We start from the raw sequence: 133,299 nt of genomic DNA on the forward strand, positions 1-133,299 counted from the left end.
TTATCTTTAAACCCAGAAAAACAGTTCCGAATATGTTGAAAGTGTTTTGGTTTTTTTTTTCCAACAAGAAAAAAATGTTATCCACAATGGAAACAAGTAAATACCAAAATGTCGACATTCACACAGCAGGGAAGGTCTATTGAGAGTCCTACGTGTGACACGTTTTGAAATGTTCACAGCCTGATGTTGTAATCAGGGCAGCGTTTTTCCTTTGTGCTCTTTTCTTATATTTGTTTGAGATAGATAGATAGATAGATAGATAGATAGATAGATAGATAGATAGATAGATAGATAGATAGATAGGAATGAAAGGCACTATATAATAGATAGATAGATAGATAGATAGATAGATAGATACATTTGAAAGGCACTATATAATAGATAGATAGATAGATAGATAGATAGATAGATAGATAGATAGATAGATAGATAGATAGATAGATAGATACTTTATTAATCCCAAGGGGTTTGCGCATGAGAGGGTCACAGGTCATTGCCTGATCATTATTATTATTATGTTATTGTAGGCCGCGCACAGTGCAGGTTTTACTGACTTCCACATTTTCTCCGACACAAACATTAACAGTCAGTGCTTAGGGGGCTAACACTTTTCTTGTCCATTCACCTGACTGCACTCAGTTTGCTAGCTTTCTCTTAATACACACCATTTTTATCTGTAATTCAAAGCCGCCTCCTCTAAGATTGTGATAGGGACAGTGAATACGAGTGAGTCTGAAAGTTACTGGTGCTCCTCTAATGGCATCAACAATTTATAAAACACTTCATTTTGGAAAAAAAATCATTAATAACATTTATTACTATAGCAAATTTTCATACAAAAATAAGATGTTAATTGTATATGAATGAATACAGTGGGTAGAGAAAAGAATCCCCCTTTGAAATATTCCCATTTTGTTTGCTTTACAGCCTTAAATGAAAACACACAAACTAATATTTTTTCCAGCTTTACTTCCTCAATGCAATCTAACATCCAAGTGAAAGATATCACAGCTACAGTTCAGAAGAATTTAAAAAAATCAAAAACAAGAACTACTGAAATTAATAAAGGACCGAATAAACTCAATCAGGTGTCAGTGCCCACCATTTCCATTGTGGTTACTGGTTTCCTCCCACCTGTGATCAGTTGTACTGAGTGTGATTAGTGAAGCTGTTCCTGGTCCATTCATTCCCTTGCTTGGTAGTGCAACTGACAGCAAACCACTGACTATGGGTGGCAAGTCACTTTCAGAAGATCTCAGGGATAGAGTTGTGGACAGACATAAGGCAGGAGATGGAGACAAAAACATCTCAAAGGCTTTATCAATCCCAAGGAGCTCAGTAAAGTCCATCATAAAGAAGTGTTGGGTACTACTAGGACCCTCCCTGGATCCTCCAAACTGGATGGAAGAGCAAGGAGGAAACTGGTAAGAGAGGCTACCAAGAGGCCAATGGCCACTGTGAAGGAGTTACAGGATTTGATGGCAAAGAGTGGTCATTGTGTGCAGGTGACAACAATTTGACAAGTGCTCCACAATGGTGGCTTGTTCAGGAGGGTCGCACTTCTCAAGAAAGGCCACATTAAGGCTCGTTTGAGCTTTCCCAGAATGTACCTTGAAGATTCTGATGCCAACTGGAAAAAGGTCTTCTGGTCAGATGAGCCCACAATCGAACTATTTGGCCTCAATACCAAACGGTACACCAATGCAGCTCACCATCCACAACACACCATACCTACAGTAAAGCATGGAGGGGGCAGCATCCTGTCGTGGGGGGGCCTGGGGCTCTTGTTAGGGTAGAAGGGAAAATGGATGGGGCAAAATCCTGTGAAATTCTTGAGGAAAACCTGCTATCCTCTGCCAGAAAGTTGAAGATGTTCACCTTTCAACATGACAACGACCTGAAATGCACACAGCAACATTGAGTGGCTGAAGGAGAAAAAAGTGAATGTCCTGGTGTGTCCAGTCAGAGCTCAGACCTAAATCACACTGAAAATCTGTGGAAAGATCTGAAGATAGCAGACCACCAACACTCACCATCCAATGTGACCGAACTTGAACAGTTAAACTGTAAAGAAGAGTGGGGGGTAAATATCACTCAATCAAGGTGTGCAAAGCTGATAGAGAAGAATCTCAACAGACTCAAGACTGTCATTAAAGCAACAAAATATTGACACTGGGGGGGGGGGGGGGTCCTTTATTAATCTCAGTAGTTCTTGTTTTTGATTTTTTTAAATTCTTCTGAGCTGTAGCTGTGATATCTTTTCACTTGGATATTAGATTGCATTGAGGAAGTAAAGCTGGGAAGAAATATTTTTGTGTGTATTTTCATTTAAGGCAGTAAAGCAAAAAAATGGGAATATTTCGAAGGGGGGGGGATTCTTTTCTATACCCACTGTAAATGATTGAAATGCCAAAAATAAGAATAAATCAATATACACTTACAAAATACAGATCAACTGAGCCTTTAATCGTGGATTCAATTGCTGAATTAATTTTTCGCTTAAATACAGGCATCCCTGTTTTGCAAAAGTTTGTATTGTAAACGCCAAAAAGGAGATTCAGCGACTTGAAAGTGTTGGTGCCCCGGCTTGGAGATCCCCGTTTAATGCGATGTGATGCACAGAAAAGGAAAATAAATGCAGTACAGTAATGGTTCCCTACATTTAAAAATAAAAACAAAAAAACGTTTTTGGGGCCCTCTGCTGGGCAGAAAAGGAACTGCAGGAGCCCATGTCTGTTCAAGCATTTCTGGTCAGATGACCAATGGTGTTCGGAGGTGTGTCTTTCTTATTTTTTTTTTAGATGTCTAGAAGAGGCGGAGTATGAGGAGGGGAGGAGCCAAACAGAGCAGAGGTGATACTGCAGTTGGTGTTTCCTCCATTGTAGAGACGGAGAAATGGGAGACCTACAACACTGGGATAAAAGGAGTAACTAACCTGTTCAAGGCAGGAACCTCCATCTACACGCTGAAGTACTCTTATGGCAAAATGTTCTCTGTGTGAAGAAAGACTTCTTAAACGTTTGTGGGGAATTTACCATTAACAGAGCTTCCCAGTCCTATCCTTCTAAAATAACCCCAAGTCAAGTTTTGAGGGTCCCTAAAGTCCTCCTGTCCACCACACTACGTGGTCACTTATTCCATGTGTCTGAGTGAAGAAAAACGTCCTGATGTTTGTGTGAAATTTACCCTTAATAAGTTTCCAACTGTGTCCCCGTGTTCTTGATGAACTCATTTTAGAGTCACTGTCTCGATCCACTGGACTAATTCCCTTCATCATTGTAAACACTTCAGTCAGGTCTCCTCTTAATATCCTTAAGGCTCAGCTCTTTTAATCTTTCCTCATCACTCATCCCCTGAAGCCCTCAATCAGCCCAGTCACTCTTCTCTGGACCTTCTCTTGTGCTGTTATGTCCTTTTGTAGCCTGGAGACCCAAACTGCACCCAGTACTCCAGATGAGGCCTCACCAGTGTGTTATAAAGGTTGAGCAGAACCTCCTGTGACTTGTACTCCACACATCAAGGCGCTATATAACCTGACAGTCTGTTAGCCTTGTTAATGGCTTCTGAACACTGTCTGGAAGTCGATAGCTTAGAGTCCACTATGACTCCTAAATCCTCATGAGGCAGACTTTCAATTTCATCTCATTTTAAAGTCACCATCTCGATCTACTGCACTAATTCCAGTTATCATTTTAAACACTTCACAGTCAGGTCTCCTTTTCATTTCCTTTAATGGCTCAGCTCTTTTAATCTTCATAACTCATCCCCTTTCACCCTGGAGTCAGCCTAGTCGCTCTTCTCTGGACCTTCTCTTGTGCTGCTATGTTCTTTTTGTAGCCTGGAGACCCAAACTGCACCCAGTACTCCAGATGAGGCCTCACCAGTGTGTTATAAAGGTTGAGCAGAACCTCCTGTGACTTGTACTCCACACATCAAGGCGCTATATAACCTGACATTCTGTTAGCCTTCTTAATGGCTTCTGAATGCTGTCTGGCACTTGATAGTCCACTACGACTCCTAAATCCTCATGAGGCGGACTTTCGATTTCATCTCATTTTAAAGTCACCGTCTCAATCCACTGCACTAATGCCCTTCATCATTTGAAACACTTCACTCAGGTCTCCTCTTCATCTCTCTAAACGCTCAGCTCTTTTAATCTGTCCTCATAACTCATCCCCTGAAGCCCTCAATCAATCCAGTCACTCTTCTCTGGTCCTTCTCTTGTGCTGTTATGTCCTTTTTGTAGCCTGGAAACCAAAACTGTCACCCAGTACTCCAGATGAGGCCTCACCAGTGTGTTATAAAGCTTGAGCAGAACCTCCTGTGACGTACTCCACACATCAAGGCGCTATATAACCTGACATTCTGTTAGCCTTCTTAATGGCTTTTGTCTGTCACTTTATAGCATAGAGTCCACTACCAATCCTAAATCCTTCTCATAAGGTGCACTTTCAATTTCTAGACTTCCCATTTTGTATTCAAACCTCACATTTTTACTTTCCTATGTGTAATACTTGACATTTACTGACATTAAATTTCATCTGCCTAATCCTGTGTGTTGTCCAAGTCCCTCTGCGATAATTCAGTGGATGCTCAATTATCTGCTAATCCACCTATCTTGGTATCATCTGTAAACTTCACCAGCTTGTTACTTGTATTCCTATCTAAATCATTTATATTTATTAAAAATAACAGCACTGCCCCCTGCTGGTCACCACTCTGAACATCACCCAGTTCTGATGAGGTTCCTCACACCGTCACCCTCTGCTTCCTGTGTCTGTGCCAATTCCACACACCACACCCTGAACTGCCACTTCTTTTAGTTTGATGCCCACCCTCTCATGTGGCACCTCATCAAATGCTTTCTGAAAGTCCACATCAATAACATCATCTGCTCCTCTCTGGTCGTATCCTTCTGTTGCCTCCTCTTAGAATTCCAGCATGTTAGTAAAACACCCACACTGACTGTTCCTAATAACTCCTGTTCTTGCCATGTGTTCCTCAGTCTTATCCTTAATAATTCCTTCCATTAATTTCCCTGTGATGCCCGTTAAGCTTACTGGCCTACGATTCCTTGGATCTCCCCGACCGCCATTTTTCTATAACAGGATATTATTTGCCATTTCCCAGTCCTTCAGATTTAAGATGCAGAGGGTCTTCTTCGTGGTTGGAGTGTCCACATCACAAATGGCTGCAGAGGACTTGAATCAGATGGCCGAAAAAACTCAACTAGAAGATGGGGAATGGCGGAGGTTAGTAAAGAGTACAAATCTTTATGGCAGAACATTTTATAAATCTACGAGAACTGGTGGAAAAGATGAATTTCTGAAATGATAAATTGAAATGAGGCGCTCCGGTTTCCTCCGGGCGCTCCGGTTTCCTCCCACAGTCCAAAGACATGCAGGTTAGGTGGATTGGCGATTCTAAATTGGCCCTAGTGTGTGCTTGGTGTGTGGGTGTGTTTGTGTGTGTCCTGCGGTGGGTTGGCACCCTGCCCGGGATTGGTTCCTGCCTTGTGCCCTGTGTTGGCTGTGATTGGCTCCAGCAGACCCCCGTGACCCTGTGTTCGGATTCAGCGGGTTGGAAAATGGATGGATGGATGGATGGATAGATAGATAGATAGAGTGAAAGGCACTATATAATAGATAGATAGAGTGAAAGGCACTATATAATAGAGATAGATAGATAGATAGATAGATAGATAGATAGATAGATAGATAAGGCACTATATTATGCAGATAGATAGATAGATAGAGTGAAAGGCACTATATAATAGATAGAGATAGATAGATAGATAAAGCACTACATTATACAAATAGATAGATAGATAGATAGATAGATAGATAGATAGATAGATAAGGCACTATATTATGCAGATAGATAGATAGATAGATTGAAAGGCACTATATAATAGATAGAGATAGATAGATAGATAAAGCACTACATTATACAAATAGATAGACAGATAAGGCACTACATTATACAGATAGATAGATAGATAAGGCACTATATTAAGCAGATAGATAGATAGATAGAGTGAAAGGCACTATATAATAGATAGAGATAGATAGATAGATAAAGCACTACATTATACAGATAGATAGATAGATAGATAGATAGATAGATAGATAGATAGATAGATAGATAGATAGATAGATAGATAGATAGATAGATAAGGCACTATATTATGCAGATAGATAGATAGATAGAGTGAAAGGCACTATATAATAGATAGATAGACAGATAGATAGATAGATCTGCGGTGGGTTGGCACCCTGTCCAGGATTGGTTCCTGCCTTGTGCCCTGTGTTGCCTGGGATTGGCTCCAGCAGACCCCCGTGACCCTGTGTTCGGATTCAGCGGGTTGGAAAATGGATGGATGGATAAATTGAAATGAGTTCAAAGAAATGTAGGCACGGTGTAATCTTCAGGTGCGTTGGGGGACTTTAAGTGATTTGATCATTTCGTCTTGGGCTTGTGTTCATGAGAGCTGACATCCAATGAGCTCTCAGCCTCATGTACAGTGATAAGGGACCCCCGGAGGGTTTTTGGACCTCACAAACTGAGGGACTGGCTTATCTGGCAGGTTTCTTGTGCTCTGTAACAGAATGGAAATAAAAAGTGTCCGAGAATGTGGCTGAATTCACTTTTCATGGGCATCAGCTCCTTCAGGCAGCATGTTCTTGACTGTAAGAAAAAAGATGTGAGCTTAGGACACTTTGGAAATGTTAAACTGTACAAGAAAGTTGTTCTTCAAGTCGTGAACTTTGACATGCCCTGGGAAATCTAGTCAATTAAAGTCCATGTCACCTTTTCAGTTGTAGCCTTCATTGACGGGCAGTTGGCGGCACACAGCTGGTGACTTAATGTGATGTACCCGAAGGCTCACTCCGATAAACTGAAACAGGTTTGGATTTGTCTTTAGTTGTAGGGGTGGCTCTGCGAGCTGACAAACAAGTGAATGTTCATCCGGAAGTACAACGTAGAGAAGGTGGTGATGAGGAATAAGAAGAATGGGCAGTTTGGGCCTCACAAACAGAGTAGAATCTTGTCTGTCTGGGGTCTCATGTTTTATGTTCCTCTAGTTGTGTTACCTAAGGTGGGTTGAAGTCCAAGTAATTGATGTAGAGTTAATTTCTTTAGTGCACCATGTAATGTATATGTCTCTGTTATATGTCATTTAGTATGAGATTCATTAAAGAAGAGTTAATGTTTGTAATGCACCATCTGTTGGAATGACAAATGCAGTGCAATACATTTTATTAATAAAAATGTTTGTGTTGCACCATCTTTTGCAATGACAGAGTCATAGCAAACAGATAGATACACAAACACTTATCCTTTTAATTGGGGGATGCACTGCATTTTATCATTCCAAAAGATGGTGCATCATGTACGTACATTTGTAGTAATGAACAACATTACTACAAATGTTTGTGATGTGCCATCTGTTGGAATGACCAATGCAATGTGTATGCCCCTGTTATCTGCCATTTGGTATGTGATTCATAAAAGCAGTGTTAATGTTAATGTTTGTGATGTGCCATCTGTTGAAATGACCAATGCAATGTGTATGTCCCTGTTATCTGTTATTTGGTATGGGATTCATAAAAGCAGTGTTAATATTAATGTTTGTGATGTGCCATCTGTTGGAATGACCAATGCAATGTGTATGTCCCTGTTATCTGTTATTTGGTATGGGATTCATAAAAGCAGTGTTAATGTTTGTGAAGCGCCATCTGCTGAAATGACATATGCAATGCATTTTATTACTACAAATGTTTGTGAAGCGCCATCTTTTGGAATGACAGAGACATAGCAAACAGATGGACACACAGACAGACACAAAGACACTTATCCTTTTATTTTGGTGGCTGCGATGCCTTTGTCATTCCAACAAATGCTGCATCACAAATATTTATAGCAAAAAAACAGCATTACTATAAATGTTTGTGATGCGCCATCTGTTGGAATGACAAATGCAATGTGTATGTCCCTGTTATCTGTTATTTGGTATGGGATTCATAAAAGCAGTGTTAATGTTTGTGAAGTGCCATCTGCTGGAATGACATATGCAATACATTTTATTACTACAAATGTTTATGAAGCGCCAACTTTTGGAATGACAGAAAAATAGCAAACAGATGGACACAGAAAGACATACAGACACTTTTATTTTGGTGGATGCAATGCCTTTGTCATTCCAACAAATGCCGCATCACAAATATTTATAGCAATAAACAGCATTACTACAAATGTTTGTGATGTGCCATCTGCTGGAATGACCAATGCAATACATATGTCCCTGTTATCTGCCATTTGGTATGGGATTCATAAAAGTACTGTAATGTTAATGTTTGTGAAGTGCCATCTGCTGGAATGACATATGCAATGCATTTTGTTACTACAAATGTGAAGTGCCATCTTTTGGAATGACAGAGTATTAGCAAACAGATGGACACACAGACAGACACACAGACACTTATCCTTTTATTTTGGTGGATGCCAAGCCTTTCTCATTCCAACAAGTGCCTCATCACAAATATTTATAGCAATAAACAGCATTACTACAAATGTTTGTGATGCACCATCTGTTGGAATGACAAATGCACATGTCTCTGTTATATACCATTTGGTATGGGATGTTTAAAAGAAATGTTCATGTTTGTGATATGCCATCGGTTGGAATGACAAATACAATACACGTGTCTCTGTTAAACGTCATTTGGTATGGGATTCGTAAAAGCAGTGTGAGTCTATTGTTCAAGTGCAACATGAATTCTGCCGACGGTTCAACAAACAGCTGCCTCGTCATAAACAAATTTACGAGTGGCATAATAAATTTGTAGAAGAAGGTTTCATATGCAAACGTAAAAGCACTGGCCGTCCACGCACGTCTGATGAAAATGTCGAGCGTATCAGAGGTGTGTCCGAACGGAGCCTTAGGAAATCCACATCACGGGCAAGCATTGAACTTGGAAATTCCTCAAACAACGGTAGGGCGTCTTCTTACAGCGTCTGCATATGAAGCCTTACGTTGCAATTGGTGCCGGCATTGCATCCTGACGACCACGAAAAAAGGTTTGCATTTTGCACTGTAATTCTTTTCAAAGGTAAAGTGCAGGTTAATTTGTTTTATGTATTTTTACTTTATATTTTGTATTAACCATTATATGAATATTTTTGAGTTGTAGAACGAATCATCTGAGTTTCCATTATTTCTTACGGGGAAATTCGCCTTGATATACGAGTGCTTTGGTTTACAAGCACGTTTCCGGAATGAATTATACTCGCAAACCAAGGCACCACTTAATTTATTAAGGTGGAAAGTCATGCTAATGTATATAAAATATTAAAATTCAATGATTTATTTTTTGAATATAGTCGCAATTATGGGAGAAATTGTTGTAAACTCTACTTAAAATTGCTGAGATTATACTACTAAAAATTGACTGGCAAATAAAACAATTATAAAGGTCTGACATGGAAAAAACGAGTGCAAACCATAATCCAGAAAAAAAAACAAAATAATAACAACTACTGTATCTTCAAAAATCATTTTTTCCAGTTTAGCAGGGCTCCTGGTAGTAGGAGTTCCAGAAGTGAATGCGGAATGAGATGAAGGGGCAGACGAGCTGCTCGGCATCAGGAGAGCAGAGGAACGAGCGAACACGAGATACGCGGGGCAGGTGGGAGTGAGACGCGTTCACACGGTGATTTGTGAGGATTCCGCATGACAGCGCAGAATTCTCTACACCGTATGGAAGGAAGTATTGTATTAAAGCTGAGCTTTAGCTTGACGTCTGCAGTGCAGATAAAAAGTATTCAGCCCTTGGACGTTTAACAATTTTCTTGTTATACAACATTGAATGGGCAGCACGGTGGCGCAGTGGGTAGCGCTGCTGCCTCGCAGTAATGAGACCTGGGTTCGCTTCCCGGGTCCTCTCTGCGTGGAGTTTGCATGTTCTCCTCGTGTCTGCGGGGGTTTCCTCCGGGTGCTCCGGTTTCCTCTCACGGTCCAAAGACATGCAGGTTAGGTGCATTGGCGATCCTTGTCCTTGGTGTCTGCTTGGTGTGTGTGTGTCCTGCGGTGGGCTGGCGCCCTGCCCGGGATTTGTTCCTGCTTTGCGCCCTGTGTTGGCTGTGATTGGCTCCAGTAGACCCCCGTGACCCTGTGTTAGGATATAACCGGTTGGAAAATGACTGGCAACATTGAATCCCAGAAGACTGAATTTTTCTTTTTTGACATTGATCTCAGAGGGATATGCCCCCCAGGTGGCCACAGAATGCCCTATGGAGAGATGGAGAAGCCGGCTATAAAGCAGCCTGTGAGTAGCACCAGAACACAGCACTTAGAAGAACATGCTCAAATGGCAGGAGAGATAATTGCAAGTCTCGCGAGACGAGATGTTTTGCCCTGAGATTTTGACAAGTCCCACACTCCTCTTAAACATTTACAGCCACGCCCACCACCCACTCACATGTCCTTCGTGTGAATGCTGATGATGTCAGACACAGAGAGCTGCGCTCTCAGCTCCAAGCAGGGTCGGAAATAAAAGACAAAGAGTACAAGACAAAGTAGAACGTGGTAAAGTAATCAAAAACGTTGGCGCGATACACATGAAGAGCAGGTCAGAGATAACGGAAGTACTAAAATTCAAAAGTCTCAAAAAACTGATAGCAAAAATCGAATTGGCACAAACAAACGGAAATTATTACTCGGTGAAATAACGGAACAGCGAAAAGAGATTGAATATATGGACATATGTGATATGACAGAAGTATGTAGATATTGTTTGGCTTTAAACTTTAAGATGGAGACTTGTAGATCGTCTAAGTCGTGTTGCCATCAAGGAAAAGTAGCGTTTCTTCAAAATGAAGAGGCGTATCCACGAGAATTGAAAGTTTTGTGGTTTGGTGAAAGTGAGATCCACATACGCGAGCAGAAGAGACACTAAGTGGTTGGCACGTAGCGCTGGCCGGGGTCAGGGGGGAGAGGAGTGGTTGCCAAGCGAAGCGAGTAGGGGGCAAAGCCCCCTAAGTTACTTTAAATGTTTGTGATGTGCCATCAATTGGAATAACAAATGCAGTTCAAATATATCACTAGAATTTTTTGTGATGCACCATCTGTTGGAATGACAAATGCAATACTTATATACAGTATTTCAAATGTTTGTGATGCAATATCTGTCTGAACGACACAGGAAATGCAAATATTTTACTACAAATATTTGTGATGTGCCATCTGTTGGAATAAAAAACACAATGCAAATATATTACAAATGTTTGTGATGTACCATCTGTTGGAATGGCAAATGCAATGTAAATTTATTACTACAAATGTTTGTGATGCCCCATCAGTTGGAGCGATAAATCCAATGCAAGCATATTACAAATGTGTGTGAAGCTTCATCTATTAGAAGGAAAAATGCAATTCAAATATATCACTAAAATGTTTGCGATGTGACATCAATTGGAATGACAAATGCAGTTCAAATATATCACTAGAATTTTTTGTAATGCACCATCTGTTGGAATGACTAATGCAATGCTTATATATTTCAAATGTTTGTGATGCAATGTCTGTTGGAACGACAAAGGAAATGCAAATATTTTACTACAAATATTTGTGATGCACCGTCTGTTGGAATAAAAAATACAATGCAAATATATTACAAATGTTTGCGATGTACCATCTGTTGAAATAAAAAATGCAATGCAAATACATTACAAATATTTGTGATGCACCCTCTGTTGGAATAAAAAATGCAATGCAAATATATTACAAATGTTTGTGATGTACCATCTGTTGAAATAAAAAATGCAATGCAAATACATTACAAATATTTGTGATGCACCCTCTGTTGGAATAAAAAATGCAATGCAAATATATTACAAATATTTGTGATGCACCCTCTGTTGGAATAAAAAATGCAATGCAAATATATTACAAATGTTTGTGATGTACCATCTGTTGAAATAAAAAATGCAATGCAAATACATTACAAATATTTGTGATGCACCCTCTGTTGGAATAAAAAATGCAATGCAAATATATTACAAATATTTGTGATGCACCCTCTGTTGGAATAAAAAATGCAATGCAAATATATTACAAATGTTTGTGATGTACCATCTGTTGGAATGGAAAATGTAGTTCAAATATATCACTAGAATTTTTTGTGATGCACCATCTGTTGGAATGACAAATGCAATGCTTATATATTTCAAATGTTTGTGATGCAATATCTGTTGGAACGACAAAGGAAATGCAAATATTTTACTACAAATATTTGTGATGCACCCTCTGTTGGAATAAAAAATGCAATGCAAATACATTACAAATGTTTGTGATGTACCATCTGTTGAAATGGTAAATGCAATGTAAATTTATTACTACAAATGTTTGTGATGTCCCATCAGTTGGAGGGACAACTACAATGCAAGTATATTACAAATGTGTGTGAAGCTTCATCTATCCATCCATCCATTTTCCAACCCGCTGAATCCAAACACAGGGTCACGGGGGTCTGCTGGAGCCAATCCCAGCCAACACAGGGCACAAGGCAGGGAACCCATCCTGGGCAGGGTGCCAACCCACCGCAGGACACACACAAACACACCCACACACCAAGCACACACTCATCTATTAGAAGGAAAAATGCAATTCAAATATATCACTAAAATGTTTGTGATGTGACATCAATTGGAATGACAAATGCAGTTCAAATATATCACTAGAATTTTTTGTGATGCACCCTCTGTTGGAATAAAAAAAGGAAATGCAAATACATTACACATGTTTGTGATGTACCATCTGTTGGAATGACAAATGCTATGCATTTTATTAATATTTGCATTACAAAATGCAAACCAACAGACGGTGCACTAAAAACATTAACGCTGAATACGCTGAGGTCTACGTCGATTGCTTAGTTTACCACTTGTCTTAGACAGATAGCACAGCTAGTTTTTTAATAAAACCACACAGGCTGTTTTTGAAATGGCCTATTAATTTTGTATCACGCTTTAAAAAAACACAGGCAGTGTAAGAGCTGCAGAAGCAAATATGTTTTTATTGAGAAATTTTAAGTTTAAAATCCAAGCCTCTGACGACGATAGACGCGGACTTTGACACCCCGTATTTTCAAGCCCTGAGGCAGCAGCGCTAATCAACCCCCTCCAAACACACTCACACACACACACATACGACTAGAGACAAAGGCCAGAAAGCGGGGGTAGCGCTCTGATTAAACGGAGGGACAGGGTGGGCGTGTCGGGATTAAACGGCGCAGCATTTACTGGAAGCAGGTTTGAGTAAACAGAGGCGGGAGGTCGATGAACACGGTGTTAGTGCGTGTGTACCAATCCCACCCGCCCACCTGGATCAATGGTGGTTAACTATTAGGCCGCAGGAGTGTGAGATTACAAAAACCGATTGCAGCGCTGGGACGAACAGAACAGCGCAGCCATGAAAGTCCCGGAGCGCCGCGGTCCTCTGCTTCTCCTCTTCTGCCTGATTCCGGTAAGTAAACCTCCGCGCCATTCGCCTGGGGCGTGCTTGGGATTGCGCTGCCGTCCGCTCGTCCACTTATATTTTGTATTTTCGATCCGACGGTAAGTAGGAACTAACTAAACCTGGCCGGGACGCCTGTGCGTCTGTCCAATTCAGTGAATTCTTATATCGGGTTCAGCCTGAAATAAAATCGCCGCACAGTACATGGCACTCTAGCTAGATGAGAATGAAACTGTGCTGTAGGAGCGGTGGCGGGGGTGCTGTGCCACCCACTTCTCTGCCACCTCTCCCCAGTCAGATACTGTGCATATATGTAATGCTGTGGGTGTGTTGTTTTTTTTGTTGTTTGTTTTAATCTTTTATTCACCATATACAATTTCTTGTATTAGGAATTTGTCATTTCTTGCATACCCCAATTTACTCTTCAGAGAGTTTTGGGGTCAGCTAATTGTTTAGTGCCATTGGAGCGATTACAGGTTAAGGGCCTAGCGGGGTAGCACTCCTTCTGTCCCTGCCAGCCTTCAAACCAGCAACTGTCGAGTTACGAGCCCAGCTGCTTTAGGCACAGAGCCACCACTGCACCCCCAGTTACCCAAGAGGCCGAGACACACACAAATGTAGCCCCCTTTGAGTGGGTTAAGTTCCCCTCCGTGTGCGTAGTGTGTTACCCTCTGTGTCCATAGTATGGTTGGGGGGGGGGGGGGGTATTGGTAGATAAAGGTGCAGAACATGCTACCTAAGTTACCAAAATGGTGCCCCTCAGTCAGTGTCCACAGTGTGGCCTGATAAGGTTATGGAAAAGTCCGGAGTACAAGCCCATTGACTTACCAAAATGGTGCTCCTCAGTGTCCATGGCTGTGGTGGGGGCTTGGGGGCTTTGGGTTGTTTCCATTAATAAATGGCACCCCAGGTGGCTGACTATATTGTCTAATGGATTGACCGGCTACACTCACACACACACACACACATATATATATATGCATATACAGTATGTTTTACTGTACATATGTTATATACTGGGTACAATAGGTTGCCTAGCCTGGCATAACCCTGGCATTGGGTGAATTGAGCACAAAGCAGGCATGAAATAGAAATAGACCCTGACAGTCATCTCAAAATAGTTGTCTCACACTAGTGAAGGAAAAATCAATTAAGAAATCGGTGTGAGTAAACAGGGGGCTCAAAGGGCAGGGGCCACTTCAGATGGGACCCTCAGAGACCAGTTTTATTGAATTGAGATGCCAGAGCAGTAGTAATAATAATAATAATACATATTATTTAAATAGCACCTTTTCCATGAGAATGGTGCCAGGGGTACCCAGTGGGGAGCCACTTAGATGCCCAGACATTGGCTTCCCTCTGCCATGTTTCCCTCCCTCCCTCCCTCCCTCCCTGAGTCTGAACTCACAGGCAGGTTGTTTGAACAGAGAAAACAGAGTGGAGGTGACACTCGAGGGTTTGGGTACAACCACCTTCCCGGCATGATGACAAACTGTGTCGTTAGAGAGCAGTGTGGACTCCATTCTTCCTATGCCAAAACCAGTTTAGGGCTGTGGGTGGCAGAGACTTTCCCAGCAGCACTGTGTCTTTAGAAAAGGGCAACCCTGGGTGGGACTCCTGCCTACAGTCACTCATGCAGGGACAATTTAGAGTCCACCAGTCTTCCCATTTCAGTCTGTGGGATTAAACAGCAAACAGAGTCACCTGGCTGGGAGTTGAACCCCAGGACACTGGAGCTGTGCTGCAGCAGCACTGGGGTCATCAGGTCAGCACTCAAAGCTCTGCAGGTACTCCTCAGGAGCCCCCTCTAGTGGCACTAGGCTTCCCTGCAGACTTTTCCCACCACAGTGTGTAATTGAGGAGGGCCAGTCTGCTATTTGTACCCTCATAATAAATAAAGGCGCTATATAATCCCACTTCTGACTCTCTGTTTGCCCCCCTGTGAGTCAGGTACCCTCCTAGTGCTCACAGTGTAGACCATGGAAACAAGCGTAGTGTCCTTGTCAACCTCATTGGAATGACCCTGAATATGCAAAGGCGCTATATAAATCTTTACTCCTCCCCATCCACTCTCTGTCTGACTTCAGGTGAGTCGCTTAGCCTGTCAGACATCAAAGCAAGTGTGTCATACCAGCAATCCACCGCAGAATGGCTTTAAAATGGACAACTAGTGTGGCATAGCAGTTAAGGCTTTAGACTTGCAACACTGAGGTTGTGGGTTCAGATCCCACCGCTGACACCAACGTGTGACCACAAGCAGGAAACGTCACACGCCTGAGCTCCAACAGGAAAAACAAAAAGACATTGAATACGTGTGTGTATATACAGTATATATATATATATATATATATATGGAAGAGAAGGTCTGCGATACGGTTTGCATATTTGCAGCTGGAGATCCACAAAGGGAGAAAAAATGAATCTTTATGATACGTGATTCATTTTTTCTCCCTTTGTGGATCTCCAGCTGCAAATATATATATATATATATATATATATATATATATATATATATATATATATATATATATATAGTGGAAATATGTCCCAAAAAAGAAGAAACTCCACAAAGATAAAATTTTGGGGACCATCCCCGTATATTGTCCTGTGGACAATTAAAGAAAAAAATGCAAAAATAAATGATCAAAAGTCCTGAGAGGCAACAATTGACAAAGTTTATGGTACAATATGGCGTTTAAGTACAGTAATGAATTATGGGAACAGGAAATGGTTGGCAGGAAGTGACGCTGAATGCAGGATGATGGCGTCATCTTGGTGGAACCGGAAGTGAAGTCAGTTGTGATGGCCAGATGTGACATCATGGCAGCTATTGTGGAACCCAGAAGTGAAGGTAATTATTTTTCCTTGGTTTTTCTGTAGAGAGAAGAGATTCAGGTAAGTACCATGTGACAACCCTTTATCTCGCGATATTTCACTCACCTTTAGGCTTTATGACTGCCTCCTAATCGCACGTGTGTGACATGTACAGTACATATATATATAAATATATAGATAGAGATAAGTAGATAGATAGATAGATATGAAATGCTCTATATAATACATAGATAGATAGATAGATACTTTATTAATCCCAAGGGGAAATTCACATAGTCCAGCAGCAGCATACTGATAATAACAATATTAAATTAAAGAGTGATAACAATGCAGGTATACAGACTGACAATAACTTTGTATACAGTAATGTTAACGTTTACCCCCCCGTGTGGAACTGAAGAATCACATAGTGTGGTGGAGGAACGATCTCCTCAGTCTGTCAGTGGAGCAGGACGGTGACAGCAGTCTGTCTCTGAAGCTGCTCCTCTGTCTGGAGATGATCCTGTTCAGTGGATGCAGTGGATTCTCCATGATTGACAGGAGTCTGCTCAGCGCCCGTCGCTCTGCCACGGATGTCAAACTGTCCAGCTCCATGCCTACAATAGAGCCTGCCTTCCTCTCCAGTTTGTCCAGGCGTGAGGGGTCTCTCTTCTTTATGTTGCCTCCCCAGCACACCACCGCGTAGAAGAGGGCGCTCACCACAACCGTCTGATAGAACATCTGCAGCATCTTATTCCAGATGTTGAAGGACGCCAGCCTTCTAAGGAAGTATAGTCAGCTCTGTCCTCTCTTGCACAGATCATCAGTATTGGCAGTCCAGTCTAATTTATCATCCAGCTGCACTCCCAGGTATTTATAGGTCTGCACCCTCTGCACACAGTCACCTCTGATGATCACAGGGTCCAGGAGGGGCCTGGTCCTCCTAAAGTCCACCACCAGCTCCTTGGTTTGGCTGGTGTTCAGCTGTAAATGGTTTGAGTCGCACCATTTAACAAAGTCATTGATTAGGTCCCTATACTCCTCCTCCTGCCCACTCCTGATGCAGCCCACGATAGCAGTGTCATCAGCAAACTTTTGCACGTGGCAGGACTCCGAGTTATATTGGAAGTGCGATGTATGTTGGCTGAACAGGACCGGAGAAAGTACAGTCCCCTGCGGCACTCCTGTGCTGCTGACCACAATGTAAGTTATTACAAATACAGCAGGAGATACAAATATTTATTAATGTCCATGTCTGATAGTGTAAGCTCTAGCAGGTTAAATAATTCAGATAGACAGTTGGTGGGGTGGATTATGAATTTATATAGCGCCTTTTCAAGTCATTCTGAACCTGTCTAAATGCACACTGCTCTTGTTTCCATATTGGACTGTGTGAGGACTGGCAGGGTGCTCACTTGGGGTGAGACAGAGAGTCAGTGGTGTGGATTATGAATTTATATAGTGCCTTTCCATTTGTAAGGTCATTCCAGTGTGGTTTACAAGTACACAACACTTGTTTCCATGTTTTGCACTGTGAGCACTAACAGGGTAAATGACTCACAGAGGGGCAAACAAAGAGTGAGTAGTGGGATTGTGAACTTCTATAGCGCCTTTATTTATTGAAAAGAGTGGAGGAGTCCTCATGAAAAGCTGGGGGACCAACCGGGCCATCCCATTTAATATTAGGATCCAAAAAAAAGAGAAGTAAATGTAGCATTTGTTGGCATGACAACAGAAATATTGCATACACACTGCCTTACCTGCCTGTTTGGCTTTTCTAATGGCTGTGCTCGGTTGAGCAGATCAGATATAGGGGTATCTGACATGTGGGGGCTCGGCTCTGCTCCTGATTTGACATCATGCCTTCTAGGAATGTCGATATTTATAATGTTGGACTGGAATGGGCAGAGCCTCTGAATGGGGCTTATTGGCCCTCACTGGGTGGCTGCTTAGCGCTGCAGTGGAAGGATTTAATAATACAGTTCGTGTGGGCGCCCCCTCTTGGCCAGGAGTGGTATTGCAAGCTTCAACAGAGCTTGGTGGGGGATTCCTCATACTCTCATGTGTGACAATATACAAATGTAAAGTTATCACAATATAAGTTGCTCTAAATTAATTTTCCATGTGTATACTCTAGCATGGTAAATAATTCAGGCCGACAGTTGGTTGTGGGCATTATGAATTTACAGTATATAGCGCCTTTCTGTATTTAAAGCCATTCTGAACCTGTCCATTTGCACACTGCACTTGTTTTCATATTGGACTGAGTGAGGACTGGCAGGATAAGGAGCTCACTCAGGGTTAGAGAGAGAGTTGGTGTTGGGGACTGTAAATGTATATAGCGCCTTTCTTGATCTAAAGCCCTTCTGAGCTTGTCTAAATACATACTGCACTCATTTATTATTATTACTATTTCTTAGATTTGTTTCCTGCCTTGCGTCCTGTGCTGTCTGGGATTGGCTCCAGCTGATCCCTGTGACCCTGTAATTAAGATTATAGCGGGTTGGATGATGGATGGATGGATAGATTTGTCAGTGACTCAGGTGGGGGTCAGACCAGAAGGGGATAGAACTTGTGAGGTACACTTGAACTCAAGTCCAAGTGACATCGCGACACTGTAGTGCCATCCCTGAGGCCGTTTTCCAATATTCTCAATGCGGCATTCAAACATGTGAAATATGCTGAGGGTCCGCCCACACTGCAGAATGTCGGTTAAAGTTTTCAGCCAAGACTCCCACCGCGGTGCCAGCCCAGGGTGCTGCTCTTTTTCCTGCTCTGTCCCTTTTGTCATTTGGGGGGGCTGTGCCAGTTTTCATCACAAATTGCCTGTTGAGTACACGTCAGGCCACTCTGGGACATGCAGCTCTGTGCCACCGAGACAAATGTGACACTGGTGGGCTGAAGGCACAAACCAGAGGGGCCTCAACCAAATATTTGATGGCCATGGACGGCAGGACTTGTGCAATGCAAATATTTAACTCTTCAGTTTTACTGACCTTTGAGTCATTTCACACGTGACTTCAGCTTTTCATCCGAAATCGAATTCTGCCTGCGCTGGTCTTGACTCCACAATAGTGCAACGTAAGTGGAAAGGCGCTTTATTGCTGACTTGTTGTGACGGGCAGCCCAGTCTTCACTGTTAGCTACAGGCTACTTAACAGAATGTGGGACCCCCTTGTGGGTTGTGCACTGCCAGTCCTACTATTGATGGTGTCATTAGAGACCCCTGCAATAGGGGGGTGGTGGGCTATGCATCAACATAGTGGATGATCCCACAGATCTCATTAGGGTGGGGTAGCCAGTAGGTGATAGTTGGGGTGAACTGTGGGATTATCTGTAGACCATGAGCTCCTCTATTGATCGAAGAGATCTGAGGTCTGGGATTGCAGGGATGACTGGGGGCACTAGGGGGCGCTCTAGCAGGGTATCACCACAAGTTCTCTTGGTTGTGATCTCTGGAGAAGAAGCCTTGACTCATGGCTTCCAGCTGCCACTATTGATGGTGTCAGTAGAGCCCCCAGAAATTGGGGGCTGGTGGGCTATGCCTCAACATAGTGAATGGTCCCACAGAACTTAATAGTATGGGGTTGAGTTGACTGGCTAGCCAATAGGTGACAGCAGGGGGACCCATGGGACTATCTGTAGACCATGTGCTCCTCTATATTATGTCCGGGGGGTAGAGAAGAGATCTGGGGACTGAAACTGCAGGAATAACTGGGTGCACTAGGGGGCGCTCTAGCAGGGTATCACCGCCAGTTCTCTTGGTTGTGATCTTTGGAGAATAAGGCTTGACTTGTGGCTTCCAGCCGCCATACCACTGAGCTTGGAGTTGTTGGTGTGGGGGGGGGGGGGAGTTGGGGGGTTGACAGCCTTTGGGACACCCTTCACCCAAAATTGAATTCTGCATGCTTTGTTCTCAACTCCACAATAATGCAGCATAAGTGAAAGGCGCTTTATAGCCAACGTGTCGTGATGGGCAGCCAAGTCTTGACTGTTAGCTACAGGCTACTTAACAGAATGTGGGACCCCCTTGTGGGTTGTGCACTGCCAGTCCCAGTATTGATGGTGTCATTAGAGCCCCCTGCAATAGGGGGGTGGTGGGGCTATGCGTCAACATAGTGGATGATCCCACAGATCTCATTAGGGTGGGGTAGCCAGTAGGTGATTGTTGGGGTGAACTGTGGGACAATCTGTAGACCATGAGCTCCTCTATTGATCGAAGAGATCTGGGGACTGGGATTGCAGGGACGACTGGGCGCTCTAGCAGGGTATCACCACAAGTTCTCTTGGTTGTGATCTCTGGAGAAGAAGCCTTGACTCGTGGCTTCCAGCCGCCACTATTGATGGTGTCAGTAGAGCCCTGCACTAGGGGGTGCTGGGCTATGCCTCAACATAGTGGATGGTCCCACAGAGCTTATTAGGGTGGGGTTGACTTGACTGGATAGCCAGTAGGTGATAGCAGGGGGACCTGTGGGGCAACCTGTAGACCATGTGCGCCTTTATATATAGAAGAGATCTGGGGACTGGAATTGCAGGGACAACTGGGGGTCACTAGGGGGCACTGTAGCAGGGTATCACCAGGAGTTCTCTTGGTTGTGATCAATGGAGAGGAAGCCTTTACTTGTGGCTTCCTGCCACCATACCACCGAGCATGGAGTGTGGGAGGGCAGGTGGTTGTGGGGTTGACAGCCTGTGGGACCCCCTTGTGGGTTGAGCACTGCCACTCCCACTATTGATGATGTCAGTAAAGCCCCCCGGAATAGGTGGGTGGTGGGCTATATGCCTCAACACAGTGGATGGTGCCGCAGAGTTTATTAGGGTGGGGTAGCCAGTAGGTGACAGTTGGGGTGACCTGTGGGACTATCTGTAGACCATGTACTCCTCTCTTTTATGTCTGGGGGTTCAGAAGAGATCTTGGGACTGGGATTGCAGGGACAGCTGGGGGCACTAGAGGGTATTGTAGCAGGGTATCACCACAAGTTCTCTTGGTTGTGATCTCTCGAGAAGAAGGCTTGTTGAATTGTGGCTTCTAGCCTCCATATCACTGAGCTTGGTGTGTTGTTGACAGCCTGTGGGACCCCCTTGTGAGTTGTGCACTGCCAATCACACTATTGATGGTGTCTGTAGAGCCCCCTGCAATAGGGGATGGTGGGCTATGCCTCAATATAGTGGATGGTCCCACAGATCTTTTTAGGGTGGGGTAGCCAGTAGGTGACAGTTGGGGTGACCCATGTGCTCCTCTATAGATAGAAGAGATCTGGGGACTGAAATTGCAGGGACAACTGAGGGCACTCTAGCAGGGTATCACTACAAGTTCTCTTGGTTGTGATCTCTGGAGAAGCAGCCTTGCCATAGCACTGAACTTGGAGTTGAGGGGGCAGGGGGTGAGTGTGAGACTAGGGTTCAACATTCCTGAGGAGAAGAAGTGGCCGAGGGCATGAGAGAAGGCAGATGGGACTGCAAGTCCCCTGACCCAGCAGTTGCGTCTTGAACCCGTGTGCAGAAGTGTCTGGGGTGCCACATATGGTGGATTCAGAACGTCTTCAGAGCTGCCCTCCACTTTCTGCACATTTCATTGTGTTGTAGATTTCATCTGAAGTGGAGCACTTGGCCATTTTGGCCTATCAATCTACACACAGTGACCCGTCATGAGAAAGTGAGAAGATGTCTTCGGAAAGTTTGTCAGAAGCATTCAAAATGGAAATTTCAGAATGTCTTGCATTCTCACTCCACATTGTGTCTGCTTTTGTTCTCCTTGAGATGTTTCTAGAACTTGAAAGAAGTCCACAGGATGCAAACTGAATGGGCTGGACATCATTTAGAGGGGGACAGTTGTGGACAGAGGGTCCTACAAGCAGGGGTGTCTTAACGAATGGGCAAGCTGGGCAGTTGGCCCGGGGGCCCCACGAGTATAGGAGCCACCATACTAATCTCTGTATGCTGTGACTTGCTGAGTGGTTTTCTAGGCAGGAGGCCCCAGTGCACTGCTTTACCCCGGGGGGGGGAGTTTCTGTAATGCTGTTAAGATGGCCCTGCCTACAAGTCCCACTGCAGGTCAGGGACAAAAGCCAAGTCGTTCTTATTTGCAGTAGTGATGAACAGGCTGACAGACGAGATTAGACAGGAGTCCCCGTGGAATGCGATGTTTGCTGATGACACTGTTATCGGTAGTGATATTAAGGAGCAGGTTGAGGAGACCCTGGAGAGGTGGAGATATGAGAGGAGAGGAATGAAGGTCAGTAGGAAGGAGACAGAATACATGTGTGTGAACAAGAGGGAGGTCAGTGGAATGGTGAGGATGAGGGAGTAGAGTTGGTGAAGGTGGATGAGTTTAAATACTTGGGGTCAACAGTACAGAGTATTGAGGATTGAGGAAGAGAAGTGAAAAAGAGAGTGCAGGCAGGGTGGAATGGGTGGAGAAGAGTGTCAGGAGATGATTTGTGACAGACGGGTATCAGCAAGAGTGACAGGGAAGGTCTACAGGACGGTAGTGAGACCAGCTATGTTCTATGGGCTGGAGACGGTGGCACAGGAGACAGAGCTGGAGGTGGCAGAGTTAAAGATGCTAAGATCTGCATTGGGTGTGACGAGGATGGACAGGATTAGAAATGAGGACATTAGAGGGTCAGCTCAGGTGCGATGGTTGGGAGACAAAGTCAGAGAGGCGAGATTGTGTTGGTTTGGACATGTGCAGAGGAGAGATGCTGAGTATGATGGGAGAAAGATGTTAAGGATAGAGCTGTGAGGGAAGAGGAAAAGAGGAAGACCTAAGAGAAGGTTTATAGATGTGGTGAGAGAGGACATGCAGGTGATGGGTGTAACAGAACAAGATACAGAGGACAGAAAGATATGGAAGAAGATGATCCGCTGTGGGACCCCTAACAGGAGCAGCCGAAAGAAGAAGATATTTTTCTCAAACAATTAAAAAAAAAATCTCTTTATTTTCCTCCCGGGCAACACTGGGTATTTCAGCTAGTAATAAATAATTCACAGTCATTTCATGCTGTGCCATCTCCGTCTGTATGGTTTACCAATTGAGATGTTTGTGTTTTTCAAGGCTCCTGTTCCATTGTTCTAAACGTTTGTGTTGATCTTTGCTGTACGGCAGGTTTTTTAATGCCTAAATTCCAATTGTATTGGTACTTCCGACAAAATAGACATTTGTTTAATTTTATCGACCATTTTACATTTTTATTCCTGTGAGTGGTTGTGAAGGTATGAGGGGGCCCAGTGCACCGCTTTGCCTGAGGGGCCTCTAATGCTGTTAAGATGGCCCTGATGGAGACGCTGGCTCACTCATGACAGCCATCTTGTGGTGTGCGTTTTTGTATAATCTATGGGACAATTTCAAATATTGTGATGATGGCGCAGTGGTGGGTCAGTTGCAGGCCTCTGGGTTCAAATCCTGGCCTGGACCACTCCCTCGGTCACGTTTACATGATTCCCACCAGTACATTAGGTGCCCCTGACACAAAGATGTGCCTCTTACGTTAACTGGCCACCATAAGGCTGTCGCCTGGTATGCCAGGTGTGCCCTGACCTGGAGCTTCCATCTTGAATCCCAGGATTGAGGGGTGAGCTTCCTCAATCCTGGACCACAGAATACAAAACGTGGCTTCTGTTTCTTAACAGTCTTTTGTTTTCATTCTTTCTCCCCCTACAGATCTGTGTCATCAGAGGAGCAAGTCCTCCAAAGGTGAGTCCTTTTGGCTTCTTTTTTGGTTCGGTGTTTTACAGGTTGTTTCCAAACTGTAGGGGCTGGTGGCAAGATACAAAAAAAAAACCAAAAATTAGTAGGGGGTTTTGACTGGCGATAGAGAAACTGGATTGGAACAAGAGAGAATCTTTTCGGGGTTCCAACCTGGTAATCCCCGTTTAATTGTAACAAAAGAAAAATGAAAAATCTGCCATTACAGAGTTCTCTGCCAGAATTGTATGGAGCTCATTATGAACTCGAGTCCTGGTTTTAGGAAGTGAGACGCCATCTTATGGGGCTGTCCCTTTTTATGGTGTCCCACCCGGAAAGGGGCAGGACCTGCTCAAAGCATCCTGATTGGCAGAGGCAGCCTTAGGTATGTGCGGGGCCTAGGGCTGACTAACCCCTCGCGGGGCCGGTTACGTCAAGCGCAGTTACCAGTATGTGTGAACTGTATAAACTTGCACGTGAATTTAATAAAAATAATGTTAACATTCATCCATCCATCCATTATCCAACCCGCTATATCCTAAAATTAGGGTTAGGGTTAGGGGTCTGCTGGAGCCAATCCCAGCCAGCACAGGGCACATGGCAGGAAACAAACCCCAGGAAGGGCGCCAACCCACCGCAGGGCACACACACACCAAGCACACTCTAGGGACAATTTAGAATCACCAATGCACCTAACCTACATGTCTTTGGACTGTGGGAGGAAACCTACGCAGACACAGGGAGAACATGCAAACTCCACGCAGGGAGGACCCGGGAAGTGAGGTATCCTTCAATAAGGGCGCGCACAAAAAGGGCGACCTCAATTGGGCGCGGGGAATAAAGGCGCGCGTAAATAAAGGCGAGCTTCAAAAGGGCGACCTCAATTGAGCGAATGTTTTAGTATTGTTGCTTTCGCCTTTTTATACATTCAATCATTGCCTTTATCTAATAAATTTTCTGTAATAATTTTGTTGCGTTTGCCTTTATTCGCCATGCCCAATTGAGGTCGCCCTTTTGAAGCTCGCCTTTATTTACGCGCCCTTATTGAATAGAACTGGGAAGTGAATCCCAGGTCTCCTTACTGCGAGGCAGCAGCGCTACCCACTGTGCCACCGTGCCACCCTAATGTTAACATGCACCGGATTTTTTCATTACAGTATTCACCCAAATTTTTGTAAGATAACACGTGGACTTTATCAAAATATAACAATATAATCTATTCAAAAAGAAAATCCTGAGACGAGACGAGACTATTTCCATGAGATTTTTTCAAGTCCCGCCCTCCTCACAACCACATTGAACCACGCCCACCGTCCTCTCACCTCTCATTGGTGTGAATGCTTTTGACAGACACTCTTCCTGCTCTCTCAGCTCTTATAAATGTTTATGTTTTCCTCATTTTACGTTCTCAATAAAAGAAGACGTATTATGTCCAAATCTTATTGAAGAATTGCATCATGAAGGGTTATCAACAGAAGACGTGAGCACACGGGCAATCCTAGCATCAAGAAAGTCAAACGAATTAACGCCACAAATGTCGATCAGTTACACAGCAAATTGGTTAAATGCGTATCAATAGACTATGCAGAAACAGTTGGTGGTGATGGTGCGGAAGATGAAAACATCAACTTACAATATCATGAAGAATATCTACAATCGTTAACACCGTCTGGTCTTCCTCCGCATGAATTACTGTAGAAAGAAGGATGTATCCAAGAAAGGTAATGTAGTCCATCTTCAGGGGTAAGATCAGACACCAAAGAAGATCTTGATATGCCATTCGTATTAAAACGTTAACAGTTTCCCGTGACAATAACTTTCACAAAGACAATTAACAAATCACAGGGACAAACATTTGAAAAAGTTGGTTTATTTATTAGAGAGAAAGAAACGAAATTCACTCACGGGCAGTTATACGTTGCGTGAAAAGTCCAAACTTACAATCAAAATTCACAAAAAATTAATTCAAAAAATTGTTTTTACTGAAGCTTTACAGAAAAAGTTTAAAAAGTATCCATCCATCTGTTTTCCAACCCGCTGAATCCGAACACAGGGTCACAGGGGGTCTGCTGGAGCCAATCCCAGCCAACACAGGGCACAAGGCAGGAACCAATCCCGGGCAGGGTGCCAACCCACCGCAGGACACACACAAACACACCCACACACCAAGCACACACACTAGGGACAATTTAGGATCGGCAATCCACCTAACCTGCATGTCTTTGGACTATGGAAGAAACCCACGCAGACATGGGGAGAACATGCAAACTCCACGCAGGGAAGAAATGAAAATGGAAAAAAAAATGAAATTGTCAAGAATAATCTAAGTAATAAAATTTAAAAAAGAGCAGAAATCCCAGAAAACACAATACTTACGAGACCCAGCAAAATCCATCAGAGCACACTTGAAAATGAACCGCACTGGACTTCAATTATCAGCCTAGAGGGGCGGGGCTGTTAACTATTATGGACACGCCTCCTTGGAGGATCCACCCACAAAATAGAAGAAACATGAGAGAATTGCGTGACACACATTGATACTACATAATAACTATAGAGAACAACTGCGAGGCAGCAGCGCTACCACTGCGCCACAGTGCCGCCCTTTAAAATGTATTTGCGTGTTCATTTCAAAACCAAACAGAATGAAAATGTATAACGCAACAAAAAACTCGAACGCAACATGAAACATAATTTTCTTTCAGTTTATTACGTTTGACTATTTTCTAATATGGTTAATTAGTCGCTGTAATGTTAAACAGTTAGTTCTATTATGCATATGTAACAATTCCCATGAAAATAAAAATCTGTTTAACTTGTACATCCGCATTCCCCGTACGCGAGCAGCAGAACCACAAAGTGGCTAGCGAGTACCGCAGGCTCGGGGTTTGGCGAGTGAAGTGAGCAGGGGGGCAAAGCCCCCTAGTACTCGATTAAAAAAAGCGCCCACGATCTCTTCCACTCACGGCGTCGACAGCGATACGGCTAAACCAGTAATCAAACGTCGCTGCGCGTTCCACTACCAGACTCTTCCCGCACTGTTTCAACAAGGCCTACTGCAGCAAACTGAACCAAAGACTTGACTAAGAAACGATGGTAGGCTCTCCGGACACGAAGGAGTCATAAGCGACGAGCCATCAGTTGTTCCCAATTCAAAACAGAAGCCAACCCAACGACTAATGGGCTAGACCTGTTTTAGGAAGAGATTATACTGGCGACCCTTTTCGGGCGATGAAGGTGGACTATGAAATGTTTTCAAAGACGTCCCTGTACAGAATTTGACCTTGGAGAGGGATTTTAAAAGGGTTCCTCTTAGGAGCATCTCAAATATTCATAAACACTTGACAAATCCACCTGAACGGGACACGCGGACCTGAAAAGCGGGGCGCCTGGGACGGTCACCCCACTTGCTACCCCGAAACGGCGCTCTTGCTGATTGGAGTTCGGTGTGCACATTGGTCATGTGTTGCAACTGCGCCCCCCTCTCGTCCCCAGAAGAGGACCCCAAATCTTCAAATGCGTGACGGGGGGGGGGGGCGTCTGAGATTTCAAGGGGCGGGGCAATGAGATTTTGGTTAAAGTGTAGCTGGTGCAACCACCCATTTTGAAACTTGACTTGATTAGTAACAATCAATCATCTCTACAAGGCACTATAAAATCAGTCAGATTGTTTATTTAACTTCCTTAGCATTATGTTTACCCCCAACCCTCGGAAATGTTTTTTTTTAAATAATTATTATGTGTAACAGCCAAAATGTCAGCATAAATACAGTAGGAAAGGTCTGTTGAGTGGCCACTGCTGTACTGATGTCCCTCATGTGACATGCTTTGAGACAGTCGCCAACACACAGCCTGACGTCACAATGGGGTGCCACACAGGCACGTCAGAGGGTCACCACCCCAGGCCGAGAGGGGGCGCTGCTGCTAACTGCTTTGTCTTTTTCTTCCTCCTACCCAGTTGAGAAAAACTGACTCCTCCCCTTCTGGCTCTTGACCAATAAAAACAGAACCACCCAGAAAGGGGGCATCACTTCTTAGCCGAGGGTCGTAGGGTCTATAATGGCGGCGGCCCATCTTCAAATTAAAAATCGATAGCAGCATGGCAGAGGCCAAATGTTAACATTTAATAATTAAGAAATACATTGATTAATTAGCTAAGTAGTGCATTTTACATTCTCAGTTTTCGTAGATTATTGGTTTTATTGCTTTGAATCTTGAGTTCAATTATTTAATATTTGGGTGGCATGGTGGTGCGGAAGGTCAATCAATAGATCAATAAAGAAATAAATCTGATTGATTTATTGCTTTCCAGATGTATTTCTCTATTTATTTATTGATTGATTTATTTCTTTCCAATCAATAAATAAATAAATAAATCTAGAAATCAATCAATAAATAGAGAGATACATCTGGAAATCAATCAATCAATCAATAAATAAATATGGAACTCAATAAATCATTAAAACAATAAAACAACAATTAATTAAATAAATACATAAATAAACATAAATAAATAAATCTGGAAATCAACAAATCAATTAAACAAATCTGTAAATGAATAAATCTGGATATCTGTGAATCTGGAAATAACTACATCAATAAATCAATCAATTTAGACTTACTTAGACTTAGTTCCTCCCACGCCGGGTGGCACATTGGGCGCCAAGAGATCGCCAACGAATTCGGTCAGCGGCAATCAACAAATAAATAAATTTGAAAATCAATACAACAATTAAACAATAAATCTGGAAATCTGAATCTGGAAATAAATCAATAAAAAAATTAATCTGGAAATAAATAAATGCATCTTTGGCATAAATAAATAAATATTATTTAATTATTCATTTATTCTATAGATTTATTTATTTTTTCTTTTATTTATGTCAAAGATTTATTTATTTATTTCTACCAACAATTTCTTTCTTTCTTTATTCCTGCCACAGATGTATTTATTTATTTATGTTCTTATTTACTTTTAAGTAAATATGGTGTTTATTATGGAAAGATGCTATATAAAGCCAAACAAAAGAAATACCTGCATGAGTGTGAATGAGTCCTTAAACGTGTTAGTGTTGTAAAACTGGAAACATGTCTGCTTGTGATGGTGAGGCGCTATATAAAGTTTAAAAAAAAAATCCCAGGACCGATTATTTAACTGTGAGTGAATTGTTAAAGGGGTTTGTTTTCAGAACCTGGTAATATGTCTGCTTGGGATGGCATTCACTATAGAAAGGCGCTATATAAGGTAATTGGGTATAAACCCCAATGCTAGTATTCAATGATATGGATCCTAAACCTAGTAAGATAATTGGCGCCCCCTGGAGGTCAAACAGATTTATTTATTTGCCGCACAAACTGCTATACCATAGGATGAACTTTGTCTTTGATAAATGCGATGATAACGCAGCCTTTTAAATTTCAGCTCACATTTTTTTCCATTTTTTTCTTCCCCTAAGAGTAAAGAGTCCCATGAAATCTGTTGTTCCGACAGTGACGAGGTTGTGCACATCACCAGGACCACTACTCTGGCTACCACTCTGGCTACCACTCCAGCTACCACTCCGGCTACCACCACTGAAAAGATCCCTACTGAAGATGAGTATCTACAAATCGGGAACTGCATGGAGCAGAAATTCACTTACCAGTCGTGTCAGAAGGTCTTCTGCCCCCCATGGATGAGGTGCATCAAAGGACAGTGCCTTTGCAAGCTGCCCTATCAGTGCCCAAAGGACACGGGCTCCCCGTCCTGTGGCACCGACCAGAGAAACTACAGGTCCTTCTGTCAGGTGAAGAGCATGGGCTGCAACGGCAGAAATGTGAACTTCTCACACACTGGTAACAACTGTACAGGTGAGCATCTCTTGAGGAGGACCCCCCCAATAGTTTGGGACCCACTAGTTAGTAGGACTTTGTGGGCTACGTTGGGGTCAACTGAATCTTCTTGTTCAGATGTTTTCATGGGTTTGAAAGGCATTCGCTGGGTCCTTTGCTAATGTACTGATTTTAATTTTATTTAATGTGTTTTATCTTCCCATTTTGGGGTTGTTATATTACAGCCAGGGGTCTTCCCCTGTCTGTGATTCAAAATCTCTGATTCTGTAATTTCGTTATGTTTAATGATCCTTATCGCTCTTCCTTGTGTTTTGTTTCCCTAAGAGGCGGGGCCACCTGCCCATCACTGTCGAGGGCCGGCCCACAGCCCTGTTTAGGTGGGGACAACCTACAGTCCCACCCCACAGGCTCCACCCACAGTCCCTTGCAGTTCCTCCTGAATGCACTCGCGATGTGTTGCTGCGCTTTTTCTGATCTCCAGATTTCAACTACTCTTTGGATCTGTGATTGGGATGATGTTGTTTGATTTTTTGGGATTGTCTTTCAATCTCTCCTCCTCAGAGCTTATTTTTGTTCCACAGAACTTTTTGAAAAATAAATCTTTTTGTTGTTAAGGATTCTATGTGGTCCTTTTCATTACTAGCCAGGGTTTGACAGTGATTTTCCCCTCTAGTGGACATTTTGAGAATTATTTTGAGACTCTGTGTGCTTGGGAACTCTCAAGTTCATAACAGGGGTTTTGATTATCACTTTATCTAATTCCGGCAGTTCATTTTTTTTGTTTGATTTGAAATTAAAATAGTCTGTAAGTAGTAGGGTGTTGTACCATGTTAGCCATGTTCAGTTAGCCAATGAAAGGTGTCATTTTGCTTGAGTTCTTGTTGTAAATAAAAGTAGTTTAAATATTAGTGGGTCTTCTGTGGCAGCATGTTTGTTTTGATATGGGCACAGCCATTTTGTGGATCATAGCTGCAATGTTGCTATGCATGGACAATGAAGGGTGTCATTATGTGTATAAACATAAGAAATTTAACAAACAAAAGGAGACCATTGGAATGACAAATGCAATGCATTTTATTACTGCAAATGATTTTGATGCACCATCTGATGGAATGACAAATACATAGGTCCCTGTTATATGCCATTTGGTATAGGATTCGTAAAAGCAGCGTTAATGTTTGTGATGTGCTATCTATTGGAATGACAAAGGTATAGCAGCTGGGAGGACACACAGACACTCTCCCACTTCATTAAAGTGATGCATTGCATTTGTCATTCCAACAGATGATGCGTCACATACATTTGTTGTCATAAAATGGCATTACTATAAATGTTTGTGATGCACCATCTGTTGGAATGACAAACCCAATGTATATGTCTATGCTAGAAACCACATGGACACACAGACAGACAGACACACAAATGCTTACCCTTTCATTAAGGTGGATGAATTGCATTTTTCATTCCAACAGATGGATCATTACAAACATTTGTTGAAATAAAATGCACTACTACAAATGTTTATTGTGCACCACCTGTTAGAGTGACCATGCCATTTGGTATGGATCTCGTAACAGCAGTGTTAATGCTTGTGATGCACCATCTGTTAGAATGACAAACCCAATGTATACGTCTATGTTATTTGCCATCTGCTATGGGATTTGTAAATGCAGTGTTTATGCTTGCAATATGCCATCTGTTGGCATGATAAATGCAATGCATCTTATTACCAAAAATGCTTGTGATGCACCATCTGTTAGAATGACAGAGACATAGAAACCACATGGGCACACAAATGCTTATCCTTTTATTAAGGTGGATGCATTGCATTTTTCATTCCAACAGATGGCTCATCACAAACATTTGTTGAAATAAAACGCACAACTACAAATGTTATATATAAGGAGTATTTTTAAAACCCAGGTCATTCCTTCTTACTACAAATGTTTGTGATGTGCCATCTGTTGGAGTGACAAATGCAATGCATGCATGTTAATGGTCCAGGGGTGCCTTGGACTTTGGATGCGTCCCTCTAGTATTGTGTGGAGTTCTGGTCACCACACTAGCAGACAGACAGAACAACACTTGTGTGTCCCAGGACTTAAGGACAGACTCGGAGAAATAAACCTGTTTAGTCTCAAGCAGAGGAGACAACATGGGGACCTCATCCAGAAGTTCAAAATCCTCAAAGGCATTGATAAAGTTGAATCAGCAGCATTCATTCGATTTAATGGTGAATTATGTACTCGAGGACACCAGTGGAAATGAGGGAGAAGAGGATTTAGGACTGGAGCTGGGAAGGAAAGAGATGTGGGAGTCTGGAACAAACTACCGAGACCTGGAGATGAAGCAGAAATCTCAACACCCTTTAAGATTGATTAGGATGAGAGGTTGGGACTGCTGAGTATTAGCTAAACAAACGGGCAACAAATGGACTGAATGGTCTCCTCTCGTTTGTCAAATTTGTTGTGTTCTTTTGTTCTGGTGCAGTGGCAGGCTGGATGGGAATAGACACTTCAATCTTAGCTGACTGGGTGGGGCTAAATGCTTGAGTGGCAGTCAATTGGGTGGGGCTAAAAGCTCGAGTGGCAGCCAGTTAGGTGGGGCTAAATGCATGAACAAGCTCTCAAGACATGGAGTTGAAGCAGAAACCTGGGCAACCTTTAAGAAGGATGGGATCTGGATGAGATGTTGGGACAGCTTAGCCATTAGCTAAACAAATAGGTTTGTCAAGCTGAATGGTCTCCTCTCATTTGACAAATCTGCTGTGTTCTAAATTATCTGAATTATCACGTGGTGTGTTGTGCTTTATGTCCGCAGACCAGTTTCAGTCTTGGTTAAATCTCACATCAGACAACGTAACTTCTCTGGTCCAAATGCAGTGGCCTGGCTCTTCCAAGAACCTGCTCATCTGTGGAGACACCTGGAAAATCCCAGCAGCGAATGTCATCTGCAGTCAAGATGGACATGAAAGGTAAGAGAACTCTGCACTCACTGGAGGTTTCATCACCTGCAGGCTTTACTGTATGGGACTGTCCTGTCATTCTGAAGAACACCAGATAAGGCTCATTGGGTTTATAATAATAGTAGTAGTAGTAGTAGCAGTAATAATAATAGTAGTAGAAGTAGTAGTAGTAATAGTAATAACAGTAGTAGTAGTAATAATAATAATAATAATAGTAGTAGTAATAATATAATAATATAAATATAGTAGTAGTAATAATAATAAGAGAAGTAGTAGTAATAATATAATATAAATATAGTAGTAGTAATAGTAATAACAGTAGTAGTAGTAATAATAATAATAGTAGTAGTAATAATATAATATAAATAATAGTAGTAGTAATAATAATAGTAGTAGTAGTAATAATAGTAGAAGTAGCAGTAGTAGTAATAATAGTAGAACTAGTAGTAGTAGTAGTAATAATAGTAATAGTAGAACTAGTAGAAGAAATAATAATAGTAGAAGTAGTAGTAGTAATAGTAATAACAGTGGTAGCAGTAATAATAATAATAGTAATAGTAATAATAAGAGAAGTAGTAGTAGCAGTAGTAATAATAATAATAATAATAATAATTGTAGTATTAATCACATGAGTAGTAGTAAAAATAATAGTTATAATAGTAGTAGTAGTAATAATAATAATAATAAGAGTAGTAGTAGTAGTAATAATAATAGTAGAAGTAGTAGTAATAATAAGAGTAGTAATAATAATAATAATAAAAATAATAATAAGAATAATAATAGTAGGAGTAGTAGTAATAGTAGTAGTAATAATAAAAGTAGTGGAAGTAGTAGTAGTAGTAATAATAAAAATAGTAGTAGTAATACTAATAATAGTAGTAGTAGTAGTAATAATAATAATAATAATAGGAGTAGTAGTAGTAATAATAATAGTAATAGTAGTAGTAATAATAAGAGTAGTAATAATAATAATAATAATAATAATAGTAGTAGTAATTTGTTGTTTGGTGAAAGTGAAATCCACAAACACTACAGGCGAAATATACGCGTCTACAATAATCTGTTGGCATTTGCATTATTCAAGGGTCAAAACGTAGATTTACACGATTCAGGACCATATACTATGAGAATCTGGGATCCGCACAGGAGTTGGCAAGTGAAGCGAGTAATAATAATAATACAGTGGACCCTTGACTTACGAACTCAATTCGTTCCCGAGTGCTGGTTGTAACTCAAGTTGGTTGTAAGTCAAGACTATTTTTCCCATAAGAAATAATGGAAATACCCATAATGCATTCCAAACCGCCCACAGCAACACTTACTTAACCTTTTCATAATAAAAAAGGGTTGTATAATGTGCATAATTTACCAAAAACACCAATAATTTTTCTAATGTACTAACCAAAAAGTTATAAAAAGTGCCTAGCCTACCAGAAACAACAATTTCTTACTGTACTCACCATTTAAGTTGACATCTTTGGCTTGCAGGAAAGAAGGGAGGAGGAGGAGAATGAAATGGAAGGTGGTTATTGTTTGGAAGGAGTTTCCTTATACAAATCTTTCCTTTGTAAAATTGTCGAGATGGTGGATTTCAACATCTGTACATATTAGCGAGATTGGTCACACGAACACCACTCTCATATTTCCACACAATTTCCTTCTTCGTTTCGATTGCAATCGCGTTCTTTACCTTCGTTACCTTCGCTTCCTTCCTTAGCAATTATTGAAATAAATGATATAAATCACTGCACTGACCGAAATTACGTCCACAAACACAATGTATCTGGGCTCCGACTGATGTTTGTTTACAATCGCATAAGCGGATACACGTGACCGCATTCGGGTTGTAACACAAGACGTTGATCGTAATTCAAAGCAAAAATTTTGGTCGTAAAACAAGTTGTTCACATGTCAGGCCGGTCGTATATCAAGGGTCGACTGTAATAGTAGTAGTAATAATAATAATAATGCACTTTATTTATATAGCGCCTTTCCCATGCAAGTGATGTGACAATGGCATCGACTCAGATGTATTAGTGGTTGAGGGTCCTCCCAGGGGCCCATTTGACTTTGGATGCGTCCCTGGAGTATTGAGTATTGTGAGTGGTTCTGGTCACCACACTAGCAGACAGACAGAGCAGCACTTGAATCTGTGGAGAGAAGAGTGGCCAACTTTTGTGTAGCTGCTGAAATATATAAGGTGTCATCGGGCACGGGTAAGACGCGTGTCAAAAGAATTCTCAGAGTCCAGAAGTTCGTTTTTGAAGTATTTAGTGAAAGATAAAGGCAAATAATCCACACAAGAATAAAAGAAAAAATAGTTAAACACGTAAAATAAAAGACAAAAATAAAGATATCTTCTTTAAACTTAGCCTTTCTTGAAAGACTTTAGTTATTTCTATACCTAAAGATTCTTAGCTTCTTCTTCTGTACGCCTTGGCGTACGGTGCGATACTTAAGTAAATAAATTTTCTTTACTTGCTATTTCTAACATTCAAAGAGCCCGTAGGCCGGTTAGCACAATGCAAGTGCTCTGGCACGAAGACGTGCGCTCACGTGTGTCCCTGGATTAAGGATGGAGTCGGACCCTTAAATCGGTCCAGTCTGTAGTGGTCCGGTGCCACTCAGGTTCACACCATCGAAGGGACGGTGATTTGTTTATTTTTTTGGTGGGGATCCCATCCTTGGCCCGACTCGCACCACTCACACACCGAGACACGAAACACAGCAAATCAAATAAACAGGTGTGTGGTGTATTAAATAAAAAGGAAATATAAAACAACAAACAAGCAGAAAACCCTGCCTTTTCCACAAATACATCACACAACAATAAACTCTCACAACAACATCCATAAAGCAGCCCCATGTATCGGGTGCAATTGAAGGTTGGCGAGCGGCAGATCCTGTGAATGGTTCATAGAGCTGAATGTGACGTTTGTCCCACCCTTTCTAAAGCGGTGCGGGATGAGCTGCGTTAGAGCGCCCCCCTCTGACGAAGCACAATGCAGACGGGCACGAGACACGACTTTTATCCAATCAAGACAGGAACACAAGGACAACAACACCACCATTTATTTCTATAGCACAGTTTCATACATGTAGCTCAAAGTGCTTTACATGATGAAGAAAAGAGAAAAAAAGACAAAGTAAGAATTAAAATAAGAGAACACTAATTAACATAGAATAAGAGTAAGGTCTGATGACCAGGGAGGACAGAAAAAACAAAAACTCCAGACGGCTGGAGAAAAAATAAAATCTGCAGGGGGTCCGAGTCCACGAGACCACCCAGTCCCCTCTAGGCATTCTACCTCACATAAATGACCTCAATCAGTCCTCATTGTATTCAGGGTTCACATGGAAGAACTTGATGATGACGGTCATGTGGACTTCTGGCCGTGTAACCCATCAATGGAGGGACATCACGGTGCTTTGATCAGGTGGTGGTGGTGGTGCAGATCGCAACAACACAGAAAACCGGAAAAAGAACAGAAGAGAAAGTAGGGGTTAGTACGGATTTTGAAGCCATCATGAATAATAATGATAATTCATTGAATATACAGAGCATCAGGATTTAACTAAGCTGTAGCTAAGAGGAAGCCATGTTACAGTAATGTGTTTTCAGCAGTTTTGTGCTCTACTGTATTAGCCTGGCAAATTCCTATTGGCAGGCTATTCCAGATTTAAGGTGCATAACAGCAGAAGGCCACCTACCTCACCACTTCTTTTAAGTTTAGCTCTTGGAATTCTAAGGAGACCCTCATTTGAAGATCTAAGATTACGATTTGGAGTTTAAGGTGTTAGAAATTCTGAGATATAAGATGGAGCAGAGATTATTTAAGGCTTTATAGACCATAAGCAGGATTTTAAAGTCAATTCTAAATGGCACAGGTAACCTGTGTAGTGACGCTAAGACTGGGGTGATGTGCTCCGATTTTCTTTTCCTAGTTAAGATTCTAGCAGCTGCATTCTGCACTCGTTGCAATCAATTGATGTCTTTTTTGGGTGGTCCTGAGAGGAGAGCTTTACAGTAATCTAGTCGACTGAAAACAAAAGCGTGAACTAATTTTTCAGCATCTTTCAATGATATAAGAGGTCTGACTTTTGCTTTATTTCTTAAGTGAAAAAAATGCTGTCCTAGTGATCTGATTAATATGCAATTTAAAATTCAGGTCCTGCGGTGGGTTGGCACCCTGCACGGGGATTGGTTCCTGCCTTGTGCCCTGTGTTGGCTGGGATTGGCTCCAGCAGACCCCCGTGACCCTGTGTTTGGATTCAGCGGGTTGGTGAATGGATGGATGAAATTCAGGTCACAGTCAATAGTTACCCCTAAATTCTTTACCTCTGTCTTGAGTTTTAATACTAATGCATCAAGTTTATTTCTAATGACCTCATTATATCCATTATTGCCAATCACTAAAATTTCTGTTCAACTGCGTATAACCCAAAACCCGTGAAACGGCGACGGCTCTGGCAGACAAACTACGGTGATTCCTTCCCTCAATACCTATTCCCAGCATCGCACCAAATGTGCTTCACTCTCAAAGTTCCAAAAAAATATATTCTATAACACCCTTGAAATGCACACAAGGAAGAGGATAACCATCAACCCCTGGCTCATATATAGGAGGATTTATTGATAGAACATGTAAAACACACTAAACGTTCAATAGAGCAAAAAAAAAAAAAAAAAAAAAAAAAAAAAAAGGATGTGCCTTAAAGAAAATCCATCCATCCATTTTCTAACCCGCTGAATCCAAACACAGGGTCACGGGGGTCTGCTGGAGCCAATCCCAGCCAACACAGGGCACAAGGTACGAGCCAATCCTGGGCAGGGAGCCAACCCACCGCAGGACACACAAACACACCCACACACCAAGCACACACACTAGGGACAATTTAGGATCGCCAATCCACCTAACCAGCATGTCTTTGGACTATGGAAGGAAACCCATGCAGACACGGGGAGAACATGCAAACTCCACGCAGGGTAGAAATGAAAATGGAAAAAAAATGAAATCGTCAAGAATAATCTAAGTAATAAAATTTAAAAAAGAGCAGAAATCCCAGAAAACACAATACTTACGAGACCCAGCAAAATCCATCAGAGCGCACTTGAAAATGAACCGCACTGGACTTCAGTTATCAGCTTGGAGGGGCAGGGCCCTTAACTATTATGGACACGCCTCCTTGGGGGATCCACCCACAAAATAGCAGAAACATGAGAGAATTGCATGACGCACATTGATACTACATAATAACTATAGAGAACAAAAATAACAGACATTACAAAATTAGACCAAGAATAAATGAATAGAATGATATTGTGACGATAATAAAAAGAGAACAAAGAAAACAAAATTATGCATTTTAATAACCAGGAGGAGAATGGAACCCTGGGTTGACCATCACACAGAAGTGACTTGAAAGAGGCCATCAACTGTTGCAATTGTGAACTCGGTGAAGAGGAAGAAAAAGAAGAACCATAAGAGGATGAAGAAGAAGAACAACAAGAACAACAAGAGGAAGAGTAGGAGGAAGAAGAAGAACAACAACAAGAACAACAAGAGGAAGAGTAGGAGGGAGAAGAGGAGGAAGAAAAAGAAGAAGCAGAAGAGGAAGAAGAAGAACAACAACTACAACAACAACAAGAGAAAGAGTAGTAGGAGGAAAGGTAGAAGAGGAAGCAGAAGAAGTGGAAGAGGAAGAAGAACAGCAGCAACTACAACAACAACAAGAGGAAGAGTAGGAGGGAGAAGAGGAAGAAAAAAGAAGAAGTGGAAGAAGAAGAACAAGAACAACAAGGGGAAGAGTAGGATGACAAAGAAGAGGAAGAAAAAGAAGAGGCAGAAGAACAACAACTACAACAAGTACAACAAGAGGAGTAGGAGGAAGAAGAAGAGGTAGAAGAAGCAGAAGAGGAAGAGGGGGAAGAGGAGTAGTAGTAGTCAAGTGGGGGGGTGGGGTGGGGTTGATGTTTCTCCTTATTTTTGCTTTTTTTTCCATTTCCTTGTATGTTTCGGTTTCTCGGTGTTCCCCACCAGAACACAGCAGTTACTCCTGCCTTTGTTTCCTCCCTTTCGTCCTGCCCCAGAATTGACAGGTGAACTCTTTCAGATTCGCGTAAAAAGCAAAATAAAACAAAACAAAATACACAAAAAACACAGTGACCAAAACATGGATAAAAGGCAAAAATCAAAAATCAGAAAACAGAAAAGACACAAAGAAAAGAATAGCAGTGAGCAGCTGACCTTTCACCCCATTGTGCCGATGAATTGGAGGTCACAACCACATAGGCCACGCCCTTAGAAACTGAGGACACGACCCTTAACGACGGACCCAAAATTTGGCGGCAAGGATGGTTAAAATATAACGGCTTTAATCAGAAGTGAGCACAAGCAGAAAAATCAAACCTGATCATGGCACCATTGTTTATATGTTGTGTATTATATTCTGTATATTATTTTATAATAAATTGGAGCATTTTTGGATATTTTGACATCATGCTCAGTGAAAGGTTTGTAAATGGGCGCCCCTCCTGCTCACACAAGCATGAAAGGTTCTTTTCTGGCTCAATTTATTTTTTTCTCGTTTTTTCTTTCTTTCTTTCCCATCAGAGGTGCAAAAGAAGCCAACACCTTAAAGTACTCGGAGGTCACCACAGCCAACAAGCCACTCAAGTGTGTAAACGTCCTGTGCACCGGACTGGAGAGCACCTTGGCGGAGTGCACCATCTACAAAGAGAAAAACTTAACAGAGAACATGAATGTCGCCACCGTCCAGTGCTACACGGACACCTACAGGGGTACTGCTGCCTGAGCATAGCGCTCTTCAGAGGTGTAACTTAGGGGGATTAGTGGGGAATGGGAGATGAACAGGGGGCTCATTGAAGTGGAAATGGGCATTAGAAAAAAGGTGAATCCTGACTTTTCCTAAAGTATTCACACCAACACCTAGTCATGGAGCTGAGGCACGATATTCTAGCAAAAGCTTCCCATCCATCCATCTCTAAACCCACTTCATCCTGTGGGAAGCTGAGGCCTCACCTTAGCAAGCAACTGGCACAAGGAACAACCTCTGGACAGGATGGCAGACCACCACTGTGCTTCACCATAGAGATGGCATTAGGCAGGTGATGAGCAGCGCCCTGCGGTGGGTTGGCGCCCTGCCTGGGATTGGTTCCTGCCTTGCGCCCTGTGTTGGCTGGGATTGGCTCCAGCAGACCCCCGTGACCCTGTGTTCGGATTTAGTGGGTTGGAAAATGGATGAATGGTTGGAAGAGCAGCACCAGGTCTTCTCCAGACATTGTGCTTGGAGTTCAGCCAAAGAGGGCAACGACTGTCTCAACAGACACTTTAACCCTAATCATCGGATGCCTTCTACTTAAGAGTCTATCTGTCTGTCTATTATATAGTGCCTTTCACTCTGTCTATCTGTATCTATTATATAATGCCTTTCTAGTAGACAGTCTTACACCATATTTAATATTGCCTTTCCTATCTATTAATCTATTATATAGTTGTTTTCATATTTATCTATTATATAGTGTCTTTCACTCTATGTATTATATAGTGCCTTTCATATTTATCTATCTATTTCATAGTGCCTTCTACTTTTTCTATCTATTAGACAGTCTTGGACCATATTATGTAGTGCCTTTCCTATCTATTATATAGTGCCTTTCTATCTATCTATCTATTATATAATACCTTTCTATTTATCTGTCTAGCTATCTATTATATAGTGTCTTTCACTTTATCATATAGTGCCTTTCATATCTATCTATCAATCATATAGTGCCTTTTATCCATCTATCTATCAATCAATCATATAGTGCCTTTTATCTATCTATTAAATAGTGCCTTCTGCTTTTTCTGTCTTTCATATAGTGCATTTCACTATTTATCAATCTATTAGACAGTCTTGGACCATATTATGTAGTGCCTTTCCTATCTATTATATAATGCCTTTCTATTTATCTGTCTACCTAACTATTATATAGTGTCTTTCACTCTATCTAATCTATGTATGTGTGTACTGTATGTATGTACAGTATATATACTTTATATATTTATGTATATATTTAATTATCTTTAAAAAATCAGCTTTCAGTCTCTATATACACTGTAGTGTAATCATTTATACTGTGGGAAACAGGCCGGACACAGACAGGCAGACATCATTTTGTTGCCCAACACACGTTTATTTACAGTTATTAAGTTACAGCAGTGATCACGCACAACCCAGTGCTGCAGCACCAATCACCCCAAAGTCCAGGCCCTCAGTACAACGCCTCGTCTCTCTTCTGGTCCGCCTCTACTCCTCTCCTCCAAGCTCTGTCCTCTTCCACCCGACTCCAGCCATTGAATGGAGGGAGGCGGCCCCTTTTATAATCGCCCGGATGTGCTCCAGGTGCCTCCCGACAATCATCCACCGGCACCCCCCAGTGTGGCGGAAGTGCCGGCTGCGCACCCGGAAGCACTCCAGGTGTCCCCGATCCTCTCCCCCCCCCCAGCACTCCTGGGTGTGGGGGAAGCGCTGAGGGCCAGGGCTCCAAAGGCATTGGGGCGCCCCCTGGTGGTGACCACGGGCCCCTATAGGGTTGAGCTTCCAAGCTCCGTTCCCGTGGTCCCCAAAGCCACCAGGGCGGTCGCCCCCACATGGTCTGGGGGAGGTGTAAGCCCTCCTCCGGTCCTCCTGGGCATCCTGGCTGGGTACCACCCCCAGCCACCTGTGACAATACTTACAAATCAGGGCAAAGAGAAGCCATTGTCAGTGCCCAGTCCAAGTCAGGTCTTCAATGGTGGCTGCTCATGACTGCAGTTCTGCTTCTTCTGGATTCTGGTGAGATGTTTCCTGACGAGCCTTCAATACCCATCCACACGTTTCACATATTCAGTGAGCTATTTGTATAAATGCAGTGTATGGACTGAGCTCTCCTAAGCCCCCCATATGGCGCCTTTTTCCACTATCTGCCAACAGTGCACCTGCTCTAATCACTCCTGGTCAGGCCTGCTAGAATCACTTGAGGTCCTCGTCACAATATCAGAGAGTTTGAGTTACAACAAGCCACACTGGGACTTTTTTTGCGTTTTTATGTGTGTTTTGAGTCAGGCTGGTTGTGTTGTAAATGATTCAAAAATTTGTTTGTCTCTTTCTCCCATCGCTTCTCATCCTGCAGTTTGTCACCTTAGCAGAGAGTTTCCCTGCGTCAATGGGAAATGCATTGCCTTGAACAGGACTTGTGATGGCATCAACGACTGCGGGGACCAAAGTGATGAGCTCTGCTGCAAAAGTAATGGCTGCTTTTCTGTTTTTTTTAAAAAATAAACTATTACTGAATGAGTATGCATCATAGTACATTCATATTATAAGTACTGAACACGTCAATGTTTTCCTCAGTAAATATATTTCTAATGGGGCTACTGACAACCCAAGTAATCCACACATCCAAAGAAATCAAAACAAGTAAGTCCGTAAATGAAGTGATGTGTAATAAAGTGGAATGACACAGGGAGTACGTATTGAACACGCTTACTGGAACGTATTTCATACTTAGTAGAAAAGTCTTTGTTGGGAACGACAGCTTCAAGTCACCTCCTGTATGGAGAAACGAGTCGCATGCAAAGCTCAAGTGAGATTTCGGCCCAAACTGTCTTCAAATCTTGAAGGTTCCGGTGGCCTCTTCTATGAACTCGGATCTTCAGTTCTTTCCGTCGATTTTTCAATTGGATTCAAGTCGGGCGATTGACTCGGCCGTTCTAGCAGCTTCTTTATTTTCTTTATTCTCTGAAACCAATTGAGAGTTTCCTTAGCTGTGTGTTTGGGATCCTTGCAGGGACGTTCTTAGGCATACGCAAACTGTGCATCCGCGTAAGCCCCGACTTACAATTTTTTTTTTTTTGTCGGGCTGTGGGCCTGGAGCCCCTGTCATGCCACTGCAGCCATCTGTGCCAGTCCCAGGAAATTCAGTGCAGTGCATCTCTTAGTCTTGTTAACAATGGTAATTTATTATCCAAATTGCAATCTTCACCTAAATCCCTAATAATATTGTCACACCGTCGTAACTTTGCCAAATGCACTATAGCAAATGTTAATTTTAGAGATTTGTTTTGGATTCATTCCGAGAGATAAAATAAAATCATGAAATATCTCTATATTACCGGCCTTTACCAGATCCAGAACAAAATCAATATTTTACCACTCTGCATACACTGTAAAAAGCAATTCAAGGGGCCTCTAACCATCACTTAATCAAATGCATGCTATTAGGTTCAAGTTCAATGATTTTATTAAATATTTTAATTTGAAAACATCATTTAATGTGTTGACGTGAAAGAATTATATTAGTACATACTTTAGCTTAGACTTGCAAGTAATCTAAACTCAAATTCCTTTTTTCATTTATTGAAAAACAAAATTTAAGTTCGTCTAACCTAATCTAACGCTATGGCTACTTAATTTCTCTGCTTCATGAGTGTAAAACTCCTCTCACTTAACATGCTGTGACAAGATCATAACGCCATACTGCAAGTGAAAAAAAACAACTACAGTGAGTCACAGGACGGATATTTAGTGATAGAGGAGCAATTTTAAGCTAATAATTATTTACATTGCTCTAATATAGTAAATATCATTTACTTATTTTACATAACAGGTTGAAAACCTCTAGTGAAATTTAGTTCCGTCCATCTTACCATATTTTCTCAACATTACTTTTTTGTTCCAGCCGCTAATGATTTCTCACGTGCGTTTCTATGTTGGTTAAGGATTTTAGACACAATATTGCTTTACTAGATGTAAGCCTGATGGCATATTGAGAAGATACTTCATTAATTGTAATAATCTTTCTTTGACTTTAATTATTTTCCAGTTGTAAGGTTTAGAGTATACTCCGAAGCTGTAATGTAAAATGTTTTTGCATCTTGCAATAGAAGTCAGGTTTGACATATTTAGCAATTGAATATTACATTGAGGGCGGCACGGTGGCGCAGTGGGTAGCGCTGCTGCCTCGCAGTTGGGTGACCTGGGGACCTGGGTTCGATTCCCGGGTCCTCCCTGCGTGGAGTTTGCATGTTCTCCCCGTGTCTGCGTGGGTTTCCTCCGGGCGCTCCGGTTTCCTCCCACAGTCCAAAGACATGCAGGTTAGGTGGAATGGCGATTCTAAATTGGCCCTAGTGTGTGCTTGGTGTGTCAGTGTGTTTGTGTGTGTCCTGCGGTGGGTTGGCACCCTGCCCTGGATTGTTTCCTGCCTTGTGCACTGTGTTGGCTGGGATTGGCTCCAGCAGACCCCCGTAACCCTGTGTTCGGATTCAGCGGGTTGGAAAATGGATGGATGGATGGATATTACATTGAGGCCTATATTATTGCTGCTGTAGTATGGGTATTTGTTAGACAAAGTTTTTGAAAGATGTTGAAAAATGTAAGTTAAAAAAAGTACGTTTTGCAACACTTTCATTCTTTAAGTGGCTGTAGTTTTAATAATTAGATAAATAATACACTGTAAAAAATGTTTTGTTGGATCAACCTAAATAAATTACTTCACAAGGTAACAAGCAATTTAATTGATTTCTTTCAAATTTTAAAAAGTATTTGAGTAAACTTAATTCATTTGAGTTTGTTTTAACCTTTTCAAAAACTTGAATAAAAGCAAAAAATGTATTTAGCTCAAACCAAATTTCTTTAAAAACTCAAATTAACTGTGGTGGGCTGGCACCTTGCCTGGGGTTTGCTTCCTGCCTTGTGCACTGTGTTGGCTGGGATTGGCTCCAGCAGACCCCCGTGACCCTGTAGTTAGGATATAGCTGGTTGGATAATGGATGGATGAACTCAAATTAAAATTTTGTCCATTATTGTATTCCCTGTAATGCCAACTTAAATTATATATATATATATATATATATATATATATATATATATATATATTCACAAACTCGAGGCAGAGTCATATAAAGGTTTGGGGCAGCCACCCAAATACAGTGGGTACGGAAAGTATTCAGACCCCCTTCAATTTTTCACTCTTTGTTATATTGCAGCCATTTGCTAAAATCATTTAAATTATTTTTTTCCTCATTAATGTACACACAGCACCCCCATATTGACAGACAAAAAAAAAAGAATTTTTGAAATTGTTGCATTTATTAAAAAAGAAAAACTGAAATATCACATGGTCCTAAGTATTCAGACCCTTTGCTGTGACACTCATACATTTAACTCCGGTGCTTTCCATTTCTTCTGATCATCCTTGAGATCCCCTTCATTTGAGTCCAGCTGTGTTTGATGATACTGATTGGACTTGATTAGGAAAGCCACACACCTGTCTATATAAGACCTTACAGCTCACAATGCATGTCAGAGCAAATGAGAATCATGAGGTCAAAGGAACTGCCTGAAGAGCTCAGAGACAGAATTGTGGCAAGGCACAGATCTGGCCAAGGTTACAAAAAAATTTCTGCTGCACTTAAGGTTCCCAAGAGCACAGTGGCCTCCATAATCCTTAAATGGAAGACGTTTGGGACGACCAGAACCCTTCCTAGAGCTGGCCGTCCGGCCAAGCTGAGCTACCGGGGGAGAAGAGCCTTGGTGAGAGAGGTAAAGAAGAACCCAAAGATCACTTTGGCTGAGCTCCAGAGATGCAGTCAGGAGATGGGAGAAAGTTGTAGAAAGTCAACCATCACTGCAGCCCTCCACCAGTCAGGGCTTTATGGCAGAGTGGCCTGTCGGAAGCCTCTCCTCAGTGCAAGACACATGACAGCCCACATGAAGTTTGCTAAAAGACACCTGAAGGACTCTGAGATGGTGAGAAATAAGATTCTCTGGTCTGATGAGACCAAGATAGAACTTTTTGGCCTTAATTCTAAGCGGTATGTGTGGAGACAACCAGGCACTGCTCATCACTTGTCCAATACAGTCCCCACAGTGAAGCATGGCGGTGGCAGCATCATGCTGTGGGGGTGTTTTTCAGCTGCAGGGACAGGACGACTTGTTGCAATCGAGGGAAAGATGAATGCGGCCAAGTACAGGGATATCCTGGACAAAAACCTTCTCCAGAGTGCTAAGGACCTCAGACTGGGCCGAAGGTTTACCTTCCAACAAGACAATGACCCTAAGCACACAGCTAAAATAACGAAGGAGTGGCTTCACAACAACTCTGTGACTGTTCTTGAATGGCCCAGCCAGAGCCCTGACTTAAACCCAATTGAGCATCTCTGGAGAGACCTAAAAATGGCTGTCCACCAACGTTTACCATCCAACCTGACAGAACTGGAGAGGATCTGCAAGGAGGAATGGCAGAGGATCCCCAAATCCAGGTGTGAAAAACTTGTTGCATCTTTCCCAAGAAGACTCATGGCTGTATTAGCTCAAAAGGGTGCTTCTACTAAATACTGAGCAAAGGGTCTGAATACTTAGGACCATGTGATATTTCAGTTTTTCTTTTTTAATAAATCTGCAACAATTTCAAAAATTCTTTTTTTTGTCTGTCAATATGGGGTGCTGTGTGTACTTTAATGAGAAAAAAAATTAATTTAAATGATTTTAGCAAATGGCTGCAATATAACAAAGAGTGAAAAATTGAAGGGGGTCTGAATACTTCCGTACCCACTGTAATTTGGTTTCCTGGCTGCAAAGTTGCTTTTCAAAATAATACAGCACTGATGTGCACAAAACCGGAGTCCAAACAGAACTGAGGGAATAGGGAAAAGGTGGAGGCTTTTAAAGGGGGAGACAGGAAGTGAAGTCAAAGGGGTCGGGCTCATGTAGGTCTTCTGCCATTGGTGCGAACCCAGACGTGACATCACAGGGGTTGGAGCCGGCAAGGTCTCCAAAGCGATTTTTTGCTTTAGACTAAATAGAAGAAGTTACATTAAGCGACAGCAAGGTTTTTCAATTTGAAGTAAAGCAAAAAATTATGTTAGGTGAAAAAACATATTAATATAGTTCATTACAACTACTAAAATTACCTTAAATCAAAAAGAGCCCTTTTTATCTTTTTAGAGTGTAGGCAGAAAGCACTAATTACACCCACTTCATTTTTTTTACATCATCACAACTTTAAAATATATTAATAATTAAGTATTTAGAACTTAAAAGTGTCTTTAAAAATGTAACAAATTAGTTGGGGCAACTTAATTTTTATGTGCAGTGAATTTAAAAAGTTGTGTGTATCGTATATTTTTTTAAGTAGATGGTGCAGGTTAGGTGGATTGGCGATTCTAAATTGGCCCTAGTGTGTGCGTGTGTTTGTGTGCGTCCTTCGGTGGGTTGGCACCCTGCCCGGGATTGGTTCCCTGCCTTGTGCCCTGTGTTGGCTGGGATTGGCTCCAGCAGACCCCTGTGTTCGGATTCAGCGGGTTGGAAAATGGATGGATGGATGGTACTTAAAAGTAATTTAAGATCTGAAGGAAAAACCTTTTCCAGTTACTCAATGTGGTGGGTTGGTTCTATGTAATTTTAACCAGAAGTTGCAGTAACTCAAAAAGCTTGATGCAGAGTGTTGCGATAATTTTTTTTTTGTTGGCTCAAAACAATTATTTTTAGAATGTGCACACAAGCATACATGTAGGCCTACTGGTCATCTAAGGCCTTTTCCGGACGTTTTATTAGAACACCCCAGCACGGAGAGGAGGCTTAGGCAGCAATCGCCACACAGAATACATTAATTACCTGATATTCCTGCTCTCTGAACATTTAAAACGCTAAGATAAATATTTGATATAATTTTCATGATGAAAAGCATTAAAGCAGGTATTAAACAAGTGGGGGCACGGTGGCATGGAGGATGCGTTGCTGCATCACCGCAAGGAGGTCCCGGGTGTTCCCTGCCCTGAGTTTGCATGCTTTTCTGGTGGGTTTATTCGGCGTGCTTCAGTTTCCTTTCAAAGTCGCGTAAGATGTGGGGTTTTGTTTTGCTAAATTGCCCCTGCTAGTCAGTGACGTGCGGTGAGGTTCATGGCTGGTGACTCCTTCAGAGTCCGATTTACAAATATATGAACCCCAGAGAGTCGCTTATTGACTTCTCAATTATCGGCATGCACACTGACTACTGGTTATGTTTCATGTCTCATCAGCACTCTTTACACACACATCGGTAAGGCGCATATTTAGAAAGAACGTTACATTTATAGCAGCCAGAGAGAGCGCATTTGTTCCTCACCCTCCATGTGTTCTAAATTTGCCGTTGCAGTTCCACGATTCACATTCATTCAATACAAATGAAAGTATAGACTGGTGTACAAAACAAACGGATTTCAATATTGACCTTCATTGAAATATTTAGCTGTTTTTGAAAGCTTTTAATTCTGATGCTTTAATCAATTTTAATACAGATGTAACCTCCTTTAGTTATCGGTATGCAAGGTCATGAGCTCTTTTATAATGGTGTCGCCACCTCTATTGTGGGAAGGCACACTATCACCCACCTTCAACCTTATAATCAATAATCAAATCAGTTACTCAAATATATAAACAGAACTCTCTTTACTAAATTGAAAGTGAAACAGTTTTTTAAATTGATAATTTACAATATATACACTATACATAAAACACAAGCAGTAACTTATTTATAACCCGATAGATATATATATATATAGGTCCCGACACTATTGGTGAGCTCACCCGGACATATTTCCAGTCAATGAATATTACTCAATCCGTTGGGGGTCCCAAACGTAGCTCAGGTGCGTAGTGGCCAAACAAACAACACAGAAACTGGCCCCTTCACTTGAGAATTTACTCAAGCCACTTTAAAACAAATAAAACAAAAAAACACACCGACGTTGGTTTTGTATATTCCTCCTTCTCCCTCTCTCTCAAACACCCTCTTTACTCACTGATCACCATTTCTGCCTTGTGTCCTGCCTGCCGTCTTTCCCTTTATCAACCAACTCTTCTTTGTGTTTTAGCCGTTTGCTACATTTAACACCCTCTTTCTTTCTCTCTCTCTCTCTCTTGTTTCGGCGTTTTGCCTCAACTCCGACTTTCTCGTTCTTTCTGTCTTGTTTCAGCTTGCTGCCTCAACCGTGACTCCTTCTAGTTCTTTCTCCGTCTTGTTTCAGCGTTGTGCTTCAACTGCGACTCTCTTTTCTCTTTCTGTCCGTCTAGTTTCGGCGTGCTGCCTCAAATGCGACTCTCTTTCTTTCTTTCGTCTAGGCGTTTTGCCTGAAACTCTCTTTTCTCTATTCGTTTAGGCGTTTTGCATGAACTCTCTTTTCTTCTCTTCCTCTCTCACACTCTCCTCTTCTCCTTTTCGTACCTTCACTCTCCCAAAAAAACTATATTGCAACCCGGTCTTTTTTTTGTTTCTGGCCAATCCGAGGGCACCTACGTATACATCCTCAACTTCAATAAACTTTATTTACACAAAACTCGCAGTTATATATAGGATTCCTTTTGAAGCCTGACCCAGGTTACACAGACTGTCCAACAAAAGGATAACAAATTTTATTTAACGTCAAAATTAAGTTTTTAAATATTGGATGTTTTTTATTTTCTAAGTCTGATCCCGTTTCTAATTAAATTGAAAATCGTTTATGGTCTTACCTTTATTTGTAAATGAGGTCCATGCGCCTATCCTTCTCCGCGAAAGTCTCCTTCACTTTCTTGTAAAAGTCCTCCTTATTTTCCTTTAGTTTTAAAATTCTTAATCTTCCATTTTGGCAGTCAGTCAGAACAAAAAATAAAAATAAACGGAGCGCTGCAGTGCACTTGACTTTCTGATATCGCTAACTTATTGGCGCCTCTGCGTAGAGAAACAGCAGCAATGAACGCCTGTTGGGCTCACATGCGCCCCCTGCAGGGCACCACGGTACTGCCTGCCTAACCTCGTGCCTGTTCACTGCGGTTTTATGAACGATCAGCAAGACTAAATATGTCACACTAATTCATTAAAGATATTAGCCAGACTGTGGAAAGTCAGGGTGTGTCTGCAAACATTATGTTTGCCAGGTGGGCAAATAAATCTCGCAAGCAAGTGGTGGTAATTGTCCAAAAAAAACAAAACGAATCAATGGTTTTATTTATTTTCTTCTGACTTCACAATCCGAAAAACAACGTAGTCAGGACAAACAATAAGCACACTGAAACTCAAAAAACATCCCACACCACGAGTTAAACACCCTCTTCATTTACCTGAACCTCCTTTTTCAAAAGTCCCTCCTCCCCAGCACCCCAGAGGCTGCTTATTAAGTTTCTATTCAATAAGGGTGCGTACAAAAAGGCGAGCTTCAAAAGGGCGACCTCAATTGGGAGTGGCGAATAAAGGCAAACGCAACAAAATTATTATAGAAAATTTATTAAAGGCAATGATTGAACGTATAAAAAGGCGAAAGCAAGAATATTAAAACATTCGCTCAATTGAGGTCACCCTTTTGAAGCTCGCCTTTTTGTGCGCGCCCTTATTGAAGGATACCGCTTATTAAGAGTGGCAGTTGTGTATCTGCTCGCTCCTCTTTCTTTTCTTTCTTTTTTTTTAAATTTTTAGAACACACTGCCTCAATGACAATTTCTTTCCCAGATCGTTACACTTATATTGGCGACATATAGAGAGACAGCAACATGCACATGCCACTTGCCTGCATCAACCACATGTGTGAGATGAGGGAGAGCGCAGTCCGAGGTGAGGTGAGGCTCGTCACTGCCGCACTTTGCGTTTCTCCTTTGTATTTGAACAGGAAATGAACAAATTCAGCGATTTTGACTTTAACAATTATCAAAATTATTGGAATCACACAGAAAGCAAATTTTTATAGCACGGACCAGTGGTCAAAATTATTTTATGTTATCATTATTAGTTTTTTTTTTACTTTTCATGAGAGCGAGCCTCACCTGCCTCCCCTGACCGCACATCCCTGCTGCTAGTGTATGTGTTGCTCGTATTCACCCAGCGATGTGCTGGCGCCCCGTTCAGGATTTGCTCCTGGTTGGCATGATTAAACATGTCTAACGATGATATTTCAAAGTTACGAACACTCCGTGTCCTATGTTTAACTTGCGCAAAGACGTTTACCGTGTGGTGATTGGTTATGTGGAGAAAGAAAAAGGAAAGATAGGAACTGAGGGGTTTGGTATGCCAGATGGAGATAGCACGCATTCAGTAAAGAAAGCCCACTCAGGAGAACATCAGTTGAAATCTGTGTTCGTGTCTCTGACTACCAGCTCACGACCCCAACATTTACACAATAGTTCAGTTAAACCTGTGCGATACCCATTCATACATCCAGCTTTTTGGAGCCTCGTCACACCTGCCATAAAGGTTCTTAGTGTACACTGAAGTCAGAGCCGGCCTTAGGGCGAAGCAAACGAAGCGACCGCTTCGGGCCCACAGCTGGAGTTTTTTTTTTTTTTTCCCTGTGATGCGCGACGCTGCTGCGGAGGGCCCAATGGGGCAACAGACTCCTTCACTCCAACCGCTTACTAATTTTTTTATATATATAATTCACGGGCAACATATTCCATCACCTAATTACTCCACGTGGACATCTCCACTCGGCACTCCAATCTTCATTACGCTTCACTCAAGCCCACGCGCCTGTTGCCGCCTCCACGGCGGTAAGTTATTTTATACGGAAATCTGAATATCTCGAAAGTATGAAAACAAGCTTTAAAACCGAATAAAAATGTAAAAACAAAATAATGTGGATCTCATCTTCATAAAATAAAAAAAATATATAAAAAAAAATATAAAAAGCAAAAAAAAAAGTGCTTGGCCTAGCTATTTACCTCAACGTGCTGCCTGGTGGAAATAGCAAAAGCTGACTAAAATGTAGCTTTACAGTATCTGTTAATGTATCGTCACTAAAGACATTTATGCGGGCCCGCTCCGACCTCCATCACTCATACCCTTCACTAAGGGCCTTGTACGACAGTCTGCGCTGACAGCCTGCAAATTTGGCTCCTGTCAGTGTGTTACGGTTACGGTTGTCAGTGTCAAATGGAAATCGTCAAAAAGTGATGGTTGTAGATGCCGGGAAAACGCATTTCTGCAGCTCAGAATGCAGGAAATCGCTTGGCGGCCGGAGCTCTGCCCCGGATACCCTAGCTGCCGGGGTCGGGCAACCTTACAGGTCCCTCGGTATCAGTTTGCTTCGGGCTCGAAATTGTCTAGGGCCGGCTCTGCTGAAGTACACCTGGGGAACCCCTTCCTGCGAAGGAGCAGCACTACCGCCACGCCACCGTGCCCCCCACACGTTTAATACCTGCTTTAATGCATTTCATCATGAAAATGATATCAAGTATTTTTCTTAGCATTCTAAATGTCCAGAGATCAGGAATATCATGAAGTGAATGTAATCGCTGACTGCGCCTCCTCTCCGTGCAAGACGACGTCAGTTTAAGAAGCGCATAGCCATTAACAACTGGGTCGGGGAGCACTTAACACAAAACATTTAATGTGCTACATAAACTAATGAGGGCAGCACGGTGGCGCAGTGGGTAGCACTGCTGCCTCGCAGTTGGGAGACCTGGGGACCTATGTTCGCTTCCCAGGTCCTCCCTGTGTGGAGTTTGCATGTTCTCCCCGTGTCTGCATGGGTTTCCTCCCACAGTCCAAAGACATGCAGGTTAGGTGGATTGGCGATTCTAAATTGTCCCTAGTGTGTGCTTGGTGTGTGGGTGTGTGTCCTGCGGTGGGTTGGCACCCTGCTCAGGATTGGTTCCTGCCTTGTGCCCTGTGTTGGCTGGGATTGGCTCCAGCAGACCCCCGTGACCCTGTGTTCGGATTCAGCGGGTTGGAAAATGGATGGATGGATAAACTAATGACGGGGTTTGAGAAAATCTAGCAAATTAAACATTGACTTTAAAATGAACTTTACGAAATGACAAAGTTACGCTAGAGAGAGAAAAAAACAAGAGTTTAAATTGGAAATGTCGACTTTAATTTCGATATAAATAAAGTGGAAATGTCGAGAATATGTGCCATAAGTACTGTTAAGACGGCCCTGACCGGTTGGTAATTCTGCACTGCCAGTGTTAGAGAGATATCAATAATAAGAGACACGGCTCACATATCAAGGTGCACCACCTAGCATGCATGAGAGCGCATATTATGGGATGTTAAAAAAGCGAAGGCGATGCACATGCAGGCCCGGTCTTAGGTATTATGGGGCCCTAGGCGAAAGGGGGGTCCAGGGGCCCCCTGACGGGGGCGGAGCCCCCCTGGAAGCTCTGTGAAATGCGTGAAAATTAGACCAAGGAGTCGATCCGGGGCCCTAGGCGGTCACCTACTTCACCTATGCCTAAGGCCGGGCCTGATTGGGACAAATAATGCTGTAGTATATTTAAGTATATATGACAATTGCTCACTCGGACAATTTGTTTTGGGGGCCCCCAAGAAGGCGGGGGCCCTAAGCTATAGCTTGTGTAGCTTATATGTAAATCCTGCACTGTGCAGCACGTGTGCTGCAGTAGTCACTTCTGCGTAGAGAAACATTTGTTTGTTATAAGTAAGAGTCAGTAGTGTCCTGAATTAATAAGAAGTGTGCGTTAATGATCAGAGGTGTGTTCGTTTGCATTTACTTGTATTGTATGTTTTTATATGTTAAGATACAAAGTTGTTTAAGTGTACTGTTTAGCATTTATATGTTGAGAATATGTCTTAGTGTTAGTTACATGCAGCAATATTATTTAATAATAGTTCTGGTATTACATCAATGTACTTTACTATAAGTTTGTTAATACTATGTACTGATTACGTTATTGATTTGGATTCTATACTGCCGGTAAGCTAGTGCCTAATTTGAGTAATACTGCCATCCTAGTGGACTTTGTGTAATTTACCAATAAGGTTTATATACTGTATTCTTTTTTTTATTGTAGACCACATATCCACCTATATACCTATTTAAATATAGGTGTACAGTGGTGTGAAAAACTATTTGCCCCCTTCCTGATTTCTTATTCTTTTGCATGTTTGTCACACAAAATGTTTCTGATCATCAAACACATTTAACCATTAGTCAAATATAACACAAGTAAACACAAAATGCAGTTTTTAAATGATGGTTTTTATTATTTAGGGAGAAAAAAAATCCAAACCTACATGGCCCTGTGTGAAAAAGTAATTGCCCCCTTGTTAAAAAATAACCTAACTGTGGTGTATCACACCTGAGTTCAATTTCCGTAGCCACCCCCAGGCCTGATTACTGCCACACCTGTTTCAATCAAGAAATCACTTAAATAGGAGCTTCCTGACACAGAGAAGTAGACCAAAAGCACCTCAAAAGCTAGACATCATGCCAAGATCCAAAGAAATTCAGGAACAAATGAGAACAGAAGTAATTGAGATCTATCAGTCTGGTAAAGGTTATAAAGCCATTTCTAAAGCTTTGGGACTCCAGCGAACCACAGTGAGAGCCATTATCCACAAATGGCAAAAAAATGGAACAGTGGTGAACCTTCCCAGGAGTGGCCGGCCGACCAAAATTACCCCAAGAGCGCAGAGACGACTCATCTGAGAGGTCACAAAAGACCCCAGGACAACGTCTAAAGAACTGCAGGCCTCACTTGCCTCAATTAAGGTCAGTGTTCATGACTCCACCATAAGAAAGAGACTGGGCAAAAATGGCCTGCATGGCAGATTTCCAAGACGCAAACCACTGTTAAGCAAAAAGAACATTAGGGCACGTCTCAATTTTGCTAAGAAACATCTCAATGATTGCCAAGACTTTTGGGAAAATACCTTGTGGACTGATGAGTCAAAAGTTGAACTTTTTGGAAGGCAAATGTCCCGTTACATCTGGCGTAAAAGGAACACAGCATTTCAGAAAAAGAACATCATACCAACAGTAAAATATGGTGGTGGTAGTGTGATGGTCTGGGGTTGTTTTGCTGTTTCAGGACCTGGAAGGCTTGCTGTGATAGATGGAACCATGAATTCTACTGTCTACCAAAAAATCCTGAAGGAGAATGTCCGGCCATCTGTTCGTCAACTCAAGCTGAAGCGATCTTGGGTGCTGCAACAGGACAATGACCCAAAACACACCAGCAAATCCACCTCTGAATGACTGAAGAAAAACAAAATGAAGACTTTGGAGTGGCCTAGTCAAAGTCCTGACCTGAATCCAATTGAGATGCTATGGCATGACCTTAAAAAGGCGGTTCATGCTAGAAAACCCTCAAATAAAGCTGAATTACAACAATTTTGCAAAGATGAGTGGGCGAAAATTCCTCCAGAGCGCTGTAACAGACTCATTGCAAGTTATCGCAAACGCTTGATTGCAGTTATTGCTGCTAAGGGTGGCCCAACCAGTTATTAGGTTCAGGGGGCAATTACTTTTTCACACAGGGCCATGTAGGTTTGGATTTTTTTTTCTCCCTAAATAATAAAAACCACCATTTACAAACTGCATTTTGTGTTTACTTGTGTTATATTTGACTAATGGTTAAATGTGTTTGATGATCAGAAACATTTTGTGTGACAAACATGCAAAAGAATAAGAAATCAGGAAGGGGGCAAACAGTTTTTCACACCACTGTATATCTTCAAAATAAATTAATTCAATTTCATTCTAAGCTGCTGTGTGGAGTTCTCTGCATCATTTACCAGTGTCCTGACCGATGCTCTGGAGTGAACACACTACAGATACAGTAGTCCTTTGCTACAGCCAGTCTTTCAGCTCACTGCCTCGGCACCCATCAATTAGCAGGAGCTGCTCATAGTAACAATCATCATAATAATAACGTCATTCATTTGTATAGCGCCTTTCTCCTTGTCTGCTCCCCTTTAGCAGTTAACAGGACTGGGGGGCACTGGAGTCGAGTGCACTGAAACGAACAAAGTCGGCATCAAATGTCCTTTCTCGTCTCTCTACAGAATGCAGAGATGGCTTTCAATGCAAGTCGGACGTGTGCATCCCCTGGGAGTCCGTTAAGGACGGCGTGCACGACTGCCTGGGAGGAGAGGATGAGACCGAAGCAGCAGGTGACGTGAACTTTTAGAATCCGAATCCGAATATCTTTATTGTCATTGTAATAAATACAACGAAATTAGGGGCAGTCCCTGCGGTGTCAAAATATAAATAAATATAATTACAAAAGGATAAGAAAGGTGAGGTGGGCTGGCGCCCTGCCCGGGGTTTATTTCCTGCCTTGCGCCCTGTGTTGGCTGGGATTGGCTCCAGCAGACCCCCGTGACCCTGTGTTCGGATACAGCGGGTTGGAAAATGGATGGATGGATGGATAAGAAAGGATAAGAAGAAATAAAGTAGAACACAAACATTCGACATAAGACTTTAATTAAACATTACTTCCGTTTGTTGGATAAGAGCAGCGAGGGCACAATGGAGGGGCATTCAAAAGTGACACCCCGTTAGAACAAGTTGGACGAGTCCATCACGTCTGCCAGTCCTTCACAATAAGAGGATGATGAGCGTTCAGGTCGCACAACCTCAGCATAAGGTGGGGGTCTCACAGTCTGCTTGCCCTGTCAGAGGCATAGCCATATAAATGAGGGGCAATGGAAGGCGTTCTACTTCCTTTCAGATCAGAATAAATTGGACCATTTTCTAATTCGTTCACACAGTTTGAGCTTGCGTTGACTCCCAAAGTTGTTATATAAAAGAAAGTTTTGTGGGTTGGAAAATTTAAAACGAGAAACCTGCATAAGATCTTCATAAACTCTCCAAAGTGCTCAATGAAGGTAACAGATAGGGGCCGTCATGGCACTGCCATCCCTGGAAGCAACCGATAGACTCGGTAATGGCGACTGATGAATGGCAGTAATGAAAGTCAGAAAGATCAAAATTCAGAGTTTCCAAATTTGACTGAGAGGGTCCGACCTGCTAAGACAACAGGAGTGTGTGGGAGGAGTGCATGGAGGTCTTGGAGTAAGAATGGCCTTTAGGTTAAGCTTTTAACTGGCCTATGAGTGGGCCGTTCTTCCTCCCAGCCAGTGAGTCTTCACTCGGAAGATGAAAAAATAGCCCGGGACCCCCTAATGAACATATTGGACTCCCTGACGGCCTGGAAAGCAAAGTTGTGTGGGGTCCCTGAAAAAAAAAAAGATAAAAACATGTAGTGTATTAAATTACTCAATGCCCACTACTGAATTTAATAGAAAATAGCAGAGGAGTGCAGAGAGCTCTTTACAGGCGGAACTGAGAGACATGGAGGTCCGAGAGTGAGTGAGTGAGTGTGGGCGGGGCTACAGGTTTGAATGGCAGCAGCAGATTGGGTGGAGCTAAACATATGAGTGGCAAAAGATTGGGTGGGCTCGATGAGTGTGTGGCAGCAGGTTTGACTGGACTAGATAGATTTCAATTTTAGTATAGTAGGTAGGATACCATAGATAGATAGACAGAACTTTATTTGTCCCCAGGGGGGAATTTTGTTTTTTTACAGAAATATAAATATAGCCAAATAAATAAATATACACACACTTTGGTCTGAACACAATGAGTGTGTGGCAGCAGCAGATTGGGTCGGCAGAATGTTTCAATGGTAGCAAATTAGGTGGAGTTAGATGAGTGTATGGCAGCAGGGTGGGTGGGCCTCAACATTAGAATGGCTGTAGAAGATTGGGTGGGCCTAGATGAACGATTGGCAGTAGGTTGGGTGGGGCTAAATGTATGAGTGGCAGAAAGTGGAGCTAGATATTTGAGTGGCAGCAGTTTGGGTTGGACTAGAGCGGTAGCATATTGGGGGGGGGGGGGGGGGGGGGTAGATGCTTGGGTAGCAACACAATTACTGAAAGGCAGTGAGACTAAATGATCATACTCTTATGAATTAGACATGAAGATGATGATGATGACCTGAACTTTTTTTTTCATTTTTATTATTAGAAGACTCAAAGAAGCGTAAGGAGCATCCCGTGTCTACACATTCTGGAAGAACTTTATTTGCTGGTTAGTAGTATCATATTTGGATGTAAAAAAATGTGTCCATCTGTAGTGCATTTTCAAAGTGAATTCATTGTGTAAGTGTGTCACGTGTCGACCCTCCTCAGTAAGGGGTTGTGATCAATAATGGACAAAGCCAATTCCTTAACCACTTCTTGTAAAATCACAAATTAGTATACCATTGAAAACAGAATATTACAAATGAAAATGCTAATACAGATAAATAAACTTGAGAGCCACAATATGATACTGATAGATAGATAGACAGAGTAAAAGGCACTATAGGATAGATAGATGGATGAAAGGCACTGTATAATAGATAGATAAGCACTACATAATAGATAGATAGATATGAAAGGCACTATATAACAGATAGATAAATGGATGAAAGGCATTGTATAATAGATAGCTAGATAGATATGAAAGGCACTATATAATAGATATGAATTTTAGTATAGTAGGCAAGATAATAGATAGATTGATAGATGGATGAAAGGAACTATATAATAGATAGACAGATGGATATGAAAGGCATTATATAATAGATAAATAAGAAAAGCAGTATATGATAGATAGATAGGTAGATGGATAGATAGATGGATGAAAGGCACTATATGATAGATATGAATTTTAGTATAGTAGGCAAGATAATAGATAGATTGATAGATAGATGGATGAAAGGAACTATATAATAGATAGATAGATAGATAGATAGATATGAAAGGCACTATATAATAGATATGAAAAGCACTATAAGATAGATAGATAGATGGATGAAAGGCACTATATAATAGATAGATAGATGTGAAAGACACTATATAACTGATAGATAGATGGATAGATAGAATGATAGATAGATGGATGAAAGGAACTATATAATAGATAGACAGATACATATGAAAGGAACTATATAATAGATATGAAAAGCACTATATGATAGATAGATGGATGAAAGGCACTATAGAAAGACACTATATAACTGATAGACAGACAGATAGATAAGGCACTATATAATAGATATGAATTTTAGTATAGTAGGCAAGATAATAGAGATTGATAGATAGATGGATGAAAGGAACTATATAATAGATAGACAGATAGATATGAAAAGCACTATATTATAGATAGATGGAGGAAAGGCACTATATAAAGACACTATATAACTGATAGACAGATAAATAGATAGATACAATAATAATAATAATTCATTACATTTATATAGTGCTTTTCTCAGTACTCAAAGCGCTATCCACACAGGGAGGAACCGGGAAGCGAACCCACAATCTTCCACAGTCTCCTTACTGCAAAGCAGCAGCACAACCACTGCGCCACCTGTGAGGACAAAAAGCTGCTGCGGGCCTCCCCGTCGGGGAATCGAACCCCAGTCTCCCGCGTGACAGATAATAGATTGATAGATAGATGGATGAAAGGAACTATATAATAGATAGATAGACAGATAGATATGAAAGACACTATATAGTAGACAGATAGATAGAATGGAAATCAATATTTAATTAATAGATAGATTGGCACTATGGAATGGTGACTGATAATTTTAAAAGGCACTTTAAAAGTTTTGAGAGTTAGCATTTAAATACTAATATAGAGATTAGAAAGGCATTGTAAAATGCTAATATATAAATAGATGGAAGACACCTAATATGATAAAGAGTAGAAAGGCACTATTTACTGCTCATAATTGCAGTGTACTGTAGTCTTCGATGCACAGACCGTGTAGCTCAGCCCTATCTTATGCTCATAGGCAGATATGCTGGGATTTTGTAAAGGGACTCAGTATCAATAATTCAAAGCACTCTGTACTGCCAATAGCTAAATAATTTGCATAAGCACTACAGTATGTAATACTGAGAAATCCATTTAATTCTATTTTGATAGACTTTGTAAAGACACACTATGCAGTGTAAAATTCTAGAATCACTCCACAGCCTTGTTTCACCTAACCGGAAGCTCAGAATGACCAACATCCTAAAACGTCTTTTCATGTTTCTTTCAGGAAGCCATTCTTCACAAGCCATTTCCAACGTGACCGAAGGTAAGACGTCCATTATCATGTGGTGCATATACACTCTGCTCAGAATGACCAACATCCTAAAACGTCTTTTCATGTTTCTTTCAGGAAGCCATTCTTCACAAGCCATTTCCAACGTGACCGAAGGTAAGACGTCCATTGTCATGTGGTGCATATACACTCTACTCAATGTCACTTGGTCTTTATTCCTGTGGACTAAGATTGAAGTCAGACGCTGTATGAAATGCTCCTTCATCCCTTGATACTGTTGAAGCACAAAGTGCCATGAACTCCACCTTCATCGTGGTGTCACTCAGGAGTCCTACATCACCAGGCGGCTCCGTTTCACTTTTGGCCAGGATTCCCTGTGTGTTCTCTTGGTGCCTTTGGGGGATTGGTTTCGGACACTTCTGGCTTCTGCCCCCTTACTAAACAGTCTTGTTTGGTCTGTTGTGGTTGAGTAATGCGACAAAGCAAGACTCCTTAAACAGTAATAAAGTACACTTTCACGTATACTCAGATATGGGGATGGATCTTTAAGGAGAAAACTGCAAGACAAGAGATTATATTTTTATATTATGTACATTAAAGAACCATCAACAACAAATCAAATCAACTTAATAATATATTGAACAATAATTCTAAAAGTAAAGTTGAATAAATCAGACTCTGTAGCTGCATGATAAAAGGTAAATACCACTTCTGGGTAGCAGAAAAAGCTCAAAAGTTGATAAAAATCTACATTTTGTACCAAATACTTGTATGCAAAATTTGATTGACCGAAGTGAAAGCGTACTCAAGTTATCATGTTTACACACACACACCCACACACACACATAATTCCAAAAATTGTATTTTTGGACTTAGGGGGGGTCTAAAATGTCGAGATCATCAAAATCTTGAAAGGGAATTTTTGTAGGATTCCAATACTTTCCCTATACCTCATATACGAGAAAGTAACAAAAAGAAAACATAAAACATATTCACTAACAACGAGTACAAAATAATATGTAAGGGACGACAAAAAAATTTAATTCATCTGATCCCAAAAATATTCAGTGCCCGTTAATTAGCAAGCAGCTTTTGGGGCGGAGATTGTTATACTTTGTCTTTGGCCCTGCCCATGACTCCGCCTCCCCCTCTCACTTGTACTGAAGCTAATTTAGAGTTGCCAATGAACTTAACCCCGCCTCTTTGAAATGTGGGAGGAGAAAACACAAAGGCAAAGGGCAAACATACAAACTTCACCCAGACAGCAACCAGGCATGGAATTGGAAGGTAGGGCCCGGGATCTGTGAGGCTGCAGCGCTTCGTCAGAGTGACAACTACAGGGATGTTACATGAGACCAAACACAAAGGAACCATAAAACTACAACCTTAAATGAGAGGACTGGATTTGAGGCGTCTCAACAAAATTCTTCTGTTTGTTCTTTTTTTAGAAATCGTAGCTACCAGGAATGCAATCTCATCTTTAACTTGTGGGGTACGCAAAGCAACCCCGGTGCGAGCCAAGCGTCTTTTGGGAGGAAAGGTCGCGCTTAAGGTAAGAAGTCAAAGAGACCCTTATCAGGGTCCATCATAAGATATGAAACTGCATAGAATTGAGAAATCTGAACATACATAACTAAAACTTGAACCTGAAACACGGCGGGCTTTAGGGCCGACTCCATGATGAGCCCGAATGCCAGTCTGTGTATCAGTGGACACGACGTCAGATGATGGCTTTCACTCATCCATCACAGTTTTTATGCATTTTATGAGGTGTCAAATCTGTCCGTTAGTTCATTCGATTCGATTTGAAAAGGGAAGTCTTTTTTTACAAAGAGACCAAGACATCCCATTGAAAACACAGCAAAACAGGAACTCGGCCTTCAAACCTAAATGAAATATACCTGTAGTACCAACAATAATATTTATGACATACAGATACAGCCAGAGCTTTTGTCACCATGCTGTTGATCGCAGGAAGCGTCCACACAGAGATGGTGGCAGCTCAGCACACTTCTGAAGGAGAACCTCGTACCCACTGGGAGGCACAGTGGTGGAAATGTCCTGGTTTTGAAGTTGCTTTACTGTCTCAAGGCCTGGGCAGTTTGTAGTCAACTCTGAGTTCTTCATTGTATTAAAATGAGCTTGAGGAGAATGTGAGGTCCATCCATCCAAACATTGAAGTGGAACTGGAAATGGACCTTTCAAGACGATGATGGTCTGAAGCCCACAAGGAATGGCTCCAAAACAAGACGTGGAGGGTTATGGACTGGCCTGGTCAAAGCCCTGATTTGAATCCCTTTGAAATGATGTGGGGTGGGTGGGGCATGCAAGAAAATCCACAAACATCCTGTAACAGAAGGAACTGCGCATGGAGGAGTGAGTGGTCCAAAATGTCACCGAGTCATTGTCTGAGACTGGTGGGCCTACATGAAGTCATTTTTGCTAAAGGGGGCAACGCCAGCTCCTGAGGCCAAGGGTGGACTTGCTTTTTCCCCCCAGTAGATCAACACATCTTATTGTTGAATATATAATTGGTGGAGCACATTTTTCTTGCGTTTCTTATTCAAGTAGGTCACTGTCATCTGTAGGCACCGTTTGCATAAAGGTCTACTGTTTTTCACATGACAGTGGTGGCCACCAGGCTCCCCAAACACCCAACACAAAGGCTCGGACACAAGTATAAAAGTCCAAAGAGATTTTTATTGTGGGAAACTCTTCCAATAAGTGTTTCCCACCACTAATACAAGTAAACTATGGCACTCTGCAACACTTTGTCTTTATTCTTTCTTCTATCTCTCTGTCATACTCTCTCTCTCTGCCTCCACTCCTCCATGCAAGTGTTGTCCTCCTTTCTCCAGACTCCTCAAGTGGTGGCCGGCAGCTCCTTTTATGGGAAACCCAGGAGTACTTCTGGCGTCTCATAATCGTGGAGAACTTCCAGGTTAGGCTGGTGCCCGACCAGGTAGGCCTCGTTAGTCCCCTAAGCATCCCCCAACAGGGCTGAGTCTAAGAACTCCAGTTCCCATGATGCCCTGTGGGAAACCGTGGCACTGCCACAACCCAGTGGGGCTGCCATCTGGTGGTTCGAGGGAGATAATGTCCTATGTATGCTATCTCCCCCAATCTTTCCAGGGCCAGGCCAGGCTCTTGGCCATCCCTCACACTGTATTTGAAATAGTTACCTGGACAGATAAGGAAAGGCACTATATAATAAGTCAGTGCAGTAGTTAGATAATGAAAATAAGTATATAAGGGACACTTGCTGAGGGATTTGTAGGACCCTTATACAGAATAATAGATGGAAAAGGCAATATACAGTGGTGTGAAAAACAATTTGCCCCCTTCCTGATTTCTTATTCTTTTGCATGTTTGTCACACAAAATGTTTCTGATCATCAAACACATTTAACCATTAGTCAAATATAACACAAGTAAACACAAAATGCAGTTTTTAAATGATGGTGTTTATTATTTAGGGAGAAAAAAAATCCAAACCTACATGGCCCTGTGTGAAAAAGTAATTGCCCCCTTGTTAAAAAATAACCTAACTGTGGTGTATCACACCTGAGTTCAATTTCCGTAGCCCCCCCCAGGCCTGATTACTGCCACACCTGTTTCAATCAAGAAATCACTTAAATAGGAGCTGCCTGACACAGAGAAGTAGACCAAAAGCACCTCAAAAGCTAGACATCATGCCAAGATCCAAAGAAATTCAGGAACAAATGAGAACAGAAGTAATTGAGATCTATCAGTCTGGTAAAGGTTATAAAGCCATTTCTAAAGCTTTGGGACTCCAGCGAACCACAGTGAGAGCCATTATCCACAAATGGCAAAAACATGGAACAGTGGTGAACCTTCCCAGGAGTGGCCGGCCGACCAAAATTACCCCAAGAGCGCAGAGACGACTCATCCGAGAGGTCACAAAAGACCCCAGGACAATGTCTAAAGAACTGCAGGCCTCACTTGCCTCAATTAAGGTCAGTGTTCACGACTCCACCATAAGAAAGAGACTGGGCAAAAACGGCCTGCATGGCAGATTTCCAAGACGCAAACCACTGTTAAGCAAAAAGAACATTAGGGCTCGTCTAAATTTTGCTAAGAAACATCTCAATGATTGCCAAGACTTTTGGGAAAATACCTTGTGGACTGATGAGTCAAAAGTTGAACTTTTTGGAAGGCAAATGTCCCGTTACATCTGGCGTAAAAGGAACACAGCATTTCAGAAAAAGAACATCATACCAACAGTAAAATATGGTGGTGGTAGTGTGATGGTCTGGGGTTGTTTTGCTGCTTCAGGACCTGGAAGGCTTGCTGTGATAGATGGAACCATGAATTCTACTGTCTACCAAAAAATCCTGAAGGAGAATGTCCGGCCATCTGTTCGTCAACTCAAGCTGAAGCGATCTTGGGTGCTGCAACAGGACAATGACCCAAAACACACCAGCAAATCCACCTCTGAATGGCTGAAGAAAAACAAAATGAAGACTTTGGAGTGGCCTAGTCAAAGTCCTGACCTGAATCCAATTGAGATGCTATGGCATGACCTTAAAAAGGCGGTTCATGATAGAAAACCCTCAAATAAAGCTGAATTACAACAATTTTGCAAAGATGAGTGGGCCAAAATTCCTCCAGAGCGCTGTAAAAGACTCATTGCAAGTTATCGCAAACGCTTGATTGCAGTTATTGATGCTAAGGGTGGCCCAACCAGTTATTAGGTTCAGGGGGCAATTACTTTTTCACACAGGGCCATGTAGGTTTGGATTTTTTTTTCTCCCTAAATAATAAAAAACACCATTTACAAACTGCATTTTGTGTTTACTTGTGTTATATTTGACTAATGGTTAAATGTGTTTGATGATCAGAAACATTTTGTGTGACAAACATGCAAAATAATAAGAAATCAGGAAGGGGGCAAATAGTTTTTCACACCACTGTACAAGTGTGAGGGATCCATGGGTGTTCCTGCCAAGATGGGTCCTGCTCCCTTTACCTGGCCAGGAGACCATGGGAAAAGAAGGACCACTGGGGAGCGGTGATATTCCCCTGCTGTACCAGAACAGGGGGCACAGAAAGATGCTGCATCAGCAGCCACACAGGTGTTGGCATCCCAGCAACCCCGGAAGGACACACGGGTTGGGTTTGTGTACCGGTGATGCCAGGACAGTGGGTGGGTGACTACCTCCTATGGGCAGAACATTCCCCCGTTCACCGGGTGGCAGCATCCCATCCGGATGGCCCCAGTATGGGCAACTGCTGGGCACCATGGCAGTTGTGGTCCCAGGGGCCTGTCCTGCCGGGGTCTGTGGGAGCCACCAAGAGGAGCTGTGAAAATGCTGACAGCACAAGGACCGCTGAGCTCCTGCCAGACCCGGAAGTGGTTCCCGGGGGGGTAATAGATTGAGCACCGATGAGTACTCCCGGGTCTGGAGTTAAACGTGAGCCCTCCACTCGAATTGGGGGGGGGGGGGGTGTCAGAGTTGGAGTCGGATGTGGAGGAGGGAGTGGAACAGAGAAAAGAATGTCTTGTACAGACATGACCTTGTTGTCATTAAAAGAATTTAATTCAGCTTGGACTGTTGTGGGCGCGACTGTGTCTGGGTTTGGGGATGCAGATACGCCCCCTAGAGGCCAACAAGAAAGAACTCCATTCTGTTTAACACTTTCTTTGATGATATTTTAATTTAATGTTTGACAGCTGTAAGACATCACGTCAAGCAGCTCAGCACCATGAGCCACATGACATACGTGCAGTTCTCAGGGGGACTGCTGTGTTTCAGTTTCCCTGCCAGTTAATGCCCTCACAGTTTGGGTAGACCCTACAAGTGCTTCAGGACTTGGTGGACTTGGCACTCCTACATGGGGGGCAGCGGTCACTTACAGATCTGTTTTCACCTTGCAGGGGGAGGTTCCATGGCAAGTAGGAATTGACGACCAGAACGAAGTCTACTGTGGAGGAATTTACATTGGGGGCTGCTGGGTGCTGACGGCTGCCCACTGCGTGAGGTAAGCCCCTCTTAGCCTGCGCGGAAACTGAGGATTAGATTGGAAACCTTTAACGGCCGTGATCTGTGAAGGGAGCTGTGAATGGACCACAATGTCTGTAAATTGTGTGTTTAGTATTAATGGGATTTTTGGTCACTCAGTTAATTTAATATCAGTTTTACATTCGCAGGTAATTAATTAAAACATTTGAAAGGGGGCCCCTCAAAGGACACCAGATTAAATGTAACTCGAGTGAGGGGTCTCTGTTTTACTTTGTGGCCTGGACACCATAATTTTAAAAAGATCCGAAAGGGCCATCTTAACAGAATCATAGTAGTGCACTGGGGGGCCCTGTTTTGATAGCAAAAACAGAAACATACCTTGGCATCAGAACCATCATGGACCCCCGACCAGTGCCCATACATTAAGATAGCCCTGAGCTGAACAATTGATCAATTTATCTCACAGACTTCCACATGCTAGACAATGGTAACCTGACTGCTGATGACATCCTCAGAGCCACTGTCAGACCTTACGCTGGTGCAGTGGGTTAGGGTCTGTGTGTCGTTCCCAAAGGCCCCAGTGCGGTGACAGGGGACACTGTGCTGTAAAAATGGTGCCATCCTTTGGATGAGACGTAAAACTGAGGTCCTGGCTCTCTGTGGTCATTAAAGATCCATCTTAAAGTGTAGGATGTATACCCCCCCCTGGCTTATCATGCGCACCACAGCCTAGTCATTCTGGCCCCCCGGCCAGTCCAAAGGTTAGGTGGATTGGCGATACTAAATTGGTCATCTGTGAGTGTGTTTTTTGAAATTTCAAAATTTTATACAGCAATCCTCCTTCTGGGAATCTGTGGCTGTTATGAAGGGGTCAGTTGACCTCACTGGGCAGTTTCTCAGCACAGTGGAGAAAGAAGGACTTGACAATGTTAACAATAGTGTCCCCTCTCGTCCCGGCGGGTTATGACATACCTCAACAGAACCTGTGTGACAAACAGTAAAATCATCCAGAATTGAAGTCCTACGGAATGTTTCACTGTTTTAAGGCAGATGATTTTCCAGACTTGCCCATACTTTTCAAAGGGAGGTTTTTGAAATTTCAAAATTTTATACAGCAATCCGCTATTTGGGATCTCTCAAAGAAAATTGAACTTTCACAACGAAGTTCCTTTAAGAATAAGTGTGCCAACTTTCAACAGTGTTGGGCCACGGGGAGCAGAGCTTCAGAGAGACAGATAAAGAGTGTCACACACGTGTGCATGGGAGGCAGCTAAAGGGTCTGAATGAGAGTCATTCTGTGCCAGACCAGGGTGGCAGAGTGCACTAACTCTTTTTCTCACTTCTCTGCAGACCAGTTAACAGGAAATCCTGCCCAGCCCTGATGACGGCAGTTCCAGTTCTGCCGCCACTGATGATGTCACTTCCGGTCCCCCCAATGACATCACATCCGGTTCTGATCTCAGGGATGACGTCACTTCCTCCGCCCTCCCTTAAAGCCGCTATCTTTGTGCCAAGGCGGCAGTTCAGTTGTGGACTCGAACCTGTACAATTCTGTACCAAAAATGTATTCATTGCAGCCAGGAAACAATATACGGATGGCTGCCCCAAACCTTTTTTTTTTGTGTGGCTCTTTGTCGTGCTTATGACAACTAGACATGGCATGGGCAGGAGGCACTTTTCGTATTCTATGTAAATGTACCTAGAAATCTAAAGCCAGGGACGGAGCCCTGACCAAACCATAACTGAGGACATTTGTTCCGTAACCTAATGATCCTTCCATTACTGAACGTACTTAATATGATCAATGGTCACAGGAGGGGCAGAAGTGAACTGGAGACAGGACCCAACCCTGGACTGGACAGGATGCCAGTCTACCTCATGACACATTCATACACGCGCAATTTAGAGCTGCTAATTAAATTAACACTCGTCCCCACTGAATTCCAGTTTATTGTTACGTGTATGATGAATGAAATTCTTACCACTTTATATTTTTGCTCTGTCCCAACAGGCCAAAACCCGAGCTGTATCGGGTGAAGCTTGGCATGTGGAACTCCATAAAAAGCGACGTGAACACCGACTCCTTGCCTGCGGAAAAGGTCATCATCCACGAGGACTTCAACCCCTCCACATACGAGAACGACATCGCGCTGATCAAGTTCAAGAATGTTTATAAGAACAAGGAGTGCATCCGAGAGAATAAGTTCATCGCCCCCGTCTGCGTTCCCTGGTCGGAGTATCAATTCAAACCTGGTCATAAATGCATTATTTCTGGTTGGGGGCGCGCAGAAGGTAATTCATATTATTTTGGCTTTTAGGATGTACAGTGGTGTGAAAAACTATTTGCCCCCTTCCTGATTTCTTATTCTTTTGCATGTTTGTCACACAAAATGTTTCTGATCATCAAACACATTTAACCATTAGTCAAATATAACACAAGTAAACACAAAATGCAGTTTTTAAATGATGGTGTTTATTATTAAGGGAGAAAAAAAATCCAAACCTACATGGCCCTGTGTGAAAAAGTAATTGCCCCCTTGTTAAAAAATAACCTAACTGTGGTGTATCACACCTGAGTTCAATTTCCGTAGCCACCCCCAGGCCTGATTACTGCCACACCTGTTTCAATCAAGAAATCACTTAAATAGGAGCTGCCTGACACAGAGAAGTAGACCAAAAGCACCTCAAAAGCTAGATATCATGCCAAGATCCAAAGAAATTCAGGAACAAATGAGAACAGAAGTAATTGAGATCTATCAGTCTGGTAAAGGTTATAAAGCCATTTCTAAAGCTTTGGGACTCCAGCGAACCACAGTGAGAGCCATTATCCACAAATGGCAAAAACATGGAACAGTGGTGAACCTTCCCAGGAGTGGCCGGCCGACCAAAATTACCCCAAGAGCGCAGAGACGACTCATCCGAGAGGTCACAAAAGACCCCAGGACAACGTCTAAAGAACTGCAGGCCTCACTTGCCTCAATTAAGGTCAGTGTTCACGACTCCACCATAAGAAAGAGACTGGGCAAAAACGGCCTGCATGGCAGATGTCCAAGACGCAAACCACTGTTAAGCAAAAAGAACATTAGGGCTCGTCTCAATTTTGCTAAGAAACATCTCAATGATTGCCAAGACTTTTGGGAAAATACCTTGTGGACTGATGAGACAAAAGTTGAACTTTTTGGAAGGCAAATGTCCCGTTACATCTGGCGTAAAAGGAACACAGCATTTCAGAAAAAGAACATCATACCAACAGTAAAATATGGTGGTGGTAGTGTGATGGTCTGGGGTTGTTTTGCTGCTTCAGGACCTGGAAGGCTTGCTGTGATAGATGGAACCATGAATTCTACTGTCTACCAAAAAATCCTGAAGGAGAATGTCCGGCCATCTGTTCGTCAACTCAAGCTGAAGCGATCTTGGGTGCTGCAACAGGACAATGACCCAAAACACACCAGCAAATCCACCTCTGAATGGCTGAAGAAAAACAAAATGAAGACTTTGGAGTGGCCTAGTCAAAGTCCTGACCTGAATCCAACTGAGATGCTATGGCATGACCTTAAAAAGGCGGTTCATGCTAGAAAACCCTCAAATAAAGCTGAATTACAACAATTTTGCAAAGATGAGTGGGCCAAAATTCGTCCAGAGCGCTGTAAAAGACTCATTGCAAGTTATCGCAAACACTTGATTGCAGTTATTGCTGCTAAGGGTGGCCCAACCAGTTATTAGGTTCAGGGGGCAATTACTTTTTCACACAGGGCCATGTAGGTTTGGATTTTTTTTCTCCCTAAATAATAAACACCACCATTTAAAAACTGCATTTTGTGTTTACTTGTGTTATATTTGACTAATGGTTAAATGTGTTTGATGATCAGAAACATTTTGTGTGACAAACATGCAAAAGAATAAGAAATCAGGAAGGGGGCAAATAGTTTTTCACACCACTGTACTTCTAGATAGATAGATAGATGGTATAGTAGGCAAGATTAAAAATTTAGATACATTGATGAGAAAGGCATTTTATGATACATTAGATAGAAAAGGCACTATATAATTGCAGATAGATATGAAAGGCACTATATAATAGATAGTGTAATGGGCAGCCGGGCAACAGAATACCGTTCAGTGTGTTATTTGGTCTTAGCACTATAAAGCAGATCATTACACATTACCCCGAGTCTCACTTAACTGGATTAACCGTCTTTACACAGAATTCCCGTGGTGGAGAAATCTTCAGTAAAAAAGCTAGCACAATCTTCAGAAAGACAGTCAGAATTTAGACTTTATTGTATAGCATAGGTCCTCCCTGCATGGAGTTTGCATGTTCTCCCCGTGCCTGCGTGGGTTTCCTCCCACAGTCCAAAGACATGCAGGTTAGGTGCATTGGCGATTCTAAATTGTCCTTAGTGTGTGCTTGGCGTGTGTGTGTGCCCTGAGGTGGGCTGGCGCCCTGCCTTTGGGTTTGTTTCCTGCCTTGTGCCCTGTGTTGGGTGGGATTGGCTCCAGCAGACCCCCGTGACCCTGTAGTTAGGATATAGCGGGTTGGATAATGGATGGATGTATAGCATAGGAAACAATTGCAGTGCACATAAAGCCTGTCTTAGTTCATGAAGTGGGTCCGGTGGTTGGGTGCAGTTCGTTTTTATTTCAGTTTTAATCACAAAACATCCCCATTTCGTACATATTTCTCGTCATCCTATTTTCATGTCATCTTCGTAATAATGACCTTGTACCTTGTGAACTTCTTTCCCCTAATAATACTCAATCTTTTCATAACACTTGTACTTGCTACCTGGCCCGCAGATGACCATCATCCGATCATGTTTTACTTTCCTCAAATTCCCAATTTTGAGCTAATAAAAACTGGAGGCTTCTTAATTGATCAGACCTCATCATTAAGTTGGAACCAGGATGACCCACATATGAAAAACTGAACTGTTCAATTAATACTTACTTGTTGCACCAGCATCCAGTAAGACTAAAGTCATAGGCAGCTGTGCTGGTAAACGCAGCATGCAGCTTCACTGATAAGGGCTAAGCTGCTGGAGCTGGAAGCAGGCGAGTGGTCTTGAGTCCGCAAGCACAGCGCTAAAGCCTTTACTAACAAACCCTTTAATGGGGGCCCTTTTTTCAGTAGTCACTCCCCATTGACAAAAAAATTTAAATTACAAACAAAATGTAAACTTTTTTTTTTGTTAGCAACAATAAGCTAATTTCATGCTAGTTTTTTTTTTTAAAGATTTACTAGTTGATTACCCAGTGGCTTCGCTCACTGAGTGCAAGGGAAAAAAAATAAAATGTAGTGTATACAGGTGCTGGTCTTAAAATTAGAATATCATGACAAAGTTGATTTATTTCAGTAATTCCATTCAAAAAGTGAAACTTGTATATTAGATTCATTCATTACACACAGACTGATATATTTCAAAAGTTTATTTCTTTTAATGTTGATGATTATAACTGACAACTAATGAAAGTCCCAAATTCAGTATCTCGGAAAATTAGAATATCAATTAAGACCAATGCAAAAAAAGGATTTTTAGAAATGTTGGCCAACTGAAAGGTATGAACATGAAAAGTCTGAGCAGGTACAGCACTCAATATTTAGTTGGGGCTCCTTTGGCCTGGATTACTGCAGCAATGTGGCGTGGCATGGAGTCGATCAGTCTGTGGCACTGCTCAGGTGTTATGAGAGCCCATGTTGCTCTGATAGTGGCCTTCAGCTCTTCTGAATTGTTGGGTCTGGCGTATTGCATCTTCCTCTTCACAATACCCCATAGATTTTCTATGGGGTTAAGGTCAGGCGAGTTTGCTGGCCAATCAAGAACAGGGATACCATGGTCCTTAAACCAGGTACTGGTAGCTTTGGCGCTGTGTGCAGGTGCCAGGTCCTGTTGGAAAATGAAATCTGCATCTCCATAAAGTTCGTCAGCAGCAGGAAGCATGAAGTGCTCTAAAACTTCCTGGTAGACGGCTGCGTTGACCTTGGATCTCAGAAAACACAATGGACCAACACCAGCAGATGACATGGCACCCCAAACCATCACTGACTGTGGAAACTTTACACTGGACCTCACGCAACGTGGATTCTGTGCCTCTCCTCTCTTCCTCCAGACTCTGGGACCTTGATTTCCAAAGGAAATGCAAAATTTACTTTCATCAGAGAACATAACTTTGGACCACTCAGCAGCAGTCCAGTCCTTTTTGTCTTTAGCCCAGGTATATATAACCAGAACTTATTGGTCAATCAATATTTTAAAATACATAGGATCATATGTGAAAAGTACTGGTAGCGGTCATTGTTAACCCAGGGGCTGAACTGATCTGGTACGGAAATCTGTCTTGTTGTCCGCATGTTGATCTGGCAAAATTTTACATCGGATGCCCTTCCTGATGTAACCCTCCCCAGTTTCTCAGACACATCAAATTTTGTTGCAGCAGCGCAGTTACCAATTTCTTTCACCACTTCAACGACTTTTAATTTAAAACCAGCTTCATATTTTCTTCTGATCAAATGCTCCATCGTAGATAGATACTCTTAGGATTTAATTGTAGATGCTCTTACGATAAAGATGGATGAGGGTGTGAGATACAAAAAACACTGCAAACGTCTCTTCAAAAAAGTTCGGATAGTACCGTGTGGTCATGTAGGCACAATACATACACAATACTGTGGTTACTCTCTCAGGTGGGTGGGTGCATTGGCCGGATTAAGGTGGGTGCTATTGATGCTGCAGCATTAGGCCCATTCCTGAAATAGGCCCAGATGAAAACAGATGAGAATTTTCCAAAAGCTGAACAGTTTTCCTTTGCTATATTAACCTTAAAATAATTCTTAGAATGAAATTTGGAGTCCAACTTTCGGACACCTAGACACAACATTACTTATTATACAGTTGCTATTGTTCTTTGCACTGTGACGTAACTAGAACATCGTTGTGTTTATTGTTAACCGAAGATTTCAAGTTAATGATATCAATTTTACGTTAAACAGTTTACTTAGTAATTTAGCTGCGTTTTTTTTTGCAATATCTTGGGGATTCTTGCCACTTTATTATTGCTCGGTAAGTGCCACGTAGTAAATTTTTCACCTTGAAAGTTAGTTGTACAGTAAAAATCGATGGCTATTTAAATGGTTATCTGTAAAGGTAAAACTAAAAGCTGGCCTGCGGGCCCAGCATGGATTTTTAGAATTTTTTAAATCCTCAACAGGATTCTGGTCTATTATGAAATTTAAATCGTGGACAAATTTTTACCCTCAAGAGCCTGAACTGAGTCACTTTGACCCAATGTCTCTGCAAATTCATTTTTTCTTACTCTGTTTCGTAAGAGAATTGCGAAATTTTGTGTATTTCATGGTTAGGTTTTCTGCATTAAGTGCACTTTTCAGACAATTGCTATTGAATGTTGATGTTACATAGGTTGATGTTAATCTCGAGTTGTTATGATACTACATCGTTATTATTATTCATGTTCAATAAAGGCTGGCTGCTTGTGTCGCAAGCAATTAAGGCTCCTTGGTCGGTCTGAGTGCGCATGTACGGTGAGTGTTGAATGCACCAATAGCGACAAAAAATAGGCTTTTTTTTTTGTGCTGCAGCATCAGGCCCAATTTCGTCTTAATCCGGCCCTGGGTGGGCATTAGCATATCATAATCTCTTGGACCAATAGTGTGAACTTTCCGCATTCGACTTAAACGACAGCCATTATAAAATAGTTTAAATTAAACAGTAAAATCAAGCCCTGACTTATCTCCGAGAACTTTAACGCGAGTATATACTGTATATTTCAATTCAATCAGAGTGCCAATGAAAATCGTTTTGCATCCCACAGGTTGCCGACACCTGAATTAAGATATTGATTCATGAGGAATCGTTGACTTGGGAACTTAAATGCTATCTAGAATATATGTGCCCATGTAGCAGCCTGTGAGCAAAGGTAGCTGCATCATCAGCCACCTACACACAGCCTCCTACAGGGGCTTCCCTTGATAATCAGTTCTTAAAACTCCTGTATACTTCAACCTAACTAACACAAAACAGCTTGCTTTTAATCTGATCGTCTGAAATGTTCATGTCTTAATATATAAATTTAAATGCTAAAATGTTTAGATGTTTAAAGTGTTTATGTACTAGTGTGTAAGTTTTCTCAGCTTCTTTTAAGTTTGGGGGCATTGAAGGTTTTTCCACAAACCCAGCAGGGCCGCCATGTCCCAAAACAAAAACTCAAAAAACACAGCATCCTTAGTCCTTAAAAACCAAGGCAAGTGAAAAACAAGCAAGCAGGCCACATTAAAAATAAAACCAGTGGCCTGTAAAAATCATAGGGCCTGTCTAAGCCACTTAAAAAGATGTCAAGCAGCTCCTTTTAAATAGTCAATAGTTCTAAAACCAATAACAAGGCATATTGATCCTGGATCTAAACCTCAACATTCCAAGCCTTAGTCGTGCCCAGGGTTAATGCAAAGGAGGTTCAAAACTCAGCTCAATCACAAAAAATATACGAAAATATGAAAAGTAATCATTCAAAGACAACAATAATATGCATGCATTTAAATAGGATACGTAACAGGAAGAGCAACACAGGATTTTAACTCCGGATGCTGGATGAGTGAGGCCACACGCATTACCCACTGTGCCACCATGCCACCCCACATACAACATTTAAATGTGATTTTAGCCTTTTTAATCTAAGCAGCTCTTCTCTCTCTACAGTTCCTAAATTATTCAGTTCATAATCTCTGTAAGTGCTGGAATGTAATCAACTCCAGAAAAATGAAAACTTATAGCATTCTCTACTCTATTGTCGTATATTTCAGTTCAATTTCAGCCTTCTTTTTATTTTCGGTGTGGAATCAACTTTCACCTATAGTATTTTTTTTTCTTTTCTTCAGCATATAAACGAGTCTATATTCTGAATGTGGCCACCATTGAGATTATCGGGAACTGTTCCGGCATTTATAAAAACCGCTATTTCAAAGGGATGGAATGTGCCGGTAAGTGAGCTCCCTTTTCTTCTTTTTCTCTTGTGCACATGTTGTGTTGCTAAACCAACCAGATTTTTTAAAGGGCAAACCTGGAAGAGAGACGTGAAACACAAAAGCGTTAAAACCGAGAGATCGAGAAGTGCTCCAACAATGAGGCCAAATAGCAAAACGAAAACTGACTTCAGAAAGACAAAATGAAAGTTATGAGCCCAGGAGATCAATTCAGAAGAAATATTTGCAACAGGTAGAGCAAGGTGTTTTTTTTTTTTGGTCAGTCGTGCAGATAAATACGCGTGGAAGAATATTTTAAATCCACCGCTGCAATTGCCAATAGGTGACGAACCTGGGCGCCATGATACAAATAATGGCAAAGGTTACCCTGGCACCTGGAACAAGCTGCAGTGCGCTCAATGCCCAAAAGACAGCCAGCAGAAGAAATAAAATTCAAAAATACAGTCTTGTATTTGCTGTATTGTGTTGATCTCAGAGTGCAGGTTTCTGTAAATTAGTAGTCAAGAAGACAGGTGGCTTGTGTGCCAGGCTGTGCCACTCTTGCCACAGGGCCTGTTAAGTGGATTTTCTTTCATATTTCCCCTATACGAGTTTAGTAGAGTATGGGAGTAACTTAAGGAACAGGCCTGTGGATTTGTGGTGAATATCCACAGAATTGTGGTGAATTGTGGAGAAGCCGTTGTTGGCCTAAGGACAGAATGACAGTAAAGCATTTTTTTGGAATCGCAAATACTGATTGGATGGTTTAGTGAAGTCCTGAGACTGTCCCCCTGCTTCGATCATTCGTGGCCTCTGGCAGAGCACCAAGGAGACGGCCAAAGTTGACGATAGAGGAAGTAAAAATCGTAACAAGGTTTATGTTGGTGAAACAATGGAGGACTTATTACTGAGCCATCGAGGCGTGAGAGTGAAGGGCCGGCGTGTCACAGAGTATGCTTGTGCATCACTTCATTCTCGTAGATTCAACATAGCTGTCGGTGTGCAGCAAATTCAAGTTTTGCTTCTTGCAACTTTTGATTCAATACTGATTCATAAGGAAGCATTGACATAGGAACCTAAATGCTATGTAGAATGTATGTATACAGGCCAATGTTACAGCCTGTGAGGGCAAACAATATTGTCATCAGCTAGTGACGCGCAGCCACATACGGTCTGACTTACCAATACAGGAGCTAACCTTGATAATCAATTCTTAAATCTTCTATATACTTCAACCTAACTAACACAGTACAGCTTGCTTTTAATCTGATCATCTGAAATATTCATGAGCCTTAATATATAAATTTAAATGTGTTTTGTCTAACAAGGTGCAAAACAATGGTTACCGCAAAATCCTAACGGACTACGCCAATTGTTTTGTCTTGGTAGAGTAATATATATATTGCTCTGCTTTCCCCTATTGTATTATTAAAATGTAGCCTTAGAATGCCTAATCTCACAGATTTACCACTGTTTATAAGGTATTATTGTATATAACTTATCCCCACCTTCCCTTCTATATCTATAACCTTAGGCATTTAGATGTAGTAAAAAGACAAGCAGAAGTTAAGTTACACATAAAATAATGCATTACTGATAATATTCATAAATAATAACAAAATGCAAAGTACATTTGAATATTGGCAACCAAAGAACCTGATTAAATGGTGATATGTAGTTCAGGCGGCACATAGACTTGTGGTTACTTAAATGTCTCTAGTTAAGGCATCATTGGTGCTCAGCTTTCAGCCACATGTCTGTTCAAAATGGCTGCTGAGCTGTGCTCTCCATTGTCTTGTCTTCATCATCACAGGTTAGCAAGAGATGCTTCCTTCAGATGTTGGTTAGTAAGAGAGAGATTGTGAAGTTAAACACATACATTTATAGATGTTCTGTCCAACCCCTAGAGCCAATGGGACATCATGGTACTTAAAGGCCTCTGAGACAAGCCAATTCCAAACAGCCATACTTCAGACCAATGGGGGAATAGAACATCTTAACACCTGACACCCCCCAAACCATATGTTAAAGTACACCTTAGGCCATTTGTGGGGGTAGAAATGACTTTAGCAAAGAAACACTTGCCAAACTGGTTTAAAACACACATCCCCCAAATCCTGTCGTAAAATTCAAACAGACCCATTCCTGAGGGGGGGGTAAACGCTAAATTACATTGCTTTATCTAAATTACAAATAAAGATATACAGTACAAAATATTCATCAAGTTATATGTAAAATCTCACATCACAACAAAATGCTAAAATGTTTATATGTTTAAAGTGTTTATGCGCTAGCGTGCAAGTTTTACTTAATTTCCTTTAAGTTTGGAGCACTGAAGGTTTTTCCAAAGACTTGTTCAGACTTTGCTGAGGCAAAGGGCCCAACAGAGCCGCCATGTCCCAAAACAAAAACTTGTTTCCTCAGTTCCCTCAAAAACACAGCGCTCTTGGTTCTTAAAGAACAAGGCAAGTGAAAAGCAAGCAAGTAGGGTATATTAAAAACAAAAGCAATGGCCTGTAATAAACAGTGCACGTTAAACAGCGCATGCGTCAAACTGGTGTGTATGTGGCACCAAATCCTAATCCCTGATAAGAAGGATGATGCCGACCAGTAAAGACTCTATTAACTGCTGAACGTTGCAGAACAAATACATGGCACCATGGATTCCCACTGGGAGTTGGAGTTTGGTACAGCCCTGTTGGCGGCCACCAGGGGGCGCTGCAGAGACCTTACAGAGGACTTCCACCACACCTGGGAGAGATGCCAGGTGAAGGTGATGAGCCCCCTGGAGCACTCCCAGGTCCTGCTTAACAAGGAGCCGCCTCACTCCATTCGGGAGGAAGAACACGAAGCTTGCCAGAGAGGGAGTGGAGGGCGGAAGGACTGAGAGTGACCTAAGGGAGAGGGAAGGGACCGTGTCCTGTGTACTTTGGTGTTGTGCTCTGGAGAACGAGGAAAAAACACTTCGTCAGCTATGAATAAAAGGGTGCTGCACTTGTGTCTCTGCTTGTTGGTGTCGGGTTAGGGCGTCTGTACGCACCCTGAGCTATCGCAACATTCATAATTAAAACATAATGAGGTACAACTTGTATCTACTTTCTGTCTCCCTGGATATAAAAAGCCCCCTTTGTATGGGCCGTAGTCTTTGTTGGACAATCACTGCAAAAATGAAGACAAAGGAGCATTCTGTTGATGTGAGAAACAAAGTCACTGAAATGGCTTAAAAACAAAAAAAAAAATATCCGAGTCTGAATGTCCCATTAAGCGCTGCTGGATCCATCATCAGAAAGTGGAAGGTCCACCACACCACCACAGCACCCCAGACTCTTACTAGGACATCAGAGCAAGACGTTGACTGGTGAGAGAGACGACTAAAGAGCCAACCGTCACTCTCAGAAGTCTTTGGTTGAAACTGAAGTAAAGGTGCAGGGGGGTCCGCAATTTCAAGAGCTCTCCATAAATACAGGCCTCTCTATGGGACGGAAGGGGAGCAAGAAAGAAGGCCCACATTGAAACACATATGGCATTCACTAGAAACCAGGAGAAAGACCCCGTTAAGATGTAGGAGAAGGTTTGATGGTCAGAGGAGACCAAAACAGAACTTTGTGGCCAGACTTCAAAGAAGTACGTCATATGGACAAAAGTATCGGGACCCACCTCTTAATTATTGAATTCAGGTGTTTCAATCAGACCCATTGCCACATTTGCCTTTCCATGCAGTCTCCATTTACAAACATTTGTGACTTCAAGCGTGGTATTGTGATAGGATGCCACCTTTGAAATAAGACGATTTGTCAAATTTCATCCCTGTTGGAAATTCAACGGTCAACTGTAAGTGGCATTATTGGAAAGTGGAAGCGTTTAGGAACAACAGCAAGCGGAAGACCACATAAAGTCACAGAGTGGGGTCAACTCCCACTGGCATTAATGTAAGCACAAAAACTTCATGGAATGGGTTTCCGTGGGTGAGCAGCTGCATGCAAGCCTCACGTCACCAAGTCCAATGCCAAGCGTTGGAGGAAGTGGTGTAAAGCGCACCACCACCACTGGGCTGTGGAGTAGTGGAAATGTGCTCTATGGAGTGACGACTCCCGTTTCTCTGTTTAGTCAGATGGGCGAGTCTGGGTTTGGTGGACGCTGGGAGGATGTTACCTGCCTGCCTGCATTGTGCCAACTGTGAAGTTGGCTGGAGGAGGAATAGTGGCGTGGGGCTGCTTTTCAGGGTTTGGGCTCGGACCCTTACTGCCAGCAAAGGGTAACCTTAATGCTTCAGCATACCAAGACATTTTGGATAATGCTAAGCTTCCAACTTTGTGGAAACAGTTTGGGGAAGGAACCTTTTCTATTCCAGCATAAAGCAAGGTCCATAAAGACATGGTGGGATGAGTTTGGTGTGGAAGAACTTGAGTGGCCTGCACAGAGCCCTGACCTCAACCCCAGCGAACACCTTTAGGATGAACTGGAACAGAGATGGCGAGCCAGGCCTTCTCATCCATCTTCATTGCCTAACCTCATAAATGCTCTACTGAGTGAATGGGCACAAATTCCAACATCTTGTGGAAAGCCTTCCAAGAAAAGTGGAAGCTGTTACAGCTGCAAAGTTGGGACCAACTCCATATTACAGTATATGTATTTGAATGCAGTGTCATTAAAGCCCCTGTTGGTGTTTAGGCGCTCCAATACTTTTGTCAATATTGTGTATGTGTGGCATAAAACTAACACCGCTTTGAGAAACACCATACAGTATGGTGGTGGCAGAGTCATCATGCTGTGGGGATGCCCTTCATGTACTGGGACTGGGAATCTTGTCAGAGTTGAAGGGACGATGGATGGATACAAATACTGCACAGTATTGCAGGAGAACTTGTTCCAGTCTGCTATGCACCTACGGCTTGGGAGAAGATTGATCTTTTAACATGACAATGACCCCCCAAGTGACGCTGGACTGGCTCAGAAACAGAAAGGGGAATATTTTTTGGAACGGCCTGATGATCTTAACCCTATGGAGAATCAGTGGCACTGTTTGAAAATTGCGCCATCCCACCAACCTATAAATTATGCCAAGAAGAATGGGGGAGAATCCCTCCTGAACAAAGTGTCAAACTGGGACATACTGACACACCCCAAAAGAATGAAGGCTGTCATTGCAGCAAAAGGCCTTCTCGACGTGTAGGCATTCAATACTTTGAAGTTTTTCTTCTTCAGTTAAATATCTACAGAAAAGGATTTATTTGGACTTTGGAAATGTATTGTGACAGCCTAAGAGTTCACATTAGAAATACTAAATAGATAAAGACAGATGCTGAAAATTAAGCTGAATTTCAGGGGGAGTGAATACTTTTCTAATGCCACTCTATTTTATCAGAAACTTTTTTTGATCTTCGTTCTGCATGACAACATGAGATTAAAAATTTTGTCTTGGCTATCATTACAAATGACACAGGGTAAGCAACATAAAAAATAATCAATTTTGGGTGGAGTATTCCTTTAGGGAACATTAAAATACAGTCAAACTCGATTTTAACGAGCTCGGTTATAATGATTTCTCGGTTATAGTGAAAAAAAATTATTTTTGAAAGATATACCAGCTATTCACATGTAAACTTGCCCGAGCGAAATCTCGGTTATTACAAACAACACTTAACCACATCCTGGGCTTTTGCGAGCCACTAGCGGAATAATTTTCAATATGCAATAAATTTCTTATCTATTGCCTGGAACAATGTGACGACTGCTACCATACAGAATTGTTTCAGGAAATCAACATCTGATATTTTTGAAGAAGAGGACGAATTGCCGTTATCTACATGGGTTCGCTTAAATAATATTGAAATTAATAATGTAAATTATTATGACTATCAACACGTGGATGACGAATTGTTTACTAGCGGAATTCCTACTGAAAACGAAACACGTTGCTTCAAAATGAAGACGACGATGAAGATGACAAGGAGGAAGAGCAGTTTACCAACACTGTTTGATGCCGAAAACGCCTGCAATAGATCGATGGCATTTTAACATGGGACTGACACGAAAAAGCAAGTGTTTTAAGAGGCAAACTGCGTGACTGTAGATTACAAAGTTTAAAACAAGAGTATTTTGGACATTCCTAGAAAATAGTATATTGTACTTAAGGTATGTTTTCATTATGGGCTAAATGTATATTTTTTTCAATATATCACGATTACTTTAATAGACTGAGTTCGTTTTTTGTCAAATTCGCATTTCCCGGTTATAGCGAATTCCGCTTATAACGAGCAAATAGTGTCTGTCCCGTCAAACTCACTATAACCGAGTATCACTGTATAAGCATACTTTTAGCGATTACTTAAAGGACGCGTTTTTCTTGCTTGTAATCTCACTGTACAACTGCTGGCATATTAGCATCTTATTGTAAATTGTCTTGCATTGGGCTTTGAGTCAGGGAGGTGTACTACAGCACAACATTTTGTAAATAGTCGAAATTTTGTGCATTTCTGAATTTACCATTACAGTAATCCCTCCTCGATCGTGGGGGTTGCGTTCCAGAACCCCCCGCGAAAGGTGAAAATCCGCGAAGTAAAAACCATATGTTCATATGGTTATTTTTATATATTTTAAGCCCTTATAAACTCACCCACACTCTTATAAACATTTCCCGCACAATTACACAGCATAAACCCTTTGTATTCTCTTAGATATTAGGTAAGATTCATTGAAATTATGTATGTAAACACACTGTTTATATACAGTAAAACCTAAATATTATTTTAAAGATATCGAGCGTCTCCGATATCCCATATGTTACAGCCATTACGACAGGCAGGCCACCAGCAATAAATACGTACAATGCAAGAAAAATTGTATTCTGTACAGTAAAATGTGTGTGCAGTGATACTAAACTATGTACATGTAATAAGTACTGTACATAGAAAATTAATTATGTTACTCACCAACAATGACACGACGACTTGTCCGATAACGATGAGTTTAATTTTACTGCACAACAAAGGAGAGTGTTACAGCTCTTCTAAAGGAGCCTCTTCAGGCGACTGTGTAGCACCGCAGTTATTCTTCTTCTGGAAGTCTTCAATCCAGATCCCTAAAGCAGATTCCATCCGGACTATTGCCTTATTACATTTACTTACAACTTGTTTTGCGCCCTGGTTAAAGGACACTGCGGCCATAGATCTTGTATTCTTTTCCTCCTTTTTAAATAAAAAAGAATTGTGGACTTATTGATTCCGTAATGGCGTCCTGCAGCGGTGTAGCTGTTCCCTTCCTTCAACATATCCAAAACTTTTACCTTTTCGGAAATCGTTAGCATCTTCCGTTGGCGCTTGGGCACGACCCCTGAAGCAGTAGCAGGAGCACGTTGATGCTAAATGAGCGAGACGAGACTTCCTGGTTAATGCAGCGGTATTGAATTCTGTGCTTCGTTGCTGAGCCAATCAGCACACAGGAACTTGACTGCGTGCTCTGATTGGGTAGCTTCTCAGCCATCTGCCAATAGTGTCCCTTGTATGAAATCAACTGGGCAAACCAACTGAGGAAGCATGTATCAGAAGTAAAAAGACCCATTGTCCACAGAATCCCGCGAAGCAGCGACAAATCCGCGATATATATTTAAATATGCTTACATATAAAATCCGTGATAGAGTGAAGCCACGAAAGTCGAAGCGCGATATAGCGAGGGATTACTGTAGTTTGGTTTTCATTTCTTTATTTACTTGCGATGGTGTGTTCTGTATTTGTGACTGTGGCTTGATGGCCACTCGTGTTTCAGGATCTTTGAATTTTTTATTTTCCTCCCGCCACTCTGGGGATCGGTAGTTGATGCTCCACAAACCGACTTATTTACAATACAAGTTCTTTATGATTTACTAATTCATTTAATGATTTTTTTTTTTAAACAGGTACCTTTGATGGATCAGTGGACACCTGCCAAGGCGACTCTGGTGGGCCGCTCGTGTGCACAGATGACAGTGGGGTGGCCTATGTGTGGGGGATCGTCAGCTGGGGTGAAAAATGCGGAGTTGCCTATTACCCTGGGGTGTACACCAAAGTCGCCTACTACTACGAATGGATCAGTTACCACGTGGGCAGAAGTAGCATTAGCAGGTATAACATATGAAGGAAAGAAAACCAGAAGCTGTAGTCCTGTGGGCCTGACAAATAACAGAGCAATGGCAACAGGCAACTTCACAGAAGAGGAGAAGCCAGTAATGAAAAGGCATCAGTCAATTAAAATGAGTTCTGAAATCACCATTTTGTGTGAGGTGTCCTTGTTTGAGTTTCCTTCACTGTGAGGACCTGTTGTGCTTGTCTGCGTACAGCAGGCTTATGAGTGGGTAGTAAGAGCCAAGTAAAGAACCCACCTTAATAAAAGGACAAGTGTTTGCGAGGTTGCTGTGTCTCTGTTATATGTCATTTGGTATAGGATTTGTAAAAACACTGCTAATGTATGTGAGGTGCCATCTGTTGGAATGATAAATACAATGCATTTTATTACTTTGTGCATTACAAAATACATTCCAATAGATGGTGCACTGCAAACAATAACACTGAATACGTCCAACAGAGAGTAACTGCTGGAAGGACAGAAATCATCTTATTCATCCACCTTAATAAAAGGACAAATGTCCGTACGTGTGCCTGCCTTGCTGCCATGTCTCTGTTATATGCCATTTGGAATGGGATTCACAAAAGCACTGCTAATGTTTGTGATGTGCCATCTGTTGGATGAAAACTTCAATGCATTTTTTTTTACTACAAATGCTTGTGAGGTGTCACTTGTTGTTATGGCAAATGCACTGCATTTTATTACCACACATGTTTGAGATGTGCCATCTGTTGGAATGACAAATTCAAAGCATTTTATATTACTACATGAATACAAAATACATTCCAACAGATGGTGCACAGCAAACAATAGTGCTGAACACGTCTAACGGAGAGCAACTGCTGGATGGACAGCAGTTATATGGTATTTGGTATGGGATCGTAAAAGCAGTGCTAATGTTTGTGATGCCAATTGTTGGAATGAAAAATGCAAAGCATTTTTATTACTACCTGCATTACAAAGCACATTTCAACAGAATTCTGATGAGGCAAAAATGGGCGGTGGCCATCAGTCAGGATTGGGCCCAGAAGTTGATTGACAGCCTGCCAGTGCGAATTGCAGAGGTCTTGAAAATGAAGGAAGGGACAACACTGCAAATATGGACTCTTTGCATAAACTTAATTGTCAAGAAAAGCCTTTGAAACTTATGAAATGCTTGTAATTCTACTTACACCAGAGAAACATCTGACAAAAAGATCTAAAAACACTGAAGCAGCAAACTTTGTGAAAACCAACACTTGGGTCATGCTCAAAACTTTTGGCCACGACTGTATCCACATGCTGGGCTCCAACCTGTTCACCTGATAGGCTGAACCCGTAAGAAAGACCCCTGTCACTTACACAAAACCTGCACGTCAACTGCCAGAATATCCTTAGTCCCCTTTCTAAAGAGCTGACTGGTGGGGATCCTCAGTCTTTGAGGCAGTGTGTGTGCCACATAAGGACACAGATGAAAACATGACATGGAAACCTGGGCAAAAAAAAAAAAAAATATCTGGAAAGCCAACAAAAGCAAAGGTTAGAAATGAAAATACTAACAATAAGATAAAAACGTCATAAAAAGACAAACCCTTACGCAAACAAATGCTGCAAAATCTGCAAGCAGTTTACGTTACTGATAGCAGTTTGGAAAGAAAAAGCCATCTTGTGGTTGTTTGAAAGTGAGCACTGGTTGCCCCTATTCAGCACTCTACTGTACATTTCATTCAGTTAAATAAAGGCATTATTTTTATTTAATTTAGGTATTACAGGCAAATATTGACAACCATACTCAAAAATCTCAGTCTTAGTACTTTATCAATATAAAGTGATTTAAGTAGACTTTTAAAAATTAAGACATTATTTTCCTTTCCTTGCCACACCTGTCACATAGCTGGCATTTCCTGGTGATTCTGTATTGGCTTGATTTGCACAACTTCGGCGAAGCCTTCTCCAAACCAACACGTAATATGGGCACCATCCAGGGTGAAGTAGAAAAGCTGATCTAGACAACGAGTTCGTCGATATACCGAGCGGGGGTCCGCTGATAGAACCGCCTTAATGGCATCTTTGGCTTCATCCAAGGACCTCAGGTAGTGGAAAGCAGGCCTTCTTGGGTGTGTGGCACCTTCAAAAACAAAGAGAAAGAAAAGTCACAGAAAGTACAACCATTACAGTAAATACGTGCATGCATAACACACACACACACAATATACAGTATATATTTATTTAGATTTTTATATATGGTTGCACGGTAGAGTTTTAACTTGCATTTATGGATGGAGTGATGAGCTGTGTTCACAGACAGGGGTTTTTGGAAGTGCCATGAAGCCATGCAGTGGCTTCTATAAGAGAATTGTGTCGGTTTTTAATGCAGTGCCACCTGAGGGCCCAAAGATCATGGCCATCCAATATTTTTTTCTTTTTTTTTTATATAAACTTTTTTTTTTAATCTTTTATTGAATTTATTAAAAGCATATAATATTCCATACTATCAAGTCGAAGTTATCCATCCATCCATTATCGACTGCTTATCCAAGGTCGGGTCGTGGGGGCAGCAGCCTAAGCAGGGAAGCCCAGACCTCCCTCTCCCCGGCCACCTCCTCCGGCTCCTCTGGGAGGAACCCGAGGCGTTCCAAGGCCAGCCGGGAGATATAATCCCTCCAGCGTGTCCTGGGTCTGCCCCGTGGCCAGTCGAAGTTAACAAAACTAAATTCAATTCAACCCCCACCCAATCAGAAAGAGAGTAACATCAACAGCCAGAGTAAAACTGGCTAACTGATGTTATATACTATTTGAAATTGGGAAAAAAAAATCAAATTCTCACTTAGATGATGTTTTCTTTTTTAATCTGTCAGGATTTCATCAATAACATTATAGAATATGCATTTACATTAGGGAGGACTCCTTTCTCTCTTTACTACTCTCAGCACAGGTTTTCACTCTGGTCCCTTGCATACACAGATTTCTCCAGATTCTTTGAATCTCTTAATGATATTATGTACCATAGATGAGGAAATCCTCAAATTCTTTACAATTTTACATTGAGGAGTGTTATTCTGAAATTGTTGCACTATTTGCCAGTGCAGTCTTTCATGAAATGGTGTACCCCGCCCCATCTGAGAGACTCCGCCTCTCCGGGATGCTCCCTTTTATACCCAATCACGTTAGTGACCTGTTGCCAATTAACCTAATTAGCTGTGAGATGTTCCACCAGGTGATTTTTTTTTAACGTTACAACTTTTCCACTCTTTTGCTGCCCAACCTTTTTAAAATGTGTTGCTGGCACCAAATTCAAAATGAGCATATATTTTTCGTAAAAAAAAGAGTAAAATTTCTCTGTTTGAATGTTTGACAACAAAGACATGTTGCCTTTATTCTATTTGCATTAAATATGGGTTTAAATGATTTGAAAATCATCACATTCTATTTTTATTTACATTTTATACAGCAGCCCAGCATTTTTGTAAACAGGGTGGTTACCCAAAAATAACAGGAATCTGTACCTGGCGTGTAATCTTGACTTACTGTATATACACGCGAATAAGTTCTCTCACGGATAAGTCGGGAGTTGATTTTACTGTATAATTTCTGGTATTTTATAATGTCGGTCGTTTAAGTCGAATGCGGAAAACTCACGCTATTGGTCCAAGAGATTATGATATGCTGACGCCCACCTGAGAGAGTAACCACGAAGCACACAGCCATTTTTTCCTATGTCAGTGCGACAATGCGCTGTATCAGCGTGTACTCCTAACCTCTCTCGCTGTTGTGCCTATGTGACCACACGGTGATACCCAAACTATTCTGAAGCAATGTTTGCACCGATTTGTGTTTTTTGTATCTCACACTCTCATACACCTTTATCATAAGAGCATCCCTTATCTACGATGGAGCATTTGATCAGAAGAAAATATAAAGCTGGTTTTAAATTAAACGTCGTTGAAGTAGTGAAAGAAATTGGTAACTGTGCTGCTGCAACAAAATTTGATGCGCCTGAGAAACTGATGTGAGATTGGAGGAGGCAAGAACATACAGTGGTGTGAAAAACTATTTGCCCCCTTCCTGATTTCTTATTCTTTTGCATGTTTGTCACACAAAATGTTTCTGATCATCAAACACATTTAACCATTAGTCAAATATAACACAAGTAAACACAAAATGCAGTTTTTAAATGATGGTGTTTATTATTTAGGGAGAAAAAAAATCCAAACCTACATGGCCCTGTGTGAAAAAGTAATTGCCCCCTTGTTAAAAAATAACCTAACTGTGGTGTATCACACCTGAGTTCAATTTCCGTAGCCACCCCCAGGCCTGATTACTGCCACACCTGTTTCAATCAAGAAATCACTTAAATAGGAGCTGCCTGACACAGAGAAGTAGACCAAAAGCACCTCAAAAGCTAGACATCATGCCAAGATCCAAAGAAATTCAGGAACAAATGAGAACAGAAGTAATTGAGATCTATCAGTCTGGTAAAGGTTATAAAGCCATTTCTAAAGCTTTGGGACTCCAGCGAACCACATTGAGAGCCATCATCCACAAATGGCAAAAACATGGAACAGTGGTGAACCTTCCCAGGAGTGGCCGGCCGACCAAAATTACCCCAAGAGCGCAGAGACGACTCATCCGAGAGGTCACAAAAGACCCCAGGACAACGTCTAAAGAACTGCAGGCCTCACTTGCCTCAATTAAGGTCAGTGTTCACGACTCCACCATAAGAAAGAGACTGGGCAAAAACGGCCTACATGGCAGATTTCCAAGACGCAAACCACTGTTAAGCAAAAAGAACATTAGGGCTCGTCTCAATTTTGCTAAGAAACATCTCAATGATTGCCAAGACTTTTGGGAAAATACCTTGTGGACTGATGAGTCAAAAGTTGAACTTTTTGGAAGGCAAATGTCCCATTACATCTGGCGTAAAAGGAACACAGCATTTCAGAAAAAGAACATCATACCAACAGTAAAATATGGTGGTGGTAGTGTGATGGTCTGGTGTTGTTTTGCTGCTTCAGGACCTGGAAGGCTTGCTGTGATAGATGGAACCATGAATTCTACTGTCTACCAAAAAATCCTGAAGGAGAATGTCCGGCCATCTGTTCGTCAACTCAAGCTGAAGCGATCTTGGGTGCTGCAACAGGACAATGACCCAAAACACACCAGCAAATCCACTTCTGAATGGCTGAAGAAAAACAAAATGAAGACTTTGGAGTGGCCTAGTCAAAGTCCTGACCTGAATCCAATTGAGATGCTATGGCATGACCTTAAAAAGGCGGTTCATGCTAGAAAACCCTCAAATAAAGCTGAATTACAACAATTTTGCAAAGATGAGTGGGCCAAAATTCCTCCAGAGCGCTGTAACAGACTCATTGCAAGTTATGGCAAATGCTTGATTGCAGTTATTGCTGCTAAGGGTGGCCCAACCAGTTATTAGGTTCAGGGGGCAATTACTTTTTCACACAGGGCCATGTAGGTTTGGATTTTTTTTTCTCCCTAAATAATAAAAACCACCATTTACAAACTGCATTTTGTGTTTACTTGTGTTATATTTGACTAATGGTTAAATATGTTTGATGAGTGTGTGACAAACATGCAAAAGAATAAGAAATCAGGAAGGGGTCAAATAGTTTTTCACACCACTGTATAAAAAAAAAATGTAAGCGTTGCATTTTTGAATGGGCGTATAAGTCGGGGTCTGATTTTATGATCAATTTTACTTATACGCGAGTGTATATGGTAGGTCTGAATTTCGCTGCTCGGTGTGGCACACTTACAGTATTCTGTGGCGCTGTTCTTTATTGTTCATCCGCCATTCCGTATCCATGTTTCTTGGTGCTTATTAAACGTTTTCTGCAATTTTTGTGATGGGCGATCATAAAGAACAGCTTGTCTGCATTCAATTTTGTTTTCTCTTAGGGAAAACAGCTGCTGAAACTGTAGTGATGCTTGAAACTGATTTTCAAGAGGAAGGTTTAATTAAAGCCCAGGTCTACGAGTGGTTTTCACGTTTCAAAACGAGGGGAAATGTCACTTGAAGACAAATCGAGATCTGGTCGACCTTCACCAATTAGGAATGATGAAAATCTTGAAAACGTTCGCAATGCAATTCACGAAAATCGTCATCAGACTATTGAAGAGATTTCTGAATTGACTTGTGCGTCTCAGAGTTCTTGCCACCTTACCCTACCCTGATCTTTGCTCCGTGTGACTTTTTCTTGTTCCCGCATGTGAAAAAAGAACTCAAAGGAAAGCGGTTTTTGTACCGCGGAGGAAGTCAAAGAATAAAATCGTTGCAGGACAACGTTCCTCTTCGGCAATTCCAAAAATGTTTCTACCAGTGGGAAAACCGTTGGGACAAGTGTATTCATTCACATGGGGAGTACTCTGAAGGAGACTAAAGTTTCAGTAAGTAAAAATTATTAAAACAATTTTTTTCCCCCCAATTCTTTATTATTTATGGGTACCCCCTCATACACACACACACACACACGCACACACACACACACACATCATACAAAAGTGATATAAATGTGATATTTCCCTCTTGAAAGCCCTTATTTTTCATATTCCACCATAGCGTATGAACACACCATGCAAACAAACACTTAAAAACTACCTGTTTTGTTTGCAGGCTGAAAGTCACTCAGGGCATTCTCTGCGTGAGGTGTGAACCGGACCTCCAAAGAGCTCACAGGGGACTCTCTTACCCATGATGCAACAGTAGTACTGGCAGACTCTTCACTAGCTGCATGTTCTAAAGAAGATGTTCTTGATTTCTCACTCAGAGCATCCCCGACAGAGCAGTCTGTCTCGACAACAGCTTTGGCGTCTTCATTCTTTGAGGAAGCGGCACTCTCATTTAAGTAGTCTTTAATTTTTAGCAGAGCTGAAAGTAGATGATTTTCTTTGGAGATCTGTGCAGCAGGTTGAGTATCTAAATGACTGACGGCTTCACAAGTTATTGATGAAACAGGGCATTGCTGATCTTCATACTCAGAACGTGAGGAACGGGACTCCCCACTGCAGTAAACAGAGGCACCCAGAAAACCTTCAGGAGTTTCTGAACTTGTTAGTTCCCTCTTTACTGAATTGTCTTCAGTTTCAGACTCGCTAAACTCCCCTTCAAAAGTAGGAAAAAGTGGAAAATCTTGGCAAATGACATTCTTGGTTAGCTGATCCATTGATTTTAGTTGTGGAGAATCATATTCAGGAATGTAAGGTTTAATATCCAGAACTGGCGTACCTTGGATCATGTCAATTCCAGATAAATAAATGGTGTCACCTTTAAGACAAAGAAATAAACAAATACAATTTATTTTTGTATAACCCAAAAAATCACACAAGGAGTGCCGCAATGGGCTTTAACAGGTCCTGTCTTTTGATGGCCCTCCCTCCCAAGCCTTGACTCTCTAAGACAGGGGTCCCCATCTCCAGTCCTGGAGGGCCACAGTGGCAGCAGGTTTTCATTCTAACGTTTTTCTTAATTAGTGTCCGGTTTTTGCTGCTAATGAACTTCTTTTGAATTCATTTTACTTGACTTGCTCTTGAAGATTCAAACCCAGTAATTGTTTCTTTTTCCTTAATTAGCAGCCAAACAATACTGAGAAGCAAAATAAACTAAAATGTGACCAGCACACTGCATCCATCATACAATACAGTGGAACCTTGGTTTGCGAGTAACTTGGTTTACGAGTGTTTTGCAAGACAAGCAAAATTTTTTAATAAATTTTCACTTAATAAACGAGCGAGGTCTTGCAGTACGAGTAGTATGTACTGTATATGCTTTGTCTGCTGAGCGTCATGTGATCACAACTGAGCTGATGGTTCTTCTCTCTCTCTCACTGCGGGATTGTGGGCAATCGTTTCCTATCCTCCGTCTGAGTCGGCGTGCCTCACTCATATAGTCAACATCCGTACGAGCGTATACTGTTTACTACAGCATTGTGACTGTGTGCGCACATGTGTGTGTGTGTGTGTGTGCTGTGACGTGCGAGTCCCCGTCTTGCACCCAAAAACACGAAGCTTAGCAACACAAGCTTTATTCAGCTTGAAACAGCAACAGCACGGTTATTTATACACAGACACAGCAGTCAGGCAGGGCCCTGCACATTTATAATATTCCTTGTATCACCCATCGATGGCAGGCGCTTATAGCATGTCCGCAATCTTTTCAGATTCGCTTTTACGGAGAACTGCTACAGAGCTGGGAGACTGCGATTGCTTTGGGACGCTCTTCCGCGTGTCGTCCCGTTGGGTGGAATCCAACAAGAGTTTAGAAACTCACTCACACCAGCCATGATTCTTTTCAAAGGTAAAGTGCAAGTTAATTTGTTTTATGTATTTTTACTTTATATTTTGTATTAATCATTTTTATATGAATAGTTTTGGGTTGTGGAACAAATCATCTGAGTTTCCATTATTTCTTATGGGGAAATTCACTTTGATATATGAGTGCTTTGGACTACGAGCACGTTTCCGGAACGAATTATGCTCACAAACCGAGGTTCAACTGTATCTCTCTATTATTAAAACAAAAAAAAGAAACAGTAGGGCGTTGAAATGTGGTCTTCACATTAAGATCACGGAAGACAGTTAAAAGACTCGCAAGGACCTTAAACATGAGACACTGTGCCAAGAGATTGACCCAAGACCGTCTCGCGATGATGTAGAACATGAGATTCTTGCAAGACACACCCTACTTAATCAATATCAAATAAGACAACGGGGCAGCAAAACATTCAGTCTTGTGATGGATTTGAGCACACACAGATCCAGGGTCTCAGCGCATATAAAGCGTATACGGACCATATGTTACAAATGAAACGTCGATGAATAAGCAAAGAAGAAAGCAGTGCAGAGAAAAGAGACTCAAAAGCGTTGGAGAGAAAAAAGAGCAAAAAAGAAAAAATAATCTAGGTGCAAATTGAGAAAACAAGGAAAAGTAATTATCAGCCCGTCACAAGTGGAATTGAAACAAAGCACGTCCAAGTAAAAGACAAAGTAGAACTTCATAAACATGTTCACAAACGTTGGCACTATACACATGCAGAGCAGATTATGAAAGCAGTGGAATTCAAAACGCTCCAAAAAAAAAAAAAAAAATGTATGCGTGACACAAATGTGGAGAAAGTTAAAGAATATGAAAGTAGGAAAATTAGAAAGTATAAAAAAAAAAGAAAGTAAAGATCACAAATGGAACAAATGGAAATTATTACTCGAAAAAGGTAAAATAATCACCACGGACCAGGTGTCATTGAAAGAAAAGCAGGACAAAGCGAGGTCAGAAATAAAAGACAAAGAGTAGAAAACAAAGTAAAACGTCATAAAGAGGTTTAAAAAACAAAGGGGACAAACACATGCAGAGCAAATTAGAGATAATGAAAACTGGAATTCAAAAGATTCAAAAAAACGTAGGTAGGTATACAGAGCAAGATATAGAATATGAAAGCAGAAAAAAATGACAGTGTCAAAACCAAGAAGGTAAACATCGCATTAGTGCAAAAAAAGATTAATTATTACTCAGAGAAATAACGAAAAGGTGAATATAGATCGAATATATGGACACAGGTGATATGTCAGAAGTATGTAAATATTGTAAGGCTTTGAAGTTTAAGTCAGAGAATTTCAAAAACGTGTTTTACCTCAAATGCATTTATTGGTTACTTTGGAAAAAAAGTTATTAACTGCTGATGATGTCGATCACTTTGTCTGTGCTGATGTGACAGAGAAACCTATCTTGAATTATGGTACAAAATCATTAAACACATGTCTCACTGACCTCATTTAAAAGATGCAGCAAATTGGGACTTGAAAGATTCCAAATATTGTTTTTACATAAGTTTTGAAATAAAAGTGAAACTAATGAAATAGCAACAATGCCAAGAAAAAAAAATCTTAAAAAAGTGTGTATCCAGAAAACCAAACATGGGGGTTGGCGAGCGAAGCAAGCAGGGGGGCTAAGCCCTCTAGTTTGAAAATAAAGAAAGGTGAAGGTCCAGAAAACATTCACAGTGCTCTTAGAAAAGAGAAAATCAACAATTTCAGAAATGTCTGCTATTGCACCACGAGATCTGCAACAAGCCATGGAATTAAAGAACGAGTTTAATTAACGACGAGACTCGGCGGCTGATTGAGCAACTGGTTAGAATGAAATTGGTTGGAGTTTGAGGCCCTGACTGAGTTGGTCTTCTGTTGGCTCACTCACTTCACACTTCATTTCTGTTTGGGTGCCATTTAAAGAAAGAAATGAAGCAATTCAGAGGAACGATGAAGATATTCCGGGGAACAAATCTTAGAAGAAAAAAAAAAAGTCAATTAAAATAAATTCAAAAGAAGTAAGTTAATTAGCAGGAAAAACAGGTCACTAATTAAGAAAAGGGTTAGAATGAAAACCTGCAGCCACTGGGGCCCTCCAGGACTGGAGTTGGGGACCCCTGTTCTAAGAAGACAAGGAACATTAAAAAATAAAAACCCTTGTAGGAAAGAAATCTTGGGAAAAACAATTCAGAGACAGACCCTTTTCCAGGTAGGTTGGGTGTGCAGTGGGTGTCAAAAAAAAGGGAAAATACAATACAATAAAATACACAGAACCGGACACAAGTAATCCTCAGTACAATAGAAATGGAGGACATTTTATGAGATGTTTAAATTGTCATACGTTCATCTATTTGGTTTATTACAATTTTTGCCTGTGATCAGTTTCCAGAGTCACACAGGCTGCTCCAGGAGTTCCTTTCTCCCCCACACCAAATGGATTTTCAAATAAAAACAATGTCATTATAATGGATACCTAGTACAATAAAATTCCTACCTCCATGTCTCCTCAAAATAAACGGATCAATACAGAAGCAACAAAAGATAAAAAAAAACAAAAAACAAAACAATAGCATGGATGGAATGCAAAATATGTATACACAATACACACTATATTATCATATCATACATGCACCACCAGTTAAAAGTCTGAACACACCTAAAATGTTCATGTTTTTGAACAAAACTATCTTTTTTATGCCATTACATTGATTTAAAAATAGCCAAGACATTACTAGTGCTTCTAATGGCTATTACTGCTCGAAAACACCGATTTATTTGTTTTTCACATATGACGGCAAAGCCCCATTTGTAGCACTCCCTTAGCTTATCCTTAATTACTGTAAAATCTCCCATATAATGTGCAGTCATGTATAATACCAGACGGTTGTGGCGAGCGCCCTCTTCTACGCGGTGGTGTGCTGGGGAAGCAGCATAAAGAAGAGTGATGCCTCATGCCTGGACAAACTGGTGAGGAAGGCAGGCTCTATTGTAGGCACGGAGCTGAACAATTTGACATCTGTGGCAGAGCGACGGGTGCTGAGCAGACTCCTGTCAATGATGGAGAATCCACTGCATCCACTGAACAGGATCATCTCCAGACAGAGGAGCAGCCTCAGCGACAGACTGCTGTCACCATCCTGCTCCACTGACAGACTGAGGAGATCGTTCCTCCACCACACTATGCGACTCTTCAATTCCACGCAGGGGGGGTAAACGTTAACATTATACAAAGTTATTGTCTGTTTGTATACCTGCAATGTTATCACTCTTTAATTTAATATCGTCTTTATCAGTATGCTGCTGCTGGAGTATGTGAATTTCCCCTTGGGATTAATAAAGTATCTATCATCCGGAAAGTATTCACAGCGCATCACTTTTTCCACATTTTGTTATGTTGCAGCCTTATTCCAAAATGGATTAAATTCATTTTTTTCCACAGAATTCTACACACAACACCCCATAATGACAATGTGAAAAAAGTTTACTTGAGATTTTTGCAAATTTATTACACATAAAAAAATTGAGAAATCACATGTCCGTAAGTATTCACAGCCTTTGCCATGAAGCTCAAAATTGAGCTCAAGTGCATCCTGTTTCCATTGATCATCCTTGAGATGTTTCTGCAGCTTCATTGGAGTCCACCTGTGGTAAATTCAGTTGACTGGACATGATTTGGAAAGGCACACACCTGTCTATATAAGGTCCCACAGTTGACAGTTCATGTCAGAGCACAAACCAAGCATGAAGTCAAAGGAATTGTCTGTAGACCTCCGAGACAGGATTGTCTCAAGGCACAAATCTGGGGAAGGTTACAGAAAAATTTCTGCTGCTTTGAAGGTCCCAATGAGCACAGTGGCCTCCATCATCCGTAAGTGGAAGAAGTTCGAAACCACCAGGACTCTTCCTAGAGCTGGCCGGCCATCTAAACTGAGCGATCGGGGGAGAAGGGCCTTAGTCAGGGAGGTGACCAAGAACCCGATGGTCACTCTGTCAGAGCTCCAGAGGTCCTCTGTGGAGAGAGAACCTTCCAGAAGGACAACCATCTCTGCAGCAATCCACCAATCAGGCCTGTATGGTAGAGGGGCCAGATGGAAGCCATTCCTTAGTAAAAGGCACATGGCAGCCCACCAGGAGTTTGCCAAAAGGCACCTGAAGGACTCTCAGACCATGAGAAAGAAAATTCTCTGGTCTGATGAGACAAAGATTGAACTCTTTGGTGTGAATGCCAGGCATCACGTTTGGAGGAAACCAGGCACCGCTCATCACCAGGCCAATACCATTCCTACAGTGAAACATGGTGGTGGCAGCATCATGCTGTGGGGATGTTTTTCAGCGGCAGGGACTGAGAGTCTAGTCAGGATAAAGGGAAAGATGACTGCAGCAATGTACAGAGACATCCTGGATAAAAACCTGCTCCAGAGCACTCTTGACCTCAGACTGGGGCGACGGTTCATCTTTCAGCAGGACAACGACCCTAAGCTCACAGCCAAGATATCAAAGCAGTGGCTTCAGGGCAACTCTGTGAATGTCCTTGAGTGGCCCAGCCAGAGCCCAGACTTGAATCCGATTGAACATCTCTGGAGAGATCTTAAAATGGCTGTGCACTGACGCTTCCCATCCAACCTGATGGAGCTTGAGAGGTGCTGCAAAGAGGAATGGGCGAAACTGGCCAAGGATAGGTGTGCCAAGCTTGTGGCATCATATTCTAAAAGACTTGAGGCTGGAATTGCTGCCAAAGGTGCATCGACAAAGTATTGAGCAAAGGCCGTGAATACTTATGTACATGGGATTTCTCAGTTTTTATATTTTTAATAAATTTGCAAAAACCTCAAGTAAACTTTTTTCATGTTGTCATTATGGGGTGTTGTGTGTAGAATTCTGACGAAAAAACTGAATTTAATCAATTTTGGAAAAAGGCTGTAACGTAACAAAATGTGGAAATAGTGATGTGCTGTGAATACTTTCCGGATGCACTCTATCTATCTATCTATCTATCTAATGCGCATGTTGATTTAACCCAAGATTTTCATGTAAAAAAGGAAATTCACATGTAATGCGCACTGCTAACTCGCCAAGATTTTAGGATGGAGTCAACTTTCGTGGACAGGAGGGGTGAGGGCGAAAATCACCAGTAAACTTTGCAAAAAGTCGCCATTACAATAAATGTAGACTCTCTTTGCTTGGATGAATGTTAGACTCATTGGCTTGTGACGTCTAATCCCTGTGTGTGCGTGGGCAGTGAAGAGCAAACAACAGCAGAAATAACATCGACATCTGGCGAGAGAGTAAAGAGAATTTGCAAAGCAAAACACTCAATGGGTAATATTTTGCGTAGATTTTATTATTTTGAATGGGTTCTGACTTTGGTGCAAGAGATCTGGAGATCAAGAACGAAAATGAAAGTGAGGTGCCGGCATCAGCTCCTTCAACATTCGCCTGGGAGGACCGCCACTTACAATGACAACAGGTACAAGCCAGATTACATTGCACTGCGAGCTCCGCCCATCTGCTGACGCCACCCCCGATGTAGCCAGATACGGCGAACACGCAGTGAGAGTGGCCACAGAACCAGCAACAGACGTTTTATGTTGATTTATATGGGAAACCATTGCTTTGTGGACTTTTCAGAAAATAGCCAGGCTTTGCTTTAAAATGATGTTGTGTATAATGCACACCCCCATTTTTAGCTAACTAAAATGAGTAAAAATTATGTGCATTTTACACAAGATGTTACACTAGTCGTGTTTAAATGCTAATTGGTTATTAGAGAAAATCTTTATAATTGCATTAGCACTGCTTAGACCTATCATACTATTCATTTGGGTTGCAAGGTACAGGCATTCCTGAAGTCCAGTTGTGTGATTAAAAATTGGATTTCTGATCACATAAAGAAGGGTCTCACTCCATTAAGACAGTGTCTAGGACAGGATTTAAACCAAGAACTCCAAGTCAGCGAGGCAGACGATACAGGAGTCTGGCTGCTCGGACTACAAGACTTAAGAACAGTTTTTACCACCAGGCCATTCGACTCCTCAACAGCAACACCTGAACACTTACATTCACTTACATTACATCTACATTGCATTACATCTACATTGCACTACTCACACACACACTGTACCTGCACACACTCTGAATACTGACTGGAACATGCATCTGCACTTTATAACTTAGAACTTCTTTTAAAACATACACATTTTATTTTATATGGCTTGTCTATTTTTAACTTGTAATCTTTTTTTTTTAAGCTTTATTGGATCTAGGCTGAGTGACTTGTTTTTCTCGTCATACACATTTCATTGTATGTTGACCCTGTGTTAACCTATATATGACAAATAAACCTAAACCTAAACCTAACAGGAGCACTAAGCATTGCCCCACTGGTCATAGGAATAAATGGGCTTTTTTAAAATATAATGTAAATGCCGGGCGGCACGGTGGCACAGTGGTAGCACTGCTGCCTCGCAGTTAGGAGACCCAAACAGTCAGTCCTGCGTGAAGTTTGCATGTTCTCCCCATGTCTGTGTGGATATCCTCCAGGTGCTCCGGTTTCCTCTCACAGTCCAAAGACATGCATATTAGGTGCACTGGCGATTCTAAATTGTCCCTAGTGTGTGCGCCCTTCGGCCCTGCTGGCGCCCTGCTCAGGTTTTGTTTCCTGCCTTGTGCCCTGTGTTGGCTGGGATTGGCTCCAGTAGACCCCCGTGACCCTGTAGTTAGGATATAGCAGGTTGGATAATGGATGGATGGATGAAAATGCCTATATTACACCAGATTTCCCTTGGAGACAATAACATTTGTATTTATCTATATTTGCACATTTTACCTTTAATTTGTTCCAGCTTTGCTAAGGTAAGTCCAATTGCATTAGGTCGATGTGGGCTCCTCGTAGAAAAAATTCCAGTCTTCATTCCATTTAATCTGGGAGGCTTTACTTTTGCTTTGTAGTTCATATGGCCATTTTTATGGAACACAAAGATAACCCTGAGGAAAATATAATTCCTTTAATGTTAAAAAAAAAAAAATTTAAAAATCAGAACAGGTTAACAAACAGATAAGATCAAGATCTACAAATCTCAACATTATTTAGAAAAGGTTAGACAAGACTAGCTTTGTGGAGATGCATGAATTGTTTTGGTCAAATCCGGAAGTACGTCTTTTTCATTCTATGAAATATGATCAGGAGAAAAAGGCAACCAGGGGTTGATGGATTTGGAAACAGAATGGTGAAAGTTGTTACGAAAAGAAAAAGTTGAGGTATCAAAAGAAATGTAAAGTGCCTGTTATGTCTTTCACAAGGAAATCAAGACTAGGTTAACCAGAAGGCCAAGCCACCATTGTTATGTCTACACAAATCACGAGGCAGGATTCACATGATCCAAATGCTTGACCAAGATGGCCCCAAAAAACAAAATGCGCTCCTCACACTGGTATGAAGTAAAAGATAAAACAACAACAACCAAGTATAAAATCATGACACACCAATGGGAAAAAAATAAAATAATCTGGATCCCTCTTAAAGAAAAAAAAAAAAAAAAAAAAAAAAAAAAAAAAAAGGTTACAATCCCTGGCATACTCACCACACATGAGAATATTGATGTAAGCCAATTAGAGAATGTTCTGGATTATTGAACACAGATCTGTTTATTTGCAGCTTCGCTCGGGACAAACTGCAAATTGTTGGCTGCCTTGGAGTCCCATTCTTTGATGAAAAACAAGAATCTATGTAGCCAATTGGCACCGTAGGAATATTTCCTATTTAAAATAAAAAAAGGAAAGTGAATAAAACCTATATACAAAATGTGATGCTTACAGTTCTCACAGTTTAAAAATGCCTTTATTTAATAAATAAAAAAAAAAAAAAACAAGATTTTTGTGTACAGTACACCCCCAAAATTCACGGGGGTTACGCTCCTAGAGCACCCAAGGATTGTGAAAAACCGCGACTTTTGGATGTGGTTACTTTTAAATGCCTATTTTTATAGTTTAAACCCTAAATACAGTATGCCCACAAAGCACTTTAATTTCGTTGCAAACTCAGCTTAATACATTACCTAAAAACAGAATGTAAAGTTAAACCCATCTACTGTACAGTACTGTCTCCCATGGTGGTAGAATGTAAAATCCCGATATTACCGCTATACGTACTATAATTCATGCAAGTGCGTTTTCTTTGGTATGCGCTGTCATTTTCTTTGTTATAAGTAGAGTAAATACATAATAATTTCATTTAATTAAAATACAGTAAAATGTACAGGTACTCACCAATGATGAATGATATTGATGATAATGATGATGGGCGGCACGGTGGCGCAGTGGGTAGCGCTGCTGCCTCGCAGTTGGGAGATCTGGGGACCTGGGTTCGCTTCCCGGGTCCTCCCGCGTGGAGTTTGCATGTTCTCCCCGTGTCTGCGTGGGTTTCCTCCGGGCGCTCCGGTTTCCTCCCACAGTCCAAAGACATGCAGGTTAGGTGGATTGGCGATTCTAAATTGGCCCTAGTGCGTGCTTGGTGCGTTTGTGTGTGTCCTGCGGTGGGTTGGCACCCTGCCCGGGATTGGTTCCTGCCTTGTGCCCTGTGTTGGCTGGGATTGGCTCCAGCAGACCCCCGTGACCCTATAGTTAGGAATATAGCGGGTTGGAAAATGGATGGATGATGATGATGAAGTAGCTGTGCAGTACGATGCAGAGGATTTAAAACTCCTCGGGTGGCGACTCTTCTTCAGGCACTTCAGAAGGAGTTGTATCTTTGGACGGGTCTTCTTCTGGTGGGGTTTTGTGCTGGCTTTTCTTTATAGGTTTCAGGAACATTGTGATGGGAAGTTGCTACATTGTCTCCTGTAGCGAACTGCTGGTACAATTTCCGTGCTTTCTCACAGAGGATGTTACCGTCCAAGGGGATGTTCTTCTTCCTGCAGTCGGTGATCCACAATGCCAAGGCAGATTCCATCCTGACGATATTTTTATTCCTTACGGTCGTTAACTTTTTGGCACCATCACAGAAACTTACAGATACGGTACTCCTGATCACTGCCTCGTTCTTCTTTATGTAGCGTGCGGTGCTTTCATTAATGCCATAGTGGCACGCTACTGCAGTATAACTTATTAGTTCCTGGAGCAAATACAGTAGTTCAACCTTCTCCTGGAGTGTTTTAAACTTCTTCTGGCGCTTAGGCTCAGTGCCAGAAGCCTTAGAAGGTGCAGGGCGATCTTGTGCGTTTAAGAATAATAAAACAATAACAAAATGGAAAACACAAGCAACACATTCAGCTGGAGACACGTCACAGGGCAGCAGTCAATCAGCAGCAAGGAGAAATGAATAACGCTCTCGGATTGGCTACTTTCACCATCTCAAACCGCGTTTCCCTCAGCGGTTGCTTCCTGTTCTCAGCAGAAGAACAGTCAGATCCACTACAGGGACTGATATTTGCACTTTCTATTTAACAATTAATAGTTAGGTTCTAAGAAAAAATCCGCAAACCCTGAACCGCGACTTCGCGGGGTTCTACTGTATTTGAATTTCCTTAAACTACGATAGCCATCAATAATGCAAGGGGTGTGTCAATCGTGCAGATCAGGCACTGACATTCTCCTCTCTCATGCGCAAGCAAAAGAAAAAATTAAAGAAAAGTGCGCAAAGAAAAAAAACTTCTGCTGTCCCGAGTGCACCTTTGGACTGTGTGTTGGCGACTGTTTTAAAAGGTGTCACACAAAGGATGAGTCCTAAATCTGCATCAGTACGGTGTGACAGTGCAGATCCAGCTCCATGCTCCCTTTTCCTGTTTTGGGTGCCTGTTGAACCCAACACCGTCGATAATGTAACTGAATGAGCTGACAGATGGGGACAAATCATGCTAAGCAACAGAATGATGCAAAGTGCAGAAGTGCTTTTACTAAACAATAAAAAAAAATCAAAACAGTGTCCAAAGTGCAGTTCTCAAAGTTCATAAATAAATAATCCATAAAAACAGCGGAAAATCCAAATGTTTAAAACCAGGCTAAAAACGAGATTAAAAACTAGCAACAGTCATTGGGTCATATGAGCCAGGGCCAACTCCTTCCAAGTCTTCCAGCTCACCCATTGCTCGTTCAGCTGGAGAAACCCTCAGTCCCGACCCCCGTCTTGGCTGCCTCTGTCGGTGTCTGCCGGACCGCTTCGGGTTGGTTGTCCCCTCATCATTCTTCACGCCCACACAGTCATCACCTAGTATCCCTAGAGAGGACACCCTCTCGATCGCATCCATTCCTCAGCACAATCAGCACTTATGTACATGGGATTTCTCAGTTTTTTTATTTTTAATAAATTTGCAAAAACCTCAAGTAAACTTTTTTCACGTTGTCATTATGGGGTGTTGTGTGTAGAATTCTGAGGAAAAAAATGAATTTAATCCATTTTGGAATAAGGCTGTAACATAACAAAATGTGGAAAAAGTGATGCGCTGTGAATACTTTCCGGATGCACTGTATGTCATTGTAAAATGTAATGTAAAGAATTATTATTAAAGAAAGAATTATTGTTTTGGTATTTACATGGTTCTGTTACACATAACATTTTTTGCTTTGCACCCTCCCCCCACCATAACCGCTTGTCTATGGGGAGGAACAAAAGCTTTAGATTCATCAAAATTTTCGATCTCTGGTTTTCAATGGATCTTGATGTTTTAGGGTCCCCTGGGACTGAAAACATTGATATCTCGATGTTGGGTGGGTGTCTGTCTGTCTGTGTGTCACAGTTTCTTAAGGACTGTCTAGAGCTAAATTAGCTGGATGGAAAAATACCAAACTCGAAACGGAAGACGATGTGCTGATTAGATTTTGTGCCAAATCATGCAAGAGAAAGAGGCCCTCTAGAGGAACCCTCAAATACTGTAATTCTGTAATTAATGATGAACCAGTAATGGCGCACTGCATGATAACGCGCAGTGAATACACTTGACTTATAGTTTTCATCCTCTTTCTCTGTACGTTTAGAATTCATTTGCTCAGAGGTTGGTACACTTGCTGCTTCGTGAGCAGCTCTCGTTTTCTCCACCCTAACGTCCCACTTCTTCTCTTCTTCCGTCGGCATATTTTCACGTTAAAACTGATTAAGTCAGTTTTTGTGTTGCAATTACTTAGTACGTTTTCTTTAATTTTTCACTTAAGCTGGCACTCAAGTCTTCAATCTGCCTCAAGAATGATTTAAGATATGAAGAGGTAGGGGAAGTGATGGCGAAAGAGATGAGAACGGTGCCCGTACGGATGCGCTGCACGGCTGCCCTGCTGCTGAGAGTTGATTCTACAATAAAATAACCACCCGAAAGCGGACAGTAGAGGTCACATAGTATTTGTACAAAATTTCAGGTCAATAGGTGAAACGGTTTGCGAGCTACAGGTGATTTAAAATCCTGGACAGACAAATGGACAGCCACGATAGCATATTATATAAGAAGATTCTTCTTGTCTATTGCTATCGTAATGACCTACTTTATGATTAGAAAGATTAGCATCAGAGCGGTAAATAATTACTGAAATGTTATAAAATAGTTCGGAAACTTGGTTCCTAAATATAGAGTTAAATCAGGGGTCCTCAATCACAGTCTTGGAGGGCCGCAGTGGCTGCAGGTTTTTGTTCTAACCCCTGTTGTTTAATTAGAAAGCAATTCTTGCCAATAATTTAATTTCATGGCTCGTTAGTGCTTTAATTCTGCTATGTCAGGTCATTCTCATATCCTAGATTTTCTTCCCCTTTCTAAGGATATCATCCAAATGATCTGAAGGCTAAAATGGAGGAGTAATTCTCAGTCCTTCACTTTTTTCTCTTCATTTTCCTTACAAGTGTTTAATTAAACCCAATAGTGCATGATAAATACACACAGAGGTGTAAATGGTAAGAAGCTAAATGGAGAACTGCTGGTCTCTTTTGTCATTTGCATGTTATTGCTAATTAGGAGCCATTAAACACCAAGAATACAGCTGTTTAAGACTAAAATAAGCAATAAGGTTTCAAAATCTTAATGAGCGAGACAACTAAAATGAAGCAGAAGTGTCACTTGAGCAATAAGTGCTTCTTATTAAGCAATTGGGTTGGAGCAAAAACCTGCAGCCACTGCGGCCCTCCAGGATCGTGACTGAGGACCCCTGAGTTAGATAAATGTCGATAAAAGTTAGGTAGGTATAATAAAATATGCATCTATGATATACAGTAATCCCTCCTCAATCGCGGGGGTTGCGTTCCAGAACCCCCCGCGAAAGGTGAAAATCTGCAAAGTAAAAACCATACGTTCATATGGTTATTTTTATATATTTTAAGCCCTTATAAACTCTCCCACACTATTATAAACATTTCCCGCACAATTATACAGCATAAACCCTTTGTATTCTCGTAGATATTAGGTAAGATTTGTTGAAATTATGTATGTAAACACATTGTTTATATACAGTAAAACTTAAAATATTATTTTAAATATATCGAGCGTCTCTAATATCACATATGTTACAGCCATTATGACAGACAGGCCACCAGCAATAAATACGTACAATGCAAGAAAAACTGTGTACAGTAAAATGTGTGTACAGTGACACTAAACTATGTACATGTAATAAGTACTGTATGTAGAAAATTAATTATGTTACTCACCAACAATGACACGACGACTTGGCCGATAACGATGAGTTTAATTTTACTGCACAACAAAGGAGAGTGTTACAGCTCTTCTAAAGGAGCCTCTTCAGGTGATTGTGTAGCACCGCTGTTGTTCTTCTTCCGGCAGTCTTCAATCCAAATCCCTAAAGCAGATTCCATCCGGACTACCGCCTTATTACGTCCACTTACAACTCGTTTTGCACCCTCGTTAAAGGACACTGCAGCCGTAGATCTTATATTCTTTTCCTCTTTTTTAAATAAAAAGAACTGTGGACTCATTGATGCCGTAATGGCGTCCTGCAGCGGTGTAGCTGTTCCCTTCCTTCAACATATCCAAAACTTTTACCTTTTCAGCAATTGTTAGCATCTTCCATTGGCACTTGGGCACGGCCCCTGAAGCAGAAGCACGTTGATGCTGAATGAGCAAGACGAGACTTCCTGGTTAACGCAGCGGAATCAAATTCGGCGCTCCATCGCTGAGCCAATCAGCACACAGGAACTTAACTGCGTGCTCTGATTGGGTAGCTTCTCAGCCATCAGCCAATAGCGTCCCTTGTATGAAATCAACTGGGCAAACCAACTGAGGAAGCATGTACCAGAAGTAAAAAGAAACCATTGTCCTTAGAAACCCGCGAAGCAGTGAAAAATCTGCGTTATATATTTAGATATGCTTACATATAAAATCCGTGATAGAGTGAAGCCGCGAAAGTTGAAGCGCGATACAGCGAGGGATTACTGTATCATTAATTAAAAAAGAACAAATTGATATTAGTGGACTCCTTTCAAAAAAACCTTAGGGGGGCACGATTAAAACTGCTATGAAAACTCAGGTCGCAAATACTTAAAGGCTGAGAAATGCTGTGCTAAAGACACTGTCACTGTACACAACTTTTCTCATTTACAAAATCTCAGTGAGTTAGCTACAGTGTACACATGTGACCGTTAGTTGTGTAGTGTGACATCCCTCGTCACTCAGTCATAACACTGTGTAACTAATCAAGACAACACTGCATGATATAAGCATGTGTGCTATAATAAGTGTGTAAGTTTAATATGTCACTGTCCTCTGTGCAAATATCAATCTGCCTTTTTCTACTCACATGTACAGAACTAGATTTAGCACAGGGGTTCACCATTTAAGAACTGCTAGGCAAAGCATAAGACAAGACTGATAAAGGCAGCTGGGGAAACGTGCACTATTTTTCATCTGTCAGAGTCCGCACGAAATTGTATCTTCTTTGCCTTGTTTGGAATTGTATTATTCACCTAAGTGGGGGCCTGCATGTGAAGAAAGAGTATAAAACCTTGGAATATTGCCCGGCACACCTTTGAAGCTGATGGACGGATGGGAGATAACATCATCCGATCCTGAAAATGCCTTCCACTGCACCGATGAGATCGACAGACTCTACACATCGGGCCCTCCACTCCCGGACTGGGTTTTGTCATTGGCTTCCTTCCTTCATAATCCGTCATTAAAGTTATTTCTCCTATGCAATTTCTTACCACCGTATCATTAAGGGAGGAGTATCACCTTTTTATATTATATCTATATAGATTTGGGTTATGTAACACGCCGCAATTACAAAAGAACTCATTCCAACAAGGGAGCTAACGCCCCCTGCTGGATACAGATGCCCTGTGTGTTTGAGACCTGACAGCTAATGAGCTCTCAGCCAGAAGTACACTGCAGAGTTGAAATAAGCTCAACCAAATCCTTAAGGAAAAGAAGAACAGAAAAAAGCAATGACAACCTCAAGAAATTAAGCAAAATATGTGTTCTTGAGCATGCAAACTGTGGAGAGGCTCAAAAAAATTAGAAACATCTATTGGACTTCTCATCTTTGTCATAACACAACAGAGTGGAGGAAAATTTAAAAAAAAAATGGCTATCTATATGTGTCAGCCTTTGGAGTTGTACAATTCCTAGTTGCCTGTAATTCCAACACAGAGGTGCAGTGGTAGCGCTGCTGCCTCGCAGTAAGGAGACCTGGATTCACTTCCCGGGTCCTCCCTGCGTGGAGTTTGCATGTTGTGTGTGTGTGTGTGTGCCCTGCGGTGGGCTGGCACCCTGCCTGGTATTTATTCCTGCCTTGCGCCCTGTGTTGGCTGGGATCCCCCGTGACCCTGTGTTAGGATATAACAGGTTGGCCGATGACTGACTGACTGTAATTCCAAATCATGTAAACTGACATCCTTCAAGGAACAAGTCCCTGCGACTGTAGTCGTTATATGTGACAAGCTCACCGACTCAAAGTCATGTAGTGTAACGCCAGGCTAAGACGGGCAGACCAGATCACCCCACCCTAAAGTCACGTTCACACTTCTGCATGGGTATGACTGATATTTTCAAACAGCTCCTTCTGTGCTATAGGGTATGAGTCACCTGCACTTGGATACTGGAGTTCCTGTCTGATTGCTCCCAGAGGGTCAGGCTGGGTCCCCACACCTCCATTTCTCTCAGCCTCAACACTGGGACGCCACAGGGTTGTGTGCTCAGCCCGCTCCTCTACACCTTCTACACATATGACCGTGTCCCCAACTCACCATAGCAACAAGATCACAAAGTTTGGGCAAGGAGGGTGAGTTGGCATACAGGGACGAGGTGGAGCGGCTGTCAGAGTGGTGCCGAGTCAATAACCTGTTCCTCAACACCACAAAAACGAAGGAGCTTGTTTACTGACTTTAGATAAAAGAAAACTGCCATCCAGCCACTCATCTTTGGCGGGGTCTGTATGGAGAGGGTCCTGGTGTTCAGGTTTCTGGGCATTGAGCTGGCGGATGACTTGGCCTGGACCGCCAACACCAAGGAGCTTCTGAAGAAGGTGCAGCAGAGACGGTATATTCTGAGAATCTACAGAAAGAACCATCTCCCCAAAAATCTGCTCCTGTGTCTCCAAACCTAAACCCTATTGAGCATCCGTGGGCCATCCTCAAACAGAGCACAAGGTCTCTAACGTCCACCAGCTCCGTGATGGCATCATGGAGGAGTGGAAGAGGATTCCAGTGGCAACCTGTGAAGCTCTAGTGAACTCCATGCCCAAGAGAGTTAAGGCAGTGCTGGAAAATAATGGTCGCCACACAAAATATTGACATTTTGGGCACAATTTGGACATTTTTCACTTAGGGGTGTACCAAATTTTGTTGCCAGCGGTTTAGACATTAATGGCTGTGTGTTAAGTTATTTTGAGGGGACAGCAAATTTACACTGTGATACAAGCTGTACACGGACTACTTTACATTGTATCTAAGTGTCATATCTTCAGTGTTGTCCCATGAAAAGATATCATAAAATATTTACAATATTGTGGGCCCAAAAGTGCTGCCAGAACTAGGTCAATGAGCACATGGAGCACATCCGGCTGCCTTATAAAAGGAGCTAGGAGCCAGAGTCGGGTGGGAGAAGACGAAGCTTGCTAGGAGGAGTGGAGGAAAAGAGAGAAATAAGAGAAGTGTGCCTTGTTTACTGTGACTGTGCTTGTGACTGAGCTGGAAAAGAAAAAAAAATAAATAAAAGCGTGTGTTTGAACTTGTGCCCCACGTCTGTCTGTGTCGGGTGGGTGTGCCACACTAGGCACTATCATAGGATGCCACCTTTGCCACAAGTCAGCATGTGAAATTTGTGCTCTGCTAGATCTGCCCCAGTCAATTGTAACTGCTATCATTATGAAGCGGAAGTGTAAAGGACTACCAGCAGTTCAGCCACGAAGTGGTAGAAAACATAAATCCACAGAGAAGGGCTCACAAGTGCTGAAGCACATAGCATATAAAAATGTCTTATCCTCTGTGGCATCACGTACAACAGGGATACAAACTGCACCTAGAAGGAACATCAGCATAAGAACTGTGCAGTGGGATCTTCATGAAAAGCAGTCGCACACAAGCCAATGACCACTATGCACAATGCCAAGCATTGGTTAGAAAGGTGTTAAGCATGCGGCTTACAATGCGGCTCTAGAGCAGTGGAGAAGATGACTTACACTTCACTATCTGACGGTCTGGTGGATGAATCAGAGGTTGGCGGATGCCAGGAGTACGATACATTCTGGGCTGCATAGTGCATACTTCTAAAGTTTGGTGGACTAGACATAATAGTCCGGGGGGATTTTTAAGGGTATGGGCTAGGCCCTTTGGTCCTAGTGAAGAGCAATGCTAATGCTACAGAAGACAAACACATTTTAGACAACTGTGAACTTCAGCTCAACAGTTTAGTGAAGGTTCTTTTCTGTTCCAGCATGACTGTGACCCCGTGCACAAAGCCATGTCCATGAAGACATGGAAGAACTTGAACGGTCTGCACAGAACACACTGTCTGATCTCAGCCCTACTGGACACCTTTGGGATGAACTAAAATGCCTACTGTGAGCCTGGTCTTCTCGTCCAACATCAGTCCCTGGCCACAGAAATGCTCTTTTGGCTAAATGGGCACAGGTTAACACAGACACTCTCCAAAATATTGTGGAAAGACAAGTCAAGGATTTTATTGCCTCAAAGACAAGGGCACTCCATATTAATGCCCATTGGTTTGGAATGGGATGTCCAGCAAGTGCATATGGGTGTGATCGTTAGGTATCAACACACTTTAGGCCAGATGCTGAATAAGGTCAAATTCATGTGCACTCCACTAATCTAATTCTCCACTAATGAATATCCCCCAATATCATGCATGCCCCCAAAACTTCCTCACAATTGCAATGAACTGTCTAACTGAACTATGAATGTGACATGCTACATGATAGTTATAATTTGTTACTAACCCTCACCTATTCTGTTTCTCTTCTCGGTACTCAAATGTGGCACTTGGTGCCACGGCCCACCTGCCAAGTTGTTTTGCCTGCCTAAGGGAAAGTCATCTCTGATGGAGGATCACAGGAATCATGGGAAGGAGGGGTCCTTTCATCGGACTGGATGGCCCAATGCTGTTTCAGCTGTGGAATGGCCAAATGGGGGAGGCAGCTTGATGGCCGAGGTCTCCAGGACTCTAAACAAATCCAAATCATATTATGGGATATCATCTACTGTTAAATTCTGGTACGTACTTGTAAAATTTTTATTTTTATACTGTATTGAGGATTTGTTCTGTTCTGTGTATTGTATTGAATTGACCCCCTTCTTTTTGACACCCACTGCACGCCCAACCTACCTGGAAAGGGGTCTCTCTTTGAACTGCCTTTCCCAAGGTTTCTTCCATTTTTTCCCTACTAGGTTTTTTTGGGAGTTTTTCCCTTGTCTTCTTAGAGAGTCAAGGCTGGGGGGCTGTCAAAAGGCAGGGCCTGTTAAAGCCCATTATGGCACTTCTTGTGTTATTTTGGGCTCTACAAAAATAAATTGTATTGTATGCTGGCTTTGTTCTTTTAGACCTTAAGTGCTGCCAGTCCATCACGGGTTCAAGTCGGTTCTTATGCTTAGCCTTTGACTGTAGGCCAGAGTGGCTTGTCTGCTCGACAAAAAATGATAACCAGCTATTTAAATCCTTGTCATTTTTCTGGGATACTCAAATGTATGGTTACCAAAGTCATTATTGTTAATGAAAGCTATTAAAATGACAAAAAAAAGGCAATTCATTAAAGGAAATAAAAAAATTAAAAGGCGAGTGAAAAACAAAACCTAAACAGGAATTTAAAAGGCATACTTGAAACCTAACTAAATCCTCAGGCAAATGTAAGTTAAGATCTCGTTTAAATGACAGAATGATAAAAACAAAGAAATACCTTTTTCTAAAGAAAAAGCTGTTGAGCTTTCCACCAGTGGACTCTGTGAATGTTGTGGAAGCTCATTGTCAGAAATGTTCCCCAAGAGATTCTGCAAGGCATGGACACTTTTCTTATGTGCTCTTACAGCACTGTCCATATGCTTCCTATGGAAAAATAAAAAAGAAATAATGTTACTTTTTACGAAGAACCCATCTCGCCGCAATATACATTACGACAACCTGATGGCATAAGTGGGCTAAGTGACCATATAAAGTCCTTCAGGAATCGGGGTGCCCAAAATGGGCAGTTTTGGATATGCAGATTAGGGAATCCATTCCCGGACGGGTTTATCCCGGGGATGACACAGTGCACGGGCATCTCACATGTGAACAGTTTTAGAACGACCAACAGTTATTTTTAATAAAATTACTGCAATATGTTGACACCAATAAAAGACTAACCTTAACAACAAGCAGTTCATGCTGTCATACAAGTACATGTATCTTTATTTGCAGTAATAAGAGCGTAGAAAGCACAACGTGTCCAGCGTGCGGTCATCCAGGCAGAGCACACCTTTGTGCAGAGTACGCCAGCCACTGAGAAAGCACACTCTGCCTTCACTGAAGTAGGCGGCACAGTCATCAGACACTGATACACTTGTTCTAAACAACGCCCGCGCTTGCCGTTGCTCTGAAACACCGCCATTTCAGCTTTTACTGATGTATCCAGTTTCTTGTCCTCATTCTGTGATGGCAAGTTTCTTGGCACAGATAAATGCGGATGCAACAGACTGACTGACGCATTGCAATTTCAAGTTGCTGTTCAAAGCTGTCAACAGCACAGACGTCAATGAACTCTGCCCCGTCCCAGCATTCGTGAGCTGCAGAGTGCAGACACCTCCCAGTCCACTGTGCTCAGTCTTAGTGGGAGCCGGGAGACTGACTGCTGCTGGTCTGCTGTTGAATGAATTCATGAGCAACACACTACACCGTGGGCCAAAAAACCGTGCCACTTAATTATTTTCAACTATAACTATAACTATTTCTTGATCGATTTTTACATGCTATATATGCGAGCTTGGCTGTTCCTGTTTTCCCGGGAATTACAGCAGTTTCATTCCTGGGAATGCGGGAATGAAAAATGTCTGGGAGCCCGGGAATGGATTCCCTAATGCAGATGGTACCCCTAACCCCCACAGAATGCCACAGCAAATTGTGTTTGACAGTTGTATGTTATGACACATTTATATTTATATTTTTTTTTTTTGGATAGTGAACATAACACACTCACATTTTGATGGGATATAATTACCTTAATTATAAAAGAAGTCAAATTAAATAAAAACACAATATATACAATACTTACCCCTTTGGTGCTTAAACATTTTACACTAGGCTGCTACCCTTTAAAGGCACAAGACTTTTTTGGTATGTTGTGACCAGTTTTTCCCATTTTGCAGGCTTAATTTTTTTGTCCTTTGACTACTGCAGGTTGCATATTGAGTGATGGCATGCATGAGAAAGGCTCTATATAAATGAAATGTATTATTATTATTATGGCGTACAGCAGTGTTGTGTGATGGGGGACCCAAAAATAACGAGAATTTTTTTCTGGAAGCTAGAGGGGCGTTAGTTCCGACGTTTGCTGATAGGTGCGTGTACTAGACTGCCCTCTGCATCACTTGGCCAAGTGGCGTCCTTAAAGCACTCAAGCGCTTGTGTGAGGAAACGACCCAAATTGTGGTGATCAGGTGAGTGGCACGACAACACAGCATCGAGTGTGAGGTAGTTTCTCATGAAAAACGGGATGACAACGGTCCCCTAAGACCTTGCGCCCTGTTATTTTTTTCTTATTTCCAAGAATGAAGAGGGACCTTAAAGGAAAGCATTTTCAGTATGTAGATGAGGTCAAGAAGCAAACAACAGAGGCTCTGAAGGCTACCATTTTGCAAGAGTTTCAGAACAGTTTTGAACAACAGCAAAGCAGCGGGACAAGGGTATTATGTCTCAGGGAGAGTATTTTCAGGGTGATTACAATTTTGGAAATGTTCTGAGAAATATACAATTAAAAAAAAAATTTTGGGGTTTCTCCTCGCATTCCTGCTGTAGATTTTTTCGATGGGACTGAACTCGGAACTTGGGCCACTCAAAGAGTTTCACCTTCTTTTGAGGCTACAGAATGGTATCTCTGGCTTTGTGTTAAGCCGATGTCACGGGTCGCATCAGATTTGCCAACCGAAACCGCTAATCTTATTGGTGCAAGCATGTCAAATTACAAAACTGAAAATTGCTCGGTATCTCTATTTTAACGACTGGGTTAAGACTTTCCAGCACAGCTGTTCTTGCCCCTGTTTCTAACTGCCTGATGAAGCAGAAACTGTACAAACGTATAGCTGCAGTGAGTTCAGCAGCAATCTGTGACTTTTTTTTTCTTCCCTGCGGTAAAGGCGCTTTATTGGCGCCGACCCTACACAGACCGACACCAGAGGCACAGGTAAAATAAACAAACTATTTATTTTTTCTTTAGCCGTGGGGCACGTCTTCCCCGTGTCCCACAGGCCCTACACAGTCCCCAAAACACACAAAGCAAAACCACCCCAAATCACACTCTTTGTCTTCCTCCACTACTCCTCCCAGGCAGCTTCCTCCTCCTCCAGACTCTGGTGCCCCGAGTTGTGGCTGCAGGCTCCTCTTATTGCCCACCCGGAAGTGCTGCATGTGCTCGTTGACCTACTTCCGGCTGCACTCCCGCCCAGATGGGCTCGTTAAGCCGTGCAGCTCCCCCGGTTGAGGCCACGGAGCCCAACCAGGTTGAGCTTCGGTGTTCCACAAAAGTGGCCCCGACGCAACCCAGGGGGAATGCCAACAAAGGTTCCAAGGGACGTAGCGTGGCTCCCATGGCTGCTCCCCCGGATCTAGTGACAAAGGGACATCCAGGCCGGGCATGGGTCCCGGCCATCCGCCAAATCCCATTTTGTCATGGTACTTCAATCCAGAAGCATCAGACAGACAAGTATCTCTTTGGTTTGTGGGGTCCAAAGTCCCCATACTGCCTGACGAAGACAGTGCTGTATTGCCGATGTGTGAAAAGAAAACAGCTGTGGTGATTTCAGCTGCAATCATGGCCCTTTATTTGATTTCAATTTTGTTTTAGTACTACAGCTCACTTCGCTCGCCAACCCCTTTCCCCTCCCCGTCAGCGCCGTTGTGAAATGAAGGAGACGCGGCCGCTCATCCGAAACCCCCTCTTAAACGGTGATACAATGGTAAACAAATAGCAGTTTTTTTTTTTACCTCCTCTATGCTTAATCAGCTGCTGGCTTGCTGCATGATCTGCATCTTGTGCGGTGCTTCAAACATTTAAAAGCCTGTACAGCAGCTGTCCTTTTTTTTGTCTCACTGCATCGTCTCTCTTCTCCCCCAGACATCCTCAAACTCTGATCTCTTTTCGCTTTTCCGTTATTTCACCAAGTAATATCTTCCATTTGTTTGCGCTAATGTGATCTTTTCTCTCATTTTTTTGAGATGCTCGAATTTCCCTACTCCCATTATCTCTAACCTGCTCTGCATGTGTATCACGGGACTTACTTCCAAAGGTGGGAAGTATGATGTGACTTGACCGTATCACGGGACATGAAAGTGTCTCTCTGTCTCCCTTCCAAAGATCACGTCTCGTCGCAGGAAAAAAGTCTTGTCCCAAGTTTTTTTTTTTTTTTATAATAGAGAGATATAAAAAACCCAACATTATCAGAAATACAAGCCTCTCCTCTTTTTGCGAGGTTCAAAACACGCATGTTCCTTATTCCTCGTTTCTACTTACTACATGTTGTTGGACTTAAGTGCAGCGTTTGACACCATCGACCATTCTATTTTACTGCACAGGCTAGAAAATGATGTTGGGCTTACAGGCACCGTTCTCACTTGGTTTAGTTCTTGCTTATCAAATCGATTCCAATATGTACAGAAATGTGCTGACAGTACTCCATCATTATACACAGAAGTTCAATATGGTGTCCCGCAGGGCTCAGTACTGGGACCTTTACTGTTTTCACTGTACATGCTTCCACTGGGATCTCTTATTAGGAAACATAATGTTAATTTTCACTCGTATGCAGATGACACCCAGTTATACCTTTCATTTAAATCAAATGAAGTTTCTCCAATGTTGTCTTTAATTAGTTGTGTTAGTGAATTAAAGGAGTGGATGAATGAGAACTACTTGTCTTTAAACACAGATAAAACAGAGATGTTAATTGTTGGAGGGAATGATGCTGATCACAACAATATTTTGTCATCATTTAACTCAGTGGGAATCCCAGTCAATTTTACTGAATCAGCCCACAATCTAGGAGTTATCTTTGACTCTAGCATGTCATTTAAAGCGCATATTACAAAGTTGTCCAAAACATGTTTCTTCCATCTTAAAAATGTTAGGAAATTAAGGCGCTTTTTAAATAAACAGGATTCTGAGAAACTAATTTATGCATTTATCTCTAGTAGGCTTGACTACTGCAATGCGGTGTTCACTGGATGTTCAAACTGTTCTTTATACAGCCTCCAGTTAATCCAAAATGCGGCTGCAAGAATTATTACAAGAACAAGAAAATACGAACACATAACTCCAGTTCTTAAATCCTTACACTGGCTCCCGGTTAAGTTTAGGGCAGATTTCAAAATCGTTCTTTTAACATATAAAGCATTAAATGGCCATGGTCCGGCTTACTTGTTAGAACTTATCATGACTTACAAACCTGAGCGCACATTAAGATCTCAAGATGCCGGTCTGCTTATGATTCCAAGGATTAATAAAATAACAGTGGGAGGTCGAGCTTTTAGCTACAGGGCCCCTAAACTGTAGAATGGTCTGCCTGCTACTATAAGAGATGCCTCAGCTTTTATATCCCGGCTGAAGACTCACTACTTCAGTTTAGTACACCCTGACTAGAGCTGCTGATTAACTGTACAGACTGCATCTCTGTTGTTAGTCATTAGCACTTAAACATAAGTAACATGACAGTTATAATTGTATAATAACCCTCACTTATTCTGTTTTTTTTCTCGGTACTCAAATGTGGCACTTGGTGCCATGGCCCACCTGCCAAGTTGTTTTGCATGCCTAAGGAAAAGTCATCCCAGATGGAGGATCGCAGGAATCGTGGGAAAGAGGGGTCCTTTCATCGGATTGGCTGGCCTGGTGCTGTTTCAGCCGTGGAATGGCCAAATGGGGGAGGCAGCTTGAAAGATGAGGTCTCCAGGACTCTACACAAATCCAAATCTTATTATGGAATATATCATCTACTGTTAAATTCTGCTCTGTACTTCTAAAATTTATAATTTTTTATTTCTTACTATATTGAGGAATTGTTCTGTTCTGTGTACTGCACTGTATTGTATTGACCTCCTTCTTTTGACACCCACTGCACGCCCAGCCTACCTGGAAAGGGGTCTCTCTTTGAACTGCCTTTCCCAAGGTTTCTTCCGTTTTTTCCCTACAAGGTTTTTTTGGGGAGTTTTTCCTTGTCTTCTTACAGAGTCAAGGCTGGGGGGCTGTCAAGAGGCAGGGCCTGTTAAAGCCCATTGCGGCACTTCCTGTGTGATTTTGGGCTATGCAAAAATAAACTGTATTGTATTGTATTGTACATATTGAAACTCCGGATAAGCATTCATTGTTCGGCAGCTCTCCTGCCAAACCTGCATAGACAGCCCACCCTCTCCGAGAAAATCAAACCCGTTTTGAGGCGACCTTCTGCTGTTATACACCTAAAATCTGGAATAGCTAACCGACAGAAATTCACACGGCTAATACGGTAGAACATTTTAAAAACCCATTATTTTAACATGGCTTTCTCATAGCTTCATTTTAGTGTAACCCTGATATTCTGTATATACATTTAATTAACTTTTTCTTTTTTTTCCCCATGGCTCCACAATCCCTACTAACCCCTATTTTCTCTGCTTTCGTTTTCCAGGTTTTCGTGGTGGTGATCTGCGCCACCACCACCTGATCAGGGAGCCATGCAGTCCCTACATTGACGGATTGGAAGCCAGAGGTCAACATGACCATCATTGTCTATTTCAGCATTTCTCAACCTTTAAGTATTTGCGACCCAAATTTTCATAACAGTTTTAATTGCACCCCCCCCCCCACCACCACCCTAACATTTTTTTGAAAGGAGCCCACTAATACCAATTTGTTCTTTTTTAATTAATGATATATCATAGATGCATATTTTATTATACCTACTTAACTTTTATTGACATTTATCTAACTCTAGATTTATTTTTCTAGTATCAGAATGTAGTTTAAGTTAATTTGTTTTGGTTTCAACAGATGTATTTTTCATATTTTTGATTCTTGTTTTCTTTTTTTCACATCTTCGCACCCCCCTAGGGGGTCCCGCCCCACAGGTTGAGAACCACTGGTCTGTTTCTTGCACATGAAGCCTGAAAACCACGAACACTGACTGAGATCATTGATGTTAGGTAGAATGCCTAGAGGCGGCTGCCAGGTGGTCTCGTGGCCTCAGAACCCCTGCAGATTTTGTTTTTTTTTTTTTCCTTCAGCCCTCGAGTTTTTTTTTTGTTTTGTTTTTTCTGTCCTCCTGGCCATCCACACAAACAAAGAAATCAAAACAAATAAGTTCCTAAAATAAGTTATGTATAATAAAGTGGAATGACACAGGGAATAAGTATTGAACATGTGAAGGAAAGGAGGTGCAAAAAAGGCCTGGAAAGCCAAGAAAGCATCTGAGCTCTCTGAAGACCTTTGCAACCTTATTGTTGCAAAACACACTAATGGCATCGGTGACAGACATATTTCTAAACTTCTGAATGTTCCAGTGAGCACTGTTGGGGTCATAATAATTGTCTTCAACAAAAACGATTAGTAGTTGTGCATGCCACATCAGTCAAACCCCTTAATTGGATACGAGGGGTCAAAAAGTTACTTCTTTTCACAAACGTTTGAAAAAAAAAAATGGAAATTAGCAATCTTGGCATGTAGAGTGTCATTTTATGCTATTATGAAGTTGCTGGTCACAAATATAATATTTTTGATATTTGATTCTATACAGGTTGCCCTAGCACTCTAAAAGCCACTCCCAGAAGGTTAAAAATGACACATTTCAAACATAAGCAGTGGAGGTATTGGTTTGGACTATTTCAAGGTCAGTGATCAAGAGTATGACATTACTAGCCATGTGCGCCCAACTACGTTGTGTTAAAGTTGTCTGTGAAGGGCTCCCTGTTTAAACGTGGCTGCCAGTCCTGAAATGGGCCCTTCGTCGCACAGCATTATGATTTTTTATAAGGGAAACAAAATTACAAAACAAAACCCTTGGACATTGATTCGATAAGAACGGCCTACTCGGAATCACTGTCCGAATAGTAATTATGTGGTGGTGTAGGAGCATTTCTGCTTCTCTCCGTTAACAGTCCGTCTCGTTTTCACGATGCTGTCGTTTCCTCTCATGATCTCTTCTCAACCTTTCTCCAATCTCGCAGGTTGCTTTGTGGCAATACAAAGAGTAAGGCAATATACACGGAGCAATGGTTATAAAAGGGGGACACATAGGTATCCAGGCTCTTTAAAGCATAAACAGGGATCACTTTACTGACATGTGAGCAAGCCACGGTACAACTGTGAGACGCACAGCACTCGCCGGCTACAACGTAACAATAATAATTTCCGGAACGTGCTGTTACGTTGTCATTCATTTTACCCACTGTCTTTCTTTCATTCATATGTTACGTAGGCACGTACCTTTTTATCTTCGGCAATCTCATTCTCTAACCAGGCCTCAGGAGCTAACCAGCGTAACACTGTCCACCACCCCTTTCGTTATTCCGGCACATTGTTGACATCTGTGAGTAACAACAACGTACTAAACTGGAAGGTGGTCTACACATGCGTGGAATTCACGGACAAACAAAGATCAAGATCCAAATGAAGATTATATATAAAGATTAGTTAATTTAAAGCACAACAATTTGTTTAGTTTGAATGTCTGTGTTTTGAAGTGTGACTGGAGTACTACAGTCTTCAGTAGTATAAGGCTGGAGGAGATTCTTAAAGTAATGCCTATGTTTTAGCTGTCTCTCTACTGCCATCTAGTGCTTCTTCTTCTAATTCATTCGCGGACAAACAAAGATCAAGATCCAAATGAAGATTATACAGTATATAGAGATCTTTGATCCTTTACTAGGGATCTAACTCACTATGGACCTCAGTCAGAGCATGAAAAACGACAAATTTCTGTTACAATTCAGAATATTTCGTGTTAAAACATTTAAATTGAAGCACATATGTTAACTTTAAATATATGACACAACTGTCCTCGCTTATTATGTACTTCTCCCCTCACGCAGTAAATCATTACATTTCTTATAAACATGTCGAATCGGAGCAGTTTACGCTAATTCAGAGTTTTTATTTACTTACTGAGCTTCTGTAAAAGGTTACATTTAAATAAAGCGCTATCGATCTATTTAATCATGAGAATGGGAACCTGTTGCATGTTGATTAGCACATGCAGGTAAGAACTTCACTGTACTCTGTACATCTGACTATGAATGACCCTACTAATCTGTAACGATGTTATAACATAATAATGACAACATCACGGTTAGCTTTCGAAATAATCTATAGAAGTAAACAATGGGGTTACTAAAAGGACTAATTTTAGAAACCATCTCCGAGTTCGGCGTGGGTTCCTGTGCCAATATACAGTAGCAATGGAGAATATGAAGAAATATCCTGTTACCTTCTGGCAGGCAACCTACAGCTACTGCCAATGCTTACCCCTTCATCCTAATGGGCTTGTGAAACGCAGCTCTTCAGCATTAAGCACTTATTTTCATGTCCACTTGGAATTTCAAACCGATTATTGTATTGAGAAAGTATTTTACCACAGACTCTTAAAGCTTCAGACAGCAACGCACACACGCGCACATACAGTACACAGCACATTACTAGTTACCGCCGGTAATTTACAGACCTTAAGTTTTGAATCTCTTGTCTCATGACGGTTATCTGATGCTGAAATCGCCGAGTACTGTCGCGTGCTTCATCGCTTCTGTCACGCTCCACTTCCATGTCCCCAAATCTACAGCTCTCTGCCAAAAAAACACTTGCCTTCCAAATGTTGGCCAAGCAACTACCTACCCGCAGCCGAAAGCTTGTGAAAGACAGGCAGACAGGGAGACGTGTCAATCATTCTAGATAGCCAATCCCCTGCTAGTTATGCTTGGTACTTTTTTTTGGGTATAGCCAATCATTTGCAGAGAGTGTATCCGCGTGGGCGAAGGAGAAAAACAGCTGTGTGTTAATCCCGCCCTTTTATCAAAGAGCCTGTCCCAAAAGCGCACGCGCAGGTCCCGTGGGCGCGGCCAAAGCGCACGCGTTTAGGAAGTGGCGTTTGCATGCTGACGTAACCCCACAACTAATACGATTGCTCATCAGTTGTGATGTCTCTTGGCATGACATTTACTGTAGAAAGGTGCTATATAAAAGAAGGTGTGATTCTTTCTTATCCTAGTAATGCTAAAATTGTTCAGATATAGTCTAAATAGACAAGTTATTGTTTGCAGTTGTAAAGTTTCTTTTAATAATACTAACTGTATAAAGGCACAATGTAGGTGTATAGGATTATAGCGTCATTATTGTCTCGTGTACAGAGCACTGATGTTCTATGTGCTTTCTTTCATGTAATGTATAAAAGCAGGCATGTTTGTTATCACAATGATCTTAACAATGAAAAAGAAGCATCAAACTATAGTTCTGCAGTTGTTTACACTGTAAAAGGTGCTTAATTAAAGTAATAACGGCTGGGTTTGTTAATCTATCAGTCCTGTAATTGGGGGGAAAAAAGTCCACATTGTAGCTTTATATTTGTAAAGAGCCTTGGGCTAAGTTTCACGCTACACTAAAAAAATAATAATCCAGGGAACGTGTAGACAACTTAAATAAATGCATGGTTGCAAGGTTATAATTTAGATTTAATAATTTTATTCTGAATTGCATACTTTATTTAATAAGTTGTGCTGCCAGAATAATAGTAATAATTATTGTAGCTCTATTTAATTTATTTACACTATAGCAGTATAACTTTTTTGTTCAGAGATCCCCAAAAGTTTTACTTTTAGAGGGCCTACAGCAGGGGTCCCCAACTGCTGTCCTGGAGGGCCCCAATAGATAGATAGATAGATAGATGATACTTTATTAATCCCAAGGGGAAATTCACATACTCCAGCAGCAGCATACTGATAAAAAACAATATTAAATTAAAGAGTGATAAACATGCAGGTATAACAGACAGTAACTTTGTATAATGTTAATGTTTACCCCCCCGGGTGGAATTGAAGAGTCACATAGTGTGGTGGAAGAACGATCTCCTCAGTCTGTCAGTGGAGCAGGACGGTGACAGCAGTCTGTCGCTGAAGCTGCTCCTCTGTCTGGAGATGATCCTGTTCAGTGGATGCGGTGGATTTTCCATGATTGACAGGAGTCTGCTCAGCGCCCGTCACTCTGCCACGGAATTCAAACTGTCCAGCTCCGTTCCTACAATACAGTCTGCCTTCCTTACCAGTTTGTCCAGACATGAGGCGTCCCTCTTCTTTATACTGCCTCCCCAGCACACCACCACGTAGACGAGGGTGCTCGCCACAACCGTCTGATAGAAATGCCTGCAGGTTTTCATTCTAACTGTTTTCTTAAATAGTGACCTGTTTTTTCTGCTGATTAACTTCTTTTGAATTCATTTTATTTGACTTGCTCTTGAAGATTCAGACCCCTTAATTGTTTCTTTTTCCTTAATTAGCAGCCAAACAATAATGTGATACAGAATGAACTAAAACATGACCAAGAAATTGTGACCATCATACCATATCTGAAAATAAATGTAGGTGAAGGTCTCAGGAATGCTGATCTGCTCAGATCCCCAAAACATTTTAACAGTACAGAGAAAATCAATAGTTTCGGAAATGCCTGCTATTGTACAACGAGAGCAGCAACAAGCCATCTCTCTATTATAATAAAAAACTCCTGGGACGAGATGAGACTTTTTCAGAGAGACACTTTCAAGTCCCGCGAGATGAGACTTTATGCAAAGAGATTTAAACATGCCCAAGACCGGAGATAAAAGACAAAGAGTAGATGACAAAGTAAAACATTGTAAAGAATTCAAAAACATTACCACGATACACATGCAGAGCAGGTTAGAGATAAAGAAAATACTAAAATTCAAAAGTCTCAAAAAACAGATAGTAAAGATCGCATCAGCGCAAACAAATGGAAATTCATACTCTGTGAAATAATGGAACAGCAAAAAGAGATTGAATATATTGTTCGGATTTAAACTTTAAGTCGGAGACTTGTAGATCGTCTAATTCGTGTTGCCATCAGGGAAAAGTAGTGTTTCTTCCCAATGAAGAGGCGTATCTGCGAGAATTAAAAGACTGGTTGTTTGGTGAAAGTGAAATCCACATACAGTACGCGAGCGACAGAGACATGAAGTGGCTGGCGCATAGCGCAGGCTGGTTCTATTCAATAAGGGCGCGCACAAAAAGGCGAGCTTCAAAAGGGCGACCTCAATTGGGCGCGGCGAATAAAGGCAAACGCAACAAAATTATTACAGAAAATGTATTAGATAAAGGCAATGATTGAACGTATAAAAAGGCGAAAGGAAGAATATTAAAACATTCGCTCAATTGAGGTCGCCCTTTTGAAGCTCGCCTTTATTTACGCGTGCCTTTATTGAAGGATACTGCGCAGGCCTGGGGGTTTGCGAGCAAAGCCCCCTACTGGAATTAAAGAACGGGTTTAATGAACGACAAGAATCAGCGCCTAATGAAGCAACTGCTTGACGTGAAATTGGTTGGAGTTTGAGGCCCTGACTTAGGTGGTCTGTTTGGGTGCCGTTTAAGGAAAGAAATGAAGAAATTCAGGGGAATAAATCTTAAAATAAAACAAGTCAATTAAAATGAAATGAAAAGAAGTTAATTAGCAGCAAAAACAGGTGACTAATTAAGAAAAGGGTTAGAATGAAAACCTGCAGCCACTGGGGCCCTCCAGGACCAGAGTTGGGGACCATTTGTCTACTTTTGACCCCCCTGCACGCCCAACCTACCTGGAAAGGGGTCTCTCTTTGAACTGCCTTTCCCAAGGTTTCTTCCATTTTTCCCTACAAGGTTTTTTTTGGGAGTTTTTCTTCGTCTTCTTAGAGGGTCAAGGCTGGGGGGCTGTCAAGAGGCAGGGCCTGTAAAAGCCCATTGCGGCACTTCTTGTGTGATTTTGGGCCATACAAAAATAAATTGTATTGTATTGTATTGTACAGGGTTTATTAGGGGACCCCACACCCAGCACCACCTCCATGTCTTACAGCTTGCCCCCCCACTCCCATCCTTTGTTTGTCCTTAGTCACTTGAGCACCCCAGCACCCTTCAGGCATCATGGAGCTCCATCTTCTCTTCTCACTCTGGTTACACTCCTTAGGCGGTCACGTCTTGGACTTTATATAGTGTTATCTCAAGTTCTTGTTTCACTGAGTGTGGCCATTGCTTTCCTGAACCTCTTGCTCATTTAAAGTCTTACGCCCCCCCCTGGCCATTCATTACATGTCTGCCCTTAATGCCCTTTCTCTTTTCTTGATAAATGCCAGGCAGGATGAATGTAGCTGTCTTTCTACCAGTTTTACTCAAGTAAATCTTGGATATGCTGCCCCTTGGTGGTCCGAATTTGCCCATAGTAGCAAGTGGAGGAGCTCCATTTTAAAGTACGGACCTTGTCCTGTGCCTCTCACAAGCTCAGTCTGTCCCCAGCGGTGCTTTTCCAGCTACTCGACCCACTTATACATACTGTATACTGTTCCTTAGATACAATTCTACAAATAATACTGAAATAGATGTCAGCCTCCTTTTTGAGATATCATGATGTCCATCTGCACCAAGAGCTTCACACTGCTGGATGTTTTTAGAAACGATCATAGCAAAGTAATCATTAGTCATCGTCCTAACACTTATCACAAAGCGCCACACGCCTGCCAAGCTCCAGATAGGGCACAGTTTTACAAAGCTTTCCGCAATGTAGAGCCCAGCCGCTCGGGTGCCTTGAGCTTTCATTTTCATGTGAACTGAAGTGGTGTCAGGCCTTTGAAGACTTTAAAGAGTGTGTGTGTGTGTGTGTGTGTGTGTGAGAGCATGTTCAATAATTAATTGGTGCCCCATCCCTTCATTTTTGTTTGAAAAAATGGAGAAATGAATCAATGAGCATATGACTGAATGACTGACATAGACTGGCGTCCCATCCAGTGATGATTGTTGCTTTATGCCTAATGTTGCCTAGGCAAACCCAGGTGTCCTATGAACCTCTTTTGAAATAAGCAGATTAAGAACAAGTCAAGTCAAGTTGGGTAGCATGCATTGGTACAGTATGTTGCCACATCCACCACACGACGAAACAACTCGGGATCCCGGTTTGCAACCCCCCAGGCACACACGCGGTCCAGTCCCACCCTCCGGAAATGACCCTCTATCTGCCGCAGTCAGGTGTTACGTGGGCGACCCCTTGGCCTGGTCCAGCCACTCGAGTCCCCTAACAATGAGGATCTTATGAGCTGGATCACCCTCGGGGAATCGCACCACATGGCCATAGTGCCGTAACTGACGCTCCCTCACAGTGCCAGTCATGTGCCTCATTCGGGACTCCATGAGCAACACACTGCTATCGTGGGCTGCATCAGGAGTGGGCAGGAGGAGGAGTATAGGATCCTCATAAAGGACTTTGTTAAATGGTGCGACTCAAACCACCTACACCTGAACACCAGCAAAACCAAGGAACTGGTGGTGGATTTTAGGAGGCCCAGGCCCCTCATGGACCCCGTGATCATCAGAGGTGACTGTGTGCAGAGGGTGCAGACCTATAAATGCCTGGGAGTGCAGCTGGATGATAAACTGGACTGGACTGCCAATACTGATGCTCTGTGCAAGAGATGACAGAGCCGACTATACTTCCTTAGAAGGCTGGCATCCTTCAACATCTGCAATAAGATGCTGCAGATGTTCTATCAGACGGTTGTGGCGAGCGCCCTCTTCTATGCAGTGGTGTGCTGGGGATGCAGCATTAAGAAGAGGGACGCCTCATGCCTGGACAAACTGGTGAGGAAGGCAGGCTCTATTGTAGGCACGGAGCTGGACAGTTTGACATCCGTGGCAGAGTGACGGGCGCTGAGCAGACTCCTGTCAATCATGGAGAATCCACTGCATCCACTGAACAGGATCATCTCCAGACAGAGGAGCAGCTTCAGAGACAGACTGCTGTCACCATCCTGCTCCACTGACAGACTGAGGAGATCGTTCCTCCCCCACACTATGTGACTCTTCAATTCCACCCGGGGGGGTAAACGTTAACATTATACAAAGTTATTGTCTGTTTTTACCTGCATTGTTATCACTCTTTAATTTAATATTGTTTTTTTGTATCAGTATGCTGCTGCAGGAGTATGTGAATTTCCCCTTGGGATTAATAAAGTATCTATCTATCTATCTATCTATCTATCTATCTATCTATCTATCTATCTATCTATCTATCTATCTATCTATCTATCTATCTATCTATCTATCTATCTATCTATCTAATCAAACCAACGGTACCCAAGGATTTTCCGGAGAGACACAGTACCAAAGGAGTCTTCGTCTCAGGTCACTGGATAGCGTTCATGTCTCGCAACCATATAGCAAGACAGGAAGCACCAGGACTCTAAAGACTTGGACCTTTGTCCTTTTGCATAGATATCGGGAGTGCCACACACACCTTTATGACCTCAAGACCCCCCACTGCTCTACTAGTCCGTCTACTGACTTCATAGTAAGAGTCACCAGAGACATGAATGTCACTGTCAAGGTAAGTAAACCTCTCGACAAGGGTGACACCTTAAGAACAGAAAAATCAATAAATGAAAGAAAGAATGAAACTGGTCTGTTAACAAAATGACACCCTACCCACCCTTCTGGTTTTTGCTGCCAGGATAGGCTCATGTCTCCTGTGAGACTGTTTTAAAATAAGCGAGCAAAAAAGTGAAAGAATAAATGGCTCGTGCCTGACAATACAATGGCATATCATCCAGTGTTCCTATGTTGTGCCTAAGGCCCCCCGAGGTTGACTCTAGTCCAACTTTGCCCCTCTTTTTCAGAATAAAGAGGCCAAGAATTACATGAATGGATGAATGGATGCCAGGCAACAGTAATAACTAATTAAATGTGATTTGTAGTAGACTGGCATCCCATCCTGTGTTGTGTTCCTGCCTTGTCTCTAATGCGGCTCAGTTGCACCCTGGTCACCTGTGAGGCTCTTTTGGAATAAGCAGGCTAAGAGTTTAATAAATTAATAAATGTCTAGCAAGATTCATTCATTCTTTTATTCAATCATTCAGCTTGCTTGGCAGTAGTTTGGTGTCCCAACCTAGGGATGGTTCATGCAGACTAAGTGCCTTGAGCATGGGAAAGGAGCTATAAAAATAAAATATTATTATTAAGAAAAGCATGAAAAAAATGAATTAACAAAGTGACTTTGCTTGCTGCTTCATGTTTTATGCTGCCAGGATAGGCTTTGGTCCCCTGTGACGCTACTTTGAAATACACAAGCAAAGACGTGAATGGAAATAGCGAATGTGCTGAACAATACAATGGCATCCTATCCAGAATTTGCTTCAGCCCTGTTCTTGATTGTATTCCCATTTCTTGTGACCATAACTTGGAATGAATGGGTCAGTGAATGAATAAATGAATGAATATTGTTCTGTGATATCCCATGAAGACTTGGTGACACCTTTTAGAACCTCTGGTCTGCTGTGTACCTGTTTTGGAGTAAGTGAGACAGACAGACAGAGAGAAAGAAAGAAAGAAAGAAAGAAAGAAAGAAAGAAAGAAAGAAAGAAAGAAAGAAAGAAAGAAAGATTAACTGACATCTCATCCAGGGTTGACAGGAGCTGTCAGATTAGGCTCTGCTTTCCTTGGAAATATTTTTACTAATAAATGAATGATGAAATGAGTTAATACGTTTACCTTCTGCTTACAGGGCAATAAACTGGCATGCTGTCTAAGTTTGGTTTGTGCCCTGTGACTGATTTTGCCTGAAGGAACTCAGGTTTCCCATGACTCTGTGGGCAAAGAAGTAACTAACTGGCCAACTGAATGAATGATCTTTGTTCTTGCTTGATGATTGGCTGGCATCTCATCCTGGATTGGGTTCTGTTGCAAGTCTGGAGGGGCCAGTTTAAGCTCTGGAGGTCCCTATTAGTGTTTTCCAATAAGTAGGCTAAGAAAGGAATGAATGAATATTGTTCTGGGATGACAATAAAGTGATATCCCATGAAGACTTGGTTTCTGCCTCGTGGCTGGTGACACCTATTAGAATCTGTGTCCCTGTTTTGGAAAAAGTGGGGAAAGAAAGAAAGAAAGAAAGAAAGAAAGAAAGAAAGAAAGAAAGAAAGAAAGAAAGAAAGAAAGAAAGAAAGAAAGAAAGAAAGAATTAATTAACTGACATCTCATCCAGGGTTGATTCCTGTGTTGTGCTTGGAGCTGTCAGATTAGGCTCTGGTTCCCTTCAAAATATTTCTACTAATAAATGAATGTTGAAATGAGTTAATAAATTTACCTTGTGTTTACTGGACAATAAACTGGCATGCTGTCTAAGTTTGGTTTGTGCCCTGTGACTGATTTTGCCTGAAGGAACTCAGGTTTCCCATGACTCTATGGGCTAAGAAGTGACTAAATGGCCAACTGAATGGATGAATGAATGATCTTTGTTCTTGCTTAATGATTGGCTGGTATCTCATCCTGGATTGGGTTCTGCTGCATGTGTGGAGGGGCCAGCTTAAGCTCTGGGGGTCCCTATTAGTGTTTTCCAATAAGTAGGCTAAGAAAGGAATCAATGAATTATTGTATAAATGATAGATAGATAGATAGATAGATAGATAGATAGATAGATAGATAGATAGATAGATAGATAGATAGATAGATAGATAGATAGATAGATAGATAGATAGATACTTTATTAATCCCAAGGGGAAATTTATATACTCCAGCAGCAGCATGCTGATAAAACAATATTAATTAAAGAGTGATAAAAACACTGCAAGTTAAAAAGTGCAAAGTGGAGAGTGCAAGGCAGGTAACAGACAATAACTTTGTATAATGTTAACGTTTACCCCCCACCCCTGGTGGAATTGAAGAGTCGCATAGTGTGGGGGAGGAACGATCTGTTGATCAACAATTGACTTGTTTCTTATCTGGAAATAGACTGGTGTCCCATCCAGGGTTAGATTCTACTCCATGCCTGATGTAACCATGTGACCCTGTTTTAGATGAATTAGGCCAAGAAATGGATGAATGAATCTCTCCTGTCAACAAAGTAACATGTCATCCAGTTTTTCTTCCTGCTTCATGCTTCATGCTCCCAGGATAGGCTCTGGTCTCATGTTGGACTGCTTTGAAAGAAGTGGGAAAAGAAATGATAGAATCAATTAATGTTCTGGCCAATACAATGGCATCTTCTGCAGATTTTGTTCCTGCCTTGTTCCTGAATCTCTCCGGGTAGGTTCCCATCCTCATGGGATCCTATCTTGGAATAAATAGGTTAAGAAATGAATACATGAATGAATTTACTTTGTTCTGGGATGCCAATAATGTGGTATTATTATTATTATTATTATAGGTACACAGGTGTACCTATCAATAGCACCTGATGACCCCGATTCTCTTGATTCACTAACACAATGTCTTACTTGTATTTCTGAATGGATGAATAGTAATTTTCTAAAGCTAAATAAAGAGAAAACTGAAATTTTGGTGATTGGCAATAATGGATACAATGAGGCTATTAGAAATAAACTGGATGCATTAGGATTAAAAGTCAAGACAGAGGTAAAAAGCTTAGGGGTAACTGTTGACTGTAATCTAAATTTTAAATCGCATATTAATCAGATCACTAGGACAGCATTTTTTCACTTAAGAAACATAGCAAAAGTTAGACCTCTTATATCATTGAAAGATGCTGAGAAATTAGTTCACGCGTTTCTTTTCAGTCGACTAGATTACTGTAACGCACTCCTCTCAGGACCACCCAAAAAAGACATCAATCGTTTGCAACGAGTGCAGAATGCAGCTGCTACAATCCTTACCAAGAAAAGAAAATCCGAACACATTTCTCCAGTTTTGATGTCACTACACTGGTTACCTGTGTCATTCAGGATTGACTTTAAAATTCTGCTTATGGTTTATAAAGCTTTAAATAATCTCGCCCCGTCTTATATATCGGAATGTCTGACACCTTATATTCCAAATCGCAACCTCAGATCCTCAACTGAGTGTCTCCTTAGAATTCCAAGAGCAAAACTTAAAAGAAGTGGTGAGGCGGCCTTCTGCTGTTATGCACCTAAAATCTGGAATAGCCTGCCAGTAGGAATTCGCCAGGCTAATACAGTGGAGCACTTTAAAAAACTACTGAAAACACATTACTTTAACATGGCTTTCTCATAACTTCACTGTAATTTAATCCTGACACTCTGTATATCCAATTCATTATAATAACTATTCATTCAAAATTTGTACTAACCCCTACTCTCTCTTCTGTTTCCTTTTCCGGTGTCCTATTGGTGGTGGCTTGTGCCACCACCATCTACCCAAAGCACCATGATGTTCCAACAATGATGGATGGATTAAAAGCCAGAAGTCTGTATGACCATCAGCATCAAGTGACTCCGTGAGAACCCGAACTACAAAGAGGACTATTTCATTTATGTTAGGTAGAATGCCCAGAGGGGACTGGGTGGTCTCGTGGCCTGGAACCCCTACAGATTTTATTTTTTTCTCCAGCCTTCTGGAGTTTTTTTTTGTTTTTTCTGTCCACCCTGGCCATCGGACCTTACTCCTTTTTATGTTAACTAAGGTTGTCTTATTTTAATTTCTTATTTGTCTTTTATTCTTCTTTTCTTCATTATGTAAAGCACTTTGAGCTACTTTTTGTATGAAAATGTGCTATATAAATAAATGTTGTTGTTGTTGTTTTATTTTTCTTTTCTTCATTATGTAAAGCACTTTGAGCTACTTTTTTTGTATGAAAATGTGCTATATAAATAAATGTTGTTGTTGTTGTATCCTATTGAGACTTGATTTCTGCCTGGTGGCCGGTGCCACACTTTACAATCTGTGGTTCCCAGTGTCCCCCTTTTGGAATTAGTGGACAGAGAAATGAATGAGCAAAGAAAGAAAGAAATATTTTTTGAGAAAGAAAGAAAGAAAGAAAGAAAGAAAGAAAGAAAGAAAGAAAGAAAGAAAGAAAGAAAGAAAATGAATTTTTTTGGTGACTGACTGTCAACCCATCCAGGTTGGGTTCCTGTCTTGTGCCTGGAGCTGTCAGGTTAGGCTCTGGTTCTATTGATGATATTTTGAAATAAATTGTCTAAGAAATGAATGAATAAATTACTGATTTATTTAATTGATACATTAATTTACATTATTTTTGCAGGGCAGGACACTGGCATCCAGTTGAAGTTTGCTTTGTTTCTTGTGGGCTGATGTTGCCAGATGTTCTCCATGACCCTGAGGGCTAAGAAATGACAGAACAACCAGACGAATGAATGAATCGATGATCTTTATTCTGGCTGGGTGATGGAGTGCCATCTTATCCTGGTGTGGTTCCTGCCTTGTGCCTAAAGCTCCTGTGACAGGCTCTGGCCTCCTGTGGCCCTGCTGTGGACTAAGTAAGTAAATGGCTAAGCATTGGCATTTGTGAGCTTTCTCTTTAGCATTGCTAATTTATTGAACACACATCATCATTACAAATGTCACACAGTGAAGCGTTCATCCATGTTTTTAGTAAAAGAACACACACAATCTGTCTAAAGACACTGCAGTCGTCTGCTTCGGACTCCGTGGCTTAGTGTTGCTGTGCGTCTTACTAAAATAGTTATTCAGCCTTTACAACAAAGCATAAGAAGGCAAGCAAATGCAGGACATGCACTTTGTCACAAAAAGAAAAGCTGAGGTACAGATTTTTGTATTATTTGCTGTATATACAATACAATTCATTTTTAATATATTTGTAAAAAAAAAGAAAAAAAAGAAAATCATATATTTAGTTTAAACAGTAGAAAGGAGAACATCAAAAATGTGCTCTCTGACAAGCCAGGCATTTTAATTTGGACACAAATATACATAAAGTACCCAAAATAATAAAGCAATACAATAATAGGGGTTCTATCAAGCTTTGTATAACAGAAATTTAAAGTCTGACCTGAAACCAAAAACATAATAGTAAAGGAGCAGTGTGGGGTGCTATGCTCAAAATTGACAAAATATCAAAGCCCTGGGGTCTCTAACTTCTGTTTTATAGGGTTTCATTTAAAAATCAATGAAAAATGCTATCATTTTTGGGAGGGGGCACACAAAACTCATCACAGCCCCAAAAAATGACATTTACAAGGACGCTGTCCCCAAAATCAAGTTCGTAATCAGCAAAGTTTCAAACAAACCCTAACAGTGGTTGTGATAGTTTGAAGTCCCCTGAAGGGCGCTATATTATACAAAACTGAATGGAAGCAGAGAAGAAGTAGCGCTGTCATCATAGCCTTTGTCCATCCTTCCATTATTTGAATCCCCTCAGCACATTAGAGGGGTCACTGCAGCCCACTGTGGGAGGGTTGGCAGCCCTGCATCTCGTTTTTTGTGTTTTAGGAAAAAATATAAAAACCTTAACAAACACTGGCATTAATAAACGTTATAAAGCAACGATTGTAAAACTTTATACTTTAGGCATCCCTTATAAGCAGGTATTAACAGTCGACATATTATAAGCCGTTTAAGCAGAATACAAAACAATGAAAAATATCCATCCATCCATCCATTTTCCAACCCACAGGGTCACGGGGGTCTGCTGGAGCCAATCCCAGCCAACACAGGGCGCAAGGCAGGGAACCAATCCCGGGCAGGGCGCCAACCCACCGCAGGACACACACACACACACCCCAAGCACACACTAGGGCCAATTTAGAATCACCAATCGACCTAACCAGCATGTGTTTGGACTGTGGGAGGAAACAGGGGCGCCCGGAGGAAACCCACGCAGACACGGGGAGAACATGCAAACTCCACGCAGGGAGGACCTGTGAAGCGAACCCGAGTCTCCTTACTGCGAGGTAGCAGTGCTACCACTGCGCCACCCTCAATGAAAAATATGAATAACATATTTAAATGAGGGTGGCACGGTGGCGCAGTGGGTAGCACTGCTGCCTCGCAGTTGGGACACCTGGGGACCTGGGTTCGATTCCCGGGTCCTCCCTGCGTGGAGTTTGCATGTTCTCCCCGTGTCTGCGTGGGTTTCCTCCGGGCGCTCCGGTTTCCTCCCACAGTCCAAAGACATGCAGGTTAGGTGGATTGGCGATTCTAAATTGGCCCTAGTGTGTGCTTGGTGTGTGGGTGTGTTTGTGTGTGTCTTGCGGTGGGTTGGCACCCTGCCCGGGATTGGTTCCTGCCCTGTGTTGGCTGGGATTGGCTCCAGCAGACCGCTGTGACCCTGTGTTCAGATTCAGCGGGTTGGAAAATGGATGGATGGATGGATATTTAAATGAATTCATATTATGGTTAATATCATAGTTAATAAAATGTTTAAAGGCCTAATGGATACCTAAATAAAGTGTGACCTCAACAATTACCACCTGGGTTTGAAGTCACCATGTCACCCACAGTGCCACCCAAATTCTGTTTTCTGTTCCGGTGCAGAGATGCTTCACTCAGATTGTTCAATTCTGTTTTTTTTTTTTTAATTATTATTAATTAAACATTTTAACTTTTAATTGCTAGCATGCAGCTCTTCAAAACAGCCATCTAACAGTGTGGAGCTCTGCTGGTGGCCTTCATCACCCTTATCGTCAGATGATGTAAACCCCAAGGTCTGTATCGCCTCATCACTGTTGTGTATTTTAAAATTTTACAATCAATGAAACCAACTGGGGTGGCACGGTGGCGCAGTGGGTAGCGCTGCTGCCTCGCAGTTAGGAGACCCGGGTTCGCTTCCCGGGTCCTCCCTGCGTGGAGTTTGTATGTTCTCCCCGTGTCTACATGGGTTTCCTCCCACAGTCCAAAGACATGCAGGTTAGGTGCATTGGCGATCCTAAATTGTGTGTGTGTGCGCCCTGCGGTGGGCTGGTTCCCTGCTGAGGTTTGTTTCCTGCCTTGTGCCCTGTGTTGGCTGGGATTGGCTCCAGCAGACCCCAGTGACCCTGTACTTAGGATGTAGCAGGTTGGATAATGGATGGATGGATGGAACCCAACTGCTTCAAAGAAAGGACAACAGTTAACCATCCAGACTTGCGTTATGCACTTTTTGCTAATTGAGAGGAGACATGTTGCATATTAATCAGATACACAAGTAAGGATTTCATTGTAAATGTGACAATAAACTGAAACCAAACTAAAGATTAGTAAAATGGCACCTCTACTAGTCGTTTTCTGCCATGTAAGAAGACTTTAATAAGCCCGTGTGCTTGTGGTTACAAGAATCTCAAAGCCACTGTGGCAACACAAGAGAAGAGTGGCTGCCTAAAGTGCTTTGGCTTGTGTTGTGTTCTGTGATGGGCGGCCACAGCCATTACCCATTTGGGACACCAACGAATTGGAAGGACAGCACCTTTTGTGGGATGCTAGAGGGCAGCCCTCCTGGATTCCCACAGGGCATGCTGGGAGTTGGAGTGTGGTGAAGCCCTGTTGGGTTCCATGGGGGGCCACCAGGGGGAGCTGCAAAGCCCTATCGTGGACTTCCACCACACCTAAGAGTGATTTTTAGGTAATATTGATGACCCACCTGGAATGCTCCCAGGAGCTGAATAAAAGGAGCTGCCTCGCTCCATCCAGGAAGCCAGAGTCGGGAAGAGGTGGACAAAGAGGGAGAGAGTGGAGGTGGAAGGACGGACTGAAAGACGGAGAGAAGGAAAGAGTCTAAAGGACTGTGCTTTGTGGTGTTTTTGGGACTGTGCCGTGGGGAGAGAGAAAATAAATCACGTGTCTGCCTGTCTGTGTCGGGTTAGGGCAACTGTACGCGCCTCAGTGGTCCACAGTTCATAAGACTCGCCAAACACCAGTGAGCAGCCATTAGAATAAGGGTCACCAATAGAGCATCCAGAAGTCACTCAGTGCTGTGTAGTGACATCTTAATGAAGACTTTGTATAGTGTTAGTAAAACGGGTAAATCCACAATGGCCGAACATCAGAATAAGGGCACTTATACAGCGAGTGTCGGTGTAACAAGACCTTAATAAAGACTTTCTTAAGAGTTAAAAAGACTAATAAACCCTTAATGGCCACATGTTAAAATAGGGGCTTACCTACTGTATGGAGTGTGTCTTTGTCACTATGGGGTGTGCGTTATTAACTTAACTGCTATATAACAAGACCTCAGCAAGCACATTGTATTGAGTTAAAGAGACTCGCTATGCACCAATGGCAGCACCTTAGAAGTGAGGCTACCTGGAGTGCATTGGCCAGCCATGTGCTGCTGTATAACAAAACCTTAATAAAGACTTTGTATTGTGTTATTACAACTTACAAACAGCAGTGACTGACCATTAGAATAAGGGCCACCAATACCTCATTTAGAAGTCACCTACTGCTGAGTAACAAGGTCTAAATAAGGACTTGGTGTAGTGTTAATAAAATCCACAATGACTGCAGATTACAATAAGGACTCCTATACAGCACGCATTGGCCACTCAGTGCTTTGTAACAAGATCCTCATGAAGACTTTGTATAGCGGTAATGAAACTGGCAAATCCACAGTCCTCACGGCTACTGTCCCAGTTGTGACATCGGACAGTGAGTCGGCGACTGTTTCAAAACGTGTCACACTAAGGACGTGTGCTAAATCTGCAATCAGTACAGCAGCGGGCAGACCTTTCCAGCTGTATTTGTATTGACGTTGATGTTTCTG

At 41.9% G+C, this 133,299-nt stretch overlaps 2 protein-coding genes across 3 annotated transcripts; one reads left to right on the top strand and one right to left on the bottom strand.

Annotated features, from left to right (window-relative positions):
* Positions 1–13,358: 13,358 nt before the first annotated feature.
* Positions 13,359–83,002, top strand: cfi (complement factor I). Its single transcript, XM_028805860.2, is given in 16 exon segments — positions 13,359–13,525; positions 23,994–24,026; positions 29,474–29,867; positions 32,670–32,823; positions 39,429–39,616; positions 41,993–42,106; positions 55,619–55,726; positions 57,585–57,647; positions 59,656–59,694; positions 59,779–59,817; positions 61,110–61,213; positions 65,560–65,663; positions 67,656–67,936; positions 74,532–74,633; positions 82,511–82,644; positions 82,646–83,002. Coding segments are annotated over 16 exon segments (2,169 nt in total). The 5' UTR covers positions 13,359–13,471; the 3' UTR covers positions 82,904–83,002.
* A 1,371-nt stretch (positions 83,003–84,373) lies between these two features.
* Positions 84,374–118,531, bottom strand: trmo (tRNA methyltransferase O). Of its 2 annotated transcripts, none has more exons than XM_028805865.2 (6): positions 118,322–118,531; positions 109,345–109,490; positions 98,592–98,766; positions 97,838–97,995; positions 89,312–89,977; positions 84,374–84,823 (listed from the first exon to the last, which is right to left on the bottom strand). In XM_028805865.2, exons 1-6 carry the CDS (start codon positions 118,417–118,419, stop codon positions 84,582–84,584), a joined length of 1,485 nt encoding a protein of 494 aa, XP_028661698.2. In that variant the 5' UTR covers positions 118,420–118,531; the 3' UTR covers positions 84,374–84,581. The 2 variants fall into 2 exon arrangements, with proteins under 2 accessions (XP_028661698.2, XP_028661697.2); XM_028805864.2 differs by having other exon boundaries at positions 118,304–118,531.
* Between the last annotated feature and the right edge of the window lie 14,768 nt (positions 118,532–133,299).

This window comes from Erpetoichthys calabaricus, chromosome 7 (genome assembly GCF_900747795.2).
Source record: "Erpetoichthys calabaricus chromosome 7, fErpCal1.3, whole genome shotgun sequence".
NCBI lineage: Eukaryota > Metazoa > Chordata > Cladistia > Polypteriformes > Polypteridae > Erpetoichthys > Erpetoichthys calabaricus.

Coding starts and splice junctions, on each gene's coding strand:
- trmo (XM_028805864.2), bottom strand. CDS start 118,419: ATGGAAGTGGAGCGTGACAGAAGCGATGAAGCACGCGACAGTACTCGG. Junction 98,767..109,344: donor AGCTTTTTCTTTAGAAAAAG/GTATTTCTTTGT, acceptor TATTTTAAATAG/GAAATATTCCTACGGTGCCA. Junction 84,824..89,311: donor TCAGCCTGCAAACAAAACAG/GTAGTTTTTAAG, acceptor TTGTTTTTGAAG/GTGCCACACACCCAAGAAGG.